The sequence below is a fragment of the Carcharhinus amblyrhynchos genome, chromosome 27 (genome assembly GCF_965287045.1).
Source record: "Carcharhinus amblyrhynchos chromosome 27, sCarAmb.v2.hapA, whole genome shotgun sequence".
NCBI lineage: Eukaryota > Metazoa > Chordata > Chondrichthyes > Carcharhiniformes > Carcharhinidae > Carcharhinus > Carcharhinus amblyrhynchos.
Window position 1 is genome coordinate 37991022 of NC_137350.1, and position 141093 is coordinate 38132114.

At 43.1% G+C, this 141093-nt stretch overlaps 1 protein-coding gene, 1 non-coding gene and 1 pseudogene across 3 annotated transcripts; 1 reads left to right on the forward strand and 2 right to left on the reverse strand.

Moving 5' to 3' along the window:
* Positions 1-5877: 5877 nt before the first annotated feature.
* LOC145359139 (uncharacterized) lies at positions 5878-70044 on the reverse strand. 2 transcript variants are annotated; one of them, XM_080213550.1, is made up of 16 exons: positions 69911-70044; positions 69747-69793; positions 61197-61386; positions 57021-57120; positions 52584-52753; positions 47946-48104; positions 43157-43306; positions 41688-41836; positions 40195-40264; positions 38935-39105; positions 37644-37859; positions 19832-19927; positions 17487-17640; positions 11100-11158; positions 7605-7648; positions 5878-7486 (listed from the first exon to the last, which is right to left on the reverse strand). In XM_080213550.1, the coding sequence occupies exons 3-16, from the start codon at positions 61374-61376 to the stop codon at positions 7312-7314; spliced, it is 1893 nt and encodes a 630-aa protein (XP_080069676.1). In that variant the 5' UTR covers positions 61377-61386; positions 69747-69793; positions 69911-70044; the 3' UTR covers positions 5878-7311. The 2 variants fall into 2 exon arrangements, with proteins under 2 accessions (XP_080069676.1, XP_080069677.1); XM_080213551.1 differs by having other exon boundaries at positions 69907-70042.
* A 21028-nt stretch (positions 70045-91072) lies between these two features.
* On the forward strand, positions 91073-91145 carry trnac-aca (transfer RNA cysteine (anticodon ACA)). Its single transcript has one exon. It is a non-coding gene; the product is annotated as a tRNA-Cys (tRNA).
* Positions 91146-121703: 30558 nt separating this feature from the next.
* Positions 121704-121850, reverse strand: LOC145359359 (U2 spliceosomal RNA; annotated as a pseudogene).
* Between the last annotated feature and the right edge of the window lie 19243 nt (positions 121851-141093).

A 141093-nucleotide genomic window follows, 5' to 3' on the forward strand; every position in this document is an offset into this window, starting at 1 on the left:
GGATGGGGTGTGCTCCGAAAGCTTGTGCCTTGTGCTACCAAATAAACCTGCTGTTGTGAGAATTCTTACTGTGCTTACCCCGTCCACCGCCGGCATCTCCACATCATGGCTATTTGAAGAGGGGTAGGGGAGTCCAGTCCCTCTTGGTGAGCTGACCAATACTCTGCGCTCAACCAACCTTACTAAAATAGATCGCTTGGTCATTTGTTTGTGGGATCTTGTTGTGTATTGTCCACTGCAACAGTGACTAACACTTCAAAAGCATTGCAATGACTGGGAAATGATGTAGGATGTATCGTGGATATAAAAGGTGCTATATAAACGCAAGTTTTGTTTTCTTGCAATAAACTAGAAGGTGGACGCACTTAGATCATCACAGTGATGTCATTAAACTACAAGAGGAGAGCTCATCTATATCTCAATAGGTAAAGGCTCTTATAGGATATAATGCAAACCCAAAGGTAACCTCCATATTTAGTACTTGGTCTGTGTAGATTTAACTGGGGTGAGGTGATAAAGATGGTGGGGTTTTTTATTCACTCATGTGACGTGGGTGTCACTGCCTGGTCAGCATTCATTGCCCATCGCTAGTTGCCCTTGGAGGGCAGTTGAGAGTCAACCACATTGCTGTGGCTCTGGTAGCCAGACCGGGTAAGGACAGCAGATTTCCTTCCCTGAAGGACATTACTAAGTCAGATGGATTTTCCATGGTTTCGACTATAGTTTCATCGTCATCATTAGATTCTTAATTCCAGATATTTTTTATTGAATTCAAATTCCACCATCTGGTGTGGTGGGATTCGAACTCGCGTCCCCAGAACATTCGCTGAATTTCAGGATGAATAGTCTGGCGATAATACTAGGCCATCACCTTGGGGATCTATAATAAACCTGGATCCTGAGCTAGGCAAGGGCAAAAGATGCCAGTGTTTATGGTGCTGATCATCATGAATAATCCATGACAGTCCGTGTCCCACCTGCTACGGTTCCTGTGGTGGATGAGTTAGGAAAATTTTGCCCAGAGCGTGGACGTTGTATGATGCCTCCTGTTGTCAAATAACCTGCTGACACACACAATCCTGAATCACAGGTAAGCAATAGTCATGTGCAGGAGCTACAATCCTTCTTTTACCTGAGCCACATGCTGGTTCTCTCATCTGTGAGCTTGAAAAAAGTGACAGCTGGCCATTCGACCAGGGGAAGCATCACAACAAAATCCAGTTGTATCCTCACTGATGGCCATTCTCTGGTACAAAGAACAAAGAAAATTACAGCACAGGAACAGGCCCTTCGGCCCTCCAAGCCTGCACTGACCATGCTGCCCGACTGAACCAAAATCGCCTACCCTTCCAGGGACCATATCCCTCTATTCCCATCCTATTCATGTATTTGTCAAGATGCCCCTTAAAAGTCACTATTGTATCAGCTTCCACTGCCTTCCCCAGCAGCGAGTTCCAGTTACCCACCACCCTCTGTGTAAAAAAACTTGCCTCGTACATCTCCTTCAAATATTGCCCCTCACACCTTAAACCTGTGTCCCTAGTAATTGACTCTTCAACTCTGGGAAAAAGCTTCTGACTATCCACTCAGCCCCTGCCCCTCATGATCTTGTAGACTTCTATCAGGTCTCCCCTCAACGTTCCCATCAGCAGGAGTGAGTAATCAGAGAACGTGGTGAAGCTGTATCCAGCGTTCTCCAGCACTCTTAAGAGGACATGATGAATAGAGAGGGAAACTCACTCCAAATCATTGGCAAATCATTCAGCAAATTCCAAGCTAGGCTCAGAAGAAGTGAGAAAATGATAGTAGCTTGTGTGAGAGTTGGCCATTCTCTTCTGTAAGTTCCCTTTCTTCCAAAGCACTTACCAAATCTATCGGTCCCAAGCTGGAAAGCAATATGATTGGCACAGATTCAAAATGGCCCAATTTTGTGTTTCCCATGCTCCCTGAGGGCATTCAGATTAAAATAGCAAACAAATTATATAATGCACCAACCCAAACATAATGAATGCATCAAGATGAAGTGTCTGGCTATATAGACAAAGCACCAGAGGACATTAAGCAGCTAACTTGTGAGAGAAGTCAGTTATCTCAGTATTACACTGGTATGTCACTCAACTGAAGGAGGAGTGACACTCCAAAAGTTTGTGCTACCAAATAAACTTGTTGGACTTCAACTGTGCTTACCCAGTCCAATGCTGGCATCTCCACATCATGTCAACCTGGGTCATGGACTAAAGTCCTGCGGTAGGGCTCAAAGCCACAACCCCCTCTCAGTGGTGGGATTGCTACCAATGTGTGCATTCTGGGCACATCAGGAAGGTAATATTGGTCTTCCAGAGGGTGCAGTACAATGCCACCAGAATTTTAAGGAGATTAAATGGGTTAAATTACCTGAACAGGTTGAATAATCAAACTTTGTCCTCCTTTGAGTATGGAAGATTAAAGGCTGTTCAAAGGGGTTAAGGTGTGTTTAGATAACTCCTGAATTTGGTAGGGTAGAGAGAGAAACCATTTCCTCTGGCGAGGGGAGCCCAGGACAAGGGTGCATTCAGCGGTGACTCCAGGAAGCATTTTTTCCACACAAAGGATTGTGGAAATCTGGTGCTCTCTCCCTGAAAAAGCTGCAGGGGGCCAAATAAACATTTCAAAACAGATATTGATATTGCTGTTAGGCAAAGGTGTTGAGGGAAATGGAACCAAAGTGGGTAAAATGAAGTTAAGATACTTCTTGAGCTAGCTGAATAATGGAAAAGGTGTGAGGGGTTGCCTAGCTGCCTCTTGTTCATATTTTCTTAAAAGGTTTGTCACAAAAAAACACTTTGTGCATTTCAAGAAAAGCCTATCTTTCCAAATTGTTAAACTTCCTGAAAGGAATTACCTCTCTATTACCAATGTCAATCACCTGAACCTGTTACTTTGAAGGGCTGGTCAGAGAAGGCCATTGTACGTAGGGTTTCTCTGATACATCTCGGCATGGGAATGCTGAGCTTGTGCTTGCAGTTCCATAGTGTAACAGCAGGGGGAGCTTTTCACCCAGCTTGGCTCAGAAGACCCTCTCGACACATCGAGGGATTATGGGCCTTTCACCAGGGCAGCTTACTCTGTCCATTGGGCCAAAAGCACACTTACTGTTCACCGCTCGCTAATAAAATGCCTGTTGAGTTGAGCATACAGTGAAGTAACATTCCCTCAATCAATTACAGGAAAGACTCACTGAAATTTCAATAAAAGGTTGTTTAGCTCATTTCTGTCACTGAATCATCAAGACTTCTGTTCAGGGATGTCAGCGATTAATACTAACATTCTATACTCCAGCCGCTTCTACAATTTAAAAGAAATTGCTTGAACTTTCAGGATCTGATAATGGAGGAGTTTGTAAACCGGAGTCTGGAGGAGTTAAATCATTGGTTTCAATAACACAGTCACAAATCCAAGGATTAGTCAGGCTCTCTGGATATTGTATATATTCATTCTCATATTGAGGTAGGGTTCATAACTCTACCAAGTTACCAGCGACCAGACTGAAATGAAGGTGACATAACAGGAAAGTTGAGAAGAACTCTTTGAAATCACTTAGTTTTGTGTAATTGCACTGGACAATTATTCACTTCTTAAAAATCAATTCTATATTAGATGTAAATGTCACTGTCACATTCAACAAACTGGAGTTTAGTTTTCCCTTGTGCTCAGTGAACATTTCTGAATGTGGATGGCAGTGATACTGTTACAGCCAGGCTCCCTGAACTGTGGAATGGGGGGGCAGATGGGATCAGAGTCCTTGCTGAGATGCACAAGCCTGTGGATTTGAGGGCTTGGGAACTTTGTGGAAAGAGAAAACATTGACACTCCTGAAGGATCGCAATGAAGAATCGCCGTGAGGACTGCCAGTATCATTGGAAAATGAGGGACTGAGTTAAGGACAAATCTGTGAGCAGATTGGGGCACAGTGGTCCGGGGAAGTACCGGAAGATTGGAAAGCGGCTAATGTTACGCCGTTGTTTAAGAAGGGTGCCAGGCAAAAGGCAGGGAATTATAGGCCGGTTAGTTTAATGTCTGTCATAGGTAAAATGTTATAATCCATCATCAAGCAGGAAATAGCGAGGCATCTTGAGAGGAATTGCTTGATAGAGCAGACGCAGCAAGGTTTCGTTAAAGGGAAGTCGTGTCTGACGGGTTTACTGGAGTTCTATGAGGATGTGTCTAGGGCGGTGGATGTGGTCTTTCTTGATTTTCAGAAGGTGTTTGACAAGGTACCTCACAAGAGGTTATTGCAGAAGGTCAGGGGACATGGAGTTGGGGGTAGGGTGTTAGCGTGGATAGAGGATTGGTTGTCAAATAGGAGGCAGAGAGTGGGGGTCAATGGGTGCTATTCGGATTGGCGGTTGGTGACTAGTGGAGTGCCCCAGGGGTCGGTGCTGGGGCCTCAGCTATTTACCATTTATATAGATGATCTGGAGGAGGGAACCGAGTGTAGGGTGTCGAAATTTGCTGATGACACCAAGATTGGTGGAACGGCAAATTGTGCAGAGGGTGTGGAGAGTCTGCAGAAGGATCTAGATAGGCTGGGCGAATGGGCCAGGAAATGGCAAATGGAATTTAATGTTGGCAAGTGCAAGGTGGTCCACTTTGGTAGGAATAATGGTAGGAAGGATTATTACTTACGTGGCGAAAAACTGCAGCAGGCGACGGTGCAGAGGGACCTTGGGGTCCTTGTGCATGAGTCGCAAAAACCCAGTCTGCAGGTGCAGCAGGTGGTCAGGAAGGCAAATGGGATGCTGGCCTTCATAGCGAGGGGGATTGAATATAAAAGTAGGGAGGTCTTGCTGCGGCTGTATAGGGCATTGGTGAGGCCGCAGCTGGAGTACTGTGTGCAGTTTTGGGCGCCGTACTTACGCAAGGATATTTTGGCCTTGGAGGGAGTGCAGAGGAGGTCTACTAGGCTGATGCCGGAGTTGAGGGGGTTGAGCTACGAGGAGAGGCTGAATAAACTCGGCTTGTACTCGTTAGAGTTTAGAAGAATGAGGGGAGATCTCATTGAGACGTATAAGATGATGAATGGGATGGATAGGATAGAGGTGGAGAGACTCTTCCCGCTCAGAAAGGATAGTAGGACTAGGGGGCACAGCCTCAAGATAAAGGGGGGGGGGCGGTTTAGAACGGAGTTGAGGAGGAACTTCTTCACTCAAAGGGTGGTGAATCTCTGGAATTCTCTGCCCGTTGAAGTGGTGGAGGCTACCTCGCTAAATATTTTCAGACGCGGGTTGATGGGTTTTTGATAAGAGAGGGGATTAAGGGCTATGGGGAAAGGGCGGGAACGTGGAACTGAGTCATGACAGATCAGCCATGATCTTATTGAATGGCGGGGCAGGCTCGAAGGGCTAGATGGCCTACTCCTGCTCCTATTTCTTATGTTCTTATGTTAGCACTGCTGCCTCACAGCGCCAGGGTCCCGGGTTCGATTCCCAGCCTGGGTCACTGTGTGGAGTCTGCATGTTCTCCCTATGTCTGTGTGGGTTTCCTCTGGGTGCTCCAGTTTCCTCCCAGAGTCCAAGGATGTGCAGGTTAGGTGATTTGGTTATGCTAAACTGCCCCTTAGTGTCAGAAGGACTAGCTGGGGAAAATGAATGGGGTTATGGGATAGGGACTGGGTGGGATCGTGGTCGGTGCAGACTCGATGGGCTGAATGGTCTCCATTTGCACTGTAGGGATTCTATGATTCAAAGTGAAAAGTGAAGTAAGGATCAATTCAAAACGCCACCCCTTTGCATGACCGCTTGGACTAAGATTTTCAATGAGACGATGATCCAAAGTAACCCCAAGAAGAACAAGATTCACGTGTTATGAAATTAAGCTCACTCCAAAAAAAAACCAACATCACAATGTAACCAACTTTAATTTTCAGTAATCTTCAATTCCATCTTCCAGTAACAGTGACATTACAACATACACATGCTGGACACTAAATTCAAGTCAGTATCATAAACAGACATCTCAATTCCAACACTCAAACCGAATATCTCCCATCCTCACAACAGTCAGGAAGAAACTTGTATAGTATCTGCCCTACACTGAATATTGCAAAAGTCTCGTAGAAACTTCATGAAGCCTTTAAATAAATGTCAGTAAAAATGGCATCTACACAGCAGTTGCATAACTCTTATGTTGATTAAATATGTTACTAATGATCTATATAATAATTCCTGATCATTCATTATTGCCAGTGCTATCACAAGACATTCAGAACAATTTTATTTGCTGCAAATGCAATCCGCACAAACAGACAGAAACAAAATAGTGCCAAATACAATCAAGTTATCAGATGTTGTGAAATGCAGTCCTATTCTATGATGTATATACCATGAAGGGATATGCTTTGCCTGTATGATGTATTGTTCTGCTAATGAGAGAGAGAGTTGTGTGTTATTTGAAGAATTTAGGTCAACATCAAAGTTAGATGTATGTATTTGTAATTTAAGTGAGACTTGAGATTTTTATATATACGCGTATGCAAAGCCAATCAGGTGATATGCTGGGTTAACACAGATGTGCTCCATAATATTCTAATCTCTGTCCCTTCAAGTTTAATGGTTGTGAGATCATAGTTGTATAGATTTGTAAACTGTTGCAAATATTGGGCTTCGGTTCAGAAGTCCCCAACACTAAAGTTACTTTGTCACTTCATTTAAAAACAAAACTCGCTTTTCATCGAGTCACACAAATGTGATGTTTGCGACTGGGCTTAAAGAATTATAGATTTGCATTTAGCTCAAATTAAAATGGCTCTTTAGCAGTTACTGTTTTGTAGCAGTCCATGGCTGGAATTCTCTGGCTGTTCACACCAGTGGGTTTCTCCAGTCCCACCAGCAGCAGCACACCCCCATCTGGAGTGACATCAATGTGAATTCCCACTGACAGCAGCAGGAGCAGAGAATCCTGCTGCTAGCAAACAGCACACCATCTCCCACCAGTGGGAAACGTGTAGCTGGGAGACTGGAGAATCTTGCCCTATCATTGGGATTGAGTCTAAATGCAATCACTAAGTGACAAATACCCACACACTCCCTGGCAAGGCAAGTCACATGTGCTATTCTCAAGTTCCTCTACATGGTTCAAGCAAGGGTAATATCTGCAGAAATGGAACAGCAAGTTCCCTGCTCATTCTCTTTGACTATGTAAATACTACTTGAGAGAACAGAGACAAGATTTTAATGAATAAAATAAAATGAGCCAAAAAATAAAATAAAATTCAAGCTGGAAAATGCAATTACTTTTATAAAGTAGGAATCAAATCAGTTGGATAGTTGCTCCTCAGTAAGACTCCAAGAAATGGGACTCCACGTGAACTGTATAAGCACGGTCGTTTTCTGCAAAGGTCATTTGGCACAAGGGACATTCCTGATTAAAGTGCTTCTGAACATGTTGCTCAAAGTCAAAATCCTCCAGGTTGAGTGGGAACAGGACCTCACATACTGGGCATTTTTGGCTGCAAATGTTGTTTAAATAGCAAGCGTGAGATTTGTGAATATACAAAGAACAAATATTGTGTAATGCAACAACTCCTTCTGGAAAAAGAGATAAATATCATATCACTGTGCCCTTACCACTCAGCAGGAACCTCAGCCTGTGCCACGTCCTGTGAATTCTCCTGTGTACGGAAAAGAACAATTAGTCCATTCCCAGTGTTGGTCTTGTACAATGTAAATGTGGGCTCTCCCCCAGTACAAACTACCGCCAATCACACCCATTCTCAGAACAGCTCCATGCTTGGAAAATTGATCTTGGGATGGTCCAGTTTCAAATGTCCAGATTTCCTACAGAATGGTGCTGAAATTTTGAATACAGCTGGCATCACTTTCTCCACTCTCCACATCCTCACGTACCCAAAGATACTGTGTTTCAAAAAAAATGCAGCCCGGCTCGTTAAAGCATCACTGAAGTTATTTCTGTGATTGTGCCGTTACTGCAGGGAAATTAAAGGGATTTGATATTCCCCTCAAAGAATGTAATGGTTGTTTGCGTTTCATACAAGTGCTGAATTATTATTCCAGGAAGGATCCCAGTGTGACCCTGTCCTTGTTGGCAAATTAGAAAAAGGAGGATGGGCATGAATAAAACAGAACCACTGTTCCCCACTCCTGACTGCCAGTGTATCGCCAGGCACAGGCTGGCCCAGGCTTGACAGCAAATGCTTATCATTGTACAGACCTGCACACGCAGCATGGGAAACAGAGGCACAGTGACTATGTTATGAGGCCAGTAATCCAGAGACCCGGGCTTATTCAAGTTCAAAATTTACCACAGCTACTGAGGAATTTAAATAGTTGATTAAATAATTCTGGAAATAAAAAGCTAGTATTAGTAATGAAACTATCAGATTGTCACAAAACCACAGCTGGTTCACCAATATCTTTTAGGGTGCAGAATCCAATGTAATATCCAATCTGCCCAATATAATCAGACTGACTCTTAAAATGCTCTCTGAAATAGTCCAATCAGCTATACAAAATACTGCACAAATTGCAACAGTTCAAGATGGCAGCTCACCAACATCTTTTCACTGAGGGATGAGCAATAAATGGTGGTTCTGTCAGTGCTGCCCACATTCTGTGAATGTGTGAATAGAAAGTTGCCATCCACACCAAGGTCTGCTGCCAGCTTATCTCACCTACTTCAGTATGGCGAGTGACATACTTCGAGATTTCTCAAAACTGTTTTCAACAATCCCAAAAACTGGGAATATACATCCTGCTTTTTAACTAAATCCAACTTGGTGAAACCCTTTGGAAGGGACATTAACACCATCTACTTGAAAAATCTTCAATCAATGTTTCACTGCCTTAATCCAGCTTTGATGTGGAGATACCAGTGTTGGACTGGCTTAAGCACAGTAGGAAGTCTTACAACACCAAGTTCATCAGGTGAGTGAACAGCTGTGTTCACAAACAGGGCATCTAAAGACACAAACTCAATTTACAAGATAATGGTTGGAATGTGCGTTTTTACAGGTAATCAAGTCTTAAAGGTACAGACAATGTGAGTGGAGAGAGGGTTAAGCACAGGTTAAAGAGATGTGTATTGTCTCTAGCCAGGATAGTTAGTGAGATTTTGCAAGCCCAGGCAAGTCATGGGGGTTACAGATAGTGTGACATGAATCCAAGATCCTGGTTGAGGCCAGCCTTCACAACACATGACAACGCAGAATTGCTGAGCAAAAACTGATAGCCAAGTTCCGCACACACGAGGACGGCCTCAACCGGGATCTTGGGTTCATGTCACACTATCTGTAACCCCCACGACTTGCCTGGGCTTGCAAAATCTCACTAACTATCCTGGCTGGAGACAATACACATCTCTTTAACCTGTGCTTAACCCTCTCTCCACTCACACTGTCTGTCCCTTGATTACCCATAAAGATCTGCATTCCAACCATTATCCTGTAAATTGAGTTTGTGAACACAGCTCTTCACTCACCTGATGAAGGATACTGAGACTCCGAAAGCTGGAAATAAACCCTTTGGACTTTAACCTGGTGTTGTGAGACCTCCTACTGTGCTTACCCCAGCTTCACCACTGGTAAAAGAGACAGTGAGAAACAGAGTGTGAGTGCAACAGGGACCGCAAATAGGGGACAGAAATCAAGATAAATGAAAATGAAACAGAGAAAGAGAAAAAGGACACAACATAATCGGCCCCAAAAATATAAAACCAAAAAGCCTAATGCCCAATGAAGCATCATTTTGGTTTATTCCACATTACCATCGCTCTCAGCTTCACACTGCTTTCCCTATCTCTATTCCAATAAACAAGAGGAATCACATTAGAAGTGTTTCCATTTACCCTTTAACTTTACCCCTTCTATCAAAGCTGGGCTGAACTGCATCCTCGAGCCTTCAACCCAATCTTCCAAATTTTGCATTTATACAGCAAAATGTGTCCGTGCGAGAGTGCGCATGCTTGTGCCTGTGGGACAGTATGCACGTGTCTGTGTGAGTGTACGCATCTGTGTGAGAGTGCACGTGTCTGTGTGTTGTGAGAATGTCTGTGTGAGAATATCTGCGTGTGCCTGTGTGAATGCTCGCACGTGTGTGTACGTGTGAATGCCTGTGTGCGTGCACATAACTGTGAGAGTCTTGAGTATGCACGCGTGAATGCTTGTGTGTGTGTGTGTGTCCGTGAGAATGCCTGTGTGTGGGTGTGTGTCTGTGTGAATGCCTTTGTGTGTGTGTGGCTGTGCGAGTGGGTGTAAGTTTGTGTCAGTGCGTGTGTCCGTATGAATGCCTGTGTGAGTGTGTGTCACAGTCTGAACCAAAGCTGCTATAAGCCTCACTTGCCCATCTGGTTCAGTATCATGCTGACAGTTTCAGGATTATACAAATGTGTATGCAGCCTCGATAAAAATGTCATTCGGTCAGCTTTGGCTCAAATTGTTCTTGCTCCAGAAGGACAAGAGATGGTGTGCTGTGCTGCTGCTAAATGCTAGATCTGCAAACCAATAGCACAGTGGTTAGCACTGCTGCCGCACAGCACCAGTGATCTGGGTTCAATTCCTGGCTTGCGTCACTGCCTGTGTAGAGTTTGCACATTCTCCCCGTGTCTGCATGGGTTTCCTCCGGGTGCTCCGGTTTTCTCCCACAGTCTGAAAGGCATGCTTGTTAAGTGCATTGGCCGTATTAAATTCTCCCTCAGTGTACCTGAACGGGTGCCAGAGTGTGGCAACTAGGGGATTTTCACAGCAACTCCATTTCAGTGTTAATGTAAGTCTACTTGTGACACTAATAAACAAACTTAAACTTAGTTGGCAGGTGCAAATTTCAGCATGGACATCAATCTGGAGTCACCTCCCCCTGCTCTCACTACTGATGGTACTGGGTCAAGTCTCTTGGAGAACATGTTTGATGTGTAGAGCACTTGGCATTATGTCCAATGAACTCTCAACATGCTGCGTTACAGTGAGAATTGGGGGGGGGCGGGGGGCACGGTTCAGTCGGATCAAACAGAAATTCTCAATTCACGCCAAGTAGCTGCCATGAAATTAAATGCTTCACCAGAAGAGGAAATAAATTTTAAAGGTTTAGTTTAAAAATGAGATGATTTACCACGTCGTCCAGGTTTTGTTCATTGTCAGTGCTTTCACCGCTCTGTGATTTGTTGGCATCTGGAGGATCAGAGAGAAAAAGACAAATCAAAAGCAATAAAAAGTATCACTAGACAAGTCGGATCTTTACAAGTGAGAAGCTGTTGCAGGACTAACAAGAACAGGAGAAACTGGAGTACAGGAATTCTCTGGTTGTGACTGGTACAGGTGTGGCTGCAGGTTTCTCTGTGTCAGTTGCGCATAGAAAAGCCCAAATTAAAATGTTGACAAAAAGCTGACCCGTCAACACCCAAAAATAACTAAATTAATTTTGAGAGATTGGAAATGCAAAAGCACCTCCCAAACTAGAGGGAGGAGCCAGAGAGATCCCTGCTTCATCAACAGTGATAGTCAGAACCTGCACAATGGAGAACTGAAAATATGCCATCAGTTGTGATGAAGGATTCTGCCTACAGACGTACAATATGTAGATTTATTGCATGGCTTTCTACACAGTTGGTTTCATTTATACGAGCAAAACTTCAACCTCTGCAGGAACTGATGAGAGTTGGTTTGTTGGGACTCACCCAGGGTGGCTGTTTGAAGGAGCTTCCAGTGGCTTGGAATGACCCTTCAAATTTCAGAGCGACTCAGTACCAGTCAGGACTTTTCTACATTGGGTTTTTAAAGAGAATGGGTGGGATTTTCCGGCCGCGTTTGCCCCAAGGCCGGAAAATCCCAATGAACCGTTGCGTGGTCCGTGTCCTGCCTGCTACAATTCCCGTGGCAGGTGGGACAGTAAAATTTAGGTCAGCGCGTGCTGTTTTTTAAGCCAGTGATTTATCTGGAAACCCTTCTGAACATATTATTAGAATGTGTTGTGCAGATGCTCTGAATGAAGATCGGAATTTTGGAAACTGGAGGGAACAGTTTCTCTCAAGCTGTTTGGAGACAGTTTGAGAGAATAGTCAAACTGGCTTAAGAATGCAGAGGTTGAAAGAGATATGTGTAAGGGGAAATGAGAGAGTAAGAGAGTTTGTCTTATTTATTTGTGGGATGCGGCATCACCACATTTATTGCCCAACCCTAATTATCATTGCGAACGTGGCAGCGAGCTGGTTTCCTAAATTGCAGCAGTCCATTTGAGTGGTAGGTACTTAGTGAGATAATGTGAGAGAAAGATAATGAGTGATTACGTGAGAACAAGACAGCCCACACTGGAAGGCCAGCTTTTTAGCTGAATTGGTGTAACTATTTTGAGGGAGAGTTGACATTCTGGGGGTGAAATGAAAATGCCCTGGTCACCAGAGCAGTCCCGTGTCTAGCCAATGACGAGACGATCAAGGGTTAATAAGTTAAAAACTCTGGAAACTGGATTCATTGAGTTCAAAAATTCCAGATTATAATCATTTTTTTTGGGTGGCAGTTGTTGGTGGTCCTTCCCTTTTCCCATTCACACCTCTTCCAGATACACCTTTTATTTACTTGTCCCATAGTGGACAGTGAATAAAGTTATCTCCAATTGCAATGGGATCTTGATCAATTGGGCCAGTGGACTGGCAAATGGCAGATGGAGTTTAATTTAGATAAATGCGAGGTGATGCATTTTGGTAGGATGAACCAGGGCAGGACTTACTCAGTTAATGGTAGGGCATCAGGGAGAGTTACAGAACAAAGCGATCTAGGGATACACGTTCATAGCTCCTTGAAAGTGGAGTCACAGGTGGACAGAGTGGTATTTGGCATGCTTGGTTTCATCAGTCAGAACATTGAATACAGAAGTTGGGACACCCTGTTGAAGTTGTACAAGACATTGGTGAGGCCACACTTGGAATACTGTGTGCAATTCTGGTCACTCTATTATAGAAAGGATATTATTAAACTAGAAAGAGTGCAGAAAAGATTTACTAGGATGCTACCTGGACTGGATGGATTGAGGTATAAGGAGAGGCTGAATAGACTGGGACTTTTTCCTCCGGAGCATAGGGGACTGAGGAATGATCTTATGGAGGTCTATAAAATAATGAGGGGCATAGACAAGGTAGATAGTCAATATATTTTCCCAAAGGTAGGGGAGTCTAAAACTAGACGGCATAGGTTTAAGGTGAGAGGGGAGAGATACAGAAGTGTCCAGAGGGGCAATTTTTTCATACAGAGGGTGGTGAGTGTCTGGAACAAGCTCCCAGAGGTAGTAATAGAGACATCTACAATTTTATCTTTTAAAAAGCATTTAGATATTTACATGGGTACAATGGGTATGGGCCAAGTGTGGGCAATTGGGATTAGCTTAGGGGTTTTAAAAAGAAAGGGCAGCATGGACAAGTTGGGCTGAAGGGCCTGTTTCCATGCTTTAAACCTCTATTACCACTCCCTTTGGCCCTCAACCATCACTCCTTTCATTCTTTGTCCCGCTCCCCATTTCTGCTGAGAAAAACACTATGTGGAGGCCGGAGAATCCCAAGCTTGAGTTTCTCTCTCCAAGGTGCTGCCTGATTAGATTTTTTTTTTAGCATTTTCAGTTTTGAATTCAGATTTCCAACATCTACATATTTCAATGTGGCTCTTTCTGTCATATCCCTTAGCAACAATATTCCAATTCCACAGATATAATATTTCTTCAATTGGGAAATGATGTGTTTGATAGGGAGAAGTAAAAATAGGAATAACACAAGAGTGCAGAGACAGATATGTCAAACTTTGGACTCTTTATTGAAATAATCGCACAACGGGCTGTCTCCCCTCTCCTCACTGGTTGTGTTAACAACAGGATCAGCAGTTTCTTGTCATGTTGCTGCCTCTGTATGCGACCTCGCCATTATTTCAGCCTCTCTTTCTCCCACCCTCTATCTTGCGGGAGAGCCCCATCTCCCTAACCCTGCGTGAGGAGGGAAAAGAAAAAACACAAACACACACACACATACACATACACCACACATTAATTTCAAATCATTTGACTTCAGACATCACGTACGTCAGGCACAAGGATTTCCAAGTGCAGTGCAACTTAAGAACAGGAGACGGCCATTCTGCCTGTTGGGCTTGCTCTGCTATTCATTGAGATCATGTCGGAGCGATACTTCAGATACTCGGGTTGCTCAAACCAATGGTATGAAGCTCAGGATACCACATGGTCAGGGAAGCCCAGGAAACTTTGCTCTGCTTGCCTGGTTTGTTTTGTTTGAATATCATGGAAGTTTGGAAGAGGTTGTTTTTAGCTCAATCACCTCATTGACAAATAGATCCTAAATCAGAACCCCAAAATTTGTTACTGCCACCAAATTGAGATATATGGAATTAATAGGAACAAAAAGGTGCAGATTAGGTAGATTAGCCGTGCCAAGTTGGTGTCAGGGGGATTGGCAAAGTAAACGTGGGGTTACAGGCATGGAGCCTGGGTGGGATTGTGGTCAATAGAGACTCGATGGGCCAAATGGCCTCCTTCTGCACTGTAAGGATTCTATGATTCTGTGAAAGGATTTGAATTTTGAATGATTGTCAAGTATTTGGGTACGTGTTTATGTCACCCATGAAGACAATAAGATTGGACTCATCTGTCCTGAATAGAAATTGTATTTAATATCTTTGTAAATGGGATCCCATTGAAGAAGTGCATTAGCTTACAGGGAATATCTATGACAAGATAAATGATGGCATTTCCAAAAAATATCAGTTACGATTTTAGAATTCTGAAGTTAGCATCTCAACAGCACAATTTTAAAGAAGATTACAGGAGCTTTCCCTGGTGCCCTGACCAATATTTACCCGTCATCCAACATCTGAATCGGATTTATTACTGGTCATTTATTTGTGGGATCTTGCTGTGTGGAAACTGGCCTCTGTATTTCCTATAATACAACAGTGACTAGGCTCTTAATTGGCTTTAAGATGCTTCAGGATGTCCTAGGATTGTGAAAGATGGTCTCCAAAAAATTCTTTATTTCCTTCCCCTAGATCAGGGATTCTAATCTAACCAGACCCATTATAGGAAGGACATTGCAACTTTTGAAAAGATGAGATGAGAGAAAACATCAAGTTGTGAATTCCCTTACTGAAACACTTCCACTGTTTAAGATCATTATCAGAACCCATTCATTTGATCAAGGCTTCAGTCATCATTTTAATCACACACCTCCCACTCCAGTTAGGCACTGACCCAGTTATCTAATTCTGCACTTGCAACACTGCCCTATTCTCAGTGAAATTGCTGCTAAAACCCTCATCCATACTTCTGTTAACTCTAGACCCTACCTTTGCACAAACTGCTGGCTGCTCTCCTTCATGCAAACCTCACAAACTTGATTTAAAACTCTGCTGCCCATATCCTAACCTACAGCAAGTCATGTTCAGTCATGACATCCGCGTTTGACAACCTGTGCTGGCTTTGAAGTTTTCATGCTCATGTTCCCGTAGTCTCACCCCGTCCCTATCCGTAATCTCTTCCAAGTTGACAACTCCCTGGAATATGGCACTCCTTAAACTAATGCTTTTGAGTATTTCCCTTTCCCTGCTTCCTTTATGTTGCCACTGGCAGTTGTACTTTCAGCAGCACTGGCTCTAAGCTCTGGAATTCCTTTCCCAAACCTCTCGGATTCTCCTAAAAATTTTCTTCTTTGATCAAGCGCTCGTTCTCTCCTTCCAATGTCTTTCTTTAGCTTGAAGTTACTTTTTGTTTGCTCTTGTGAAGTCTAATGAGTAAAAGGGCTCTGTTGTAAATGCATGACAATGTGAGTTTGAACCCACACCAGAATTGCACTGAGGTATAAACAGGAGTGAGAGTTGATGATCCATCTCGGTCTCTTCCAGTGATCCCCAGCGTCCCAGATGCCAGTCTCCAGCCAATTCAATTCACTCCACGTGATATCAAGAAATGGTTGGAGGCACTGGATACTGCAAAGGCAATGGGCCCTGATAACATTCCAGTGATGGTACTGAAGATTTGTGCTCCAGAACTTGCCTCTCCCCTAGCCAAGCTCTTCCAGTACAGTTACAAAACTGGCATCTACGCAACAATGTGGAAAATTGCCCAGGTATGTTCCGTACATGAAAAGCAGGACAAATTCAACCCAGTCAATTACCGCTCAGTCATCAGTAAAGTGATGGAAGGGGTCATCGACAGCGCTCTCAAGCAGCACCTGCTCAGAGACGATCAGTTTGGGTTTCGCCAGGGTCACTCAGCTCCTGACCTCATCACATCCTTGGATCAAACATGGACAAAAGAGTTGAATTCCAGAGGTGCGGTGAGTGCCAGCCCTTGACATCAAGACCACATTCGACTGAGTGTGGCATCAAGGAGCCCTAGCAAAACTTGAATGGGTATTAGGGGGCAAACTCTCCACTGGTTGGAGTCATGTCAGGCGCATAGGGAGATTGCTGTGGTTGTGGAGGGTCACACATTTCAGCTCCAGGACATCTCTGCAGGAGTCCCTCAGGGTACTGTCTTAGGCCCAACCATCTTCAGCTGCTATATCAATGACCTTCCCTCTGACGTAAGGTCAGAAGTGGGGATGTTCGCTGATGATTGCACAATGTTTAGCACCATTCACAATTCCTCGGATACCGAAGCAGTCTGTGTTCAAATGTAACAAGATCTGAACAATATCCAGGGTTGGGCTGACAAGTGGCAAATAACATTCACACAAATGCCAGGCAATGACCATCACCAATAAGAGAAACTCTAACCACTGCCCCATGACATTCAATGGTGTTATCATCAATGAATCCCCCACTGTCAACATCCTTGGGATTATCATTGACCAGAAACTAAACTGGACTCACTATGCAAACACAGTGGCTACAAGAGCAGGTCAGAGGCTAGGAATACTGCAGCAAGTAACTCACCTCCTGACTCCCCAAAGCCTGTCCACCATTTACAAGGCACAAGTCAGGAATGTGATGGAACATCCCCCACTTGTTTGGATGGATGCAGCTCCAAGAACACTCAAGAAGTTTGACACCATCCTGGACAAAGAAGCCCGCTTGATTGGCACCACATCTAAAACATCCACTCTTCCACACCACCAATGCCCAGCAGCGGCAGTGTGTATGATCTACAATTGCACTGCAGCAATTCACCAAAGATCATTAGACAGGACTTTCCAAACCCACAACCACTTCCATCTAGAAGAACAAGAGCAGCAGATACATGGGAACACCAACACCTGCAAGTTCCCCTTCAAGCCCTCCCATTCCTTCCTGGTCACTGGGTCAAAATCCTGTAATTTCCTCCCTAATGGCATTGTGGGTCAACCCACAGCACATGGACTGCAGCGATTCAAGAAGGCAGCTCACCACCACCTTCTCATGGGGAACTAGGGATGGGCAATAAATGCTGGCCAGCCAGCAATGCCCATGTCCCATGAATGAATATTAAAAAAAGAGGACATGGGGTATGAAATTCTGAATCACCTACCGCACTCAGAGTATGGGTTGCCAAACAGGAGCCCAGAGTGTCCAGAATGGACTTTTGGAACAGTCAGGCTGTAGGGATTAGCGTGTTCGAGCTGGAATGAGCCATTCCGGTGGTTTGAATCCACCCTCAAATTGTCAATCTTCCTATTCAGCTTCTGTGAACAAAAGACAAATTACTGTAACAGGAAAAGACCAGAGAAACATTTGCAGAGAGGTGAATCAGAACTGGCAATGTACCAGGATCATACTATCCAGGTTAGGACTCGTTCATAAAGTCAAACAATATAGGAGGCTATTCTGCCCATCAATCCTTTGCCAGCTCTTAGAAAAAGCTATCTAATTTGTTTTGTATTCCTGAAAAAAATTCCCCCTTCAAAGTACAGGGACTGTAAAGTACAGTCACAATTCATACCCCTTAATCTCAAAACAAAGTTACCTGGTCACTATCATATTGCTGCTTTTGATGGCTTGCTGTGTGCACATTGGATCTCGCACTTCCTACATTACAATAAAGTAGGGTGAAAGGTGCCATTTATATATCAGCATTTGTTAACAGATGTCAATGAAAACTTGGCTAATGATTCACTCCCTTGGCATGTGCCACACTGTTAATTATTATGCTAACAGGCCTCCAGCTGAGTGTAGGCAACACAGGCTGGAGGTGGGACCCTCAAGCAACATGGCTCATTATCACACTTGGCAGCCTCTGTGCTATCAGGTCCATAGAATGCTCCACTCAATTTTTTTTATACTGTTGTGATGATGGAGCAAAATCCCGAATTATGTGCAGACATATCGGACTTTTAAATAAGACACGTTTTAAAAATGGACATACAAACCAAAGATGGCTGAGGATGTAAATTTTGAGAATGTAGAATTCAGTGACTGTCTGAGAGGGTCCTATGTGTATGATACTTAGAGATAATAGAACGTCACAGCCTTTCTCAGACATAAATATAAACATGAACTGCCATCTCCTGCAGAACTAACAGAACTGATTAGCATCTCAGCCTTTACATTGTGCCTTAGATCTATTTTGTGGGTGTGTATCATCCACAAGTCTCACCCTCCTCGCACCCCCCGCCCCCTCAACTAATACACAAGAGCCTGGGATAAAAAGCCACTTACAAAATGTGGTCTGCGTGGACTAGTGCTGGGTGTGTCAGAGTATCTGACATAGAAGTAAGGAAAGGCAGCACTAGTCACTGCTGCTCTAGCACGTGAAATAAATGTCTCCCCCTCATTCTGATTGTTGAAGCAAGAGAAATCAACAAAGCTGCAGCTAAAGAGGAAACAGGACAACTATTTTCAGCTGAACTTCAGAACTCTGGAATCTCAAAACAGCTAGCGTTCTGCTGAGTCAGTGCCAGAAGAATCATCAATTCAAAACTGCCCACGCTTCACCATCTACGCTTCATGGGCAAGTCAGAGAATGATTTGTACATATTTTTATAAAGCTTATTTTTGGGCTCGCTTCACATTTCAGATGTGTGTGTATGTACGTGCTTGCAATTTAGTATTTACCTCCCATTTTAGCAGCTAATAAACTCACCCTTTCTTTAACTGAAGATAGCATGGTTAAATTTTCCCCCTTTAAAACTTAAATACATAGCGACTGGAAAAAGGAAGGGAAGGGATCCTTTCTGAAGTAATCTTGTTGTGCCCAACCTAGTGGTTGAATAAAGAAAAGGGAGCCAGTTCATCCCACCTCACCTGGGGACGTAACAATTTGGGGGTACCTCATCCAGAATTTAACTAACTGGAGCTTGTGCTGAAATAGTTCCCGATGTAGGGACGGCGAGTAATAAATTTCGGGATCTTGGCCGGGACCTTGCTCAGGGACCATCACTACAATACGTTCACATGTATGGAAGATCCAGGTTCAGAAAGCTGTGGTCTCTGTGATATCGCCAGCTCTCCTTTAGGATGCTCATCGTCAATTACGAGTCTCTTGGCCTTGCCCATCCTCCAGCCTGTTAACTCCATCATCCCTCTGGGATCTTGGCACTCCGCCAATCCTAGCCTTTTCCACATTCCCAACTTTTGTCACTGCATCAAAGGGAGCCATGACATCAGCTGCCTGGTCCCTAAGTTCTGGAATTTCCTCTGCAAACCTCTTTACCCTTTCTCTTTTTTCCTTTCCAGACACTCCTTAAAACTCAGCTCTCTGTCTGAGCTTTTGGTCACTCCATCTATTATCGTCTAACGTGGCTCAGTGTCATTTAAAAAAATAATATTCTCTGGAAGCTGTTTGAGACGCTTCGCTATGTTAAAGTGGTTATATAAATGCAAGTTTTTTGGTGTTGACATGAATACAAAACTGAATGCAAATCCCACAAAACCCACCTTGATCTCTTCTTGTAAATCAGCCACTTCCATTGTGCGAATGTCCACGATATGGGTCTTAGAGTCAAGTTCATGCTCAATTTCTTTAAACCTAACCTAAAAGAAGCAAAATATATTTCAATGATTTACAGAAATTTACTTCCTGTTCATTGTTTTTCAATTTCAGATTGCCCTTTGTTGGTGAATGCTTTGTTCACTGATCAGAGACGTGCATTCTACATTAGATTTTGCTCCCTTATCCTCTCTACCGCTCTCTCCTCCTTTAAGTCGCTCATTAAAATCTACCTTTTTCAACAAACATTTGGTCACTTGTCCCTCATATCACTTTGTGTTTTCATTCTAATCTGATTATGCAATGAAATATTGCTACATAAATGACAGTTGCTATGAAGGCAATCGCAACACAACACAATCTTAGAAAATGTTTGGAAATTCCTGAACAAACACAAAACAAAAGCAGTGAAATCCAACAACCGTCAGGTCTGAATTCAGCTTCAATTTATCTTCTAACAGCAGCCAAGAAACAGCACTACATTTCAAAGAATATTGGACTATGTAATGTCACGTAACATCACACAGTGGTTAGCACTACTGCCTCACAGCACCAGGGACCCAGTGTCAATTCCTGCTTTGGGTATCTGTCTATGCAGAGTCCGCATGTTCTCCTTGTGTCTGCTTGGGTTTGCTCCGGGTGCTCCAGTTTCCTTCTCAAAGATGCGCTGGTTAGGTGCATTGGGCATGTTAAATTCTCCCTCAGTGTACTCAAACAGGCAGCAGAATGTGGTGACTAAGGGATTTTCATAGTAACTCCATTGCAGTGTTAATGTAAGCTGACTTGTGACACTAATAAATAAACTTTAAAAACTTTACTCAGGTTTTTGAGCTCACATTTAACGTCACCTGGGCCAGTGCCAGAATGAACATTTCATATCCACTGAATAAATTAAACTCTTCAAATAATAGTGCGGCTCCAAATAGAATATAAATATTTTTTGAAAATGCCTTTATTCGTGGTTACTGGTATTGCCAGTTTTTAATTCCCCATCCCTATTGCCCTTAAGAAGGTGGTATTGTGCCACCTGCTTGAACTAGTGCAGTTTGTGCGCTAATGGTGCTTCAGTGGCATTCTTAGGATGAGGTGGTTAATCCATCAATGAAAGAATAGCCAATATATGTCTAAGTAAGAATGGAGTGTGATCTGGAGGTGATAATGTGCCCACATTCTTGCTGACATCTCAGTAGATATTCTGCCTCCCTGCCCACTCCCCCCCCACCCCCCTTCAGATCATACCCCAGGTTTGCTCAACGAATAACTGGCATAGCGCTCCACATGCTCAGTGTGTGACGTTCTCCATTGTCCAGAGCTCTCTGCATTCCTATCGGACTGTGGGAACTCATACTTCAAACATGGATCATCCTCAATGTTCAAAATCACAAAGGAGTTTTCACAAGAATAGATTGGAAGAAACTGTTTCCAGTGATTTTGGGGCAGGGGGGAGAGGCATCACTAACCAGAGTGCACTGATTTGGAGGCAGTAAAGAGGAGATTCACGAGAATGATCGTATGATCTGTAGCTATAAGGATAGATTGGGTCTCTCTTCCTTGGAGAAAAGGCTAAGAGGAGACGAGATTAAAGATTATTAATAAAGTGTCACAGATAGGTCTAAATTAACACTTCAATGAAGTTACTGTGAAAATCCACTAGTTGTCACACTCCAGTGCCTGTTCGGGTACTCTGAGGGAGAATTTAGCATGGCCAATGCACCTAACCTGCACAGCTTTGAAACTGTGGGAGGAACCTGGAGCACCCGGAGGAAACCCACACAGACACTGGGAGAATGTGCAGTTTCCACACAGACAGTGACGCAAGCTGGAAATCGAACCTGGGTCCCTGGCGCTGTGAGGCAACAGTGCTGACCACTGTGCCACCGTGCTGCTATAATGATATTCAAGATACTGAGGGATATGGACAGGATACATCAAGACCTTGAGGGCACAGATTCCAAACAATGCGCAGATGTGACGATAATTATTTTTGCCCAGAGGATGGCTGGAGTCTGGAACAAACTTCCTGAGAGAATGGTGGAGGCAGGTCTGATTGATCTATTCAAACAGGAATTGGATTGCTATCTGAAAATAAAGAAAGTACAATGTTATAGGGATAAGGCAGGGGATTTAGGTAGAATTCTCTTTCAGGGAGCCAGTGCAGACTTGATAGGTCTTTCTATATTGCAAGGGATTCTGTGATTTAAGATAATTGCCTCGAGGCCGAGAGAGAAAGAAAGGAAGAGAGTTTATTTTTGCACAGTGTTGCAATCCCACTCAGTGTTATAATTGGATGGAAAGATCCCAAAATAGAAACCTTGCTCAAAAGAGCACAACTTTTAATTTTTTGGAAACATGGCAGAACAGAGTCACAGGGTTACCGATTAACTTTTAATAACAAAATTAAACACTTGTTGAACATGAAAAGTTTGACTGTAACACAACACTCCTTCACTCCCACTTAACACATGCTGCAATATTAATGAATATGGACTTTAGTAAAATATAGGAATAGGAAAATCATGTTTTAGCTTGTCTAAGACTTTGGTTAGGCTGTATTCAGCGTACTGTGTACAATTCTGGTCGCCACACTACCGGAAGGATGTTGATGCACTGGAAAGGGTGCAGAAGAGATTTACCAGGACGTCGCCTGGTTTGGAGGATATGGACTATGGAGAAAGGTTGAGCAGACTTGGGATTGTTTCCGTTGGAATGTCAGGGGATAAGGGAGGACCTGATAGAAGTTTACAAGATTATGACAGGCTTTGATGGAGTGGATTGACAGAGTCTTTTTCCCAGGGCGGAGGGTCAATTACTTGGTGGTCTAGGCTGAAAGTGAGGGGGGAGTTAAAAGGAGATTTAAGGGGCAAGTTTTTCACACAGAGGGTGTTGAATGCCTGGATTGTGTTGCTGGAGGAGGTGGTGGAAGCAGATTCTATAACAATGTTCAAGAGGCATCTGGATAGGTTCATGAATAGGCAGAGAGTAGAAGGATATGGACCATGCAGAGGCAAGAAAATATTAGATTTGAGAGGTATTTGTGTCAGCACAGACTTGGTGGGCCAAAGGGCCTGTTCCTGTGCTGTACTGCTCTTTGATAACACAGAGTACAGAATATGTCTTATGCTATAACATTCTCAGTAAGACACAGTCCCTGTAACCCAACAGGCTGACTGTGGTCAGATAACACTCCACTCTGAAATGAATTGGCAGATACCACTCAATTTTCCATGGATTTCTCCTCAACATTCCCCCAGATGATTATGACGTGAGTGCTTCCGAATCCCACATTCAAAAATGCACATTTTCATCAAAACCAATACTTCCTCTCTGTTATTTTCATCAGTGATCCACCTCCTGGGTTTTCCAATTATCCTTTCAAACAAGGCTTTCTTTCAGCTGTTTTAGCAAGGATCTTTCTCCAGATTTTCCAACTGCCCTTTCATTATTACATTGTCTTGAATTGCAGTAGGCATCCAAATTTTTAAACAAAAAACTCGGATTCTCAATCCCCAACAGAATACTGTTTTCAATGGCTTGAAATAAGAACACCAAACTTGTGATATATGGCTTTTCTGCAGCCAATACCATCAGCTCTTCTCTTCCCAGGTCTGACTTTACCTTCAATAATCAGCATCCTGTTCCAATTGCAGTTCCTCTGTGTGCCTTTATACTTCAATAGTTCTGTAGCTTATTTTCCACTCCTTGGTTTCTAGAAGCAAATGTCCTTCGGAGCAATGGAGCTTGCTTTCAAGCACACTTCTCCATTGTTCTGCTTCCTGCTTCTAGCAGAGCTAAGAGTTGTTCCCTCTCTAGGTTCCTGTACCAACTGCCTGGATCTAGTAAAACAATAAACTCAAAAGGTTTTCTCCTAAAAGCAGCCCCTGGTTGCAAAGCAACACTGAATTCTTTCCCCAAGCTTGTGCTTATTTTTTCCACCATCACTCTCTCAATACAGTAGAAATACAGTTTGAACTGAAACCAAAACCCCCATACATGAGACTTCTCACTGAACATGCATCTAACTAGAATTGTACTCTTTCATATACGAAAGTACATACCTTATTTCTAATATTTAACAATACAAATAGAAGTCACTTAAACCTGTTTCCTGACAGTAGCAAGTTGTTACAACCTGCAAAGCACTGCCGGAGCAGATACAATTGCAACTTTCAAAAGGGATTTGGATAAATACTTGGTAAAAGAGAAATTTGCAAGACTATGGGAAAAGGATTTGGAGTAGTAGGGGAGAAATGAGATAATTAGATCGCTTTTTCACAGAGCTAGTACAGACATCATGGGCTCAATGGCCTCTTTCTTGCTATGAGATTATACTGGTCTAGTGAACAAAATGTGAGCAATTGGCACAAATCTGCAGCATCTATATAAACCCAGCAGTATGCAAGTCACTCACCATTGCCTTCTCTGTTCTGTCCCCAAGCTTTGATTTTATTTCTGCTAATTCAGTCCCAGGCAGCTGCACAGACACCCCCCCTGAACTGGCTGCTTTTTGTAGAGCAAAAAAAAACACAAGGTAAGGAAACAGGAAGACAAGGAAACTGACTATTCGAGTCTTATAAGTCTAGTGACAGCCTCTAGCGTGTTATCCAAACGTACAGCAAAACCCAAACTGATCAAATTTCATTCTATTGCAAACATTGAAAATGTACAGCAGGATACTCAGCATCAGAAAGGGAGAGATCCCTTACAGCACTCTAAGACAGTTTAATGTTTAGAGTTGGAATTTCCATTAGATTTGATCCAATTCTTACTGACCAGGCCGTGCATTCCCAATATTTTCAGTTTTGCTTGAAAAATTCAGCATCTCTGTGTGAAGAAAATAAATCTACTCGAAGTTCAGGAAATGCACCAGCCTAGACCGAAGAGGATGTGCCAACTCAGTTTAAGACACAAAAAGCATAGGAGGGAAGAGGGGATGATGTGGAGAGGAAGAGGCGAAGGTTAGGAGCTGAAATTCAATTTCAGAGAAACTGCAACGTGCACGTCCCAACAAATAAGAATTGTTTTCTTCTCCCAGTAATGCTGCATTTGTGAATTGGCTAAATGTTCTCAATGAAACCTCTCCACAATAAAGGAGATTTGAAAATCTGAAGTCTTGAGAAGAAAAAACTGTTGCTGTCCTTTTACTCAAACTAGCAAGCATTTTTGATTTAGCTAAAGTAAGTGTTTGGAAAATGAAGAACTAAATATTCAAGTAATTAAACTATTCTTTGCTACAATATTCCCTTGCCGCAGCACATTTTGCTCCTTTATCACAGCAGCTTTGTCCCAATTAAGAATCAAGCAGGTTTTGTACAATGGGACCAAGTCCTCAACTATGCAAACACAAACTAGCCGGGGCTCAGTGGGAGCACTTATATCTTGGTGTCAGAAGATAATATGTTCCTCTCAGAGTGCGTTAGCTAGGCTAACATTCTAGCATGGGAATGAGGGAGCATTGCATTGATAAAGGTGCCCTCTTTCAGATGAGAAGTTTGCCCCATTGAGCTGGAGGTAAAAGTTCCAATCGTAACTGAGTTCTCTTGATACCCTGGTCAATACTTTATCCTTCAGCCAACATCACTAAAATAGATCAACAATGCTGTTTGTGGGAGCCTGCAGTGCATAAGTTGACTACTGTATTTCCTACATTACAGAAAAACAAAGTGCTCTGGGATACCCTGAGAGTTGTGAAAATCACTGTATAAATACAAGTCTTTTCCTTCTGAAGAATCATGATGTAATGAAGACTGTCTTTGCTGCACTGTTTCTAAAGGATGAAAAAAAACCAAATTTAGAAATAATGTTGCAATTTACTTTTGTAGGCAGGCTGGTCCCAGTTATAACAGATCCAGGTGTAGCACAAAGCCTATTTTCTTTTGCAATGCAGTTTTTTGCCATCAGAGGTACTCAGTGAGCTAAGTATATACTGCGGTGAGGTCTAGAGTGAGAAGACACTAGAACATTTCAACTTAGCAGTACATCTGTGCATAGGCAGACATTAAAAAGATAGATCCAACATTATTAAAATTCTGGGAATGCTTTAGAATCCTAACCTGGGATATTTATGTCTGTGATTTCTAGTGAAAATGTCTTGAATTTTGTAGACACTTTTCATGCTTGTATGACAGTGTATTGGCAGCAATTAAAGATTATTGAGCAGAAGTCTATCTGGTGTGGGAATGTAAAGTGGGTGATACTGGGCTGCTCGCCTGTTTCATCCAGCATCTGATGTAATTCTACTGATTGCAATGAACCTGACGATCAGGCACTGTGTATAAAGAGCACTCGATCCAAAATCGTCTATTTTGCAGTACCGTACAAGACAATTTTCGAATGCTATTTGTCCTAATTTAAATTCCTCTAATCATTCTGCTCCTCTACCTGTCTCTGCATTTTCTGTGATCTCAACAATCTCCTTGATTGGAGAGTGGCATTTATTCTTGTCTTCCTATTGCACAGAAAACAATGATTGTTTATACACAACCACAAAGATGATCTCTTAACAAAAACTATTCATACATTCAAATATGCATCATCCCCGCAGTCAGGAGGAAGGGAAAGGTGGAACTGCCAGTCAATCATTCCATCTGGTGGGAAATGGTCTTATCACAGTCGGCTGATAAGATTGCCAGAGATTTGGGAGTAAGCCGCAGTATCGCCAAGTTTCTGGAACAACTGAAAATTTTGGGAATTTTATCCCTCTTTCTCTCTCCAAGGGGAGTGCAGGAAGTGAAGCAGAACTAAAAGGAGAGTGCAACAATTTGATTGTTGAACTTGGAGCAACAATGATGGATTCTGCAAAGACTTGAGAGTTGACCTTCCTGCCCACTTCAACGGTGTATGGCTTGTGTATAAGGAATTCTTAATACAATATTTTTTTTTTCAGGTTTCCCATCATTAAGAACAAGCTTCTGGCTTGGCACATTGTCAGAAAGACCACTACGTTACAATGGACTCCCTAATGGTTCAGTCAATTGGTGCATTTCATAGTGTGGAGTCAAGTTAAATGGAACTAGGCAGATCCAGCTAATACAGTGGCCAGAATCTCTGCATTATCTTCATGAAAGAGTTGGATCAGAGCACAATTTCACAAAATCTAACTCTTGAGTTCTTGTTCACCTTATTAAAAACAAACTGTTGGTATGATGCTTATTTGGTACAGAGAAATGGAACGGTTTGCTACTTCATTTCAATCCCATATTCTGACCTTGATCCACAAATGGTTCAGCGTTCAGGCGCAGGGCAAGGTCCTTGCGCATGGTCCCAATCTGCAGGCTCGAACAATAAATGCCTTTGTACAGAGTGTACATTCCTCTGTGCTGTACCCTATACTCAGGTCTATGAGTCAATGGTCCAATTACCTTCTAGACCATAAACCTGGAGGCTCAGGGAGGGTGGGAACAGTGTCATACCTAATTCAGCAATCCACAGCTCACCTTCATTTCTTCAGGCCTTTCTTGATAATTCTCTGGAAAACCTGAACTAACAGAAAATGTCTGCTGATAGAGTATCTCCTGTGAAAAGGCAACTGCCCACAAGCAAGGGCCCATCCCCGGAGGAGACAAAACAAGCCTTTGCTTCTTTCACAAACTGGTCCCAAATATTGAAATGAATGCTGACTCAGTCTCAGTCCAGGTCTTCCAACATCTGTGGCAAGAGTACAAAGCTAATGTTTCGTGTCTGGATGACACTTTTTCAAAGCCTCTTCATCAAATCATCCAAACTTGAAACATTGGCTCTCTATTCCCTGTCCACAGATGGTGTCAGACCTGCTGAGATTTTCTAGCATTTTCTTATTTTGTTTCAGATTCTAGCATCCACAGTAATTTGCTTTTAAATCAGTACTTTCTCAGTAGGTGTGGGTTTTTGCCATTAAGTGCCTCTTAATTCAGCACTGGATTGGCAATAAATTGCTCAGCGAGATCACAGGTTAACTGAAGAGGAATGGAAAAATGCCACATTGAACCACTACCGGAACTGACCTGTTCCTCCTGGGCCAAAGTGCGGGTGAAGTAGACAGGACATTACTGTGGCATTTCATTATACCCCAACGGGTCTCAACTTACTTGACTTTGATGTTGGGAGCCTGAAATGGAAAGTGTTCCATTTTCCTGTGATAAGGAACACTTGGACTTAAATCAGGAGAGTCTGAGACTTCAGGGACAATAATATATCAAACAGCCCAGAACAGGACACCATATTGAACAATTAATCTCATTTATAATCAGAGCTATGTTGTTGGAGTTTGGGAATACGTGGGATACGTGTAAAGGTTTTGTTTTGAAATAGAAATACGATAACTTCTTCCTACAATTCTCACGTAAACTGCTTATTTTTAGACAGAAGTCCTACAAACCTACCAATAATGCTTTCAACTTGTCGATCTGTTTGTGCAGTCTCTGGCACTCCTTATACTTTTGTACATAGCAAGACTTTCCTGTCAGTAGCTTAGCCTTTAAACTTGCAATCTCTTTCTGGAGTGGATGCTCTGTTGTGCTGCCCCCCTCAGTACAACCCTATAAAGGGACAATAGAACATATGGGTATATTTCTACTATTTTAACCAGCGTTTCTATGTTAGTTTCTATTCATCGTTTTGTCAGAACGACCTCAATTTACAACAGACGACTCCATAATGGCATAGCCAATAAGTCCATTTTATTGTGTGGAGTCAAGTTAAACTAGATATTTCCAGCTCTTGCAGTGGACCAGATTCTCTACATTGGCCAGAATTTTACCCCACCACAATAAATACTGGCCAGATAGCGACACCCATTTCCTACGAATTAATATTTAAAAAATTGTAATCTTATAATTAGAGAGCAGGACAGTGGGACCAATTGGGTATTACTTTCAAAGAACTAGAATAGGCATGATGGGCTTAATGGCTGCATGATTCTCTAAACAGCACAAATGCAACAAGGTATAGAAATGCATTGTTACAGGTACAAAGCCGAAATTACATACTAATTGAATCCTGTGTATATGGACATCCACATAATATTCTGCCTCCAACATCAGAAAGTCGTAACATAATGCTCCTAAAACAGAATTAAGAATTCAATACAACAATAATTCAGAAACCAAGAAAATGCATATTGATGACTGATTAAAAGAGACATGTTTTCAAAGCTTTGTACTCATGTTGCCAGTTATCCAACATGGCCGATTTTCACATGCATTGCAAATGTCTCATGGTCAACCAGATACACACATCTGTAAGACTGACAAAGGGATATGAATATACATTTATGATTACCGTATTGACAAAATGCACACCATCCTTACTGATGGGTCCAAAACTGTATCCAGTAGACCCATCACTAAGTATGACCACACAGTCCTGTTCAAAAGCAAGTTACAAAGTGTTTGTTGGACTTGTGCAAGAATGACAACCTGCCTGGTGGTGTAGACGATGGGACACGTTCTCAAGGTTCACTGTTCCCCACACGTATGGGCTGCTCAAGAAAGTGGTGCCCTTTGCACCCTATCTTACAGATTTGTTCTGCAGAACATGAATTGACCAAATGATTGAATGGGATGCTACAATCTGTTTTCAGCAAGTTTTTCACGTACACGATAGTGAAGGATTCCTGCACCTCTGCAAAGACTATACATGACTTACCTATCAATAGCAATACTTTGTCCATGTCTCTTTCAACTTTGCTAGCCTATTCACTAAGGCACCACTCAAAGGAGTCATGGGCATTAGTAGCATGTCACTATATCCTATTGATCTAGAAGTAGCACCATTGTCTGAAACCGTATTCGTTGAACTTGCTGAATTCAGTTTTAGTGACACACGTCGGCTTAAATCAACTTTATTGCCACAGAATCCCCTCTAGGCCCAGATCTCACTTTAATGTCTTCATTGGTTTCCATGAGAAACACCCCATCAATGGAATGACCCCATACCTTCTACAGCTTGTATATTTCTAATACACAGATTATACATTTTTTAGGTTCGAATCTGCAGCTGCATTCAATAATTTCCTCAAATACCACATGGGCTGCATCCTGGACTCAAATTCACCTTCGAAATGGAACAGACAAACCTTTTCCTCAAAGTGCCAGTTGAAAAATTTGCCAATGGCTCCTCTCCTACTTCTACCACAGCCCACCTTCACTAGTTAACATACCTACTGAGATTCCTACAGTCGTAAATGCAATAAATTTGGCCTAATCAGCAACCACATAAATAGGGCCAGATCCATTTGATCAGCATGCAAGTTTGATGCTGAAAGGAGCAAAGATATCCTGCGGGATAGTATCTACCCCCATCAGATCACTGCTTCTTGTACATCGTGCAAACCAAAGAATGAGTCCAAGGCCACAATCTTCAGTCCTGAACAGTGCCCAGACTCCCTCAGATTTCCCTGGAAGGGCAAGGTACCTCAAAAACCCGAGCAATACATGAAAGAAGCCATTTCATGCAGCTACCATGCAGTAACACCAGGAGTGGTATTTGCTACTTCCAGGATGCTGTTGTCAAGCCAAAAAGATGATCTGCCTCTCACACAAATGATTAATGTGGTAAATTAATTTCAGTGCCAGAGTGATGCCAGGTGAGCAGGCCCAATGACTGGTGAATCACATTAAACAGTGCTCAAATAGCCCATTCCTTGTAAAATCAAAACAGTATCCAACATTAGGTGTGATTCCATGATTGAGCAACACATATTAAACATTATTGATTGTGCTTAGAATGACACTAAGAACTAATTTAAGATCATCAGGTTGGCTTGCAGCATGGCTCACTTACAAGTGTTGGAAGCAAGGTATGTTCACGTACAAAACCATGCCCTTTGCAAACAAACAGATGTCCATTTATTGTGCCTTTTTCAACTAAACAGAAGCTTGGTGAACAGCCATTCCCTGGTTTATTTCCCATGGCAATGCTTTAATCACAGTCAACTTGCCTGATTTGAATTAAAAAAAAAATTGTTCCTATTGCAATATCTCTACCAATCAGAGTCCACTTGTCAATCAATCAGCACCTTCTTCTCATGCAGTATAAATTGCTCTTCCCTTTGAGATTTGGTATTCTTTCATCTGTCCTGATGAGCGTCAGATGAAAAGCTTTGACAGCATGTCTCATTTTTTCAGCAATATCTCAAGTTCTGTATTACCATGTATCTACGTACATCTGATTTTTATATGACTATACTACGTGAAGCTAGTCCTAACCAATCAAATTTTTTTAAAGTGGACTACCCTAAGATACAGAATCTCGTGCAGCATAATATAGTCTAAAATATTTAAAATAATTCATCATTGAAAAATTATCTAATGAGGTTCCATTGTCTAAAACAGTAGACACAATTAGGCCAACACAAAGCAAATTCAGATATGTGTAAATAATAGATTCAGTAATACCCGACAATTCAGGCTCAGGTTATTATGCACCAAGACAAAGATCTCTGCTGGAGACAATACTACCCTGTACATGATGGTTCACACAGAAATAAGAAATGAATGATTCCATCATGTGATTTAATCAGCTCATGGGTCACTCAGTAGACAGGCAATCATCCTATAAAATCAACCATCCTTGCTGTTCTACCAGTTATACAATCTATAGACACTTCAGAAATATATACTGCATGTGCAATCTGAATTGATGAAGCAGAAGTCTTTAAATTGTGCGGTTTTGATTAATAAAAAGGCAGTTAGTTCTAGTTCAGCAACTGCACTATTGATAATAGTGTTGCTGTTACTCCATCAATGCTTGCATTGTCAAAAGGTTAGGGCAAGACAATTGCCACACTGGGTCAGCTGATTATCAGTTGAAGTTTATATCTCGTGGGGACGCGCCATCAAGAGATGTATGATGAACACAGAAGTTCTTTCTCTTCTCATAGTTCTTGTGAGCTTTCCTCTATTTTTCTAAATTCCAGGCTGACATCCCAGAGGGAATGCTGCACTGTCAGAGGTACCAGCTTTCAGGTTAGAAGGTAAACCAAGGCACTGTGTGAAGAAGAGCTGGTGTCCTGGCCAAAATACATCCTTCAATCAACAGCTCAAAATGGGTTAACTGGTCAGTATTACATGGCTGTTTGTGGGAGCTTGCTGTGCATAAACTGTTTCCTACGTTACAAACACTGAATAGATTCCAAGAGTATTTAATTAGCTGTGAAGTGCTTTCAGAAGTCCTGAGGCCATGAAAAGTGCTTGATACACATTCAAGTCTTTTTAAAATTCCTCCTCAGCCCAGTGAACCTTGTACTCTCTCTTTGCCCTTCCTGCATTATTATAACACTGAATGGACGGCCGTCAGATACCAAATTTCCCTCAAGTGTCAATTCCTTTTCCAGTCTATATGGCAGCTAACTACTATCTTTCCATTTATCTGGTCGCCTCTTCAGCTCATTTGAACCTTAGTGTGCCTTGCACTTCGACTCTTGGCTCTTAATCCATAAGAACATAAGAACATAAGAAATAGGAGCAGGAGTAGGCCATCTAGCCCTTCAAGCCTGCCCCGCCATTCAATAAGATCATGGCTGATCTGTTGTGGCTCAGTTCCACTTTCCCGCCCTCTCCCCATAACCCTTAATCCCCTCTCTTATCAAGAACCCATCAACCCGCTTCTTAAAAATATTTAGCGAGGCAGCCTCCACCACTTCAACGGGCAGAGAATTCCAGAGATTCACCACCCTTTGAGTGAAGAAGTTCCTCCTCAACTCCGTTCTAAACCGCCTCCCCTTTATCTTGAGGCTGTGCCCCCTAGTCCTACTGTCTTTTTTGAGCGGGAAGAGTCTCTCCACCTCTATCCTATCCATCCCATTCATCATCTTATACGTCTCAATGAGATCTCCCCTCATTCTTCTAAACTCTAACGAGTACAAGCCTAGTTTATTCAGCCTCTCCTCATAGCTCAATCCCCTCAACTCCGGTATCAGCCTAGTAAACCTCCTCTGCACTCCCTCCAGGGCCAAAATATCCTTGCGCAGGTGCGGCGCCCAAAACTGCACACAGTACTCCAGCTGCGGCCTCACCAATGCCCTATACAGCTTTCACCCCAACTTGCTATTCGGATTGGCGGTTGGTGACTAGTGGGGTGCCCCAGGGGTCGGTGCTGGGGCCTCAGCTATTTACCATTTATATAGATGATCTGGAGGAGGGAACCGAGTGCAGGGTGTCGAAATTTGCTGATGACACCAAGATTGGGGGAAAGGCAAATTGTGCGGAGGGTGTGGAGAGTCTGCAGAAGGATCTAGATAGGCTGGGCGAATGGGCCAGGAAATGGCAAATGGAATTTAATGTTGGCAAGTGTGAGGTGGTCCACTTTGGTAGGAAGAATGGTAGGAAGGACTATTACTTACGTGGCGAAAAACTGCAGCAGGCGACGGTGCAGAGGGACCTCGGGGTCCTTGTGCATGAGTCGCAAAAACCCAGTCTGCAGGTGCAGCAGGTGGTCAGGAAGGCAAATGGGATGCTGGCCTTCATAGCGAGGGGGATTGAATATAAAAGTAGGGAGGTCTTGCTGCAGCTGTATAGGGCATTGGTGAGGCCGCAGCTGGAGTACTGTGTGCAGTTTTGGGCGCCGCACCTGCGCAAGGATATTTTGGCCCTGGAGGGAGTGCAGAGGAGGTTTACTAGGCTGATACCGGAGTTGAGGGGGTTGAGCTATGAGGAGAGGCTGAATAAACTAGGCTTGTATCCAACTTTCACAATTTAAAAAAATCCTTGCATGTACAGGCTCCTTGCAGTTTAAGTTTATTAAGTAGGCTCACATTAACACTGCTCTGCAGTTACTGTGAAAATCCCCTGGTCGCCACACTCCAGTGCCACTTCAAGTACATTGAGGGAGAATTTAGTACAGCTAACATACCTAACCAGCACGTCTTTTGGACTGTGGTAGGAAACTGAAGTACAGAGGGATCTAGGTGTATGTGTACATAGATCCCTGAAAGTTGGGAATCAAGTAGATAAGGTTGTTAAGAAGGCGTACGGTGTCTTGGCGTTTATTGGTAGGGGGATTGAATTTAGGAGTCGCAGCGTCATGTTGCAACTGTACACTACTCTGGTGCGGCCGCACTTGGAGTACTGTGTGCAGTTCTGGTCCCCACATTACAAGAAGGATGTGGAGGCTTTGGAGAGGGTGCAGAGGAGGTTTACTAGGATGCTGCCTGGTATGGTGGGGAGGTCCTATGAGGAGAGACTGAGGGATTTAGGGTTGTTTTCGTTGGAAAGAAGGCGGCTAAGAGGGGATCTTATTGAAACATATAAGATGATTAGAGGTTTAGATAGGGTGGATAGTGATAGCCTTTTTCCTCGGATGGAGAAAGCTAGCACGAGGGGGCATGGCTTTAAATTAAGGGGGGGTAGCTACAGGACGGATGTCAGGGGTAGGTTCTTTACCCAGCGGGTGGTGAGGGATTGGAATGCCCTGCCTGCTGCAGTTGTAAATGCGCCTAGTTTGGGGGCGTTTAAGAGATCTGTGGATAGGTTTATGGACGAAAAGGGATTGGTATAGGCTAGTGGGTCATTGTTTTTGTAACTGGTCAGCGCAACATCGTGGGCCGAAGGGCCTGTTCTGCGCTGTAATGTTCTATGTTCTATGTTCTACCTGGAGGAAACCCACACAGACACGGGGAGAATGTGCAGACTCTGCACAGACAATGACACAAGCCAGGAATCAAACCTGGGTCCCTGGCATTGTGAGGCAGCAGTGCTAACCAATGTGCCACCGTGTCGCCCATGTACAGTACACTCAATATACTCAGAAGAGTCACTGATATACGCACACTACTGTTGCAGGACTTGCAAAGTTACTTTTTTCAAAGCTAGGGCTCTAGGTTCAGGAGTCAAAATGTGGGCAAGTCTGAACCAAACAGCTGTTAAGCTGAATCAAACCCTCCCAAAAACTAATATTTTCAGCTTTCAAAGAGGCCATTTGGCCCAACTGGTTGTTTCTATGACGCACGTGAGCCTCCTCCCACCTCTTTCTAGCCCAGACAGCACACTGTTTCTCCCTCACATACTTATTTAGCTTCCCCTCAATGCATTGCCGCTACTTTCGCAACCACAAGTTAATGGAAGTTAGTCATTAATAAATACAATCAGGAACTCAGGGCAAACATTTTGGCCCAGAAAGTGGCAACAAAGTAGAACACGCTACCACAAGAAATATTTCAGGTGATTATCTTGTATGCATTCTAGGTAAATTCAAGGGAGAAAGGAATGGTTATAAGCTGGTGGGGTTAGATGAAGGAGTGGAGGGAGAGTCAAGTGGAACATAAACATCAGTTGAAGGACCAATGGCCTGTCTCTTTGTAGTGAATAATTTGCAAGCCTTAGTGATGCCCACTCAACCCCTGATACACAGTACTTCTAAATATGAAATCCCAGGATATGGAAACCTTCCTTTCTCCTAATTATTGAGCATAAAAATTTTAACCAAGCCACTAAATTACATCAACAAGCCAAGGCAGCAAGGCCACTTACAATCCGAAGTAGCAGAGAATTTGTTCTTCTTTCTTGAGAAGACAGCTGGTTACCCATTAACTTAGCAAATCGCGAAAGCTCATTTCACAACTTGGTACGGTAATGCAGAAAATTTGAAATAAAATCTAGACTAGTTGGCACTGAGCTCACAGGATCTCCTAGAGTAGTAGCAAAGGGAGAACTATACCAATGCAAATCACTTCTTTGCTACTATCACACAATAACGTTAATCTTCTCTGACAGAGAAAGTTTCCTATAAAAATTTAGACTTTCTGTAACACTGTATCTAGTTGCTATTTGATAAAACAGGATTTTGGTTAAAGAACTGGCTTACAAATCAAGTGTAAAGATCCCAGATTCTTATCTCTAGTTTGGAGAAATAGGATTTAGTATTATAGAATCCCCACAGTGCAGAATGAGGCCATTTGGCCCATTGAGTCTGCAGTGACAATAATCCCATCCAAGCCCTATCCCCGTAACTCCACATAGTCTTGCTAATCCCCCTGACACTAAGGGGCAATTTGTCACTATTTATTTAATTGTTTTCTTTTCTCCTGCTATGATTATCATACAGTATTAAAGGGTTACAATTACATTTATCATTCTCCTTAATTTATTGACATTTCAATTGCTTAATGAACATTTAAAAAAAACTGAATATATATATTTGATTGTGATCAGAGGTATAGTGACAAGTATAAATTTGACAAATTTGTGCCACAATCCATCACAATTTAGCTTGATTACCTGCGGGATTAATCAGTGAACATTTCTGCAGCCCTCAGGAGAGTTAATGGCTTTAATATGCAACATCTATAACATGCTGAACTGCATACAGAAGAAGTGGGCTTGACTGGCCGAATGCACTTTGTCACTTTATTACATCGTAATCCCATTCCATTAGTCTGTTTATTGGCACATTTCAGAGCAAACCCATTGCTGCTTCTCTCCTGATGTGAGGATCACTGGACGGCGGGGCACATAGGAAGTAGGCTTGATGTCACAATTTCCATAGACTTTACTGCGCGAGGCATCAGTTATGGCTCAATTGGTATCATTCTCCCTCAGTTAGAATTCCACTCCAGAGACAGGGACAGGGCAGCACTGTGGCACAGTGGTTAGCATTGCTGCCCCACAGTACCAAGGACCCAGGTTCAATTCTTGACTTGGGTCACTGTCTGTGCGGAATCTGCACATTCTCCCAGTCTCTGTGTGGGTTTTGTCCAGATGCTCTGATTTCTGCCCACAGTCCGGAAGATATGCTGGCTGGGTGCTAAATTCTCCCTCAGTGTAACCCGAACAGGCACCACTGGAGTGTGGCGACTAGGAGATTTTCACAGTGGCTTCATGCAAGCTTATTTGTGACACTGATAAATAAACTTCAGTAGATGAACTTTAAACTTTGAGCACATAGTTCACACTGATATTTCAAGGCAGTACTGAGGGTGTGCTGCACAGCCAGAGACTGCACTTTTTTGGTTGAGACATTAAACGAAGGCCTGTTCTTCCCTGTCAGGTCGAGGTGTTCAATCCTGTGGTACTACTCGGGCAACATTTATCCCTAAACTGCGATCAATAATAAAAAACTCTCCCCATTATCACATTGTTGACTGTGAGACGTTGCAAACTGGCTGCTGCATTTACAGCAGTATTTTGTTGGTTGGGAAGGTTTAGGTTATCCCACAGTCACAAAGAGTATTACAGGGATGCAGGTACTTCCTCTTTCTTTGGCCTCTGCCCTGGGATTGTAACCTCAATAATTTGCCTAAATTATCTCATAGCAAGGACTACAGCCTGGGAACGACTGTGTGTTAGTTTCATGGAATTAGTTAACATTAAACTAAAAATAGTTTAAATGTTAACTGAACTTTATAAAGATTCAAAATATTTTTCCTATCATCTGTAATCATCCCTGCCACCATTTCCCCTTTCCTTCCCTGGGGAATCTGCTGAAGGCTGAGAAACTTCCTCTGTTTCGCTCCTGGTGAAGGACCAGGGAAGACACTCAACAAAGAGCAGAATTCAAACTTGACTTGAAAATCCAACAACACAACAATATAATTGGCAACTAAATCCACTTATAACCAATGTGGAACCCTAAATTCCAAAGTGCTTCCCCAAACCTCTCTAACCCCTCACCCCTCACTTCCATATTATGCTCTTCTTGAGCCAAGCTGCTGGGCATCTGTCCAAACACCATGCTGAAGTAGCTTGGTGCCAAATTTTTGAAAAAAACTTCTATGTTTAAAAGGTGCTATATAAATGCAAGTTGTTGTTGCTGTGGCACATTTTACAATGGCTTTCTGGCTGTGGTTACCTCGCTCTTTGAAAAGAGTTGGTCCACCTTTTCGAACTTGCTTTTCCAATGCTGAATTTCTTGGTGAGCGTCATGGAGATTGCTGTCGCTCTTCTCCCGGTCAGCCTCCGCGGCTCTCAGTTCCGCCGTGGTTTGAACATTCCGCTGTTCGGCCAGCTGCAGCTGCTCCTTGGTGGCTTTCAGATGCTGGCGGAGAGTCTCTATCTGCTCCTGGAGCTGTCGGTATAAAACCAGAACCAGACGCACAAAGTGATTTTTTTAAGTACTGCAATGGCTCAATTGTTAAGTATACAATATAGTGAAACACAGAGCTAAACATATCAAGAAAGCCTCAAGTCAGGCTTATACAGCCACATGTGTCTTTGAAAGAGCTATCCAAATGGTCCCATTACCCAGCGCTTTCCCCATAGCACTAGCAGTTTTCCTTTTCAAGTATTCATTCCAATTTCACTTTGTGCGAATTATTACTGAACCTGCTTCCACTGCCCATCCTAGCACCAGATTACAGTTTACTGTATTAAAATACTTATTTTAAATCTGTGCACTCAGGTGACCGACCCATCTGCCAGCGGAAACAGGTTCGATCATTCCTCTGTGCCCGAGTTAAGCTCATTGCAGCCAGACTGCTGCAATTAGAGTCAAGAACTTTCAGCTTTTACAAGGCAAGGGAAGTAAAGTAGCATCGAGCTCCCACTCTTCAGTAACCGTACATCAGCCCTAGGCCGAGGTCAGGCAAAACTGCAAGGCCATCAACAGTGAAATAGCCGGCCTCATGTTTGCTGATTTGATTCCTAATTGAAGGATGACTGCACGCAGCTGGGGGTTGGGAATCCAGTCCACGTGGACATATATCCCTAACAAACATCGGCACTTTGACCAGAGACAACAAACATAACTAGAGGGGAAAATAAGCAAAGGCTGGATAAAATCATAGAACCTCTACAGTGCAGAAGAAAGCCATTCAGTTCATAGAGTCTGCACTGAACACAATCCCACCCAGGTCCAATTTCCATAACCCCTCATACTTACCCTGCTAATCCCCCGACACTCGGGTTAAGTTAGCATGGCCAATCAACTTAACTTGCACGCCTTTGGACTGTGGGAGGAAATCAGAGTACCCAGAGGAAACCCACACACAAATGGGGAAAACATGCAAACTCCGCGCAGACAGTGACCCGAGGCTGGAATTGAACCCGGGTCCCTGGTGTGGTGAGGCAGCAGTGCTAATCACTGTGCACCGTGTTGCTCAGATTGTAGCTTGGAAGCGAGGCTGGGTTGGAGTTCACTGTACCTGTCTGTCAGAATTTAAACGGGAAGCCTCCAGTTTATCACGGTCGGACAAGGCTTGTTTTAAACGTTGAACCTCGGCAGTTTGATTCTGCAGCTCAGTCTCAGTTTCTGCCCATTTCCTCAGATCCTCGGTTAACTTTTCGTTTTCGCTTTTCTGTTTGTCAAGGTCAGACTAGAAAGTAAAAATAGAAATATATCACAGTCATTTCATAAATGGAAAATACTGGCTGCAAAAGGATGCTTCTTAGTTTGTTTCTCCTCTTCCCATATTATTAACTCCACACTAGGCAAGATTATGCAGGTAATATAGGCTAGGAAGGTTCGAGATTCAATGCCTAGGCTATGTTGGATCATCTGATTGCAGCTGCACGTGTGCTTCGTGTTAAAGTTTGGTCTCGTACAGCAGAGAGAAAATTAATCAGGTTGCCCACGTCTGAACTGCACGTGGAAACACTTCCACAAGTGCATTAGGACCAACTCCAAACCTGGGAATCAGGGTTGTCTGCCATCCTGTCATAACAAAGCTTGCTCTACTTGCTGTGAAGGATCAGATGTGCTAAATGATCATTTGTTCTCCAAAGTAAGAGCCACAGCAATGTGGTTAACTGTAAAGTGCCTGTGAAACAGCCTAGCAAGTCAGCCAGTGTCCCTAATGGCATTGTGCGTCAACTCACAGCACACAGATTGCATTGTTACAAGAAGGCAACTCACCATCACCTTCCCAAGGGCAACTAGGGATAGGCAATAAATGTTGGCCAGCCAGTGACGCCCGTGTCCCACGAATGAATAAAAAAAAGTTCCCAAACACATGCATGTCTGTGGAATTCTACTCAAACTTTTCTGGTAGGGAGTGGGGATGGGTGAAAGTGGAAAACCTCGTACAAAAAAAGAGAGATGATAACTTAATGGTTAACTACCATTATACGTAGAGACAATCACAATCCAAAGGAACCATCAGGAATGTGGTTTTAATATTTTACTTATCTTTTCCTTTGCCAATCTTTCAGGCAAAGCAAAGGCAAAATTCCTATTTTTCCTGGGGCTGATGGAAGAAATCTTATTTAGAAAGAGCACATGAAATGGGAGACTTCACTCTTGTGAAGGAAATATGTTCCATGTGGCGATCTCAGCTGAAGGCACAACCCCATCCCAATCTCTGGTTTGTTCCAATGGAATAATTTATACTCAGAGCTACAATCTTCTAATTACCCTCACTCAAAAGATGTTAACCCAAGTTCCTACCTCAATTAAATCACCTTACCTGAATGTGCTTGATGTTGTCCAATGCAACTTTTAACTCTTTTGCTATCTGATTCTTCATTTCTGTCAGACTGCAAATTAAAATACCCAAGGAGTCGTCAGAAAGAAACATTCCTACATTTAATTTTCTTTCTAAAGGAAGTAAGACATTCAATAATCTTGAATATCCTTTTAGAAAAGGGCCAGTCAATGAGTTTTCATTGTAAAAACTGAAGATTACATTTTATTCCACTTTTGAATACTTATGTTGGTGTGAAGCCAACAGAGTAGGTACTTGGTCACATGGTCTACATCTTGTAGCATTTTCAGGAGTATTTTAAAGTTTAAAGCTTTTTATTCACTAGTCACAAGTAGGCTTATATTAACATTGCAATAATATTACTGTGAAAATCCTCTAGTCACCACACTCCAGCACCTGTTCAGATACACAGACAAAATTTAGCACGGTCAATGCATCCAACCGAGACGTTTTTCTGAATGTAGAAAGAAGTCAGAGCACCCGGAGGAAAACCCGGGAGAACGTGTAGACTCCACACAGACAGTGACCAAGCCGGGAATTGAGCCTGGGTCCTTGGAACTGTGAGGCAGCAGTGCTCATCATTGTGCCACCCACGTAGGACTATAGGAATTAAGGATTTGTAGGAGTTACAATATTTCTCCCCCGATTGGTGTCTTTACTCAGCTAGCACAGCTGGAATGGTAGGCACAGTGTGGCCAGTTACTTCCACAATCCCTTTGGCTAGCAACGAGGAGGAAGCAATGACTGCATTGGTCACTTCATCAATTTCCCTTCCTCTGATTAGCACAATAACCCTTGTTTGGTGCAACACAGATCAGAAACTGAGCAGAGTCAGACTGGAAGAGAAATCCAGTCTAGATGAAGTTCATTCTCCAATGAGCTATCAGCGGCACTGGGGTCCTTTTCCCAATAATTTATGCGCCTTACCCAATAGTGCTGGGATGCATGAACCTTACCACAGGTACCATCTGTGGTTTAGGGAACGGCAGTCACACATCAGAGTTTGAAGGTTTTGAATTCAAATCACACTCCAGAGACCCAGGGCAGAATTTTACGCTGGTGGGATTTTACAGTCCTGTTGAAGTCAGTGACTCGCTGCATTTTACACTTGCACTGTGACGGGGCTGTAAAATTCCACCCAGGAGCATAAAGTCTAGGCTGACACTCTGTGTTACATTATCTGGGTGATATGTTAATCATGAGGCCCCAGCTATCCTCTGTAGTAAATTTAAAGAGTAAGGGAGATTATCCCTGTCACTCTATGGTGCCCTGGACAATATTTAGCCCTTTTAAAGTTTTTTAAAAGCATGTTATATGGACATTTATCTCATTGCTATTTGCGGAATCTTCCTGTATGTAAGCTGGCTATCATGGATCTCCACATTACAAAAGTGCCTAAAAAGACTTTATTTGCTCCAAAGTGCTTTGGGGTGTCCAAAAGGTGCTATACAAACACAAGTTATTTATTTCTTTACCTTGTTAGCTCATTCTCCTTTGTGCTGATCTCCATTTTCAGTGTCTTAGTTTCTTGCTGGAGTTGTTTTCCTTTTTGTACAGCTTTATCATATTCCTGTTTTGATTGGTCAGCAGAGGCCTGTGCTGACGTCACCTTTGCCAGCAAGTCCTTAGAAATAGAAAGATGAAACTAATGTAATAAAGCAATGTTAAATCCAGCCTGATGCAGATGTCTCAGTTGTGTGATGCTGCAGTGAGCTTTATAAACAAAGAATAATGACAGCTTTCATTGGAAAAGGAAGAAATAGAGATGGTGAGTAGACAAAAGGCACAGAGGCAGAAATGGACTATGGACACAGATTTTGGCAGGAGTGGGGAAAGTGATGGGATGACTGGGTGAGAATTTCAGACAGCAACCCAGAGCAACAACAGAGAGATCAACCTCTGAATAAATGCTGTAGCCTAACATCAGAGGGTTAGAGCCTAGCAAAGGAGTCAAAGATCGGGAAGCGGGGCTGTTAACAGATTAGAGCCAGACCTTTCAAGAGTGAAGTTTGGAACTCTCTTTCCAAGCAACAATTGATGTTGATAGATTTTTGTTAGCCAAGGGATGTGAGGCAAAGACAGAAGTGTAGGATTTGATTGCAGATCAACTATGATCTCTCTGAACAGCAAACACACTCAAGGGGCTGAATAGCCTCCTGTTCCAGTGGCCTAGGCACCTACCGGAGTACATTTGAAGCAAAGCCGGCAGAGGTTTGAGAATGAGAACAAAGACTGCATGAAGTGACAGACTGGGCAGGAGCAGATTTCAGCATCAGCAATTCTGGTTTAGCTCGAGTTTGTAAATGGTACAGATGTGGAGGTTAGTTAGGAGATCAACGGATGAATAGATTTTGTTCTTAATGAAGGTATGTATGAGTGTTTCGGCTGTGGTAAGGAAGACAGTGCATGTTTATGTACCTATCTGGAGGTGGAAGACTAGGGTCTTCACGATTGATTACACAACTACCAACATGGGGCTTTGGGACACACTAACCCATGGAGACATTGCTCAAACTATAGTCACAGCATTTAGATCAAAACATTTCAAATACACTTTTGGACTGTTCACAGTCCTCCGAAGAACCTCGAACCTTGTGTAGAATACTGTTGTATGTTCAGAGTTTGGGAGCACAAAACCCAGGTTGAGGTACCGGGGGAGGGCTGCACTTTCAGAGGTACCATCTTCTGGATGATGGATTGAACAGAAGTCCCATCTTCCCTTTTAGATGAACATAAAAGAACCCACAACACTATCTGGAGCAGAGCTGGGAAATTCAAGTTTCCCAGGCACCATTGTGTCATCTTGGATCTTTTATTATTCAAACAGTACTTGGTAAATATTTTATACCAAGTTGAAGACCAATCCTGTAGCCAGTGAGGTTTTACAGAGTCAGAAATCTCACATTGCATTTACAAATAGGATCATACCACATTTTACATTTACCTGGTTTTCCTTTTGTACATTTACACACATTGCCTCTTTTTCACTCAATTCCTTTTGGAGTTGTTCTGCCTTTTCAAACTGCGCTTTCATTTCCACCTCATTATCCACCTTCTGTTCTAACATTTCTTTTTCTAACACCATCCTATCCTTCTGTTGTGTACAAGAAACAAAAGGTGGGTGGGGGGGGGGGAAGAAAAAGAGATAGATAGAGAAATTAATCCAACACAGCATTGCATCTATCAGATATTGGGTAGTAACAGGCGACAGCAAACCTTACTGGAAATATACAGCCAAGTCCATCTGCATGAGGGCAAGGTTGTTAGGGTTGTATAGATTTTATTTATCAAATTGCTCTAACAGGAAATTTAAACTGAAAACAGGCACCGGCCTCATCTCAGAAGCTGTTCCATTGATTAAAAAAAATTGTGAAGAGATGGTTAGTATAATATCTGCCATACACCAGATGGAGGGGTCCGTAAAACATTCTGGTTTGACACCAATTATGCACATTGCAATGAGAAGCTCATTATTTATTTATTTTGAAAGTTGAAACCATTTCACAAGCATTCAGATCTCAGGTTTCTGCTCTTTAGGGTAACATAGTCAGGCCTTACAAGATTTCACCAAGATAATCTATCCGTTTTTTGGGCTAGTTCAACTCTGCCACCTTATTCATTTAGAGTAAAATAAAAACAGCAAAAAGTTTTGCTTGGCAGGGGTGGCGGGGGAGGGGGGGTGCTTTAAGTCGTCCAAATGCTGGCTCAGAGCAGCAGAGAGCACCATTGTGCATGTGCAGGTTTCCAGCAGAACAGGCCTCTCACTCAGCATCTGCTGCTCTCAGCCTGCCTGAACTGGCCTGGGTCCACAGTTATTTGTCATTTATATTAATGACTTGGATGAGAATATAGGAGGCATCGTTAGTAAGTTTGCAGGTGACACCAGGTTTGGGGACATTTTAGACAGTAAAGAAGGTTATCTCAGATTTCAACGGGATTGTGATCAATTGGGCCAGTGGGCTGACGAATGGCACATGGAGCTTAATTTAGATAAATGCAAGGTGATGCATTTTAGTAGACAAAACCAGGGCAAGACTTACTCAGTTAACGGTAGGGCATTGGGGAGATTCACAGAACAAAGAGATCTAGGGGTACAGGTTCATAGCTCCTTGAAAATGGAGTCACAGGTAGACAAAACGGTGAAGAAGGCATTCTGTATGCTTGGTCTTATTGGTCAGAACAGAGTTGGAATGTCTTGTTGAACTTGTACAAGACTTTGCTATGGCCACACTTGGAATATTGTGTGCAGTTCTGGTCATCCTATTGTAGAAAGGATATTATTAAACTACAGAAAAATGCAGAAAAGATTTACTAGGATGCTACCAGGACTTGATGGTTTGAGTTACAAGGAGAGGATGGATAAACTGGGACTTTTTTTCTCTGCAGCATAAGAGGCTGAGGTGTGATCTTATAGAAGTCTATAAAATAATGAGGGGCATAGATCAGCTAGATAGAAAATATCTTTTCCCAAAGATAAGGGAGTTTAAAACTAGAGGGCATAGGTTTAAGGTGAGTGGGGAGAGATACAAATGGTCCAGAGGGGCAATTTTTTCACACAGAGGGTGATGAATGTCTGGAACAAGCTGCCAGAGGTAGTTTTGCGGCAGATACAATTTTGTCTTTTAAAAAACGTTTAGACAGTTACATGGCTAAGATGGGTATAGTGAGATATGGGCCGAATGCGGGCAACTGGGACTGGCTTAGTGGTTTAAAAAAAAAGGGCGGAATGGACAAGTTGAACCGAAGGGCCTGTTTCCATGCTGTAAACCCCTACGACTCTATAACAAAGCACCCCCCACTCTGTGGAGGCCCATGACCTATTGCGAACCCCCCACATCGCCCCACAGATCCATCCCTCCCTCCTTCCCTCCCCCCCGCTACAAAAGGATCACTGGCCTATGCATCACTACCCACCCCCCCCACCCCGCATGATCATCCTGCTTCCTCCTCCCACCGATCCCTGGTACAGAGTAGCAGTGGGTCTCCACCCCCTGTCTCCAGTCTGGGTCCATCCTCAGTAGGGCCCTGCCCCCTACGGCCCCACCCCCCAGTGCCTGGTGAGCACGGTGGGAAGTGGCAGGCCACCTCCCTTGCCCCCGACCTCCCAGGTGAGCCTCAATGGCCCCCAGCTCTATTGGTGAAAATGGTCCCCATTGCTGGGGATCAGCTATGATTCTCGCCGGGGAGAATCTCTCCTGACCGGACCACAGAGGCAAGTGAGCCTGGACGATCCAGTCCTGGGCTCATTAATTCAAGGCAAATTGGATTTAAATATATTATTCAGTCTCATGCCTGAAATGGGAACGAGGCTGATTATGCTGGATATCCCGTGTCGGTAAGATCACGAGTGGCGGAAAAACGGGCATGAACCTGACTTCTCGGCACTCACGCGATCCTGTTAGCGGGACACACGGGTGAGACTGCCCCAGAGGAATGGGAAAGAAGGAAAGAGAGAGAGTGAGAAATGATAAGAACATAAGAACTAGGAGCAGGAGTAGGCCATCTGGCCGCTCGAGCCTACACCACCATTCAATAAGATCATGGCCAATCTTTTCACGGACTCAGCTTCACTTACCTGCCCGCTCACCATAACCCTTAATTCCTTCACTGTTTAAAAAAAATCTACCCTTGCTTTAACAACATTCAGTGAGGTAGCCTCAACTGCTTCACTGAGCAGGGAATTCCACAGATTCACAACTGTGTGTGAAGAAGTTCCTCCTCAACTCAGTCCTAAATTTGCACTCCATTATTGGAGGCTATGCCCCCTAGTTCTAGTTTCACCCGGCAGTGGAAACAACTTCCCTGCTTCTATCTTATCTATTCCCTTCATAATCTTAAATGTTTTTATAAGATCTCCCCTCATTCTTCTGAATTCCAATGAGTATAGCCCCAGTCTACTCAGTCTCTCCTCATAAGCCAACTCTCTCAACTCCGGAATCAACCTAGTGAATCTCCTCCACGCCCTCTCCAGTGTCAGTATATCCTTTCTCAAGTAAGGAGACCAAAACTATACACAGTACTTTGGGTGTGGCACCAGCATCTTATACAGCTGCACCATAATCTTGCTGTTTTTACACTTCCACCCTCTAGCAATAAAGGACAAAATTCCATTTGCCTTCTTAATTACCTGCTGCACCTGCAAACCAACTCCTTGTGATTCCTGCACAAGGACACCCAGGTCCCTCTGCACTGCAGCATGCTGCAATTTGTTTACCATTTAAATAATTGTCCATTTTGCTGTTATTCCCAACAAAACGGATGAAATCACATTTACCAAAATTGTGTTCTATCTGCCAGACTCTTGTCCACTCACTTAGATTATTATCCCTTTGCAGAGTTTCAGCGTCCTCTGCACACTTTGCTCTGCCACTCATTTTAGTGTCATCTGCGAATTTTGATACATTACACTTTGTCCCCAGCTCCAAATCATCTATGTAAATTGTAAACAATTGCGGTTCCAACACTGATCCCTGAGGCACACCATTACTCACTGATCGTCAACCAGAAAAACACTCATTACCCCCACTGTTTGCTTTCTATTAGTTAACCAATCCTCTATCCATGCTAATATATTACCTGTAACACCGTGCACCTTGATCTTATACAGCAGCCTTTGGTGCGGCACCTTGTCAAATGCCTTCTGGAATTCCAGATACACCACATCCGCAGGTTCCCCACTGTCCACTGCACACAATGTTCCCAAAAAATTCCCCCAAATTCATCAAACATGACCTGCCCTTCACAAACCAGTGTTGTGTCTTCCCAATGGGACAATTTATATCCAGATGTCTCACTATTTCTTCCTTGATGATAGATTCAAGTATTTTTCCTACTACAGAAGTTACCTGCCTTTTGTCCACTGCTTTTTTAAAACTGGGGCATTACATTTGCAGTTTTCCAGTCTGTGGGAACTGCCCCAGGATCCAGCGAATTTTGGTAAATTACCACTAGTGCATTTGCTATTTCCTCCACCGTCTCTCTTAGGACCCTGGGGTGCATTCCATCAGGGCCAGGAGACTTGCCTGCCTTTAGCCTCATTAGCTTGCTCAACACTATCTCTTTAGTAATAATGATTTTTTTCTCTCTATCCTTATTTCTAGAAACTGAGAGAAAAAAGTGTGAAAGGAAAGCAAGGAAAAACTTGAGTGAGCTTCAGAAGCGTTGTGCATGAGGGACAAACTGTGCCACTCAGGGCTTGTTTGGGTGATTTTGTGTTATCTAATATCAATGTGTACAGTATGTGTTATATTTGGTGATTTATTTTAATTTGCAAGTCATTCTGGTTAGGAATGCACTGCTGGACAGTATAGCAACCTGTACATTAGTTTTCCAGCCCAAATATGTCCGCAGAAACCCAACTCCAGCTTTAACATTGACCCGTATGGAATCCACAATTCATTAAGTTTTCAGGAACACAACAATGGCTTTAAGTGAGGCATTTCTGTAATCTAAAAGCAGCTTTACCCGTCTGGCACTGCTGTGCATGGGATGGAATTTGAGTGATTAAGGGACAGCTCAGCACCCACAGGCTTTAGCAAAGAAGTTCTAATTTAATTTCTATTCGTGCAAACTCTGTACACTCTTTCAAGAAGCAAAGGTTTTAAATTCAAATACATATGTTATTTAAAATATAATTATTGAAGACTGAGCAACTCAATGTTTAGCAGAGAAATTTTGATCCAGTGTGCCCAATGATAATGTCTAAGGTTGCTCGCTATACCGTTTTAATGTACCTTAATTATCTCTAAAGCTCTAGAGTGTTCTTCCTTGTCTTGCACAGCCTTTGTTTCAAGCTCTTTGATCCTTTCCTTCAGGACTGTGTTTTCTTCCACTAATTTCTGATTGTTGATCTTCAAAGTCTCCTTCTCTCTTTCTGTTTCTTCAACTTTGTCCTATTGCGGAAACATTTTAGGAAAACAAGAGGTAAAACATGAAACATATTTGGAAAAGCTGGGATCACTGCAGAACTTTTGGAAATTCATCACATCTCATTGTGAAAATTCAAGTTACTAGAGATAACAAGCCAGTGATTCCAGGCTAGCACCGTACTAGAACTAAATGTTTGGGAGTGATCAGTTAGTGAAAAAGACAACCAGGAGCAATCTAGCGGAACAGTTTTAATATTGTTGTAAACCAAGGTTCAAGCGTGACCTGAGACTGCAGCTGGAAATATTCCTCTGATTTTCTCCCCATCGCTCCTGATAAAGGACTGTTTAAAGTTTGCCAGCAGCCATCAGGTGCCTCCCACAGGGAAACGTTTTCAGCTGACTGTTTAGTCAGTTATTCAGTTTCAAAGAGCAATAAAGGCCAACAGTGTCCACCACCCATTTTTTCCAATACTCCTCCCCCCCCGCTTCACATCTACACAGATTAGGGGGACATTGAATATATTGAAGTTGGTGATTTCAGAGAGTAAAGCTTGTGCTTTGCTGATAATTGGTGCCACAGGAGAGCACAAGATTAATATGCACAAGAAAGTTTAGTCAGCCCACCTTAGCTCCCCAAAACGACGAACTATTTACTCTCCACCTCCCATCACAGCATTTAACAACTTCAAGATTTTTATGGATGGTTCAGACAATTGTTTAAAACCCACACTCCAGCTCTAATGATATAATCATTGGAAGCTAATGGAATGATAATGCGCAGATAATAATCAAGGAATAAATAATGTGCTAGAGAAACTGAAATATAATAATCATTTATTCACTGTGCACAACGGCAACAGACAGTTCCACCATTCCACAGTGCTACGAACTTCCTGTTGTGTTCCGCGATCTATTCCAATGTCTCAAGAATCACTGTCGGGATGGAACATGTGTCTAATCCATAACTCCTTACCTGGTGATCTACCAAATTCCTTCATTCCACCATGGCCAGTTGCCAAGTGGATGCTCAGTTGTTTTAACAGTGGGATCCACAGAGTAACAGTTCAATTTTAATGGGATGTTTTTGCTCACTGTATGGAAATGGAAATCTAACAATCTTCCAGCATTCCCTGGCCTTGCTTTACTGGGGAGGAATAAAATGAGGGAACAGCACTGCTGATATTCCACAGCAAGCTCCATGAATGGAGGCCCAGAATCATATGGGAGCAGCAATCATTCTGAGGGTCACAGATAAAGGAAACGCAGGCTGCAAGACACTTTTATGAGCATCACTGATTTAAAACATTTGCATCTTCTCTCCCAACAGATTAAAGAGCAGCCCTGGCTAACAGTCATGCCGAGAAGCCCTGCAGTCTAATCTAACTTTCAGCAAACGTCGAAAAAAAATCTCCCAGCTCCTAAAACAACCAGTTTACAAAACGTCAGCTACGTGATTGGGAGGTTTGCGAGAGAACGCATTATACGGATTCTGACTTGAGGACCCAGATGACTTCAATTACTGCAATAAATTTAAGCTGCTCAAACACCGGTATTTCACAGTTCACCGGTAGTGGAATTATTCAGTCCAACCGCAGCCCACTCCTGATACCAATTAGTTTACACAGCCATATCCCACTAAAACCAGCAGCTCTCTGTAGTAAGAAAGAAAGCAAATCCTGCTTATTCTTATTTTTAAACATTTCACTCTTCCCTTTCCAGTCTTCACAGTGTAGCAAAAACTGTTCCTCAGAGCTTGTTTCTGCCATGCATCAACCACTCTCCACGAGAACATAAAAACAAAAGCCTGTTGCTGGAAATCTCACAAGAGAACATAAAGTATTGGATAGAAACAGCAGGTCTTGCAGCATTTATGGACACAGTTAATGTTTCAGTTTGATGGTAAAGGGTAGACATATAACAAGTTTTAAGGAAGTATGTAGAGTCAGAGAAAGGAGGGAGGGAGGAGGAGAACAATGGGAAGCTCTGTGATAGGGTGGAAGGCAGGAGAGATGAAATGACAGAAGCGATGATGCTGGAAGACAAGAGGAGACGGTAATGGTGTCAGGTGTCGTGCCCTTGCCTCTGTCGGAAGGCTATGGGATCAAGTGGCTACTTCCTATTTTAAAAGCCTCAAAGTGTTTCACAGAAGTGTCATCAAATGGGCTCAGGAGAGGCAGAGCCACTTGCAATATGATCTTTACCCTTCAGTAACAACCGCAAATGACTGATGAGACACTTTAGGTGTCTTTGTTAACCTGGTGAAGGCTTTTATCAGAGTAAATTGGGAGGCCTGTGCAAAGTCTTGGCTGAACCTGGATGTCCTGTTAAGAGCTGTAAATTTGAACGAATGGGTTCACGATGGAATGACGGTCACTGTGATGAATACATTGGCCCCTCTGAGGCGACAAGCTGTATAAAACAGGGATGTGCTACAGCTGCTGTGCTCTGCAGTATTTTCTTTGGTGCCATGCTTTCTGGACAACTTGATGGAAATGTTGATAAAATGTACATCCAAGACAGAACAGATGGCAATCACTTCAACCGGAGATATCCAAAATCCTCAACTCAGATATCAGAGATGATGATACAGGAATTGTTGTTTGTCGATGATGGTGTCTCAGTGTCACTTTGTGAACTTGCAAAGAAAAACGAGCACCGTTTTTCAAAAGTGGCTGACAATGACTAACCATCAGTTCAAGAAAGACAAATATACTCCACCAACCACCACCAAATTTTGACTATACCCCGCCTACTATAACTATCAGTGACAATCCTCAACGTTCAAAATAACTTCACCTGTCTCGGAAACACAAACTCCAGAAACATCTGCATTGAAGGCAAAGTGCCAAATAGAATTGCCAGATCAAGCTCAGCATTTGCCCCTTTACACGGAGGCTGGAGGAAACGTTGTAAGTTTGCAGTGTTGCTCTAATTCCAGCTGATGTTAATTCTGGACAGTCAGGTCCCACAACGGAACCCTCAATGTTTAGAGACAAGGATGAACAGAGTCACTGGACTGGCAATTAACTAATAGAACATTTATTAAACAGGGAAATATGAATTGTTAAACACTATTCCTTCATCCCATCTATATCTTCACAGGTGCTTTTTAAAAATTGATTGATGAGATGTGGGCATCACTGGCTGGACAGCATTTATTGGTCATCCCTGGTTGCCAGTCAGATGGTGGTTGAGAGTTGCCTTCTTGAACTGCTGCAGTCCCTGAATTTTTAAGAATACATAAGTCACAAAATAGATTGTGTACTCTAATGTTCTCAGTAAGGACACGGTCCCTGTAAACCAACAGGCCAACTGTGGTCACCCAATACAACCTCAGTGGATTTCTCATTAAATTCACCTAGATTCTGGTCACACTGTGAACCAACTGCTCTCACTGGAACTCTGACTTCCACGCAAATGTTTCCACACTCTGCTCTTGAAAAGCACACTTGGAATTTTCTCCTAAAGAATGCTTTCTCTCAGATGCCTTCACCAAGAATCCACTTCCAGAATTTCAATCTCTCCTTTCAGTATTCCTCTGCCTTGACTTGCCACATGCATTCAAGCCTTCCACACAATCTGTCTGGTACTCAGCCATGCTAACAGAACATCACTGCTTCACAGGCATCAAGATGTCACAAAACTTTTGATTTACCTCTGGCTTCTCACCTAACCAACCTTACTGGGTTTGGGATTGGAGCACTCATCATCAGAGCCCAGCTCAGAAGAAGCAGACATGTAGTACGTAAGGCTAACTATAAGAACGCAGCCATGCATTGATAGCTTAAACTAGGACACCATCTGCAAGGTAACTCAAGATAACAGTTCAAGGCTTTTTTGAAGGAGAGCCTCAGGGCTGATGGAAAAATGCTAAAACAAACTATCTGGGGAGGGACCTCACAGTGATATTGTTTTCCTCAAAGAGTAAAGAATATTGGCAAGAAAATGCAAGCTAGAAAACCTTTGCAGTCCCAACAAAAGCCAAAATATTCATCCATGCCCATGTCACGGAAATTCATGGAGGTCTGCAATCCACAGCTATGTTACTGAATGCACGACACAAAGTGGCCATCTTCAATAATAAAGATAATGCGCTGACAACCACAATACTGAGCAAGATGTTACACTCATTCACCTTAAGAGATATTTGGACAGATGAATGAAAGCTTGGTCTAGGTTTTAACAAGGAGAGAGAGGAAGAGAGGCAAGGAGGTTAAAGGAAAAAATTCCAGTGCTTCGGGTTTAGGCAGCTAAAGGCACAGCCACCAATGGTAGAGTGATAGAAATCAGGGATGCACAAGTGGCCAGAACTGGAATATCTCTGAGGTCTTGGAGGATTGTGAGGCTGACCAAATGTAGGTCTCAAAAATAATAACCCCCTCGATTTGACTTTTTAAGCAAGGATATCTCCGCTTGTCCCTCAGATTATCCCGGTTTAGGTGTGCTGAGCTTTGAAAACCAGATAACCGTGGAAAGGTGTGTGCAAGGAGAAAGATGACTCACTTGGGTCGTGATGATGAGCATTTCTTGGCTGTAATCATTGTCCAGGTGGTCAGACATGCCAGAATGAACCGATCTGAATCCAAAAGGTGTACTTGCCCCACGGATCTCACCCTTCTGAGTGACATAACAGAACTGGTAAAAGTCATTGTAGTCCTTTGGGAGATAATAAGCTAAAACAGAAGAAAATACAGTCATTAACACATGAATAAATGATTATGAAAAAAACATCTTATGTTTTTCATTAATAATGAATTAAAATCTTATTCAAAAGTCAAACAAGGGCCTTCACACCACCTCTTCACAATTCTCCATCCTTCTGTAACAGAAGTATCAAACCCCACTAATTTTACAAGCAAACTACCACAATGTTGTACTCCTGGTTAAACATACTGAATTTTTTGGTTAGTTTGGTTATTCACAACAGAAAATGTTTGCAAAACAATTAGTGTCCTTTTCCCCCTGGTTACTGACAATCCTGCCTGTGGAAGAAATGTCTCCCTAGTTATTCTTTCAAAACCTCACAAGGATGGTGTTGGGACAGCTGCATCCTGCAAGCTTGGTGTATTCGCCCTTGAGGAATGTCACCAGTTAGTGGGTGCCATTGGGCACATAGGATTGGGCTACATGTGAATCATAGGGACTTGAACAGCAAGCTTATACTGGGAACAACAAGAATAGAACTCTAGGGAAAGAACACTTCTGATATTTCCACAGATCTGGGAATTTCTCTGAAGATGCCAGTCCAACAGGAAGGGAGGCGTTGCTCACTTTGGTTCTTGGAGATAAAGATAAGCCAATTGGATCCAGTGTCAGTGGAAGAATATTTAGGGGACAACGATCCTTGTATCATAAGGTTTGGGCTGACTGTGCAAAAGAACATAGAACAATCCAGAGTAAGAATAACTAATGGGGGAAAAGCCAACTTCAGAGAGAGTAAGAAGAGATCGGAACCAAATAAATTGGAGTCAGAGGTTGGCAGTAAACATGGTAGGTGTACAAAGGGATACCTTCAAAGAAGAGATAGCTTGTGAAAAGTCAAAGTATAATCCCTCAAAAGGAAAAGGTAGAACAAATAAGTCCAGAGATCCCCCAGACAACAAAATAAATAGAAATTAAGATAAAGAGGAAAAAGGGTCAGCTCAGGAAAAATGTCAGCTAGAAAATACAACTGCGAACCAGGCTGAACATAGAAGGCTTGGAGGAAAAGTGAAAAAGCAGACAAAAGAAACAAAGAGGGAGTATGAAAAGAGACTGGCAGCCAACATAAATGGAAATCTCAAAATCTTCTATAGGCACATAAATAGTAAAATGCTGGACACGGGAGGTGATGGGGCAACTAGAGATCAAAAAACAGATTTACACAGAGGTGGAGATCACAGCCAATATACTAAATACTTTACTCTGTCTTTACAAAGGAAGAAGCTGGTATCCTTGCCATGGTGAAAAAAAGACCAGAAACCATGAGTGAACAGGGGTATCCACTGCTGCTGAAGTCTAGGCCTGATGTGTTCAAATTAGGTGACACTGACCTATTCAAGAAAGCAGATATCCTCCAAGGAGATCCATCAAAATGCCAAAAGACAGTACTGGACCAAGCAATGATCCCAGGCTAGCCATATGGACCCCCACTGACTATGGCAACGTCTGAAAGACATAACAGGCTACAGGATGAAGGCATGTAAAATCGCTGGCACCAATGCATCCCTCTGATGAACCCAATGCATTCTAAGCCCATATTGAGCAATAGGTCACGTCCTCCACCCCAGAAGCCTCAGATGAACCTGTATTTGAGGTCACCATGTCAGAGCAGCCTTCTTGAGGGTCAACCCATGGAAAGCAAATGGCCCGGATGGGGTACTCCAGATGTGCACAGATCCTGCGTGGATCAGCTGGCGGGGATATTCGCAGACATCTTCAACTTCTTTTTAAAACAATGTGACATCCCCATCTGCTTCAAGAAGGCGACCAAAACCCTGGTACCAAACAAAAGCCAAGCAGCGTGCCTTAATGACTATCATCCGGTGGCTTTGACATTTATCATTATGAAGTGTTTCGAAAGGTTAATCATGGCATGAATCAATTCTGGCCTCCCAGATTGCCTGGACCCACAATAGTTCGCCTACTGCCACGACAAGTCCACAGCAGACGCCATTTCCCTGGCCCTGCATTCAACTCTGGAACACCTAGGTAACAAAGACATCTATGTCAGACTCCTATTTATTGACTACAGCTCAGCCTTTAACACCATTATTCCTATGAAACCCATCCCCAAACTCCGCGGCCTGGGGCTCAGCTTCTCCCTCTGCGACTAGATCCTGAGCTTCTTAACCCACAGACTGCAATCGGTAACAATAGGCACCAACACAATCATCCTCAACTGGTGCCCCACAAAGCTGCGTCCTCAGTCCCTTCCTAAACTCCTTCTACACCTATGACTGTGTGGCCAAATTCCCCTCCAACACGATTTTCAAGTTTACTTATGACACCACAGTAGTGGGTCAGATCTCAAACAGTGATGAGACAGACTAAAGGAAAGAGAGAGAGAATCTGGTGAACTGGTGCAACGACAGTAATCTCTCCCTTAAAGTCATCAAAATGAAGGAGATAGTCATTGACTTTAGGAAGCATAGTGGAGAACATACCCCTGTTTACATCAATGGGAACAAAGTAGAAATGGTCAAGAGCTTCAAGTTTTTAGGTGTCCAGATCACCAACAACCTGTCCTTGTCCCGACATGCCAACACTATAGTTAAGGAAGCCCACCAATGCTTCTAATTTCTCAGAAGACTAAGGAAATTTGGCATGTCCGCTACAATGCTCACCAACATTTACAGAGGCACCATAGAAAGCATTCTTTCCGATGTTTAACAGCTTGGTATGGCTCCTGTTCTGTCCAAGACCGCAAGAAGCTACAAAGGATTGTGAACAAAGCCCAGTCCATCATACAAACCAGCCTCCCATCCATTGACTCTGTCTACACTTCCCACTGCCTCAGAAAAGTAGTCAGCATAATTAAGGACCCAATGCACCCCAAATATACTCTCTTCCACTTTCTTCCATCGGAAAAAGATACAAAAATCTGAGGTCATGTATCAGCTGACTCAAGAAAAGCTTCTTCCTTGCTGCTATCAGACTTTTGAATGGACCTACCTCGCATTAAGTTGATCTTTCTCTACACCCTAGCTATGACTGTAACACTACATTCTGTACCCCACTCCATGAGGGTATGCTTTGGATAGAGTGCAAGAAACAATACTTTTCACTGTATGTTAATACATGTCACAATATAAAATCAAATCAAAAGAAGAGGTAATTCAGATACTAGAAGGGGTTAACATTGTTACAGTGGTGGTATTGGATAGGCTGCATGTGCTAAAAGTTGATAAGGCTCTATGACAGGATGAGATGTATCCAAGGATATGGAGGGAAGAGAGAGTGGAAACTGCAGAGACGTTGGTCATAATATATTATTCTTCCTTAGTCTCAGAGGTGATGCCAAAGGACTGGAGAATTAAGCCAGTGTGCAGAAACCTCTGGAAGCAATAATTCAGGACAAAGATTATCGTCACATGGACAAATGAGTGTTAAGGGAATATAGCACGGATTTCTTATGGGAAAATTCTGCTTAACTAATTTGCTGGAGCTAGAAGAGGATTGATGAGGGCAATGCTGTGAATGTAGTGTACATGGATTTCCAAAGGCATTCAATATAGTGTAGCACAACAGACTTGTGAGCAAATTCATAGCTCATGGAATAAAAGGGAAGTAGCAGCACGGATACAGGTTTGGCTAAGTGGCAGGAAACAGAGTGTAGTAGTTAATGGATGTTTTTTGAGCTGACGGGAGGTTTATAAAGGAGTTCCCCAGGGGTCAGTGTTGGGACCCTTGCTTTCCACAATGTATACTGATGAGTTCTTGGTGTACAGGGCACTTGCAGATAATAGGAGACCTGGAAGCATTGTGATCTATGAGGAAGATGGTATGGATACATGCGTAGCAGATGAATTAAATGCAGTGAAACGTGAAGTAATTCATGTTGGTCAGAAGTACGTGGAAAGACAACATAAAATAAAGAGTACAACTCTAAAGCAGGATGTAGGAGTAGATGGGTTTAGGTGTATATTTGCATAAGTCATTGAAGGAAAGAGAGTCAGTAATAAAACACAGGCTGGAAAGTAGCACTATGTAATCTGTTCATTTGGAGAGCCAGTGTGGATACAATGGGCTCAATGGCTTCCTACAGCACTGTAATGATTCAGTAATTGCGACTTAAACTTATGATCCAGTAACACAAGTTCAAATCTCACCATGGACAGTTTGAAAACCCAAATTCAGTTTTAAAAATCTGGAAAGCAAAAGTTGGTGACCATAAAAGGAAGTTGCACAATTGCTGTAAACACCCAACTAGCTCAAAGTTCTCTGCTGCAAGAAAGTTACCTTCAAAAGTCACTTGCTGCTGTCGCTCCACCTGGTTGTCCTCCTTGGGAAGCGGGGCCCAAACAAAAGTGTGATAATCACGAGCTGTGTTCCAACCAACCTTGAATAAATGAAACATGGTGTTAAAATAATCTCACAGCAAACAGTTGTAAAAATGCATTTGGGAAAAGGAAAGAAGAATGCAAAGGTTTATTGGCAAAGACAATTATTTGCAGAAAACATCCATTTGTTACCACATCAGAACGCTGGAAATAGAAGAGACAGAGGAGGGGTGGGCAGCAGTTCAGAGAGGATTGTCCTACCTCACAAACAGATTATCTGGTGATGATTGCATTCATGTTTGTGGACTTTGCTCTGTGCTCATTCACTGCTATGTTTTATATGTTGCAATAGTGACTACACTTCCAAAGTACATCACTGACTGTAAGATATTCAGAGCCTTGGTTTAATATTTCATCTGAAAAGTAGCACCTCTGACAATACTGCACTCCGTTATTACAGCCTAGCTTACACACTCAAGGTAAATATGAAAAGGTAGATGATATACAGACAGATGTTGGTGATATGACAGACAGATGCTGAGCAAGATACTGGCAATGGATATATGATAGAGAGGGAGGGGGAGAGAGAGTCAAACTAGGTTTACAAAGTGGAGATTGATAAAAGATACACAGAATGGATAATGTGCATGGATAGATTATATTTCAAGTAAGCAGTTACAGAGCTCTGGAATTTTATTGCCAAGCCTGCCCTGGGATCAGGGTGGGCGTGGCTCACAGAATGGGATTCTCTGTTGGCCTCTTGGTGGGAGCCTTCTAATTACATCCAAACATCACAAAACAAATATACTGCAGGCTGAAAAACAAATATATAGATCCTGTAATTCCAGAGGTAACCATTTTTGACTGTGTTATATCTTACACATATTCTTACGACAGATATTAGAGATGAGGAAGTAAGTTACAGACTACATCTAAGTGCTGAAGATACTTTCACTGGAAAGGAACGCCACAATGAGTCACAGACTAGAACCTAACCAAGGTTAGGTTGCTTTATATTTAGAACAGATTGCTGCGAGCTTTGCAAGACTCCTTCCCTAATATTAAAAAATGTTTGGAAATGTTCGTTCCCATAACTGGAAAAAATTCCAAGTCTAGGAAATGTAACAGACTGAGAAAAAATATTGCTTGATGTGAAGTACACTCCTATTTTTTGCTATATTAGCTTACTTGGACAAAACAATATTTTGTAACAAATTCAACTGGGGGTTCGATGTTCCTTCTGAGCAGTGGGGACTTGAAGAGGGTTATCTTTCATTCCTGATAGTATCTGGTGAGAGTTTTATGAATTTTGGCTCAAGCGTTTCAAATCATTGGGCCATTCTTGCTCTGGTTATTGTGTTGGGACCACTGTGCGTTTATCAGAACTATTTGGTTAACTGAATCATTCATCCTTCGGTGGCAACACAGAAAGTCAATTTGATGGGACTCAGCAATAGAATATCAGGTGTAGCAATGGTGAGCTGATATCAACACGAGCTAAGGAGGAATTGTACAATTGATGTGGAGGCAAGAGAGCAGCTGAGATTATCGATCTTTGATTATTAGCCAGTTCCTCCTCCTGGGAAGTGTAGAATTGAAAGATGGGACAGAGATTGGCCATGAAGTCTGCCGGAGATAACAAAGCCTCTTTACACTGACTGACCTCAATCAGACATAAACACTGGCTGCTTGGGTGAAGTGCTGGAGATCAGCCACTGGATGCTGAACTGTACGCCAATATGAATCAATAACCAAGATGCTCTAATTGTTCTAAAGCTGGCATTAACTCAATTACAATTAACTCAATTGGGGGAAAGGCAAATTGTGCGGAGGGTGTGGAGAGTCTGCAGAAGGATCTAGATAGGCTGGGCGAATGGGCCAGGAAATGGCAAATGGAATTTAATGTTGGCAAGTGTGAGGTGGTCCACTTTGGTAGGAATAATGGTAGGAAGGACTATTACTTACGTGGCGAAAAACTGCAGCAGGCGACGGTGCAGAGGGACCTCGGGGTCCTTGTGCATGAGTCGCAAAAACCCAGCCTGCAAGTGCAGCAGGTGGTCAGGAAGGCGAATGGGATGCTGGCCTTCATAGCGAGGGGGATTGAATATAAAAGTAGGGAGGTCTTGCTGCAGCTGTATAGGGCATTGGTGAGGCCGCAGCTGGAGTACTGTGTGCAGTTTTGGGCGCCGCACCTGCGCAAGGATATTTTGGCCCTGGAGGGAGTGCAGAGGAGGTTTACTAGGCTGATACCGGAGTTGAGGGGGTTGAGCTATGAGGAGAGGCTGAATAAACTAGGCTTGTACTCGTTAGAGTTTAGAAGAATGAGGGGAGATCTCATTGAGACGTATAAGATGATGAATGGGATGGATAGGATAGAGGTGGAAAGACTCTTCCCGCTCAAAAAAGACAGTAGGACTAGGGGGCACAGCCTCAAGATAAAGGGGGGGCGGTTCAGAACGGAGTTGAGGAGGAACTTCTTCACTCAAAGGGTGGTGAATCTCTGGAATTCTCTGCCCGTTGAAGTGGTGGAGGCTGCCTCGCTAAATATTTTTAAGAAGCGGGTTGATGGGTTTTTGATAAGAGAGGGGATTAAGGGTTATGGGGAGAGGGCGGGAAAGTGGAACTGAGCCACGACAGATCAGCCATGATCTTATTGAATGGCGGGGCAGGCTCGAAGGGCCAGATGGCCTACTCCTGCTCCTATTTCTTATGTTCTTACAATAACGTGTCAGCATTCTTTTAGAAAATCTAGGAAGTGTGTTGAGGGAAGAAAATGAGGTTGATGGGGAAAATGCCTTGAGTAAGCTAATTCTGTAGTATGTAACCACTTGCCACTCAGGTGGTAGTACTCTCACCTCACAAGGCAGAAGACAAATCGTTCAAATGGACTCAAATACATAATCCTGGCTGACAGTTCAGTATGGCACGAAGTTCTGCACAGTCAGAGTCACCATCTTTCAGATGAGGTATTAGACCAAAGACTGTCTAGTGAATGTAGAAGATCCCATGGCATTATTTAAAAAAAGCACAGGGAGAACACTAGCCTCAATGAGATGAACGAGACCCTTGGGGTTTTGCAAGGAGATCCATGGGTTCTATCAGATCATCAGATTTCAGTCCAGTCGTTAAAATAATGAGTAAGCAGAAATTAATAAAAACCTTTTTTTCTGTAACATTAGTTTCATGGGTGTTGCTGATATGACTTCTTGGAAGTTAAAACTGCAAGTGCTCTCCTAATGCTGCATACCATTCTGACTTGGAATTGTTTCGCCATTCCTTTACTTAACATCCTGGAACTCTTTTCCTAACAGCAGTGAGTGTTCCTGCATTACCTTCTTTAGGGCAATTATGCATGGGCAACAAATGCTGGACTTGTTATCCCATGAAAGAACGAAAACAAAATGACATTTCCACACGTGTTTCAGGATTTTGAGGCACTATGTCTTTGGGAAGAAAGTTTAAAAGCAACTACTTAGTAAACAGAGATACTGTTTTGAAATTTTTATGTGGGATTCAAAAAAATTTTACTGGTGCTTTGGGATTTGCATTTCATCAATCTGCCTATTCATAAAAAAGGACCATTGCTCTCTGGTGAATAAATCAAATAGAAAGCAGCCTGTCACTTTCTCAAGGCAATGGAGGGTGGACAATAAATTCTAGTTGTGGATATCCACATCATAGAATCAACTGTGCAAAAGGAGGCTATTTGGCCCATCGAGCCTGCACCGACAACAACCCCACTCAGGTCCTATCCTCATAACCTAACTCCATATATTTACGCTCCTAATTCCTTGACACTAAGGGGCAATTTAGCATGGCCAATCAGCCTAACCTGCACATCTTTGGATTGTGGGAGGAAACCGGAGCAACCGGAGGAAACCCGTGCACACAATGGGCAAACTCCACACAGACGGTGACCCAAGGCCAGAACTGAACCTGGTTCTCTGGTGCTGTGAGGCAGCAGTGCTAACCACTGTGCCACTGTACTGTCCCTGCAATTAAATTTAAAATTTGTTTTATTGTACACAATTACTGGATTTTTCTTGGTGTTTCAAAGGGAGTATCCCAATATCTTGCGTATTTTTTATTGAAAAGCACAAAGTCATGAGCTTGATCGTCTAAGAACAAAACCTACCTTAAAAATTCCAATCCAGTCCTTTGAATGGGCAACGATCCTGGGTGTAAGTGTGTAGTTGCATTTCACAGGAACGTCTGTCATGTACACCTTTTCCACATTGACAAAGATAACCTGGGCGAAGGTGCTGGAATACAGTGATGAGGTTTCGGTCTGTGATTCTTCTTGATTTTCATTCATGGTGCTCAGCCTGAAGGAATACAGGAAAAGTAGTGTTTATTGACAGGACGTTACTACTTCCTTGGACAGGTGGCAGGATTCTGTGGTAGGAAGCAGGGCACAAAAATAACACAAGAAAAAGGGCAGCATGTGGCAGTGGTTAGCACTGCTGCCTCATAGCTCCAGGGATCCGGGATACTCCCTCTGAAATACCAAGAAAAATCCAGTGATTGCGTACAATAAAACAAATTTTAAATTTAATTGCAGGGACAGTACAGTGGCACAGTGGTTAGCACTGCTGCTTCACAGCGCCAGAGAACCGGGTTCAATTCTGGCCTTGGGTCACTGTCTGTGTGGAATTTGCACATTCTCCCCATGTCTGCATGGGTTTCCTCCAGGTTCTCTGGTCTCCTCCCACAGAGCAATGATGTGTAGTTTACGTGGATTGGCCATGCTAGATTGCCCCTTAGTGCCAGGGGGACTAGCAGATTAAATATGTGGTGCCAGGGGATTGGGCCCTGGTGGGATTGTTGTTGGTGCAGGCTCAATGGGCCAAATGGCCTCCTTCTGCACTGTAGGAATTCTAACATTCTAACTTGTGGAAAGTTCTTAAGTTGATTCTATATAATGTTCTGACACAACGCTTTGAAAATCAGCACCTGTATTAGACAGTACACAGGCCTTGGTATTTATACTCTGTAGCTTGCAATTTGCATCTACAAACTAACCCAGAAATATTGTGAGCTATTAATGAAATTAAAGTGTGAAATGGAATGTTTCTGTAGTTAGTCAGATGATAACAACATGATTGAAGATTCAGAGGGGAAGTGAGGTCAGATAAAAGAAGGAAGTAGTAAATGCAATAATATTTCAACAGGATTAGTTTCAATTCAAATAATAAAAGTGGGGAACTACATGTAACATGAATGACTAATTGTTCTGGGGCAAAGTTCACACAAGCATCCTAATGACTATTAATTATGATCACAATCACGTCAGCAATTCCAAATTTTACTGAGTAAGTTTTCATTTAACAAAAACTTGCATTGCTATAGCACCACTGACACAGTAAAATGCCCCACAATGCATCACTGGAAGGTGTCAAAAAAAAAACAAACTGACATCAAGTCACAGAAGAACACATTAGGACAAATTACCAAAGAGATTTTAAGGAACATCTGAAAGGAGGAAAGAGAAGTGGAGACATTTAAGGGAGAGATTTCCTGAATTTAAGGAATAAGTGGCTGAAGGGACAACTGCCGATAGCAGAGCGATAGATACTGGGAAAAGCAAGGCCTAGAATTTGAGGATTGCAGAGATCTTGGAGGGTTGAAGGGCTGGAGACGTTCATAGAGATAGGGAGGGGCAAAGGTCAAAGGATCAAAGAAAATAGGAGCAGAAGTGGGCCATTCAGCCCTTTGAGCATGTTCTATCAGTTACTATTCAACAAATGATCCTGCCTTCCCCTCCAAATCCTTTGATTCTCTTCACCCCAAAGCTATATCTAAGTCCTTCTTGAAAACACACAACATATTTTGGCCTCAAGTACTTCCGGAGGTAGCAAACTGCACAACTTTACCACTCTCTGGGTGAAGAAATTTCTCCTTATCTCAGTCCTAAAAGTTTACCTCATATCCTTAGACTATGACCATTGGTCCTGGATACCCCCAACATTGGTCACACCCTTCCTGCATCTACCATGTCTAGTCCTATTAGATACTTATGGGTTTCTATGAGATCTCCCCTCCTCATTCTTCTAAACTCCAGCGAACACAATCTAAATCAACTCAATTTCTACTCCTACATCAGTCCTGCCATCCCAGGAATCAATCCGGTAAAACCTTTGCTGCACTCCCTTGAGTGTAAGAACATCCTGTCTCAGAAAAGGAGAGCAAAAACTGCACACAATATCCCAGGTGTGGCCTCACTAAGGCCCTGTATAATTGCAGCAAGACATCCCTGCTCCTGTACTTGATCCTCTCGTTATGAAGGCCAACATACCATTTGCCTTCTTTATCACCTGCTGTATCTGCATGCTTACCTTCAGTGAATGTGTACAAGGACGCCCAGGTCTCGTTGAAAATTTCCCTCTCATAATTTGTAGCTAAATAATAATCTGTCTTCTCTTTTTCTAACAAAGTGGATAACCTCACATTTATCCACATTATGTTGAATCTGCCACGTATATGGCCACTCACTGAGCTTGCCCCACTGAAGCATCTCCGCATACTCCCAGCAGTCCACCCTCTCACCCATCTTATTTCAAGATATTATATTTAGTTGCCTCATCTAAATCATTAATATACAGTGTGAATAACCGGGATCACAGCACAGATCCCTGCAGTATCCCACTAGTTACTGCCTGCCATTTGGAAAATTATCCATTTATTCCTACTCTTTGTTTCTTGTCTGCCAGCCAGTTTTCTATCCATCTCAATACACTACCCCAATCCCGTGCGTTTAATTTTACACACTAATCTCTTACTTGGGGCTTTGTTGAATTCCTTCCGAAACGCTAAATAAACCAGATCCACTGACTCCCCATCATCAAGTTTACTACTTGCATCCTTGAAGAATTCCAGTGGATTTGTCAAGCATGATTTCCCTTTTATATATCCATGCTGACTCTGATTCTACCACTGGTTACCACATGCTCTGCTAACGGACTCTAAAACTTTCCCCACTACCGACTTCAGGCTTACTGGTCTATAATTCCCTATTTCCTCTCTACCACACTTTTTAAATAGTGGGCCCAACCCTCCAATCATCAGGGACTGTTCCAGAGTCTATAGAATCTTGGAAGATGACCACCAATGCATCCACTATTTCTTGGGTCACTTTCTTAAGACATAAATTAGCAGGCCCTGGGGACTTAGCCGCCTTCAATCTCATCAATTTGAAGATGAAGAATCTAATATGGATTTGCTTCAGTTCATCCTACTCACTAAACCTGGTATTCCCCAACATTTATGGAATGTTATTTGCGCCCTCCTTTGCGAAGACAGAACTGAAGTATGTCATCCAATTCTTTGTTTCCCTATTATAAATTTCCCTGTTTCTGGGATCTACCTTTGTCATCACCATCTTCTTTCTCTTCACAAACCTATAGAAACTTTTACAGTACTCATATTCTATTTTCTCCTTCTTAATCAATCCCTGGGTCCACCTTGGCTGAAATGGTGAACTGTAATAAATGGCTGAACATTGACACAACACACAAAACAAGAACAGGCCATGTGGCCCTTTGAGCCTGTCCTGCATTTCAAGGTCATAGCTGGTCTTCTACCTCAACTCCACCTGCCCCAAATCCGTTCATTCTCTGGTATTCAAGAATCTATTGATCTTCATCTTGAAAATACTGAGCACGCATGCCTCTCTGACCTTGATAATTCAAAAGATTTGCAACCCTTTGAATGAAGAAGTTTCTCATCCAGTCTGGCTCCTGCTCTGACCAAGACTGTAAGAGGGTTGTGAATGACGCAAACCAAGCTCCCAACCATTGACACTGTCTACACTTCCCACTGCCTCAGCAAAGCAACCAGCATAATTAAGGACCCCATGCATCCCAGACATTCTCTCTTCCACCTTCTTCCATGGGGAAAAAGATACAAAAATCTGAGGACACGTACAAACCGTCTCAAGAACAACTTCTTCCCTGCTGCTGTCAGACTTTTAAGAACATAAGAACATAAGAAATAGGAGCAGGAGTAGGCCATCCAGCCCTTCGAGCCTGCCCCGCCATTCAATAAGATCATGACTCATCTGTCGTGTCTCAGTTCCACATTCCCGCCCTCTCCCCATAACCCTTAATCCCCTCTCTTATCAAGAACCCATCAACCCGCTTCTTAAAAATATTTAGCGAGGCAGCCTCCACCACTTCAACGGGCAGAGAATTCCAGAGATTCACCACCCTTTGAGTGAAGAAGTTCCTCCTCAACTCCGTTCTAAACCTCCTCTTTATCTTTTGAATGGACTTACCTTAAGTTGATCTTTCACAACACCCTAGCTATGACTGTAACACTACATTCTGCACTCTCTTGTTTCCTTCTCTATGAATGTTATGCTCTGTCTGTATAGTGCGAACAAACAATACATTTCACTGTATACTAATACATGTGACAATGATAAATCAAATCAAAATCACACCATTCTGTTCTCTATGGATGCTGCAGGTTGCTTCTTCATGCCAAGCTTAAAAGTCTGCACCTGTTGTTCATCCAACCCATTCGACGACAGGTGATTGAATGCTGTCCTAATATCCTTGATTCCTTTGGAAAGCATCAAGGTCTGAAACTCAGTGCCAGTAAAGGCAGTGCCATTGTCATAAACCTGGACTTCAGGTATGCCATGCGTGCAGAAACTTTGTCATGAAGCGAAGCTCACACCATGTAGCTTCAATCATTTGGAGTGCACATCGACATAATTAAGATAATTGAACCCAGAAAAAGATCGAGTGAACCCACATGCACTTGCACACTGGGCCTTCCAAACAATTTCCACGGATGTAGGGAAGAGTTTTTGGTTTAACTCACATTATCCGACCAAGTCAGTAATGTTGCATCAAGACTGGCACCATACACAGCTCCTGGCTAGAATTGTCATCTTCAAAATCCCAGGGTGGCCGGAGCATAAATCCTTCACACTCAGACATCGCCCTGAGCGAGGGGCAACTACATGGGAATCCCAGAGGATGACATCATCCTCAACACTGAACTCGTCTTTCTTCTTCAGGCAAGATTTCATTTAATCTGAGGACTGTCCCCTGAAACCCCCACATAATATCTTAATTTAGATGGGACTTGGTTTTTTTTTTGTCCAGGTCATGATTTGCCTTGCAGATACCTGCAAGGTGTCCAAAAAGCTGAGGATCATTAAGGGTTTGTGGGTAAGGGCAGACGACTCAGTATCCTGACATTAGCTATCTGGATCTCAGGGAGCTGCTCTAGGAGATATTCATAAGCAGCCAGTAACAAGGGCCAACACTGTGTCCGGCTGGAGGCCATGGAGGGTACTGCCTTGTCTTTAAAAAATCCCAGCAATGGTTTATGACTAGTGAATACGATAAAGCATCTACTACAGACTTACTACCAACCCCTCTTTCCTGATCTGGGAATACCTCTGTTCAGCATCCAAGAGAGAGTCCTAGGTGCATACGCAGTAGACTTCTCAGTTCCACCTTTCTAGTGGTGTGCCAGTACCACCCCAACCACAAAGGAAGGCGTCGCATGTCAGGATGAGGTCCTTTTAAAATCAAAATGGGCCAATAAATTAGAGGACAACAGTTTCTGTTTAATACTGCTGAAAGCCTCCAGCTGCAGCGCCTCCAAAAGACCATGTTTGATGTTTCCGAGGTAGGGTATGCAAGAGGACCAGTAAGGAAAGCAAATCTGGAATACATTTCCCATAATAATTTACTAACCTCAGGAAGGATTTTGTTTCCGTGGGGTTCCTTGGAGTTGGAAGGCAAAATTTCCCTGTTCAGGCATTGCCTGACCCCTGAGAATCGCCCCAAAACATTGTCCAGGTCTCCTTAATAGCCCTTACCTCGTCCTCCATCAGATGGAAGGCCCTTGCCATCAACCCAATAGCCCAAATAGGTCACTGCATTTGCTTGGAAGACACACTTTCCCTTTTCAGGTGTAGCCTGACCTGTAAGGCCTCATCCAGGTTTGCTAGATTCATAGATTCCTACAGTGCAGAAGTAGGCCATTTGGCCCATCGAGTCTGCACCGACCACAATCCCACCAAGGTTCTTATCCCCATAACCTCATGCATATACCCTAGCTAGTTCCTCTAACACTGAGGGGCAATTTAGCATTGTCAATCCACCTAACACGCACATCTTTGGAGTGTGGGGGAAACTGGAGCACTCAGAGGAAACCTATGCAAACATGGGAGAATGTGCAAACTCCACACAGACAGTGACCCAAGCCGGGAATCGAACCCAGGTCTCTGGCACTATGAGGCAGCAGTGCTAACCACTGTGCCACCGTGCTGCCCAGTGTTCCTTAGTTCCTGTGACCAAGACACTGTCCAGTTTTACCACTACCTGAGGTAATCCTTGGATTATGTTCCCCATGACCCATTGAAAAATGGGGCCTGCAGACAAGATTCTGAAGGTGAGTATATTCGTATTAACCTTTGTGCCTATTATCACATACTTCCAGGAATACTCGTCTAATTTAAGTTGAAGATACGCATGAATCATATTCAACTTAGAAAACGCCTGACCACCTGGTGTACAGGTCTTCAATCTATGGCACGGGGTATCTGTAAAGTTTAGAAATCCAGTTGACAGTAAGCTTATAGACTCCGATTTATCTGACTTGAGGACAGGAATAACAGTTATGGCCCACTCTGTGAATTGTATGGCCTTATTATGCCCAGCTTTTCCAGACATTCCAGTTCTGACTCTACTTTTTCCAAGTGAATATGGAACTGGTCTCACTCTAAAGTACTAAGATGTAATATTGGGGCTGACATAAATCTTAGTGTCCCTTATTTTTCCAAGTCTTTCCTGGAAAACTTCAGGCTATTTATTGATGATTTTGTACAGTCCTCTGTGCCCAATCTGAAGATTTCTAGCCAGTTCAGTCTGATATATCAGAACCAATCTCTCCTCATAAGGCTTCTAAGCTCAGGAGCTGTATATCAGCTTGGAGGCAATCATAAATAGATCTGCTTCCTAATAACAAAGGCCACAGTCTCCATGTCCACTTCCATTTTTAATGTGACCATTTTACTAACAACTCCACCATACAGGGGCAACCTTTGTCATGGAGATACAATTTAATTGCAAGAAGATACGAAGGCCAGGCTGGCCACCTACATGGGGCAAATCATTACTGATAAGGGCACCACAGTGACCTTATCGACTTACAGGCAGCAATCAACTCAACTTCCACTCATCGTTGTATGGGGATAGAGGTGGCTTGAATTCACAGTGCTCTGCCAATTTTCATAGCCTAGTCAGAATTTCAGTGACAGGTTCCCCAGTGATTTGCCGTGCTATGTTAAAGTGGTATCACTAGAGTATTGTGGAAGGTTTGTGTTCATAATAGCCTTTTTTAACAAGCTCATACTTGACCCTTGCTGCTGCCAGCCCTCCAGCGCCTGTATGGTGTTGGTCTTTGTCGTCCTCCTCCTCTTCCTCCTCCCCCAAGCCCACCGATTCATTACTGGTTTTGGGAGTAAGAGGCAGCCAGGTAGGTCAGGCTGAAGGTCAGGATCCACATGCTGTGCTACTCTCTGCTCCTTGTTCCCCTCAATATTGTTAGCCAAAAACAAAACACATCCACTTCACGTATTGGGCCCAGTCTTCTATACTTGCAACTCTAGTCAAGTTTACCAAATAGAAGCATTCTTCTTATCAGAGGACTACTTGTCTCAACAGTAAAGGTTGTCCAACAAGATGAAAAAACTCATTTTACTTCTCGTCGCCAATGTGATAATCTCATTAAGACAAGTCTTATGTCACCAACACTCATTATTTACAATGTATATAAAGTATCATTCCTGTGGTTACAGTGTACAGGTCAAGACCCAGAGTCCTGCGACTGCCCACCTGAGTGTAGCCAGCTGTTTTAAACCCTCCCACTGTCCCTTCCTTATTGGGCAAGTCTCCACTTGCTTATTAGGGGAGCTTGTGCTCTATGAAGCCTACAGGGAGATCTATTGGCGATCCTGTGGCCATTTTAACACAGTCCTTCTTTTTGTTAATTTGTGATACAGAAGGTGGTGGTGAGCTGCCTTCTTGAATCACTGCAGTCCATGTGCTGTGGGTTAAGCCAAAATGACAAACTCCTTATTCTGACATTATGAACTGTGTTGTAGATTCCATAGTCTGGAAAAACATCCTTCCGGCATCGGACGAGTCAAGTTCCATCAAATTTTACATGTTTCAATAACATCACCTCTCACTCTTTCAAACTCGTGGGAACAAATTCAGTCCCTCATCTGAGGGGGCCAGTCTAATCAACATGCATTGCAGTCTCTCGAAGACAAGTACACCCTTCATAAGGCACGCAGAGCAAAATGGCAATGAGTTCTCCAAATGTGGCCCTGTAATCTTGTACTCCAAACCCCTTTATAGTAAAACCATCAGGAGAGACCAAATTAACTGGGAACCAGGAATCTCTAAGCAACAAAATTGTAGCCCCACTAACCAGCCAACACCTTACAATGGGAATGAAGCAAAAAATAGAACATTTAACAACAAGTTGGAACTTATCATAAACTGGTCTTTTTTTTAATAAAAGAAACCCACATCACAGCTGTACCTGGGCTAGGACAGATTCAAAGCTCATATTTTACCTGCTTCTCAACATCATACATAAAGTTATCATCAGTAACAATATCACCCAGAGAATAAAATCTTTGTAACAAACTTACCGGAGTAAAGACTTCTAAACAGAGCTGAGTGACACCAGGATTAAAAACTGAAAGTAAAAAGGGAGAATCTTTAAGATGCAGCTACGCACTTACACATCATCAAGCTTAAAGTTCAACTAAATCTTAGAAAAAGGGAGGGGAAAACTTTAAAAAAAACCACAAACTTTTCTGCCGCTGGCCCAGGTTTTATTTTAATTTATTTCAAAAGCTGCAAAGGTTTTACTTGATGAGACACCGACTCCGTCACAAAACAGCAACCAGCGCAAAGTCACAACCACTGCCTGGCCCGCTGCACGCTGGGAGTTGTAGTTATTTCCGCCTCCGCTTTCCTCCGGCGACTGCGCAAACTCGGAGCCGGAGAACTACAATTCCCAAGAGTCTCCGCGCTGTTGTTGCTTTCTCTCCTAAGTTAAAGTGAAACTTGAGCCTTTTGCTGGGAAATGAAAGCGAAGGCGCTTTTATAATCCCTCCTGCCTCACCCAACTTGTCTGATTTTAACTATGCAAAAACGAACGAAAGGAAATTGAGTTTTTCTAAACAAGTTTTTGAAAGTATTTTAGAACATATGGAATAGCAGGAATAGTCTAAACGCCCCCTCGCATTTTTGTGCCTGACTTCCTCCTCTGAAATACCAGAAATTTGTCCATCACAGTCTTTATATATATTTGGCATGTCCACAACCTTATGGAATAGAAAATTCCAAAAATTCACAACCCTGTCAGTGAAGAAATTTATCCTCATCTAAGTCCTTTTCCTGAAACTGTGCTCCCACGTTCTGGATTTCCCCAGTCTGACAACACCTGGTTTAAGTTGTCATCATTTACCCCAGTCCAACGCCACATCGGGTTTCCCCAGTCAGAGGAAAGTCCATCAAACTCCCTCAGAATTTTTTTATGTTTCAATGAGCTCGCCTCTCATTCTTTTAAACGCCAGCGAATTTAGGCCCAATTCTCTCAGCCTCTCACCACAGAACAACTTCCCATGGACCAATCTGGTGAACATAGTCTGCACCACCTCCTATGCAAGTATATCCTTCCTTACATATTGAAATGCAAACTGCACACAATTTTCCAGATGCTGTCTTAATAAAGCCCTGTACAATTGTAGCAAGACTTTGCGCTCCAGTTCTCTTGCAATAAAGGCCTCATTCCAGTAGTCTTTCTAACTGTTTGCTGTACCTGCATGCTAATGTTTTGTGTTATTTGTATGAGTACAATCAAAAGTATGTTACAGTATGTTGTGTGAAGAAATTTCTTTCCATCTGAGTCCTCACTGTCCAACCCCTTGTCTAAGGCTATGCCCCCCTAGCTTGAGATTCCCTACCAGTGGGTAAAACCTCTCAGCATGTACCCTGTCAAGCCTTCTCAGAATATTATATATTTCAATTAGATCACTTCTCATTCCTTTAAACTGAGGAGAATATAGGCCCAATTTACTTGTTCAACAACAGCACAGGTATCAACCTGAAATGTACCTGCTGTTCTTCGAATTTGTGCCTGTGATCTTTTACATTCACCTGAGAGGGGATCTAAGGTTAATAGTATAAGAAGTATCTCAGCTGAATGATAGCAGCTCCAACAGCGCAGCATTCCCCTGGTATTATAGTGGGACTGTCAGCTTAGATTTTGTGCTGAAGGCTCTGTGGCAATGCCTGAACGTCCAACCTTCTGACTTGGGGCACAGCTGCCAGGGGGGAAAGTGAGCACAAAGAGGCAAAATTTAACATCAAGATGTCTCCAGTTTGGGGGCCAGTGTAGGTTTGTGAATACAGGGATGATGAACAACTAGCACTCGGCATGAATTTGGATCAGGGCAGCTGAGTATTAAGCGCGTTTCTGTTTATGGTGCTGGGTGGGTGGTCAGTCAGGAGAGTATTCAAAACTGGTTGGAAAATATTTGTATGAGTGGCGCATTGAAAATATTTATGAGTTTTCATGGCTGCAGAATCTTATTATTAAAAACCCAGATACTAATGTATGGACTGTATCCAGGGCTTTCTACCTGTCTCTCTGTGACCCTATCAAGGGGGAGATAGCAGCTTGTCTTTGAGTTAGCCAGATTTACATAACAAATGTAATTAGATAGATGGGACAAGTCAGCAGCGTGAGAGAGAAATGCTCACGGGTTGAGTCCGAAACAGCTGGATAGTATGTTTTGTGACTGTGGCCTACTCTCGGGAGTGTGTCAGCTGTTTCCAATAACCCTGCCAGCCAGCAGCTCCGACAGCCAGAGACCGTCTCAGAACGCACAGCCAGAAAAACAGGAGACTGCCAGAGGTCAAGGAACTGTCAAGCGGGTGATTTACAAAGAAAAATTTGAGAAGAAGATTTACATATCAGTGTTTTAACCACCAGAGATTCCTCCATCTGTACTCCATGGTGCTATCACACCCCCCAGCCCCCACTCTGCTCAGCCCCACGAGTATTGCCCAACAGATGTTGGAAGGGGCTTATTTGAAAGCATAGGGGAATATCTGAAGTGTGCGACCACCATCAGATAGCAAGAATATTTCCACATATTGTACAGAATGGCAGAACACACAGCACAGAAACAGGCTTCTCAGCCCAAATAATCTATGCTGGTGCTTGAGCTCCATGCAGGTATCCTCCCACCCCTCTTTATCTCATGTTTTCACATATCTTTCCATTCCTTTCCCCCATGTGTTCATACTCTTTCCCCTTAAAGATATTATGCAATTCACCTCAATTGCTCATTGAACTAGAATGGTCACAGCACAAAAAGAGTCCATTTGGCCCCTTGATTCTGTGCCTTTTGATGATTCTTCTGCAAATCCATCATCCATGAATATTTCAAATTTTAACCACTCTCTGAGTAATGAATCTTCTCCTGAATTCTTTATTGGGTTTATTTGTGACTGCTTTACATTTAAGGCAACAATGAAGATTTCTTGTGTATTCCATGCAAAAGAAACAACTCATCTGAAGGATTAAAAAATGAACCCGTCAGTTCTGGGGCAGCCCAGACTCAATTTTAATGTTGACTTTTTTCCCCCCATCTTTCTTGTCATTGTACTGTCATATACGGAACCTGTTCGAGCTGTCCTGTATCTGCTAGGTACTACGGTTCCAGTGCTATGCGATTGTCCCTGTTAACACTGTGTGTCATCAGGTGTATCCATCACAAATGCAGTTTTTAATTAGTCATAAGCCTGATTCTCACTCGGTCACCAGCCCTCTACAATTACTGGGAAAGCAACAGAAGGTGGCCATTCAGCCCATTCTGGCATTCACTGAGGTCATGGATGATAGTACACCAAATCCATCTGGCTTAGCTTCTATTCCTTAGTACCCACGGTAAACACAAACCCACCAATCCTGGATTTAAAATTATTAATTAAGCTGACCTCTAATGCTTTTTGTGGGAGAGGATTCCATGTTCTATCCATCACTTATATGAAGATGTGCTCCCTAACTTCACTTCTGAATGGCCTAACTCTGATTTTAAGGTTACGTCCCCTTATTCTGAACTCCCTCAGCAACATGAACATATTTCTATCTTATCAATTTCTATCAAAATGCTAAAAAGGCACAGTTAACTCACTCTTTAATCTTTATATTCCACAGACTACAAGCTTAGTTTACATAAGAACATAGGACTCAGGAGCAGGAGTAGGCTATTGAATCCTACAGAGCTGCCCCACCATTCAAAAGATCATAGCTGATCGTGTTGTGGCCTTCCTTACGTTTACATTCCTTGCAATAAACACCAACATTCAGTTTGCTTTCTTAATCACTTGCTGTATCTACTAACTATTCTTTAGCAATTCATGCACCATGACACCCAGATCCCTCTGCACCACTGAGTTCTGAAATTGCTCTGCATTTAAATAGTATACTGCTTTCTAATCTGCCTCTTGAAATTGACAAATTCACATTTCCCATAGCATACTCTGGGTGGGAATCTCCGATTTCATCCATGCCCACCCTGCCAAAGTGAGAATGGAGAATTTGGCATTCTAGCCAAACCTCCATTCACTTCAGCAACATGAGAGAATCCCAACCACAGATGACATTGGAGGTTTTCAGCATCCAACTGTCAAATTTTCCCCACTCAATTAACCTGATTATATTCCCTTCCTGATTTGCTGCATCCTCTTGACATCTTACTCTCCTTCCTATCTTGTAACCTGCAAATTTAGCTACTGTACATTCACTCCCTTCATCCAAATCATTGATGTGGGTTGTAAATAGTTGAGGACCCAGCACTGATCCTTGTGGCATTCTACTAGTTACAGCTTGCCAACCTGAAAGACACCCACTTATCCCTATTGTTGGCTAATCAATCCTTTACCCATGATAATTTGTTACCCCATGTACCACGCAATCTTATCTTGTGTAGTAACCTTTAATGTGACACTTTATGTCTTTTGAAAATCCAAAGACACACACCACAGATTCCCTTTCACCGCCTTGCTTGTTATTTACTCAAAAAACTCTTGTTAATTAATCAATCGCGATTTCCCTTTCACAAAGCCATGTTGACTCTGCCTGATCAAATTATGATTTTTTAAGTGTCCTGCTTTAACTTCCTTGATAATGGATTCTAGCGATTTCCCTATAACGGATGTTAGGCTAACTGGTTTGTAGTTTCCTGTTTTCTGATTCCCTCCTTTCTTGAATAAAGATAATTCATTTGCTATTTTCCAATCCACTGGGACCCTTCCAGAATCTAAGGAATTTTGGAAAATTAGAACCAGTGCATCTATTATCTTTGGAGTCACTTCTTTTAAGACCGTTGATTGCAGGCTATCTGGTCCTGAGGACTGTCAGCCTTTAGATCTAATAGTTTCACAATCCAACCATTAGAGACTGTGTCAGAGACTTAAGTCGAGAATTGTGAAAAGGCTACAATGGGGTTCTTGCCAGCCTTCTGTGACGGTCTGGCTTTCTAGGTATTGAAGACAGGACACTGATGTGAACAAAAACCTAAGAGAAAAAAACTCAGAGCAGTAATAGACAAAGTGCGTTTTATTCATTTCCTTAGAACCTTTAGTAGTTACGAAAATATAGGGGATGAGGAAATTAAAGGCTGTTTCATAGTCAAGAATCATTCAATTAATGATTAATGGTTAATGAAGACTTTTATTGGTGTGGGAAGATGGTGCATCACAACGATGGATGGGCTGGGTGACCAATGGCAAGAGCGTAGGGCGAGGTGGTTGAAAGCAAGAGGCCATGTAATGAAATCTCCAGGACTATATGCAATCAGAGTTGGCAACTCTTGATCAAATGGCCAAATATGCCCCAGTGTAGGATATCTCCCAATGTGTCAACAAGCCACATATCCCATTCTTTTAGGTTTCTGTGTTCCTTAACTGCTTCATTCAAAACTGACCCCTTATTTTGGGATTCTGACCCTTGGGTCAAGACTGTCCAGCCAGGGAAGCAGCCTCTTAACATTCACTCTGTTACTGTTGCAAAGTAGGAGATCCAGCAATCATTTTGTACACAGCAGGAGCCCACAAATAGAAACAGATGAATATGTTTTAGCTGTTGTTGGCCAGCAAATATTCTGAACATGAGTGGAGTGGTATAAAATAGCAGTTGCATGGTGTAAGCTAAACACATTGCTACTCATGGCAAGCAAAGCCCAATACAAGATTCATAATTAAAATAACTGATACCAAGCACTTGTTTACAAGTCAGTCAGCAAGAGCTTTTAGATAATGTTATTATAAAGTGCTTTATAGGCAGCAATTGAATTTTGAAATTAGATTACAGTCCTTTGCTGTATGAATGTTTTTTTTTTCCCTGAATGTGTCTGAGAGTGCTGCTTCCTTTTTGGTGAAGTCAGGTATTTTTGTTTGTTTATCAAAGTTAAAGATTTCACTGCTGGAAAATGGAAATCTTCCATAACATTACACATAGCTTCATGTTGTGTCATGTGTGTGTGTGCTCTGTCCAAAAGCAAGTATCTGACTCAGTGTCTGCTGATGCTTCACCCTGAGCTGTTTGCTTGGTAGTTTATTTCATGTGGCAGTTTGCCATTGCTTCCCAGTCTAAGAGGCAGGGTGAAGAGGCAAGTGCTGAGCCTATCTCAGCTGCAATGGCAATCAAACTCAGGCTGTTAGCATTATTCTGAACCATAGATTAATGCAGTATTATACATCCTCCATAATATAATACAGCCAGTGTAGATCATGTATGATACATTACTGATAGTATACACCCCTCTGTGATATAAAACTGACAATATACACTCCACTCTCACATAATACTGACAATATTGAATCTCTAGGAAGTGTTATACTTTTTAAATTTTTAGTTTTGTCCTCTGGATTGTCACTTCCCGACTTTTTCTGGACACAATGAGTACATTTTACTGAAGTCTATCGTGTGCTATCAGAGATCCACTGGCAGCATCTCTGGTACCCCCCCCCGCCACACCATTCCTTGTGTGTGAGCAGAGGCAGTGAGAGCTGGGTTCCTATGTGACTGAAAGAAACACGTCTGACTCAACAGTGACAAATGGCTAATATTAGGGGGTGGGGGGGGGGGGGGGAGGGGTGCTCAGGTCATTTATTCCTTGGCCTGGGGGAGTTGATACTGATGCAGAACTAATTCACCCCCCCAGTCCGACTGAAATCAGCTAATTCAGCAATCGGTTGTTCATTTGTGTTTTAATTGATGTCAAATCTTTCTGGTTTAACAAATCAAACAAGAATCCATTAATCTCTGATAGCACATGACAGGCTTCAGTGAAAAATACTCACTTGACCTCACACCTCCTTACCTGCGGAAGTCTTCTCTTCCTCCTTCCTACCAGCTCAGACTTTTAAAACCCAGGCTTAGTTCATTACTCACTGATTTACTTTACCCTCCCCTCTTGGATCTGGTTTCGGCATCCCATCCTTGACCTTTCACCCAGAACTCTGAACATGAAGAAAAAAGGGCAACAACTTTGCTTTAATCAGGATTTCTGTAAATGGGAATTGGTTTTCCCAACATCTTCACTCTGGGAATATCATCTTGCTAGGATTAGAGTCAGATTTGCCCAGCACTTCCTCTTTCCAATGACACTCCAGTGTTGCCAACTCTGCTCGAGTATATTCCTGGAGGTTTCTCAATACGCCTATCCTGCAACATCCCCCTTTCACAGGGTCAAGCAGAATGCAAACAAGTTCTTAATTACCCCACTCGATTATGTTTGGGTCATTTTATCCCAACTCCAAAATGTTTTAAGATATGAAAAAAGAACATGTATTAAAAATGACCCCAATCTTTTTTTAAAATGCTTCAGATTTTTTTCCTGGAAGTTGCTCGTATCAATGTTGCTGGAGGTTCACCTATAATTCTTGGAGACCCCAGGGCAAACCGGAGAGTTGGCAACCCTACTTCAGCCTGATGTTGGGATTGGATTTTTAGCACTGGTATGACTGAGTGAATTGTGATGTTTCCACGTTTGACCATTAAGATATGGAATTTCCTTTCCAGCTCTTGAACTCTGTGTATGGTTCCCATCATCCAACATCTGCAAAATAGATGTAGTTAGAACTGAACTTTCCATTTTCTGAAATATATTATTTTGCCTTCTTCCATACATCTCCCTCAGTGATTTGAATTTCCCATGTGCTTTGATGGTGCTGTGCTGTAAATGTACGGGAGAATCTGCACATCTTTAATTCCAAGCTTCTGTTTTTTTCTGTTTGGCTTTTCCGTTCCTTGGGGAAATATCTAATCTTTGTTTGGCACCTCCAGCTATCCTCAGGGTCCTGGTTCTGTTTGGACACCTGATCACAGGGTAAACTGTAGGTATCAATTGAAGAAGGAAAATTGGCTTCTATAGTGGGCAAGTATGCGGTCTTGTCAAGGTGACCCTTTGGGGTTACCCAGGCAAACTAGAAAGTTTTTCTTATGCTAATATTGGGAAGATGGGGGCGTTTTGCAAATAGACCAAGATGATTATAGTTAATGGTAACATTCCCTTATTTTGTCCATCCAGCTTGGTTAACCTTTAAAATCTTGTTATTTAGAGAGGGAATTAGACATATTTATATGTGAGCATGTATGATGGTGCTTGAGTGTTCCATCAGAGAGTGAGTCTGAGTTCACATACGTAACTCTGTTACTGTACAGTGAGTGTATGGACATGTGTGTCTTTTTCTGTGGTGTATGTTTCTGTCATGTCTGTGTGTCTTTGTTTCTGGAATGTTTGTGATTCTGTCATGCGCGAGTCCACAAGAATACTTGTATGTGTTCTTCAGTGTGAGCTTGTGCAAGTCCACGTGTGAGTACGTTTCTATTTCTGTAAAATGTGGGTGTGTTTGTTCTGAAATATGGGTGAGTTGGAAGTGTGCAGATAGTGTGTTTAGTTTCGCTACCTTGGAAAAGCTGCAGAGTTCAATCAATTAATGGATCTCAATTAACACACTCAGTTATTCAATCCCTGCGATTGTGGCACATTTTGTTAATGATAATTTCACTCTCCCACAGTCGGCTTAATGAATATTTAAACCTGAATTGCCAATTATAGCATTCACACATACTGATTAAACTAAAATATATTTAAATGATCTGAAGGATGTTAATCAGAACTTGCTGTGATTGATTTAGTTGAAAACACTGGTGGGATTTTGTCCATATTGTCAGCACACTCAGTTAGTTTCCTTTCCATCGTCACAACTGGTAAGCACCAATTGCAAATTCAAGCAATTCTACGTGGTAGAAATTCTGCTCCTTTAAGAGGGCCCTGACAGTGACTCGTTTGTGATTTAGTCACTTTTTTTTCTCAGTTTCAATTCTCCAGGCAGGGTGTAACTTTACAAACATTTTCTCAGCCATTAACTGGAGCGAATTTCAAAACTATGAGTTAATGAGTTCTCCAGGGTCTTTCCTAATAAAGCAAGGTTACATTAGCAGGCTGGATATTAGTGGGCCTCTTGTTCCCAATTGTGAGGAAAACTTTCTCCTGCTCCCCCTACGTTTTGCTTACTTCTGACTGCTCTGAAACGGAAGGAGACATCAGGCCACAAAGGGACCACTCAGCGCCTGAAGGATATTTGCAGTCGCTGGGTTAACTTGTTTTGTCAGTACCTGTACTGTCACCTTCCAGAGTTTCACACATGTTTTAAAAGTTTATTTTGATTCTGCTGCTTTCCACTGAGTGTGGGACAGGGCTCAATGCTGCAGCTATGATTGGTAGGATGTTGCATCATTCTAGCAACCAGTGTCAATGGTTTGCCTCTTCCCTCCACAGACTAAAGGCTTTGAGGTCAAGATCCCAGGTTTGGGATTTGCTGGACCACACCCTCCATTTGTTAGATTTTTTTATATCAAAAGAACATCAAAGTTGGTGCCACTCAGCCCACTTTTGAGCCTGTTCCGCTATTCAATGAGATCATGGCTGATCTTCTACAAACACCATTTCCTACACTATCTCCATATCTCTTGATGTTTTTAATATGTAGAAATCTATCGATGTCAGTCCTGAATATCCTCAATGACGGACCTCCACAGCCCTCTGGGGCAGTGAATTCCAAAGATTCACCAGTGAAGAAATTCCTCCTCATCTCAGCCCTAAATAGCCTGACCCTTAACCTGAGACTGTGTCCCCTGATTCTGGACACCCTGTACCCACAGCGAAGGGAAACATCCTCCTTTGGGCCCTGGAAGAATTTTGTATGTTTGAGCGAGATCACCTTTCATTCTTCTAACCTCCAGAGAGTAAAGACCCAGTCTACTTACTCTTTCCTCATAGGACTGCAAAGAAATTTGCTGGAAGAATGTGCTGGTGAGTGATAGGACCTCTTTAACCAATGAGATTTGAGGTAAGAAAAACAGAGGGAAGACAGAGAAGGATAAAAGGTGAATTTCAGTCAAATTAGGAACAAACATTAAGTATCAGCCCCAATTTTCTGCTCTGAGCTCGGGGACACAGCAACCTTCCAGTCACTCACCATCCTGACCTGGAAATGCATCGACATTCCTTCACTGTCGCTGGGCCAAAATCCTGGAACTCCTTCCCTAACAGCGCTGTGGGTGGACCTACACCACAAGGGCTGCAGTGGTCACCATCTCAAGGGGCAAGTAGGGACAGGCTATAAATGATTGAAGTCCACAGTGTGTGAATTCATTATAAATACATTATTTTAACAGTGCAGATGTAGCAATTGGTTGAAAATCAGGGGGAGATGATGGTGAGCTGTTATTTTCATGAGACTCAGGGTGAAGCAATGAAAATCATCTCGCAATTTGTGGTGATTCACAACACTCACCATTTCACTTACTCAGCATAAATTGCTGGATATTTTATACACTAATAACAGCAAGTGCCAATGGACTCACAGTTATTCTGCCAGTGAGTTCTCGCCCAGTTTTGGCTGCTCTGAACAGTCATGGGGGTTGGGGTTGGGGGTGGGGTGGGGTGGGGGTGGGGGTTGGGGGTGGGGGGTGGGGGTTGGGGGTCGGGGGGCACATCTCAGCCTCGGTTAGTGTCGGTACAGCAGAGGCAGAATGGGAAATACAGAAATGTACATCCTCACTCCTGACCACTCCACCATGTCCCTTGCCTGTAGTGGGCTCATGCAACATTGAATAAGGCAGGATTTAGTTCAACCCTCATGTCTCTCTGGCCAAATAGTCTGCAAACAGAGACTGCCAGGTGAATAAAAGTCACTTCTAGCAATCATTGGAGATTGACCAATGCCCAACGTAAAAGTCAACATATTGGACAAACACAAGAATAAAAAAAAAGCTGAGGTCTAATAAAGCTGATCCTAAATCAATTAAAGCTGGGGCTGATGTTGAGGATCCAGGATGACCATACGCTATTAATACAACTCTGGAAGGTTTATCAATAATAATACGTTTCACTTGGCTATATTCTGTGATCAATACCTGAAGCAACATTTACAGATAAAAAATCCTGAGCCCTTTTTAAATCCTATTTCTTTACCTATTTTTTACATTCACTGCTGATTAGCAGACTCTCCTGTGTCCTCATAGAAAGGAAATATGGTGTAATAAAGACTGACACTAACCATGATATATTGCCACATAATTTCCTTTTTTAACCAATACTGCCTATAAATCACCTTAATTAGATGCATGTGCTCCATGTGTATGGAGTTTGGAATCGAGGAATTTAGGAAACCGTGGGAGTTTTGATTTCAAACGTTTCTGAAAATTTATTTCATTGTATAGCTGAAGAGTCAGATTAAAGAGAATTCCAAGCCCCAAATTCTATGAAACACACTGAGCTCTAATATCTAGTTACCAATAACTATTGTTTACCTCTCCTCTCCCTGTTGCACTCCACTCTTCCCACCTCCTCTCTCGTCTGTAATGGTTGGTGTTGATCTCCAGTTTGCTAATTCCTGTCTGCTATAGCAACAAGCAGCCATTCTTTGCACTGGAACCTTGTGTTGGGGATCAACAAGTTGATTGACCATATTGGTGCATGGTCAAAGCCCATTCTTTCCTTTATCAATTCACTCATAACTAGCAGAGTTTTAGTCACTGGTTTCCCTTTTTTATGGCTTTAATCATCTTTAATTGTTGTAGAAACATAGAAAATAGGAGCAGGAGGAGGCCATTCAGCCCTTTGAGCCTTCTTCACCATTTATTTTGGTCATGGCTGATCATCCAACTCAACAGCCTAATCCCGCCTTCCCCCCATATCCTTTGATCCCCTTTGCCCAAAGTGCGAAATCTAACTGCTTCTTGTACACCGTTATGGAGCACAGCCTTTTGTCTAGATGTTCGATACAATGAGGATTCCTGTCTCTACCACCCCCCAGGCAGTCCATTTCAGGAATCCTCATTGGATCTAAAAAGCTATGTTCCCAAGTTCATAATGCCCCTGCAAAAGGGGAGATCTACCTGTCAAGCCCCCTCAGAATCCTGTAGGCTTCAATAAGATCACCTCTTATTCAACTAACTCCAGTGAGTGTAAGCCCAACCTATTCAACCTTAACTCATAAGAGAACCCCTTCATCCCAGGAATCAACCTAATGAACCATCTCTGAACTGCCTCGAATGTAAGCATATCCCTCCCTAAATTAGGAGACCATAATTGTGGTCTCACCAATGCCCTGTACAGTTGTAGCAAGACTTCCCTACTATTATACTCAATTGCCCATGCAATAAAGTTCACATTCCATTTGCCTTCCTAATTATTTGTTGTTACTGCATTCCACTTTTTTGTGTTTCATGTATAGACTCCCAAATCCCTCAGTACTCTCTCACTTTTACTATTTAACATAAAGGAATATTTAAAGTTTACCATTACTATTCTATCCACCTTCTACAAAATCATCTTTTGGGCATCTAATTTCCAGGCAGACAAACCTGTAACTGGCTTCTTGCACATCCCTGATTTCAATCGCATCATCATCGATGGACATCCCTTCAGTAGCTCTGCTGTTAAGCTCTGAATTCCTTCTCCAAGCCTCTCCACTATCTTACTCTCTCTCCTCTTTCAAGGTGCTCCTTCAATTTTAGCTCATCCTCCAAAGATTGTGGTTACTTATTCTGATATCTCCTTATTCAGCCTGATCATGGAATAGAATAGATCATAGAATCCCTACAGTGCAGAAGGAGGCATTTGGCCCATTGAGTCTGCACTGGCACAATCCCACCCAGGGTCCTATTGGTAAATAGCACCAAGCATGTACCCTTGGTTCCCCTGACACTAAGGGGCAATTTAGCATGGCCAAGCCATCTAACCTACACATTTTTGGCCTTTGTTGTCAAATGCTAATGTTCCTGTAATGTGTCTTAGTATATTTTATTATGTTAAAAGAGTTATATCAACGCAAGTTATTTTTTCAGCTTTAGTGCCCTGAAGTGAAAATGTTACAACCTCCTCACTTTGGTTGAATATTTTCAATGAATGGTTAATAATGACTCCATTGTGTTAACCATGGTTCAGAGGGAGAACATTCATTTTAGAATGAAGGACAAGGCTGGTAGCATTAGGGAACCCTGAATGACTTGAGATTTTGAGGCCCTGATCAAAAAGAAGAAGGAGGCATCTGACATGCATAGGCACTGGGATCAAGTGAATCCTTTAAAGAGCATAGAGGGTGTCGGAGTCGAGTGAAGAGAGAAATTCAGAGGGCAGAAAAGGGACACGAGATTGTTTTGCAGATAAGGCAAAGGAGAATCCAAAGAGCTTCTACAAATACATAAGGGGCAGAGAAGTAACTAGAACAGTACAGCACAGGAAGAGGCCCTTCGGCCCTCTAACCCTGTGCCGATCATATTTATCTATCTAGACCACTTATATCCCTCTATTCCTTGTTTGTTCATATGTCTATCAAGATAAGTCTTAAATTTGGCTAACATAACTGCCTCAGCCGCCTCACTTGGCAGTGCATTCCAGGCCCCCACCACTCTCTGTGTAAAATACTTCCCCCTCACATCTCCACTGAACCTTTTATCGTGGACTTGGGCCCCCTTGTAATTATTATTCCTGTCCTGGGAAAAAACTTCCAATTGTTCACCCTATCCATACCTCTCATAATTTTATAAACTTCTATTAGGTTGCCCTCAGCCTCCATCTTTCCAGGGAGAACAATTCCAGTTTATTCAATCTCTCCTCATAGCTAATAACCCTCCATACCAGGCAACATTCTGGTAAACCTTTTCTGCGCTGTCTCCAAGGCCTCCACGTCCTTCTGGTAATGTGGTCACCAGAATTGGGCACAATATTCCAAATGTGGCCTAATCAACATTTTATACAACTGTAACATAACTTGCCAACTTTTATTCTCGATGCCCCGTCCGATGAAGGCAAATATGCCATATGCTTTCTTCACCACCTTTTCCATATGTGCTGCCACTTTTAAGGATCTGTGAACCCATACTCCCAGATCTCTCTGTGTGTCTTTGCTCCTGCCATTTATTTTATAGCTCTCACCTGAATTGGATCTACCAAAATGCATCACCTCAACTAGGGAGAGAATAGGGCCTCTTAAGGATCAACAAGGTCATCTATGTGCAGATCCACAAGAGATGGTGTGATCCTAAGTGAATGTTTCTCATGCGTAGGCAGGGAAAGGCAGGGAGGGATGTTAGGGAACTTAGGGAAATAAATAGTGACATCTTGAGGAGTGTACATATTACAGAAAAGGAGCTGCTAGAAGTCTTAAAGCGCATCAAGGTAGATAAATGTCCTGAAGTGTATCCCAGGACATCGGGGAAGGGTAAGGAGGAAATTACGGGTCCCCTAGCTGAGATATTTGAACCATCGAGAGCCACAGGTGAGGTGCTTGAAGGTTGGAGAGTGGCGAATGTTGTGTCTTTGTTTAAAAAGGGCTGCAGGGAAAAGTTTGGGAACTACAGGCCAGTGAGCCTCACATCTGTAGTGGGTCAGTTGTAGAACATATTTTGAGAGACAGGATTTACAGGCATTTAGAGAAGCAGGCACTGTAGGGACAGTCAGCATGACTTTGTGAGTGGGCAGTCATGTGTCATGAATTTAACTGAGTTTTTTGAAGGGGTAACCAAGAAGGTGGAAGCGGGCAGTGCAACTGACTTTGTCTGTATAGATTTTAGCAAGGCCTTTGACAAGGTACCGCATGATAGGTTTTTGCATAAGGTGAAATCTCACAGGATCCAGGGTGAGATAGTCAATTGGAGACAAAATTAGCTTGATGACAGAAGCCAGAGAATGGTTGTAGAGGGTTGTTTTTCAAACTGGAGGCCGTGACCAATGATGTACCTCAGGGATTGGTGCTGAGTCCACTGTTATTTGTCATTCATATTAATGGTTTAGATGAGAACTCTGGAGACGTGGTTAAGTAAGTTTGCAGATGACACCAAGATTGATGGCATAGTGGACAGTGGAGGAGGTTATCTAGGATTGCAATAGGATCTTGATAAATTGGGCCAGTGGGCTGATGAATGGCAGATGGAATTTAATTTATATATATGCAAGGTGATGCATTTTGGTAGATCAAACTAGGGCAGGACTTACTCAGTTAATGATAGTGCATTGTGGGGAGTTATAGAACAAAGAGATCTTGAGGTACAGGCTCATAGCTCCTTGAAAGTGAAAAGTGGACAGGGTGAAGAAGGCATTCAGCATGCTTGGTTTCATTGGTCAGAACACTGAATACAGGAGTTGGGATATTGTATTGAAGTTGTAAAAGACATTCAAGATCACCAACAACCTGTCCTGGTTCTCCCATGCTGACACTATAGTTAAGAAAGCTCACCAATGCCTCTACTTTCTCAGAAGATTAAGAAAATTTGGCATGTCAGCTACAACTCTCAACAATTTTTACAGATGCACCATAGAAAGCATTCTTTCTGGCTGTATCACAGCTTGATATGACTCTTGTTTTGCCCAAGACCACAAGGAACTACAAAAGATCATGAATGTAGCCCACTCCAACACACAAACCAGCCACCCATCCATTGACTCTATCTACACTTCCCGCTGCCTTGGCAAAGCAGCCAGCATAATTAAGGACCCCATGTACCCTGGACATTCTCTCTTCCACCTTCTTCCGTCAGGAAAAATATACAAACATCTGAGGTCACGTACCAACTAGCTCAAGAATGGCTTCTTCCCTGTTGCTGTCAGACTTTTGAATGGACTTACCTTGCATTAAGTTGATCTTTCTCTACACCCTAGCTATGACTGTAACACTACATTCTATATTCTCTTGTTTCTTTCTCTTTGAACGGTATATTCTGTCTGTATAGCGCGCAAAAAACAATACTTTTCACTGTACATGTGACAATAATAAATCAAATCAAATTTACTCCTGACATTGGTAAGGCCACACTTGGAATATTGTGCACAGTCTGATCACCCTATTATTAAAAAAATTATTAAATTAGAAACAGCACAGAAAAGGTTTACTAGGATGCTACCGGAACTTGATGGTTTGAGTTATAAGGAGAGGCTGGATAGACTGGGACTTTTTTCCTTGGAGCGTAGGAGGATTAGGAGGGATGTTATAGAGGTCTATAAATTAATGAGAGGCATAGATGAAGTAAATGGTTAATATCTTTTCCCAAAGGTAGGGGAATCTAAAACTCCAGGGCATAGGTTTAAGGTGAGAGGGGAGAGATACAAAAAGGTCCAGAGGAGCAATTTTTTTCACACAGAGGGTGGTGAGTGTCTGATAAGCTGTCAGACCCAATATAGAGTAGAGGTCTCTTAAAAAGCATTTAGACATGCATAAGATTTACATAGAGGGCTATGGGCCAAACATGAGCAATTGAGACCAGCTTAATGGTAAAAACTGGGAGGCATGGACAAAGTTGGGTCGAAGTGTCTGTTTCCATGCTGTAAACCTCTGTGACTCTATGACTCTGTTGTTTGTCTGTCTCTACCGATGGACTAACGTGTATTACAGGTTAATTTGGTGTTTCCTGTTCTGATGTTCATAAGCCCTCATGTATCAACACTAAAACTCATCTGATGTTCTCCAGCTCATTTATCTTATTATCTGTGAGAAACTTAGGCCCCGCACATATCAGCCTTTTTATTTGATCAACCCCATTTACCGTTACAATATAATCATACAATCTCCCAAATACATATTTAAAAATTGTCTCTCAAATAAGTCATAATTTCATAAAATTAAGGAGCAGAATTGGGCCATTCGGCCCATCGAGTCCGTTCCACCATTCAATCCTGGCTGATATGTCCCTCATTCCCATTTTCCTGCCTTCTCTCCATAACCCTTTAACCCATTACCAATTAAAAATCTGACTAACTCCTTAAATTTACTCACTATCCCAGCATCTACCGCACTTTGGGGTAGTGAAAGATTCACAACCTCTTTGGGAGAAGTAGTTTCTCCTGAACTCTCTTTTAAATTTGCTACCCTTTATCCTAAGACTTTATGACCTCTCGTTCTAGAATGCCCCACTAGAGGAAGCATCCGTTCCATGTCCACTTTATTCATACCTTTTGTCATCTTGTATGCTTCAATTTGATCTCCCCTCATTCTTTTCAATTCCAGAGAGTTTAGGACTAAACTGTTCAATCTCTCTTCATATGACAAACCCCTCATCTCTGGAATCAATCTAGTGAACCTTCTGACTCCAATGCCACTACATCCTTCCTCAAATAAGGAGAAATCCATTTATATTGTTCACTTTTGAAGTATTTCCTCATAACCCATTCTACAACCCTGTTTTTCTATCTATATTAAGTTGTCAACTCTGCTTGGAGATTTGGGCTGGAATACTTTGGTTTTGCACCCTCCTCTACCACCAAATCTCCATTCACAGCAGCGGGACTGGAGAATCCCAGCCATGGACAAGGATGGAGAATTCTGACCATTATCACATGGCCTCTTCTTTCCAACCACCCAACTCTCACCCTCGTGTCATTGGCTACTTGGCCCTTCCATCTTGCTTCCCGCAGCCAATTGAGAACATAAGAACTAGGGGCAGGAGTAGGCCGTCTGGTCCCTCGAGACTACTCCACCTTTCAATAAGATCATGGCTGATCTTTTTGTGGACTCAGCTCCACTTACCCGCCTGCTCACCATAACCCTTAATTCCGTTACTGTTCAAAAATTTATCTATCCTTGCCTTAAAAACATTCAATGAGGGAGCCTCAACTGCTTCACTGGGCAGGGAATTCCACAGATTCACAACCCTTTGGGTGAAGAAGTTCCTCCTCAACTCAGCCCTAAATCTGCTTTCCCTTAATTTGAGGCTATGTCCCCTCGTTCTAGTTTCACCCGCCAGTGGAAACAACTTCCCTGCTTCTATCTTATCTATTCCCTTCGTAATCTTATGTTTCTATAAGATCTTCCCTCGTTCTTCTGAATTCCAATGAGTATATCCCCAGTCTACTCAGTCTCTCCTCATAAGCCAAACCTCTCAACTCCGGAATCAACCTAGTGAATCTCCTCTGCACCCCCTCCAGTGCCAGTATATCCTTTCTCAAGTAAGGAGACCAAAACTGTACACAGTACTCCAGGTGTGGCCTCACCAGCATCTATTACAGCTGCAACATAACCTCGCTGTCTTTAAATTCCATCCCTCTAGCAATGAAGGACAAAATTCCATTTGCCTTCTTAATTACCTGCTGCACCTGCAAATCAATTCCTTGAGATTCCTGCACTAGGACACCCAGGTCGCTCTGCACAGCAGCATGCTGTAATTTCTTACTATTTAAATAATAGTCCATTTTGCTGTTATTCCCACCAAAATGGATGACCTCACATTTACCAACATTGTTCTCCATCTGTCAGACCCTCGCCCACTCACTTAGATTATCTATGTCCCTTTGTAGACTTTCAGCGTCCTCTGCACACTTCGGTCTTCCACCCATCTTAGTGTCATCTGCGAATTTTGACACACTACACTTGGTTCCCAACTCCAAATCATCAATGTAAATTGTAAACAATTGCAGTCCCAACACTGATCCCTGAGGCACACCATTACTTATTGATCGTCAACCAGAAAAACATCCATTTACCCCCACTCTTTGCTTTCATTTCGTTAGCTAATCCTCTATCAATGCTAATACATTACCTGTAACACTGTGCATATTTATCTTATGCAGCAGTCTTTGGCGTGGCACATGTCAAATGCCTTCTAGAAATCCAGATACACCACATCCACAGGTTCCTCATTGTCCACTTCATATGTAATGTTTTGAAAGCATTCCACCAAATTAGTCAAACATGACCTGCTGTTCATGAACTCATGCTGTGTCTTACCACTGGGACAATTTATATCCAGTCAATGGGACAATTTATCTCCAATTTATATATTGGAAAGCAAACAGGCACCAGGTTGATTCTTAACTGGCAATTTTTTTGTATTCTTTTGTATTCTATTTCTGTAATTCCTTGTTGATAATGTTACGATATCGTATGGGAGGTAAATTGCCGACATATCCACAAACTGCGTGAACAACATGGATCAGGAGCTGCTCTCTGTGGGATTCTACTGTTGTCTGTCCCAGGGTTTGGTCTTGTTATGTTGCTATTTTGTTCCAAGGTCAGCTTTACAATTCTAAATAATTTGCCATTGGCTCAGCTGATAAATACACTGTCCAAACATCATATGAACAAGCAAGGTCTCAAATTAGACACCTAGTCTGCGCTGAGAAGAGATACTGGGCAGAGTGTGAGTTGGGAACATTCTACATTTTTTTACTCATTCATGGAGTGTGGACATAGTTGTCATAATGGTCTATGTGGTGTAGCTACATCCACAGTTAGGATGAAAGTTCTAGGATTCTGACAATGAAGGAATGGGGCCATTATTTTCCTAAGTCAGGTTAGTGTGTGCGTTGGAGGGGAATGTTTTGTGGTGTTGTTCCCACATGCCATTGTTCTTCTGGGTGGTAGAGGTTATGGATTTGGGAGGTGCTGCTGAAGGAGCCTTGGCTACAGTTCATCTTTGCAGATGGTACACGCTACTGCAATTGTGCACCAATGGTGGAGGCAATGAACTCTTAAGGTGGTAGATGGGATCGCATTCAAGCACATTGTTACAGTTAGCCTCAGTGCCCCTGAGTTACAAAGGGAAACATCAGCCAATATTCCTGCTCTGGATATATTGTTCAGTAAATCTAAGGCTGGGATAGATTTTTGAACTCTCAGGCAATCAAGAGAAATGGGGAACAGATGCGAAGGTAGACTAGAAGCTGAGGATGATTACATAGAATTACAGTATTGAAACTAGTCATTCAGCCCAACTGGTCCATGCCAGCATGCCTCCAACCACACTCATTCATCTCATCCTAGATTTCCAGCCTCCCCTTAAAGGCACCTACGCTATTCACCTCAGCCACTCCTTGTGATAGCAAGTTCCATAAACTTTGGCTCCATTCTCTCTCCACAGATGCTGTCAAACCTGCTGAGATTTTCCAGAATTTTTCTGTTTTCTAATCCTTCTCTGGACAAAAGAAAACTTCTCTTGAATTCTTCACAGGGCTGTTTTCCCAGAAAGAGTTGATGAATGAACATTGACGGAGGACAGAATCAGGCTTGGCTGTGCTGCTGGCCAGGGTGGAATAACAAAAGGAGAAAACCGACAGTAAAATAAAAGGGTATTAATTCCACTCACTTTCTTTTAAAGTAAAAAGAAATCTCACTTACAAAACGTCATCAAATACTTTCCAAAAATTCAAAGACATTGTATTTTTCAGACATCTCCCATCTAAGGCTTTAGTTTACCTCCTCAAAGAATTCCAGTAGATTCATGAGGCATGACCTGCTGCTTTTAAATCCAGGAGACTATCCCCTCTGCTTTTTAGATGAATATTGATGGCCTCCTCATAAAATTCTCTCGAGCATTTCCTTTACAATTGGTGTTAGACTAACTGCTCTGTAATTCTCTGATTCATGTCTCGCTGCTCCTTGAATATGCATTGTCCTCTGGTTGGCAGTCAGATAGAGTTTAGCAATTAGCAAAGCCCTGGGAGAAATGTCCAGAATCTTGTCCTTTCCTCAAGGGTTTGGAGTCTCCTTAGTTTTCTTCCCCTTCTTCCCAAGGGTGTTAACTCTTGGTGGGACATTGGGCGTCACTCATGCTCCATGTCACCAACTGCTCTGAGGTCCCGAACCCAATTTGATCTTTCTTCATCTGGAGCTGATGAAGAATGAGATTGGACAGGCTATTTGCTGGGAAGGGCACTATACTGAGGCCTATGTGCACACACATGCGTCAGTGCATTCAGGAACAGGCATGCATCCAGGTCATTTATTTTTCACCTCTTTAGCGTTGCCATCTGTAACCTGTTTACTGCCTTCCCGGGGTGTGATAAGTTAATTCAACACAAACTGGTCTGAGGACTCACAGAATTCCTACAGTGCAGGAGGAGGCCATTCGGCCCATTGAGTCTGCACCAACCACAATCCCACCCAGGCCCTATTCCCGTAACCCCACAGATTTACCCTGCTAATCCCATGACACTAGGGTCAATTTAGCATGGCCAATCAACCTAACCCGCACACCTTTGGAGTGTAGGAGGAAACTGGAGCACTCAGAGGAAACCCATGCAGATACAGGGAGAATGTGCAAACTCCACACAAACAGTGACCCGATGCCAGAATTGAACCCGGGTCCCTGGCGCTGTGAGGCAGCAGTGCTAACCACTGCCATTGTGACACCTGATTTCACACGGGGGTAAAAATCACCCCGCTCAGAGCATTAGTTAACTGTACCCAATAAAAATGTGTTGAACCTTGTTAGTTTTTGTTACGTTAATCTGTCACAATCACTAAAATCCTAACCAGGAATCTGTCACTCTGACCTGGGCAGTGAGTTCAAAGATGCAATCGGGGAATTGATAATCTGCCCAAACTGGGGATTAGTTTCAATGGAACTGCGGGTTTATGAGGGACGACAGATTTCTCCATTGGCTCATCAGGAGGGGGTATAGCTCAGTGGTAGAGCATTTGACTACAGATCAAGAGGTTCCCCAATTCAAATCTGGGTGCCCCCTTCCTTGCATTTATCTTAGGAAAAAGAGATCAAATTCAGGTGACCCAACCTTGCATTGTACACTGTGTGTAACTGCAGCAATAAGTAATAATAATCCTGAAATGAGCTGTTTGGTTCCACTACAGAAAAGAGTGCAAAGTTTTGGGGTGGCACAGTGGTTAGCATTGCTGCTTCACAGCTCCAGGGACCTGGGTTCAATTCCTGGCTTGGGTCACTGTCTGTATGGAGTTTGCACATTCTCCTCGTGTCTGCATGGGTTTCTTCTGGGTGCTCCAGTTTCCTCCCACAGTCCAAAGATGTGTGGATAGGTTGATTGGTCATGCTAAAATTGCCCCTTAGTGTCCTAAGATGTGTAGGTTAGAGGGATGAGTGGGTAAAATATATAGGGATAAGGGGTTAGGGCCTGGGTGGGATTGTGGTTGGTACAGACTCGATGGGCCAAATGGCCTCTTTCTGTACTGTAGGATTTCTATGAGACAAAGATGTCTTTAGTTCCTTTGTTTCCAGTGGGTGAATTTTCTCAGGATAATTTTACCCAGAGAATTAAAGACTGAGCACTAATGGAGTTAAAATTAGTGAGAAACTGACACTGATCCACACAACCTCTATTCTGAGACAATTTTAAGCATCCCACCATTCCACCCGGCCTCCCCCACTCCCCCATCCTTGTCTTTACCCTGTTCTCCTCTCCCAGGAGATTCCAGGGCTGCTGCTGAATCATTCGGCATCACAAGTGTCTGGGACAGGCCCCCCTGGACCCACTGCTCTCTTCCTGTCTGTCATTTCCCTCTGGCTCTCACTTTCTCTCTTGTGGCAACAAGAAATATTATATTTATAAAATATTTAGACTTTAAAATGAGGGGAAAAGGCAGCAAAACAGAGGAGAGAACTTTATCAATTCAAAATATTTCCTTTGCAATTTCCTCCCCGTTCTGCTGCCAGGTTCTCACACTCTTTCCCCATCAGCGACCACTCAAAATGTAAACAATGACAGGATGTCTGATTGAAGATGGGACAGAGGCAGAGACTCCTCACAACCAATGCACAGATACATATACACACATACATGAATACAGACGTACATGAATATTAACATAAATACAGATGCACAGACATGAATCAAGATGCATATAAACCTACACACTTACACAGACTATTACAGACACTCACATATATGCATACACTCCAACACATATATACTGATAAACACACATAGACCAACATATACATGTTGCACATACAATCACAATATAATTCCACACACACACATATAATCCCACATATGTACACACATACATAATCCCACATATACACGCACATATTTAATCCCACGTATACACATACATATAATCCTACATATACACACACATATAATCCCACACATGTACACACATATTTTAATCCCACATATACATACACATATAATCTCACATATATATACACACACATATAATCTCACAAATACACACACACATGTAATCCCTCGTATACACAGATAAACAAAGGCAAACAAGTTCAGCAGACACAGTAACACAGTCTTTAGCACTGCTGCTTCACAGCTCCAGGGATCTGGTTTTGAATTCCGGGTCAGGTCAGTGTCTGTGAGGAGTTTGCACATTCTCCCCGTGTCTGCGTGGGTTTCCTCCCACAATCCAAAGATATGCGGGCTAGGTTATTGGCCATTCTAAATTGCCTCTTAGTGTCTCGGGATGCATAGGTTATAGAGTAAATATGTAGGGATATGGGGATGGGGCCTGGGTGGGATTGTGGTTGGTGCAGACTCGATGGGCCGAATGGCCTCTTTCTGCACTGGCGGATTCTATGAGTCACAATTCGGAGCAGGAAGCCGGGCGGTTTTGCTGGAGGACAGAGACCATTGGAACTTGCCTCTTGCTGGAAGCTGTGATCTCCCAGGGTTTTGTTTTGCACAGATTGTGATGAAGGTGCAGATTCTGAATATCCTCGACAGACCAAGAGGAGGTAAAGGAACCTTTTTTTTTAAACATCAATGATCAAGTTGCTTGTTATATTTAGGAATCTACTCGATTTGCTGCAGTGCTCAATAATTGATCTCCACCAGGGGGCAGGGGAGTTACATTTGCCACGTCTGAAGGAATTCTGCAGCCTGGACTCTCCAACAAAGCATCAGATCCACCCAGAGTGACGGATGTTCACAGCTCTGCATGGTCTCAAAAATTACTCTAATTTCCTATGGCGTAGTTCGTATCCAACACTGGAACGGAGGGCTTGAGAGGAAGGCTGAGGGAGAGAGAAGATGGGAAGGGTTAGTAAGTAGGGGAGAGAATAGGGGAGGAGGTAGGGGGTAGGGACGGGAAGGAACTAGGGGATAGGGGAGGAGAGAGGCTGGGGGGGAAGATGCAGAGAGGCAGAGCAAGGATGGTGAGAAGATGGGGTGTAGGGATGCGGGGAGTGCAGGGGAGAGGGCGAGGTTAGCACAGACTGTATGGGATGTAGTAGGGAAGAGAGGTGAGTAAGGGGGAGGGAGAGGGACGGGGATAAGGGTGGAGGGAGTAGGGGGTAGGAGACAAGGGTAGGGGGAGATAGAGAAGGGAATATGGAAGAGGATAGGGGAGAAGAGGCAGGGGAGAAGAGATGGTAGGAGAGAAGATTGAGAGGGTAGGGTGTAGGGGAGGGGGAGAGGGTAGGTGAGCGAGCAGAAGATAGGGGAGAGGATGGGGGTAGGGCAGGGTGTAGGGATGAGGGGCAGGGTTGGAGCTGGCTGTAGGGGGGGAGGGGAAAGGTACGGAGAGGCTGGGGCAGTGCGGTGGGGAGGCGTTAGAGGTTGAGGAAGTGGACACTAGGTAGAGGATGGAGATGGGAAAAGAGAGGGATGGGCAGGGATAGAAAGAAGGGAATGGGGGAGGGGAGATGGGGAGGGGGAAGTGGGGGGAAGGAGGTGGAGGAGGGAATATGAGAGAAGGTAGGCGGTAGTGGAGAGGGTAAGGATTAGGAGGAGAGAGGAAATTCATTTGGGTGGCATGGTGGCACAGTGGTTAGCACTGCTGCCTCACAGCACCAGAGACCTGGGTTCAATCCCAGCTTGGGTCGCTGTTTGCTTGGAGTTTGCACATTCTCCCCATGTCTGTGTGGGTTTCCTTCACTTGCTCCAGTTTCCTCTCACATTCCAAAGATGTGCAGGTTAGGTGGATTGGCCATGCTAAATTGCCCCTTGCTGTCAAGGGGATTAGCAGGATAAATACATGGGGTTACGGGGATAGGGCCTGGGTGGGATTGTTGTCGGTCCAAGTTCAATGGGCCGAATGGCCTCCTTTTGCACTGCAGGGATTTTATGAAAAGGGATAGGGTAGAAAGAAGGGGTGGGGGATGAGGGTAGGTGAAGAAAGTGGTAGGGGGAGAAGGACAGGGTTAGTATGGGATGAGGTTAGGTGAAGGATGGGGATAGGTAGTGGGAGAGGGAATGGGATAGGATTCGGGAAGGGTGGGGCAGAGAGAAGTGGTAGGGGATGAAGATGGAGGTGGGATATGGGAGGGTGATGTAGATGGAGGAAAGGAAAGGAGGAGTGGGGAGGGACAGAGGAGAGGAAAAGAGATGGTGGGGGGAGGGGGTCAACATCCAGCTTTGGGCTTCCTAGAATTCTACAGAAAGCTAAAAACAGCAAAAAATAGTTATTTTAAAAACTATTTTTAATTAAAATTCCAGCATTTTAGAGCACGGAACAATTAAAATCTATAGTCTTCACGAGGCAAAGAAAGAGAGTAAAATGTTGCCAGAAGTGAGGGACTGCTTTTACAACAACAACTTGTACCTTTGTTGTATGAAAGATTTCAGGGCAATTTGCTGGAGTATTTTACAATCATCAGAGCCACATAGGGAGAGATGATGTCAGATACCCTAAAGCTTTGACTGGTTGAGGGTGACATAGAGGAGGAAAGAAATCAAATGGGCAAAGTGGGCAAGGGGAGGAATTCCTCAACTTGAGGCTTGGACAACTGGAAGCATGAATGCAGAGAGTGGAGAAGAGAAGAGTTGACAAAAGTGTGCAGAATCAGGAAGAGTTTGGATAGAGTAAATGAGGAAAAACTGTTTTCAGCGGCAGAAGGATCAGTAAGAAGCAGACAAATTTAAAATGATACGGAAAGATTCAGAGGAGAAGAATTTTTTGAATGAGTTGTTATGATCTGGAATGTGCTGCTTGAAATAATGGTTCAGGGAGTCATAGAGTCATAGAGGTTTACAGCACGGAATTAGGCCCTTTAGCCCAACTTGTCCATGCTGCCCCTTTTTTTAAAACCCCTAAGCTAACCCCAAATTGCCTGCATCTGTCCCATATCCCTCTATACCCATCTTACCCATGTAACTGAAGATCTTTAAAAAGGGAATGGGATAAATCTTCGAAGGATTAAAATTTGCGTGGACACTGTGAAAGATCTGGGGACGTGGGGAGCAAATAACTGATGTACAGCTTCAAGGAGCCAGCATTGACGTGAGTGAATGGCCTCCTTCTGTAGTTCTGTGTATTCTTTCTTGATTCTGCAACTTGTATAATAAACCCCAGTGCCTGCTCCATCCCATCTCTTGACTAAGAAGGGGCGGCACAGTGGTTAGCACTGCTGCCTCACAGCTGTAGGGATCTGGGTTTGATTCCCGGCTTGGGTCACTGTTGGTGGGGAGTCTACACATTCTACTCACGTCTGCGTGGGTTTTCTCCAGGTGCTCCGCTTTCCTCCTACAGTTGGAAAGATGTGCTGGTTAGGGTGCATTAACCTGAACAGGTGCTGGAATGTGGCAACTAGGGGTATTTCACAGTAACTTCATTGCAGTGTTAATGTCAGCCTTACTTGTGACTAATAAATAAACTTTAAAATTTTTACTTTAAGAAGTGGTTTGTGAGAAGAGTTCTATTTCTCATGGAATAATGATTTAACTCTCAGACTGAGGTGCAAAGCTGTCCTTGTGGTTCGTACACACGTTTATTGGGGATGACTTTGGGTTTCTTTGGGCAGAATTTAATGCTGCTCAGACGGGCACGCACCACCTGAAGTGGGCAAAATTGTGATTGAAGACATTGGGCACGCATCCCGGCTGGTGTTTTGTTTGGCAAACACAAGTGTGGATCAGTCACATCCCCTGCCGACAATTCTGGAGCTCACTGAGAGGATTAGAACTCCAACTGACTGGAATATTACATTGCCTTCGCAATTTTTATGTTGGCACACGGACAACAGGGCAAGGGGCCAATCCATTTTTACAGTCCTCTCATCACTTGTGATATGAGGCACAGGTACATGGTGCTCAGGGCTAGCACAGAGGGTAACTTTTATGCCTCTGGATCTTTCCAGGACTCAGTGGGTAATCTTTTTGAAGTCTCCTAGTCAGCTGCACACAGGGTGGCACGAGGGTGGCACAGTGGTTAGCACTGCTGCCTCGTAGCGCCAAGGACCTGGATTTCGATTCCCAGCTTGGGTTAATGTCTGTGTGGAGTCTGCACATTCTCCTCATGTCTGTACGAGTTTCCTCCGGATGCTCTGGTTTCCTTCCACAGTCCAAAAGATGTGCGCTGGCCGTGCTAAATTCTCCCTCAGTGTACCCCAACAAGTGCCGGAGTGTGGCGACTAGGGGATTTTCACAGTAACTTCATTGAAGTGTTAATGTAAGCCTACATGTGACACGAATAAATAAACTTCTAATAGTTGCGTCACACTGGTTGGTGGCTCTGTTCAGGTGGGTGAGAACATTGCCACAGGTCTATGCAAGATCCCTTGGCAGCTCCCACCATTACCACATACTGCACCACTCAAGGGCCAAGACTGTTTGTGACTTCAGCTCACCTTGATGGTGGTTGCTTGGTGAGATGTTGGCTGATGATGCCTCTCAGGCACCCAAGGACAGAGGCAGAGGAGAGATACAATTGCTGCCACGTCTCCACAAGGGTGGCGGTGGAGAGGACCATTGGCTTACTGAAGATGAGGTTCCGATGCCTGGACTGCTCGGGGGTGGGGGGGGGGGGGGGGGTGCCCTGCAGTATCAGCCAGAGTGTTGTTCACTGTCGTTGTCTGCTGTACTCTTGTATGGTTGAAAAGGTGGCTGAGTGGTTTTAGTGACTGTCTGTTAATTGATTGAGTGATGCACAGATGGATGAAAATCCCACTCTCTTCATTAATCAATAAATTTTCTCTCTCTCGGGGGGAACCAATGGACCAGGAAGACACTGAGCAAACCTCACCCGCCTCAGAGGAGGGACCCAATGAAGATTCAGGTGCCAAGTCCGGGCAGGCAAATGGTGAGGATGAAGAGCCTGAAATGAGGATATTTCAGGGAGACAGGGATACCCAGGATACCTTCAATCAGTCCTCTTTCAGTTAGGCTGCCAAGGCCTGCCTTCTGTCTGAGCCCATCGGCACCACCTCCATCCCAAACATCTCACTCATCACCATGTCACGAGCACAGTGTGGCATCGTTGCCTTTGTAAGGACCTTCCATTCCCCAAACATCTCTCACCAGGCAGTGATGAGGCAAACACCAATCAGATCCATAGGACACTCACGGTTTGTGAGCTGGTAGTCATTTATTCTAAAACAAAGCAAAAACATTCAATTAAAGGAGTTTAAAACACTTGTGATATGAGAAAAAGCCTCCAGTGCAAATCTATTGCTCACTGTGTCATAGCTTATGTTTGTGAGTGCTGTGTCTCAGTGTCCCCCACCCCCCTCAATGATAACAGCTTTCGAGACAAGTTGCTGACTGTGACATCTTGTTGGCACAGATGACATTGGCAGTTGTTGTCCTCCAGTACATGGCCTGAGGGGCTCTCCCATGGCTGGGCATTCCTCAGTCACCGTGGACCCAAAGGATGGCAGGATGATTGGTAGAGAGGTGGAGGAACTGCTGACCACACCTGGTGTGCCATGAGGAGCCCACAGAGACCACCAGGCAGCTCAGCTGCCACTGCCCACGATGGATGGATTGACACCCATCTGAGGGACAAGGAGCTGCATCTTTCTCCCACCCTGGTCGGGACCTCCTGAAGTCAGTCCCTGTGTGAGGGCTGACTGGTCCACGCGTAACTCCAGGAACCGTCATTGCACTCCTGAAGCTACCTGTCCATGAGAGGCACACACTCTGAATGGAGAAGGCCGTACACTCGGAGCTCAGGTTACTGCAGTGCCCATGTCCCCAAGCTCTCCTACAGGAGAGAGACCTTGACGTGCAGACCCTCAGAGATCTCCAACAGACCTTTCTGCGCATCCCACTGGGCATCTACCATTTACTGCCTGCTTGACAACTCCAGAGTCTCATCATCTGCCTCAGAGTCAGCATGGTCCTGCTCTCCAGCACTCCCAGCTACTACCATCTGCTTCAGTCAGCCTGATGTGCCCACACCACTCTGCACTACCAACTGAGCCAGCACTGTATTGCCCATGATGTGCCAGTATCTGTGTTGGTGCTGAGAGAGGGTGTGCCATGGATGACCTCCCGTGGACGCCTGCTCCACTGTCGATGGAGAGTTATCGGCCTCCTGGCTGCCTCTAGTGAATGGTTTATCTGAAAGAGGAAAACGATTGGTCAGAATATTAGTCGTATCACCCGGTGTCAATGTCCATGATATTCAGCACAGTGTGAATGGAGCCAATGGCATCACAGTGGTTTAGTGTTTGGTGCACCAGTGAAATTTCTGCGAGGGATTTCATTCTTTTCACTTTCTACCTGTCTCGGCTCAGCCCACTGAGCTCTCACCTTCCACAGAGACGCCAGCCTCTCTGCGACCTGATGACCTCCTTCCCCTACAAGCATTCTGGCTCCAGGGTGCCCAGCTCATTTGCACACCTAACTCTCTGCGGCTTTAGTACACACAGGCAGAGCTGTGTCCTGAGACTCCTTGGTTCCCACACACTGGATTGCAACTGGGAGCTGACACCTTTCCTTAGTCCCCCACACTGGACAATGCCCATTCAGAATTCCTCCTTAGTGAATGTCAAAGATTATTGAACCTTTTCCGGCACTGGATCGAGTCATGCCCACTGACCTCAGCTGCCAACTCTGCCAAGGCCTTCTTGAGGAGGTGGGATGGCCTCCTCCTTCTGTCCCTCAGTGTGGCTATCACTACCTCCACAAAGGTGCATAGACACTGAGTGTCTGGGAAACGGGGGTTTATTGCCCGCTGAAGTTCCCTCGTGTCTGCTGTGTCTTCCCCATGTTGCCCTCTACCTCCTCCTCCTCCCCCATGCAGCACTTGCCAGCCACCCTTAAACTACGCTGGGTAGCAACTGGTGCTTGTCACGCTCCCACGGACCACACTGGCCCTTTCTGGACAATTAAGTAGCCAGCTGGCGTAATATTGCTGCCCACTCCCCGTCCCGCTCAATGGGCACTCACATCACGTGTCAAATTCAGGCTTTTCAGGCAGTTTATCAATAAAACTTTTCAACAAAGTTTAGTTGGAATGATTTTTGTCGATGATGCATCACTCACAAATAGCAAAGATGACCTTGTGTGTGACTGTAACTTTATCAATGACTGGGATTCATCCTGGTTCCCAGTTCCTGTATTTATCTGAAGAATTATTAACCAGGAGCTACAGATTTAAAACGATTGGCAGAAGAACGAGACACAAAGAAATCTTTCTTTATGCAATGAGTGGTGAGGATTTATCCAAACACACAGATTAGGAGGAGGCCACTTGAGCTGCTCACCTTTAAATAAAGTCATAGCTGATCGTATTGTAACCTCAATCCCACATTCCCCCTGTTTCCAACAACCTTTCTCCCCCCAATGCTTTATCAAGAATCAATCTTGCTCTGCCTTGAAAATATTCAAAGACTACTTCCACCACCTTTTTGAGGAAGAGAGTTCCAGAGACTCTGAGGGGGTAAAGATTTCTTCTCATCTCTTTCTTAAATGGTGAATGCAAATTCAATGGTAGTTCTCTAAAGGAATTAGATAAATACTTGAAGGAGAAAAAAAATGAAGGCATACAGGGAAAGAGCAAGAGTATGGAACTAACTGGATTACTCTTTGAAAAAGCTGACCCAGACTTGAACAAAAGATCTTCTCTACCCCTCCATGAATGGAATCCTGGTGTTGGTGTTTGAGGACCAGATGGCAGGAGGTAGGGGCACGTGGGAGGGGATGGGTCATGGGGCAGGGGACAACTGGTGAACATGGGGATGTTGATGGGACATGGTGCACAGAGACAACTGGGCCGACATGGGAATGTTGGAGAAGGTGCATGGGGTGATGGGATAGAAAACAGGCTGACAAGACAAGTAGGAGGAAATGGGGGATGGAGGAAATGGGAGGATGGGGAGTGGCAACAAAAACCTGATTCATTGAAGCATATAAAAATCTTAAAGGGACAGATGCTGAGAAACTGTAACCCCTGACTGAAGAGTCGAGAATGAGGAGTCAGTATTAGGATAGGTGGTTGACCTATTAAGATTAATGAGGAAACATTTCTTCACTCAGGGGATTGTAAGTTTTTGAAATTCTCTACCTATAGGACTGTGAACTTTCCGTCAATGAATATATTTAAGTCTCAGGGAACCTAGTGGCATTGAGGCACAATGGGAAAATGGAGTTGGGTTTGTAGATCATCCATAAATTAACTGAATAGGAAAAGCAGTCTTGAGTGGTCAAATGGCCTACAGCTGGTATTTCTCACTAAAACCAATCAACCACAGCTACAGTTTTGCTGTCTCTGATGACTTGGTATCTTCCTGGATTGGCAGAGGCCCAGTAAGAAGTCTCACAACACCAGGTTTATTTGGCAGTGCAAGCTTTCGGAGCACTGCTCCTTCTTCAGGTGAGTGAAGAGTTCTGTTCACAAACAGGGCAACTAAAGACACAAACTTAATTTACAAGATAATGGTTGGAATGTGAATCTTTACAGGTAATCAAGTCTTAAAGTTACAGACAATGTGAGTGGAGAGAGGGCCAAGCACAGGTTAAAGGGATGTGTATTGTCTCCAGCCAGGATAGTTAGTGAGATTTTGCAAGCTCAGGCAAATTGTGGGGGTTACAGATAGTGTGACATGAACCCAAGATCCCGGTTGAGGCCGTCCTCATGTGTGCGGAACTTGGCTATCAGTTTCTGCTCAGCGACTCTGCATTGTAATGTGTTGTGAAGGCTGCCTTGGAGAACGCTTAATCAAAGATCAGAGGCAGAATGCCCGTGACTAAAGTGTTCCCCGACTGGAAGGGAACACTACTGCCTGGTGATTGCCGAGCGGTGTTCACTCATCCATTGTCATTGTGTCCGCATAGTCTCCCCAATGTACCAGGCCTCAGGACATCCTTTCCTGCAGCGTATCAGGTAGACAACGTTGGCCGAGTTGCAAGAGTATGTGCTGTGTACCTGGTGGATGGTGTTCTCACGTGAGATGGTAGCTCGAACCTTTGGAGCGTTGGAGTGATGAAGGGGTAGCGCTCCAAAAGCTCATGCTACCAAATAAATCTGTTGGACTTTAACCTGGTGTGTGAGACTACTAATGTAAATTTTATCTGCTCTTGGCTCTTCCTCCATGTTGCAGGAAGACAGAATGTGTCGCTGCTGAGTGAGAAATCCCCAGGTAGAAGTAAACGTCGGCAATAACATAGAAACTGGAGGCAGGAGGAGGCCATTTGGCCCTTCCAGCCTCCTCCGCCATTCACCTTGATCATGGCTGATCACTGAATTCAATATCCTGATTTCCCCCCTTCCCACCCCACATCCTGTGATCCCTTTCACCCCGAGAGCTGTATCTAATTCCTTCTTGAAATCAGACAACGTTTTAGCATCAACTACATTCTGTGATAGTGAATTCCACACATTCACCATCGCTTGCTACAAATGTTTACATTTACTGATCTTCAAAGCCTGGTGCAAATCCATCTTGTGAGAAAAATGGCCATTGTTTATCAGCCATGACTCATAATTTCATTTCACAATTTGGGAGAGAAAATATTGTAGAGATGCTGGCTGTTCTGCCTGGCTGCCCATGAACATCACACTGCAACCCCCATCTTCACTGAGTGAAGAGGATTATAATCAGCTCATTTTATTCTGGGTGTCACTGGCAAGACCAGCATTTGTAACCCATCCCTGATAGCTCTTGGCTTACAAAAGCCCTCATCAGGAAGTTAAGAATCAACCACATTGCTGTGGATCTGGAGTTGGATGTAGGTCAGACCAGGCAAGGACAGCAGATTTCCTTTCCCAAAGGGCATTAGTGAACCAGATGGGTTTTTACAGCAATCGATGATAGTTTCAGTAATGATGACCATGAAACTAACTTCCAATTCCATATTTTTTAATTGAACTTTAATTCCACCATCTGCTCTGGTGGGATTTGAGCAAGTGTCCCCAGAGTATTCCCCAGGCCTCTGGATTAATTGTTCAGCAGTAATGCCTCAACACCACCATCTCCACTGATACTTTCCTCATAACTGCAGTATTTCTCATTGCTCTCACTTGAAGTATTTAGCTCAGTTGGCTGGATGGCTGATTCGTGATGCAGAGCGACACCAACAGCACAAGTTCAATTCCGGTACCGGTTGAGGTTATTCATGAAGGTGATCCTCAGGTTAAATCACAACCAGTCACTCCTTTGAGTGGACCCTTTGGCATCTGAGATTATGGTAACTTTACCTTTATTTCAATGCAAATTAGATGATAGGAGTGTGTTTTGTATATGACATGCACCACAACAATTTTACTTATGTGTTTACACGTAAGTATATTTACACATACACATATGCATCCCATATACATGTTTCTACACACACACTCACAGGGAGGAGTATCATTGCCCTGACTCAAACTCACTTGAATCAAAAGTTCAAAGGGAGCAAGAGGCTAAATGAATTCTACACTGGCCGTTGAATGTGAATGGTTCAGCTGCTTCTGGTGTGTTTGTCTGTTCTGCATCTTGAATAAACCTGTCCTGTGTTGACAGTTCCTGCAGCCTGGAATTTACAACACAGACACTGCTCCCTGGCTACCAAAGCTGCGGCTCCTCCAACTTCAAAGGGAATTGTAGCTTCTTTGGAACACACTGCGCTTGTGACACAGATAACACGTTTCACCTCCCCCCCCCCACCCCCCAACAAATCAGCAGCGCGGGAAAATGTAGGTGAAATTAAACAGTGAGCAAAAATTCCTGATGGCTTTCTGATTGCTGCAAGCAGCAATGTGGCATCCCTCACTTACAGATCCCACAGCTATGCAGACCAATACACAGGAACAACCCTCTGAACTTTGCTCATTCTGTACTTTCTAAGCTTATAATCACCCTCTTACACCTTTCACTTCCTCCGCGGCTCTGAACCCTGCCTGTGATTTCTGTTTTTCAAGTCTGGACTTTTGCACATCCCGTTTTTAATCCCTCTGCCAGCGGTGTCCGTGTTTCACTGCCTCAGCCCACCGTTCTGGAATTCCCTCTCCGCCTTTCTGCATCTTTCTGTTCTCTAAATGTGGTTGGTTATTAACTACCCTGCTTAAAGCCTTTCTCTTTTGACCAGATTTTTGGGTCGCTGGTCCTGATGTAACTTGCTCCTTATGTAACTTGGTGTCGAATTGTGTTCACTATTACTCCTGTCAAGTGCTTTGGGGAGCATGTTAATACATTAAAGGTGCTATATAAATACGAATTGTTATTTCATTCTTAATGTCTTTAGACTGAGGGAACAGTTGTATTGTAAAACCAACCGTCAGCCTGCTGACTGACACATAACAGGAAACAGTTTTAAGTATTGATGCTTGAGGAAGGTAAAAGAAGTCACTTATTTCAGAGAGGCAGAGCTGAGTAAATCTGCATATGTTACACATCAATTGATTTCTTTGTTTGATGCCTTGGAGAGAACATTAGGATTAATGGCATTGAAAAGAGCCTGCTGTGGATTTCATGATTTATACACCAGTTTCTGGCAGGACAGGGAATGACATGTTTGCTATTTCAGATCGGGCGAATGCAATTCATTAATGTGGAGGGTATTTTGCAGCATGCACCGTTCGAATGCAAAGTGCACCATACAACCTTTCCCAATTGTCTTCCACTCTGACACGACTAGGTTTGATCTGCATCTTGCTGGCAAGGCAGCAGATGATTACAGCTGTGGCGGGCAACAAAATGGAGCCTTGCAGGAAAGTCTATTTTAGTAGTCTGAAACCAGCAATTTTTGAATTGATTTATTATTGTTATGTGTATTCGCATAGTGAAAAGTAGTGTTTCTTGCGTGCTATACAGATGGAGCATACTGTTTATAGAGAAGGAAAGAAGAGAGTGCATACTATAGTGTTCCAGTCATAGCTAGGGTGTAGAGAAAGATCAACTTAATGCAAGGTAGGTCCATTCAAAAGCCTAATAGCAACAGGGAAGAAGTTATTCTTGAGTCGGTTGGTACGTGACCTCAGACTTTTGTATCTTTTTTCCAACAGAAGAAGGTACAAGACAATACGTTTGAAGTACTTGGGGTCCTTAATTATGCTGGCTGCTTTGCCGAGGCAGCAGGAAGTGTAGACAGAGTCAGTGGATGGGAGGCTGATTTGCCTGATGGATTGGGCTACATTCACGACCATTTGTAGTTTCTTTCAGTCTTGGGCAGAGCAGGAGCCATACCAAGCTGTGATACAACCAGAAAGAATACTTTCTTTTGTGTACCTGTAAAAGTTGGTGACAGTTGTAGCCGACGTGCAAAATTTCCTTAGTCTTCTAGGAAAGTAGAGGCATTGGTGGGGCTTTCTTAACTATGGTGTTGGCATGGGGGGACCAGGACAGGTTGTTGGTGATCTGGACACCTAAAAGCTTGAAGCTTGAAAATTTGATGGGTGTGCGGGTATGTCAGTTCAGATAAAGCCTCAAAATGGAGTCAGGAGATATATCACCTTTTTTTAAAAAAAATTATATTTCATCCAACAAACTAAATGCAAATTGAATCCAATTCCTGGTCCTCAAAAGGGGGACAAACAGGATCCAAGCTGACAAGATAAGGCTTTGCGTCCCATCTTGAGTCAAGTCTGATGCTTCACCTTATAGAATCATAGAATCCTACAGTGCAGAAGGAGGCCCATCAGGCCATTGAGTCTGCACCAACCACAATCCCACCACAGGTCTATCCCCATAACCCCATGCACTTACACTAGCTCGTCCCTCTAATGCTAAGGGGCAATTTTGCATGACCAATTCACATAACCCGCACATCTTTAGACTGTGGGAGGAAACCAGAGCAACTGGAGGAAGCCCACGCACACATGGGGAGAACTTGCAGACTCCACATAGACAGTGACCCAAGCCGGGAATCGAACCTGAGTCCCTGACGCTGTGAGGCAGCAGTGCTAACCACTGTGCCACCCAAAGGGTCAGATGGCTTTGAAAAAATTACCTTAAGCGACACCTGAATTAAACCTCATTGGCTACCCTGATCCTTGACTCTATCCTAGCCTGGAGACGAACTTGCCAAGTCAGGAGACTTACCACCTTGTGGACCCTGGCATTCTGTCTACTGCAGGAAATCGCTGTTCAGTGGATAAACTTCTTTTAATGTGCAGATCAGGGTTAGGATGCCAACCCTCAAGGATTACCCTGGAATGTCCAAGAATTAAAGGCTAAGCCATTGCTTGGAGTAAATCCAGGCAGGGGAAATCACAGGGCAAATAAAAAAAATATTGTTTTTTGAACACATTTTTCTCATTAGTTGTAAAAATATCAAAAATGTGGATAAACAACTGACTGGCAGACAGTCAAGAGTCTTCCAATTGTGAATCGAAGAAATGCTTCATTTTCCCATTTGTGTCCAGTGAAGATGGCTGTGTTAGGAGACCAATGGCAGGAGCTTGTGGACGGGATGTTTGGAAGTGAGGGGTACCATTTGATGACACCTCCAGAAGTCCAAGCTGAGCTGGTACGGAACCCTAATCAGGATCGTGTGAGATATTGAAGAAGCTGATCACCATTTCAAGGAGAAAGATCTGACTGATGGAGTATGGGTGAGATGCCCCACTCCCACAAATTCTAGGCTACTTTTTAATTAAACCCAATTCTGGAAGATGACCTAATTCCGTTCCTGTAACAACAGTCGCAATACTCTGGAGGCAAGTGAGTTTGAGGAGCTCTGATATATTTTGCCATTTCACCAAATAAATATTTATTTTGTGCAATCATGTCTGTGGAAAACAGACATATTGAAGACTCAATGTAAATAATTTGCTCAGGACTCACTACAGCACTCGGTTATAGAACTGCATTCACAACCTTGAGTTATGCAGTGAAGTGACTTATGGAAAAAAAATCAAATCACTGTAGTACCCATGGGCTATCTACTGTGTTCAATACCTTGTACATATTTTCATTGCACTGTAGAACATTATCATTACCACCTGAAGCACAGTAAATTCACATTACACATTCCCTTCACTGAAATGGTTTGCAAGAAGCCATTTGAAATGAGCCAAGTGTAAATGTAACATTACTCACCCAAATGCAAGGGACCATGTCCAGATGGCAACCTTCCAGCTGCCGTTCCCTTCAGATGGAACAGGCAAGCGAGGCTTTGTTGAGCAAATGGATTGTTTCGATATATTTTAGTGTTCATGTTTTTCTTTTCTTTGCCAGTTTTCTTTTGGTCTCCCAAGAATTATTTTCATTGCTTGGTTAAAAAAAAGTAATAATCATAATTTCTTATATTCTTATAGCCCTTTCACAGCATCAGAACCTCGCAAAGTGATTTTCATTCAATGAGATATTTTAGAATTGTAGCCATTGTTGTGATGCAGGAACCACAATGGCCAATTTGTACACAGCAAACTCACACAAACACTAATGTAATAGGAACAAGATAATCTGCTTTTGCTTTTGGGATGTTGGCCGAGAGATGAATATTTTCCAGGATATCAGGGAAAACCTCTCTAGTGTACTAGACATAGTGTCATGTGGTCTTTTAAGGTCAGCTGAAAGGGTAGACAGAAGACCAAGTTTAACACTCAACTCCCCCTCAGTGTAACATTGAGAGTGGAGCCTGTCAGGGGATAAGCAGAATGGCAGGTTATAGGTTTACCATTAACCAGCAAGACTGTTTATTATGTTGAATGTTCAAAAATTTATAAAGTGTAATCTGGCATTTATAATTTATAAAACATAACCTCAGACAGGCACAATGGGATTGGCAGCCTACTCCTGCACTGTAAACGTAACAGGGTAAATACTTTAACTTTGGTGCTTTGTTGCTTTGATAGAATTGGATGGGAATGCTTAGGCATTTAAGAACATAAGAACATAAGAAATAGGAGCAGGAGTAGGCCATCTAGCCCTTCGAGCCTGCCCCGCCATTCAATAAGATCATGGCTGATCTGTCGTGGCTCAGTTCCACTTTCCCGCCCTCTCCCCATAACCCTTAATCCCCTTGCCTATCAAAAACCTATCAACCTGTGTCTTAAATATGTTTAGCGAGGCAGCCTCCACCACTTCAATGGGCAGAGAATTCCAGAGATTCACCACCCTTTGAGTGAAGAAGTTCCTCCTCAACTCCATTCTAAACTGCCACCCCCCCCCCCTCTTATCTTGAGGCTGTGCCCTCTAGTCCTACTGTCCTTTCTGAGCGGGAAGAGCCTCTCCACCTCTATCCTATCCATCCCATTCATCATCTTATGTGTCAATGAGATCTCCCCTCATTCTTCTAAACTCTAACGAGTACAAGCCTAGTTTATTCAGCCTCTCCTCATAGTTCAACCCCCTCAACTCCGATATCAGCCTAGTAAACCTCCTCTGCACTCCCTCCAAGGCCAAAATATCCTTGCGTAAGTGTGGCGACCAAAACTGCACACAGTACTCCAGCTGCGGCCTCACCAGTGCCCTATACAGCTGCAGCAAGACCTCCCTACTTTTATATTCAATCCCCCTCGCTATGAAGGCCAGCATCCCATTCGCCTTCCTGACCACCTGCTGCACCTGCAGGCTGGGTTTTTGCGACTCATGCACAAGGACCCCGAGGTCCCTCTGCACCGTCGCCTGCTGCAGTTTTTCACCATGTAAGTAATAGTCCTTCCTACCATTATTCCTACCAAAGTGGACAACTTCACACTTGCCAACATTAAATTCCATTTGCCAGTTCCTGGCCCATTTACCCAGCCTATCTAGATCCTTCTGCAGACTTTCCACACCCTCCGCACAATTTGCCGTTCCCCCAATCTTGGTGCCATCAGCAAATTTCGCCACCATACACTCGGTTCCCTCCTCCAGATCATCTGTATAAATAGTAAATATCGGTTCAGAAGCTAATCAAATGGAAACAGGATTGAGGTGGTGTAGTCGATGAATGACAAAGGGGCCATTCCCAGTTTCTAACCTTTATTTTCTTAATTAATGCATGGAATGTGGGGAACATGAGCTAGACTGACATTTATACACAGGAAATTGCCCACTGAGGTTTTAATTAAATGCTGGGTCACTTCACAGAGCAGGTAAAAGTCAGCCTCACTCTTCAGGGCTGGAGTCAAGACTCAAAATCCAGGAGCAAGGAAAGACCAGCTTCGTTCCCCAAGGGATATCGGTGAACGAGTTGTGCATTTAACAATCATGGTGACTTCAAATACAAAACTTTCCATGTGGTGGGAACTTGTGAAATAAAAACAGAAAATTCTGAATCCTTCTCCACAAACATCACCAGTGGGGGGGGAGGGGGGGGCGAAGCGGGGGGAGGGTGGCAGGGTTGTGGAGGGTAAGGGGGTCAGTAATGTTGTGGATGTAAAGCAATGTCTGTGGCAGCCGGGGGGAGGCATTATCCGGCCCAGGAGGGATGTGACAGAGGAGCAAAATTCTATCTTTTTTGCGCATGCGCAGTTGGAAACACCGATTGGAGCTGCAGGGTTTCTGGCACATTAAGCCCCGCCCACAGGCTTCAGCAGCGTGATTCAGAATCGCTGATGTTTTTGCAGATAGAGAGGTATGGGGGTGCAGAATATCTCTAAAAGTTGGATCTGAAACACTCCCAGTTTCAAGTCTGCCCATCATTTAGAATCAAAATGGTAAAATAGGGCTCATTAGCCATGTGTCATTGGTGTTGGGGGATTAGCAGGGTAATTATGCAGGGTTATGGGGACAGGGCCTGGGTGGGATTGTTGTCAGTGCAGGCTCGATGGGCTGAATGGCCTCTTTCTGCACTGTTGAGATTCTATGATTCTATCTGGGCGAATGCCTTTCTGGGACACTTTGTATTCCACTGTGTATCTGATACATAAACAACCCACACATTGTAGTTCCAATGAAACATTCATCAATTAGCTCAATGATCAATGGTGAAGTCAGAAGGCAGTTTTAGAATCATAGAATCCCTACAGTGCAGAAGGAGGCCATTTGGCCCATTGAGCCTACACTGACAACAATCAGGCCCTATCCCTATAGCCCCATGTATTTACCTTGCTAATTCCCCTGACACCACAGAGCGATTTGGCCAATCAACTTAACCCGCACATTCTTGGAGTGTGGGAGGAAACCCGAGCACTCAGAGGAAATCCAGGCAGACACGAGGGAGATGTGCAAACGCCACACAAACAGTGATCTGAGGCCAGAATTGAACCCAGGTACCGGGTGCTGTGAGGCAGCAGTGCTAATCACTGTGCCACCATGTTGTAAATCATCTTATTGTTACGGAAGTTATGTATTCAGAAGCTTAGTCAGGAAGAATGTGGCAATGGCCAGATAGTTTGTTTCAGTGAGGGATAAATATTGAAAAGATCGCCAGGGTGAACAAATCCATGTATCTGCACAGCTAGCAGTGATAGTCACTGAGCTGTTGTGGTGCCTGTCTGCTGGTCCAGGATCAAGCACACACACCGACACAAAGTACTAGGCCACTCCCGGAACTTCCAAGAGCAGCCCACGCACGACCCACCGTGTGCATGCCCCTCGTTTGACAACAAGGTGGACCGACACCTGTGGAATAAAAAGACAAAACGTTAACTTCCTCGCTTTCCTTTCAATAGCGGCCTGTGATTGTTAACTGAGGATCCAGATGGCACTTTAGTTTAATATCGCACCTAAAAGATGGGACATCAGACAGTGCAGCACTCTGTCAGTGTTGTGTATTCAAGTCACGACCACAACATCCTGACTCGGGCCAAGAGTTAGTCTTGTTAGTGTTTGGCCACTACAATGACCAGAGATTCATGAAGTGAGGCGGTTAATGTTGGCTACCAGCGTGCCGCTATGTTGAAGCTGCTTTTGATACAACTGTTTAAACGTTTTGTCAGCAAAGCTTTCTTTTCCAATTTGTTTGTACTGACATCATATCCTATTATTCATAATAGAACAATGTAGCATTTTACATTTAGATTTATGAGCAGAATTACTCAACTGCAGCCATAAGTGATGGATTGAAGGTTTCAAATGTGGATCCATTCATAGCACTGACATTTCACATTTGCAAATTAATGCAGCATAAACTATTTAAATGCTGACAGGCTGATGCTGAATTGGCTGATCCATGTACTGTTCGGCAGGATATTTCTGTTTGTTCGTGACTTCACTTTGTATAGAATGTAACATTATTGTTCAAATATTCCCTGTCTCCAGAAAATTGTCCAGTTTTCACTTGCACAGAAACCAGTCACTGAATGGAGTTAGAGAAAAATTCTTGACTTCATCCCCCTGGTTTCTTTCTATCCTTCTTGCCTCTGCCCCATTTACATGTATTTTGTTGTACTGTCTCTCAGCTTGAATAAGTGAAGAAGTCTTATTCAGTCACTCTTGGTGAAGAGGGTAGATCTCCAGAGACTTAAGCACAAATTCTCAGCTGAGCCTCCCAGTGCCACACTGAGGGAGCATTGTAGAATTCAGTGAGGCTGTTTTTCAGAAGAGACATGAACCAAAAGCCTGTCTCCCTTTCAGAGGGGCTTAAACCACACCATGGTACTTTTTAAAAGAAGATTCAGGAGTTCTTCCTTGTTTGCTGCCTCACAGCACCAGGGACCCAGGTTCGATTCCTGGCTTGGGTGACTGTTTGTGTGGAGTCCACACATTCTCCCCATGTCTGCATGGCTTTCCTCTGGGTGCTCCTGTTTCTTCCCACAGTCTGAAAGATGCGCTGGTTAGGTGCATTGACCCTTCATTGCAGTGTTAATGTAAGCCTATTTGTGACTTACAAATAAACGTTAACTTTATTTATCCTTCAAAAAGCAGATTATCTATTTTATTGCTGTTTGCGGGATATTGGCTATGTCCAAATTGGCTGCTGGATTGCTTAAGAACTCTTCAAGTGTACTTCATTATCTGGGGACATACAGAGTTCATGGAAGGTGCTATATTAACACAGTTTCTCTTTTTTTTCCCTTTCACACCAGTAAATTATCCAAAAAATCATTTGTTTATCCTGTGATCTTATCTGACCTGTAGTAGATAGCCAATCTGAGCTCAATTGGACTCACTTACGCTTAACAATGAATGACCAGCTGGGCAGTGGACAATGTAGGTTAAAAATTGTTCTCCAGCCTAGCCCAACATGAGTACCCTGCACAGAATAGTGAGAACTATCACAGCCTGCAGTGTTCAGTTTAATTTGATAAGCTTTAAAAGCATTTGAGATAGTTGAATGAATTCAAACCCTTCCGGCTGTTGTACCATAAAATAGTTTTGCTCCAGACCTTTGTCCAATCTCACTATTTTCTCCTCTCCATTTTTATTGCTATCCTGCATTAGCATTTTTATAGAGTACAGTCAATGATACCACTGTGATTCTCAGCATTGCATTGTACATTATGATATATTATTATTTTGTTGACATCCTATTTTATTCACAGGGATTGGTCCAACAGGAGGAAATTATGCAGAGATGGGGTGGGGGAGGGGTGGTGTGCGGGGGAAACCTTGTTGGTGAAATGTTATTGTCAGCTGGACACATTCTGCTCCTGGCTTTTAAGGCAATTTGTTTCCTGAAAGGAGTATAGCTCAGAGTTAAAGGCAGGTTACAAATCAGGTAGCAGCTCAATCTTTCGACAGTGATGAAGCATTATGGCTGTTTTTCTCAAAATTGATTGCAAAAGGGAGATGTACGCTTTGTGAAAAAGATGGCTATTAGGCTGATCTACAGCTTCCAGCAATTAAAGGACTGAAAGACAGAAGCGGACACAGCCATTGCCTGACACTGCAGTACAGGCATTCCCCCTGTTAACTATTGCAGGGACTTCCGCCCCCTGTACTCAAGGCAAAAGTTGTATCAAGATAGCAGCACCGAGGCATCCACTTGAAGTGAGCTGAGTGTTACGATCCTGATTTTATCACTTCATCCTGAAATGCTGCACAAAGCATTTCTCCTGGGTTAGCATCAGTGAAATATTCCACAGATTTTACAATGTTGCACTTTTCTCATTATAAAACATGTAACATATATTTTCAACATTTATTTTAATGAGGATAGTTGCAATGAACTTTGAACACAAGAGCAGTATGTAGCACAGTGGTTAGCACTGCTGCCTCATAGCGCCAGGGACCAGGGTTTGATTCCTGGCTTGGGTCACTTTTTGTATGGAGACTGCACATTCTCCCTATGTCTGCATGGGTATCCTCCAGTCACTCTGGTTTCCTCCCACAGTCCAAATCTATGCGGGTTAGGAGGATTAATGGGTTAAATGTGTGGGTCTACGGGGATAGGTATTAGGTAAGAAGGTCTGTTAATGATTCGATGCAGACTTGATGGGCTGAATGGCCTCCTTCTGCACTGTAGGGATTCTATGGGAACAATCTGCTTAGATTAAAAATTAGCTGAGAATTGATGGATGTATTTGAAAATAAAAATTTATGTAGCACGTAGGAAACCCATGCAGGGTTTCACATAGGAAACCTTACTCAGCTCTTCATAGGATCATAAAGAGCCACAGGAAAAAGTACTAGAACATGTGACCATGTGTTAGTCAAAGAGATAAGCTTTGAGTAGAAAAACGAAAGTTAGAGAAGTTGAGGGAGGGATTCTGGATCTCAGGGCATTGGGATTTGAAAGTGATTGGCCATCCAAAAGACGGCAATGAGACGTAGGAGCAGAAGTAGGCCATTCTGCCCATCGAGCCTGTTCTGCCAATCAATAAGATCATGACAGATCTGATCTGATAATCCACAACTCCACTTTCCCACCTTATCTGTATAACCCTTGATTCTCTTTTGATTAAAACCCATCTATCTCAGCCTTGAACGTATTTGATGACCCAGTCTCTACTGCCTTCTGCGGCAAAGAATTCCACAGATTCATTGTCCTTTGCCCCATCAATGGGGAATCGAAACTTGGATGCACAAGTGGTCAGAGTGCTTCTGCTTGTTTCTATATGGATTGTTCCATAGTTGCGCTCTCATCGCTACAACATCGGGTCATGGGGTCAGGCCCTGACCCAGGACTTGAGCAAACGTCTAGCAGACACTTCAGTTCTGTACAGAGAGAGTGCTGTGTTATTAGAGGAGAGATGTTAAACCAAGGCATGTCTTTTCATTGCTGTTTGTGGGACTATGTTATGCACAAATTAGGAGTTGTGTTTCCTTTATTCCTTCAAATGTTAAAGTGTGGGTTTCCTTCGGGTGCTCCAGTTTCCTTCCACACTCCAGAGGTGTGCGGGTTAGATGGATTGGCCATGCTAGATTGTCCCTTAGTGTCAGGGGGATTAGTAGGGGAAATACTTGGGGTTACGGGGTTAAGGCCTGGGTGGGATTGTTGTCAGTGCAGACTCGATGGGCCAAAAGGCCTCCTTTTGTACTGTAGGCATTCTATGACAAAACATTAAGGGAAAAAAAACCCTTTCTTCCTCCTGAATATGGCTAGTAGCTGCATACTGGGGATTATTTTTTAATTATTGGAGACTTCAGGGAAATCCCAGCTATATCCTTCCTATGAAATCTCATTCTCCATTGTCTCCTTTAATGATATTATTGGAAGTGGGAGGGCTTCATATGGGTTGTCTGCTGGTACATTTCTGGTAATCATCTGTGAACAAGAGGTGACTAAGAGATACCGGTGAGTACAGTTAAAATTCCTTTGCCAGCACCTTCCAAACCTGTGACTTACCACCTGGAAGGACAAGGGCAGCTGGCACATGGAGACACCTCCATTCGCAAATTCCCCTTCAAACTACACATCAAACTGACTTGGAAGTATATCGTTGTTCCTTCATTGTCACTGCATCAAAATCTAGCAACTCCCTCCCTACCAGCACTGTGGGTGTACCTACATGGACTGCAGCAGTTCAAGAAGGCTGCTCACCTTCTCAAGGGCAATTAGGGATGGGCAATAAATCAGTGATGCCCACATTCTTTGAAAGAATTAGAAAAACAGATCAGTAGATTACACCTTCCCTTTAGAAATCTCCAACATAGCAGCAAACTTTCAAAATTCTGATGAGCAATTGTCCCCTTTAAAGAATTATTTTATTATATATTCATTCTCTCCACATCTTAGTATTCATGGACTGCTTCACAGATGATGTCAGCCTGGCTTTTAATATTAAGACCAAAAGACATAGGAGCAGGATTAGACCACTCGGTCCATCGAGTCTGCTCCCCCATTCAATCATGGCTGATATTTTTCTCATCCCCATTCTCCTGCCTTTTCCCCATAACCCCTGATCCCCTTATTAATCAAGAACCTATCTATCTCTATCTTAAAGACACTTAATGACCTCAATTCTCTGTTCAGTCTTTGACATTGTTAACTGGAATAGCTCATTTGAGAGGGGAACAGTATAATTTTAGTAATAATTGGGTGAATTTTCCAATTGCATATTACTGGTGCAGAATCTCACCTGCTTGGAACACACATTAGGAAATCACATACACACATTCTGTTATCTTTCATTTATTAGCTACGGCAAACCAAAAGTTGTGTGTTAATGATTTGTTGGCAGTTGCTCTTGGCCATTGAGATTCTGAGCAGAGAGTGGGCGATCAGTAAAGTCACTTAATGTTGTACCTTAATCCTGCTAGTATATCCTGTGAAATTCCAAGAACCAATCACTTTGATCATGTTCTGTTATTCTGACACAGAGTATAATGTTATAGTAACTGAGTCAGCTGTGGCTTGGAGATTCTTGGTTCAAGTCTCACTTCATAACTTGGGCACAAACTCTAGAGCAATGCTCCAAACGCTGTATGACATGAGTGCTGCATTTCTGGAGTCCAGCCTTTTGTGTGAGACATTAAACTAAGACCCTGTTTGCCCTTTCCAGTGCGTGTACAACATAATTTTGAAGATGAGCAGGAGTATTGTCGTCAAATCCTTCCTCAATCCTTCAATCAACATCACAAAAAAAATCCAGGTTGTTATAATTGTTGTTTATGGGACCATGCTCTGTATAAATTGGCTGCTACTTTTCCTACTTTATGTCAGTGACTGTAGTTTGAATGGTACTTCAGTGGCTGCAGGATCCATTTGTTTTTAAGTATTTACTTTCTGTTTGAAAGTTACCAGTGAATCTGCTTCCACCAGCTTGTCAGACATTCCAAAGCCTATTTATTTAATTTCCCCTCTCGCTTCTTTGCCAAGCACCTTAAATCTGTATCTCCTACTCACTGCCTCCCCTAACACTACAAACAGTTTCTTCTTATTTATCCTATCAAAGTGCTTTATAATTTTAACACCTCTATTAAGTCTCCCCTTAACCTTCCTTGCTCTAAGGAGCTTAATCCTGTTTTTCTCAATCTCTGAATCCCCTGTGTTAATCAAAGATCAGGGGCATATTATTAATTTTCAACTACTACTATAAATACTCCATCACTCTTTTCCCTTCATTCATTCTGTTTTATCCTACTCATACTCTGTCTCCTATCTGTGTTGTTTTTTCATTTACTTTTCTTCTCCTGGTTCCAGATTTTATTCCTGACTTTTCTTCCCTCTGCTGCTAAATGGCCAGTGAGAGCAACTTTCCAAACAATTGGTTTTAATTTTGCTAGAAACAGACTGAGGTCTTTTTTTCTGCAGCAGAATGCCGGAACTGTGGAAATTGAACCTAAACACACAATAAAATGACACCAGTCAGGCAATGTCCAGAATCAATTGCTCCCAAGGTCTACTTGGAAGAGAGAATAAGGTGCAGCTGTGCAAGGATTAACACTGTAACAATAGGATTTCGAAAATAAGTTGTGATAATGAAATAAGAAATTTACAAATGGATATGGATAGGTTAAGTGAGCAGGGCAAAATGAGGCAGATGGAGTTTAATGTGGATAAATGTGAGGTTATCCATTTTGGTAGGAAAAATACAAAGGCAAATTATTATCAAAATGGAGAGAAACTTCAGAGTGCCTCTGTGTAGAGGGACCTGGGTGTCCTTATGCATGAATCGCAGAAAACTAGTGTGCAGGTACAGCAAATAATACAACAGGGAAATGAAATCTTGGTATTTATCACTAAAGGAATAGAATAGAAAAGTATTGAAGTTTTGCTATTACTGTACAAAGCATTAGTGAGACCGCACTCAGAATATTGTGTTCAGTTTTGGTCCATTTACTTGAGAAAGGATATTGTTACAACAGAGGCGGTTCAGAGAATGTTAACCAGATTGATTCCAGAGTTGAGGGGTTTGTCTTACAAACAGAAATTGGGCAGTTTAGGCCTATACGCCCTGGGGTTTAGAAGAATGAGAGGAAATCTAATTGAGGTGTACAAGATGACAAGGGGGATTAACAAAGTAGACATGGAGACCTTTATTTCCTTGTGAGGCAATCAAGAACAAGAGTTTTAGGATAAGGGGATGGCAGTTTAAACCAGAGATGAGGAGAAATCACTTCCCTCAAAGGGCAGTGAGTCTGTGGAATTTACTGCCTCAGAATGCAGGGGATGCCGGGATGTGGAGTAAATTTAAGGAAGAGGTAGACAGATTTTTAATCAGTAATGGGTTTGGAGGACTGTGGTGAACAGGCAGGAACGTGGAGTTGAGACTGAGATGAGATTAGCCACGATCATATTAAGCGGTGGAGCAGCTCGAGGGGCTGAATGGCCTACACCTGCTTCTAGCTCTTATAGTTCTTCAAAATAATTATTTTTATACATTTTCTTCCTCCATTATCTCCTCTCGGCTCCACCAAATGTCATCCTGCTCTTAGTCCATTCTTCATGCATGAGTTCAGACAGGATAGGCAGGATATTTGACTGCAGAGAGCATCACAGCTGTGGCAGCTTCATGTCTGTGTCCCAACATCCATACATGCATATCATAGCAGACTGATGGATAGTGCATTTCCTGATTCTTTCTCTTGTCTAGTTGAAAATTTCAGAGGCCAATTGTAACAACATTAATTCCTCTCGGGGGACCCAGTAAATCAAAACAGGCAAAGGATCAAGAAAAGATATGGGAAGAAATTGCAAAAACTTGCCGTTTAAAGCGTTTTTTATGACCTCAGCACATCCCAATGTGTTTTACAGCTAATTAAATATTTTTTGAAGCGTGTTCTCTGTTCTAATGTGGAAAACAAAGCAGTCAATGTCACACAGCTAACTCCCACAAACAGCAAGGAAACAAAAACTGAAAATTTTCCAGAAAATGCTGGAAAATCTCGGCAAGTCTAACAGCATCTGTGGAGAGTGAATACAACAAACATTTTGAGTCTGGGTGGCCCCTTGTCAGAGCTGAGAGCAAAGAAAATCAGACGAGATTTATACTGTGAGGATGTCGGGGTGGTGGGGGGAGGTTGGTGGCTGTAATAGGATAACGGAAATGCAAATGGTGATAATGGAGGCCGAGAGAGGTGCTAAAAGTGTCCATTAAGTGACCGGAATGTGTGACTGGCAGAACAGAGGTACAGCTTGTTCAGGACTACCACTGGAATGTGATAGTTGCCCTGGATGGGGTGAGGGGGTTGGAGACGAAATAGAGAGAGAGATTGGAGAAGCGGAAAAATAGAGGTAAGAATGCAAGGTGATAAAAATGGATGAATAAGATGAAAAGAAGAAATAAAATAAAATAATTGGAACTGGGGGCAAAGGTGGAGGGGAGAGTTCACGTTCCGAAGTTGTTGAACTCAATGTTCGGTCAGGAAGGCTGTAAAGTGCCCAATTGGAAGATGAGGTGCTGTTCCTCCAGTTTGCGTTGGGATTCACTGGAACATTGCAAAAGGCCAAGGACAGACATGTGGACAGGACAGCAGGGTGGTGTGTTGAAGTGACAAGCGACAGGAAGGTCTGGGTCCTACTTGCAGACGGACTGAGGATGTTCAGCAAAGCAGTCACCCAGTCTGCGTTTGGTCTCTGCGATGTAAAGTAAACCGCATTGGGAACAGCAAATGCAATAGACCAGATTGAAGGAGATGTATATGAAGTACTGCTTCACCTGAAAAGAGTGTTTGGGCCCTGGGATGGAGAGCAGGGAGGAGGTAAAGGGGCAGGTGTTGCACCTTCTATAATTGCATGGAAAGATGCCATGGTGAGGTGAGGTGTTGGGTGTGATGGAGGAGTGGACCAGGGTGTCCCAGAGAGAGCGGTCCCTGTGGAATGTTGAAAAGGGGAGTGAGGGGAAGATGAGTTGCGGCAGCATGCTGGAAATGGCGCAGGGTGATCCTTTGTATGTGGAAACTGGTGGGGTGAAACGTGAGGATAAGTGGGTCTCTATCCTGGTTCGGGGAGGGAGGAGAGGAGATGAGAGCTGTGGTGCAGGGTATGTGTTGGACGCGGTTGAGAATCCTGTCACCCACAGTGGGTGGAAAACCACGACTGAGGAAGAAGAAAGACATACCGGCTGCACTTTTTTTGGAAAGTGACATCATGAGAACAGGTGTGACAGGTGAAGGAACTGAGAGAATGGAATGGAGTCCTTACAGAATGTGGGGTGCAAAGGTGGGGTCAGAGTAGTTGTGAGAGTTGGTGGACTTGTAATGGATACTGATGGACACCAGAAATGGAGACAGAGTTCAAGAGGAGAAGTGTGAATGATGGACCATGTGAAGGTGATAGAGCGATGGAAAGTAAAAGCAAATTTGATAAATTTTTCCAGGTCCAGACAGGAAAATTTCTCTCTGATAATGGCCAGTTAATCGGCTTTAATGATGTTGGTCAGGGGATAGATTTAGTCAGGACATTGGGAAGAACTCTGGTGCTGTTCTTTGAAATAAGCTGTAGGACATTTTACATCCAGTTGAGAGGCTATACAAGGCCTTAGTTGGAAATGTCTTCCAAAGGACAGTGTGGCACTCCCTCAGCACTGCACTGGAGTGTCAGTCAGCATTATGTTCCAAGTTCTTTATGACTTGAGCTCACAAATTTCTGTATCAAGGTGAGAATCTTACCACTGGGTCACAGTTGACAGCTTGCAGTAAAACACCAGTTTTACCAACTAAATCATTGGGATGAATCAACAACACTCTTAAATAAGAGGAAATTTCAAGCAGCTGTTGATTCAAAGATTAAACCTATTCCAAGTATGGATTTTGTCTTTGATAAATTTCCTTGACTTTAAATGTTAAAAGCAAACACTTTTCTTGTCAGCTGCAGTGTTTTCTTCACTGATTGAATGTGACTTTGTACCTTTTGTCCTGTATACAGTCTTTAAATTTCAGCCATCCAATAAAATCTGCTTTGTGTTAGGTAAAATTCACTGCTTGGCAATGTACTGTGTTTCACAGCTTTTACAAGTCTCTGCTCTTAAAGGGATAATGTTGTTGCAATGAGGAAACTTGGGGCCATTTTGTGAAAGAACTTACAATACCCTACAATGAAAAGCTTCTCAGAGTACGTTCACATCAGAAAGGCAGTGGAAGTATTTTGTTCTTAAATTGAAAGATAAGATTTGGATTTATAGATCATATTTCAAGACAACCCAAAGTACTTATAGAATCATAGAATCCTACAGTGCAGAAGGAGGCCATTTGGCCCATTGAGTCTGCACCGACCACAATCCCTATCCCCATAACACCATGCATTACCCTAGCTAGTCCCCCTGACACTAATTGTCAATTTAGCATGTCTAATCCACCTAACCCGCACTTCTTTGGACTTCTAACATAAAAAATAGAAGCGAGAGTAGGCCATTCGGCCCTTTGAGCCTACTCCGCCATTCAATATGGTTGTGACTGATCATCATCCAACCTGATCCCTCCTTCCACCCATATCCTTTGATTCCTTTCACCCCAAGAACTATATCTAACTCCTTCTTGAAAGTATAATCAAGAGAGAAATGCACTGATGTCCAGGTAGCCTTGGTGCTTCTCCTGTTTCTGGACTCCTTATTCTCCCCCTCTCCCTGTGACTTTCCCCTTCAATCATGCATACTATTAATAGTGTTACACTCACATTAACAGCACTTGTATCTCACATTGCTGCCCTGTCCCATTGCCAACTGCTCTCCACCCACTTTCCTCTACCGATCTTGTTTTGTTAATATGGTCTACTTGTGCTCTGTTGCCCGTCACAGGACCCAGGACACTCTGGCTCTGCTCAACTACGACTGTCACCCCCACACTGCCCCCCCACCCACCCGCTCCCCTGCCATCACTACTCACCTCCCCCCGCCCCCCCTCACCTGAATGATGGCTTATCTGACAGTGCATCTCCCTCAGTATCATACTGAGAAAACCAGCCTGGACTTTGTGCATGTGTCTCTGGAGTGAACCTTGAACCTGGAATCTTCTGAAGTATAGCTGGTACCCACTGACCCCTGGCTGACCTAATGTTGATGGTAAAAGCTGTTACTGTGACCTGGTGCTCCTTGCAATTGTTCAATGCCCTGTGCTAGTAACCTCACCACCTTCAGAAAGTGCCAATGGCTTTCTGCAGATAAGAAAGGCAACAAGTGGGAACTTTGATGGAAGAATTGGCATCAAGAGGTATTTGAACTATTATCTAAATTAGCCAACCTGCATAGAGTGACAAGATAAGACAGCTGAATAAATGGAGCCTGCTGAACTCAAACTTTGGTTCCTCTATGTTTTGGCAGAGGAATTATGGAGATTATCCTGACAAAAGCATTGTGACCGTACTAAGGCTGGGGCATCAGAATGATCATGGCTGCAAAACATTCCCATGTATAACCAGTTCAGAAAACTCAATAAAAACTCCATTCGTTCCAGTCAGAACTTCGAAAAGTATCTTCCCAGGATCAGCCTGCAAATGTTAAGCTTGTTCAATATCAGCACAGTTGTTCTCACCTCCCAAGGCAGATTGAGTCGTCATATTCGGAGCCTGTGACAACGTAATTCATGATGACAGTTAGAGGGGATCCCACAAAGGGTCCTGACCTTAACGGGAGGAAAGTTCAGACAAGGATCCCATCCTTCATCATTATCCAATGACTCCCATCGGATAATACGTGTGTGGCCTTATTTCTTCAGTAGTTTGTAATTACAGCTGGTGTAACTGGGACTTGATCAGTTTCAAAAGAAATTCTGCTCTGGTTTCAAGGCAGACGGGCTGATGTGTTGGTTACAGAGCGTGGGATGTATCTATTATAGTTAAGATGCCAGACTAGGAAGCTTTTGGGTTCAGTTTTTTTTGTTTATATTCAATTCAATCCAATCAAAGTCCAATTCAAAGTCTCAGCAAGTTGAGACATTCCTAATCCAAGCTGACAAGACAAGACTCACCACCTCTTGTTTTGGGCTTGATCTACATGATCCAAACTGATCGGAATAGGCATTGCTCCTCCTCCAAGGCTTAATTTCATTTGCATCTTCGCCAAAAGGCTGCGAAGCCGCTTTTAAAAATTGCTTCAAATGAAGCTAAAAATGTAACCTAATGTCTTCAACCAAGCGCAGCATATCGATACTACACTTGATCTTAGCCAAAAGGCTGAGAAGCAAAAAGGATGCCAAAACTACACTTGATCTTTATTGCAGAGACCCAAGCACAAATTCTAGGCTGATATTCTCAGTGTAATACTGAGAGATGCTGCACTGAGAATGTGACACCTTTTGGTTGTGGTGTTAAGTTGTGGCACTGTCTGCCCTTTCAAGCAGACATAAAAGATCCCAGAGCTGCTAATCTTTAATGAAGAGCAGCAGCGGTGTTCCTGATGTCCTGGCCAACATTTATCCCTCTACCAATATTACTTAATTCAGTTTATCTAGTCATTAGCTCATTACTGTTTGTACGAGCTTGCTGTGTGCGGATTGGTTGCTGTGTTCCCCTCATCACAACAGTGACTACACGGCAAATCTACTACACTGGGTGTGAAGTGTTTTCAGCCTCAGATCATGAAAAGTGCTAAATAGATATCTTGCTGCACTATTTAAATTTGGAACCAGGGTGATTGTGATCTCTGAGCAGAGGTTCTAAAGGCCCTCAGGTTTTAACTTCAACCCAGAATAGAAAGTGGATTCTTTACCTATCAAAGTTGGATTTCACACCCATGCTCCAATAGCAACTTTGAGTCCTTCCTCTGCCTCAGCCCCACCTTTAGACCCAAATGCCACTCCTGCAAATAGATGCTCAAGGTGCTCAAATACGTTGGGAAATGGGATACTCTTCTAATGACCCTACAAACTCCAGCAGGTTTTGTCAAGTGCTCTTGTTCGATCCACATCAGTTGAATATTTTTTTCTGCTGAAGGTGCTCACGTATGGAACATAATTCTGTGGCTACTACTCAAGTGGTCACTCCAGTTAAATTCAGAGGGTGGGAAGGCAATGCAACCATGGTAAGCATCACCTTCACACTTAATTCTCTCTGCTCTCGATACCCGTGTATCTTTCCACAGGCTTCATCAATGAGTAATTAGAAGGGGAAATCTTGGCTAAATAAAATTCTCTGCTTTGCCCAGAACCTCCCATTCCCCATCATGCACCATTCGCCCTGTGAATATTGGTTGTGTGCAGGTCAAATTTGGCACATTGCTGATCTCGATGGAATTTTTAAAAAATATAAATTTTGGGTGCCTTTAAAGAATTCCATTTCAAATACTGTCAGCAATACATTGACAAAACATGTGGAACATTTATTAGCTTATTTTAGAGAATGTAATAAAACAGGTCCATAAATTAAAGACTGAAACGGTAATGAAAAGTATGGCATGCACTATAAAAAGTGTCATTTTTCACTGTTAATTACATTTTCTGTTCATTTCTATTATGGCTGATCTCTAAAAGATGCTGTAGATATATGTGCTCAGCAATAAGAAACACATTCAGCCTCTCAGAGGACAGTGTACGTTTGAGACCCGAGTTCAAAGTTCCAAGTCTCCTCCTTTCAAAATGTATTGTTCAACCAGGAACACTAAAGTAGATTATCAACTGAATATACATAGAAACATACATATGTAGAAGATAGAAGCAGGGGTAAGCTATTTGGCCCTTCGAGCCAGCTCTGCCATTCATTAGCATTGGCTAACAATGCTGCCTCAAAGCACCAGGACTTAGGTTCAATTCCCAGCTTGGGTCACTGTCTGTGCGGAGTCTGCACGTTCTCCCCATGTCTGTGGGGGTCTCCTTTTGGGTGCTTCAGTTTCTTCCCACAGTCCGAAAGATATGCTGGTGAGGTTCATTGGCCATTGCTAAATTCTCCCTCAGTGTACCCGAATTGACAAGTGTGGCGACTAAGGGATTTTCACAGTAACTTCATTGCAGTATTAAAGTAAGCCTACTGTGACACTAGTAAATAAACTTAGGATCATGGCTGATCATCAAATTCAATATCCTGATTCCACCTTCCTCCATATCCTTTGATCCCTTTAGCCCCAAGGGCTAAATCAAATTAATTCTTGAAATCAAGCATTTTGGCTTCAACTACTTTCTGTGGTGGTGAATTCCACTGATTCACTATTCTCTGGGTGAAGAAATTTCTCTTCACTCTAGGTTTAAAAAGTTTACCCTTTACCCTCAAACTACAACCCTGAGCCTGGACTCCCCCACTATTGGGAACATTCTTTCTGAATCTACCCTATTTATTTCCCTCAGAATTTTATCAGTTTCTATAAAATCCCTTCTCACCCTTTTAAATTCCAATGAATATAATCCTAACCAACTCTCCTCATATGACAGTCCTGCCAACTCAGAAATCAGCCTAGTAAGCCTTCACTGCACTCCCTCTATTGCAAGGACATCCTTCCTCAGATAAAGACATCCAAACTACATACAATACTCCAGGTATGGCTTCAAAAATGCCCTGTACAATTGCACTAAAATATCCCTACACTCAAATCCTTTTGCTAAGAAGGTCAACATACCATTTTCCTGCATTATTGCCTATACCTGCACACCTACTTTCAGTGGCTGATGCACGAGGACACCAAGGTGTCGCTGAGAATCCACCTCTCTCAATTTGCACCCATTCAAATAAATATTCTGGCTTCATTTTTTTTGCTAACTTCTCATTTATCCACATTATACTGTGTCTGCCATGCTTATGCCTACCCACTCAGCCTGTGTAAATCATGCTGAAACATCTCTGTATCCTCCTCACAATTCACACTCCCAAGCAACTTTGTATCATCTGAAAATCTGGAGATAATACATTTAGTTTCCTCATCCAAATCATTGATATATAATGTGAACAGTTGGAGTCCTAGCACGGGTCTCTGTGGTACCCACTAGTCACCAATCAGAAAAAGACCCATTTATGTCAACTCTTTGCTTCCTGTCTGCTGTTAGCCATCTCAGGACACTACCTGCAGTCCCATAAGCTTTAACTTTACATAATTATCCGTCATGTGATGCAGTGCCAGAGATTTAAAGGGATATTTCAGAATACACAGAATAGAGATATTGCAATGAGAAGATAACATTCCAAAGGGTGGAGCTAAAATCTGTAGTTAACTAAAAAAAGTTAAAGACTGTATCAAAAGAAAAAGAATACAATTGCACAAAGATCAAGGGCAGGTCAGAAGATGAAGCAGAATATAAAGAACATCAAAGAATGATAAAAAGATTAATAAGGAGGGAAAAATTGAAGTATGAGAGAAAGCTAGCTAGAAATATAAAGATGGATAATAAGAGTTTCTACAGATATTTAATGCAGAAAGGACTTAACAAAGTGAGCATTTGTCCTACAGAAAGCACGTCTAGGAAATTGATAACTGAAAGTTGGGAGATAGTGGATGAATTGGACAGGTATTTTGCATCAGTCTTCACTATTGAGGGTTTAAGTAACATACTAGAAATACCGGCAAATCAGCAAATGGAAGGGAAGGAGGAACTCAGGGAAATGGTACTTAGCAAATTGTCAGGGCTACAGGTTGACAAATTCTGAGGTCTGGATGAATTTCATCCTCGAGTCTTGAAAGAACTGGCCAATGAGAAAGCATTGGTTTTAATTTTCCAAAACTCCCTAGATTCCGGGAAGGTTCTATTAGATTGGGAAAGAGTGAATGTAACTCCTTTATTCAAAAGGGGAGGGACAAAGAAGGTAGGAAATAGAGCGCAGCTAGCCTAATATCTGTCATAGGGAAAATGTGAGAAGCTATGAATAAAAATGTTATAATAGGGCACTTAGTAAAATTCAAGGCAATCAGGCAGAGTCAACATGGTTTGGTGAAAGGAAAATCATGTTTAATCAAATGATTAGAATTCTTTGAAGGTGTCACAAGCCATGGATAAATGGTACCTGGCAAGTGTAACATACTTAGATTTCCAGAAGGCATTTGATAAGGTGTCACATCAAAGGTTATTGCAGAAAATAAAAGCTCGTGATGTAGATAGAAGATTAGCTAAGCAAAACAGAGAAGTGTGTTGACAAAAATTAGTCTTTTTCTGATTGGCAGGATGTGATAAGTGATATGCCACAAGAATGTGTGCTATGGCCTCAACCTTTTATAATTTCTATAAATGACTTGGGTGAAAGGACCCAAGGTATTGTTGCAAAATTTGCTGATGACACAAAAATAGGTAGGAACGTCACACTTCATTGAATTTAGGAAGCATAGTAAAGGACATGCCCCGGTATACATCAATGGGGACAAAGTGGAAATGGTTGAGAGCTTCAAGTTTTTAAGTATCCAGATCATTAACAACCTGTCCTGGTCCCCTCATGCCAACACTATAGTTAAGAAAGCCCATCATTCTCAAAAGACTAAGGAAATTTGATATGTTGAACTTTTATAGATGCACCATAGAAAGCGTTCCTTCTGGTTGTAGCACAACTTGAAATGGCTCCTGCTCTGCCCAAGACTGCAAGAAACTACAAAAGATTGTGAATGAAGGCCAGTCCATCTCTCAAACCAGTCTCCCATCCATTGACACTGTCTACACTTACAACTGCCTTGGAAAAGCAGCCACCATAATTAAGGACCCCTTCTGCCCCAGACATACTCTCTTCCACCTTCTCCACCAGGAAAAAGAAACAAAAGTCTGAGGATATATACCAACTGACTCAAGAATAGCATTTGTCCTGCTGCCTTCAGACTTTTGAATGGACCTACCTCGCATTAAATTGACCTTGTCTACACCCTAGCTATGACTGTAATACTACATTCTGCACTCTCTTCTTTCCTTCTCTATGAATGGTATGCTCTGTCTGTATAGCGCACAAGAAACAATACTTTTCACTATATACTAATACATGTGACAATAATAAATGAAATCAAATCAAATCAAAAAGGAAAGTAAGTTGTAAGGAAGACATGAGGAGGTTTTAAAGGGATATAAATAGGTTAAGTGAGTGAAAAAAGATCTGGCAAATAGAGTACAATATGGGAAAATGCAAAATTGTCCATGTTGGCAGGAAGAATAAAAAATAAATTTTTGTCTAAATGGTGTAAGATTTCAGAACTCTGAAATTCAGAGCGATGTGGGTGCCCTAGTGCATGAATCTCAAAGGCTCATTGTGGGTACAGCAAGTAATTAAGAAAATTAATAGCATGTTATAATTTATTAGGAGGGGAACTGATCACAAAAGTTAGTGAGGTTATGCTTCAGTTGTGTAGGGCATTGGTGAGACCACATTTGGAGTACTCTATACAGTATTGGTCTCCTTATTTAAGGAAAGATGTAAATGCATTAGAAGCAACTCAGAGAAGGTTTACTAGACTAATACCTGGAATGAGTCAGTTGTCCAATGAGGAAAGGTCGGACAGGTTAGGATTGTATTCACTAGAGTTTAGAAGAGTAAGAGATGACTTGATTGAAACATCTAAGATCCTGAGGGATATTGACAGAGTGGCTGGGAGAGAATGTTTTGTCTTGTGGGATAATCTAAAACTAGGGGTCACTGTTTAAAAATAAGGTGTTGTTCATTTAAGGCAGAGGTTAGGAGTTTTTTTTTCTCTGAGGGTGGTGAGTCCTTGGGTCTCTCTTCCTCAAAAGGTGGTGGAATTAGCATCCTTGAATATTTTTAAACAGAGCTGCATAGATTCTTAATTAGCAAGGGGATGAAAGGTTATCAGGGATGGGCACAAATGTGTGGCTGAGGTTACAATCAAATCAGCCATAATCTTATTGAATGGTGAAGGAGGATTAAGAGGCTGAGTGTCTTACTCTTAATTCGCAGGTTCGTATCTGTGACCTAAATCCATATACCTATCTTTACATCATATTCCTTAAGACCTTAGCCCAACAAAAATCTACACTACAGTTCTCAATTTTTAAATTGCCAATTGATCTAGCATCAGTTGCTGTTTGCAGAAGTGAGTTCCAAACTCCCACCGCTCTACAAGAAGAATTGCTTCTTTATTCCACTCCAAAAAAATCTGATTCTTTTTTACTGATACTTCCAAGTCCAACTTTCCAACTAGCTGAAACAGATTCTCTCATCTATAGTATCAACTTCCCTTAAGATCAATACTCACTGTCTGGGCTCAGACAGGAGAAGTAGGGCAGTGGAGAATGATCAGAGAAGGTGTTCCTCAAATTGAGTCAATGTCTTCAAATATAGAGCATTGCAAATTGGGGAGGTGGGAAAGGGCAGTGCAATTTTTTTCAAAAAGGCAGAGACTTTAGAAGGACTGCTTTAGAAATTCTACTTCACTATCATTTAGAATGTGACGTTCTTGTTCCTAAATAGTTACGTGCATACCTGGGAAGCACTGAATTTATCTGCATCATATGTCTATCACATTTCCTATGCTAATATCCCTCATATCAATTAGACAGGTTACACAGTGAATATGTGGACCTTTGAAAATCTTCAATTTCATGCTTGCAGAACCAACTTCTTTAAATTATTAACAAAGCCATATGAAAAGCCAGTATCACAGAGAAAACAACATTGCCAAAAGAACTGGAGAGAAGACTGTGTAAGTTAATGCATAATAATACTAGGCTTGGTTTTTTTGTAAAGTCTGCAATTGTAGGGAAAATAAGATAGGACTGAGGAAGACTATTACTTCCAAGTGTGATCCCACAGTGGAGGAATTGCTCTTGTAAAGGACTGTGTGTTGCTGTGTATATCCACTGCTATGTTGTCTCTGCTTTGTTTGATATCAACTTACTGTGACATCATAAAGTTCTGCTGCAGTGACATCAGAGATAGAGGTACGAGCCACTACATTCACTTGATGTATTACAGGCCTTCTCCTTTCATCGTAATATTGAACTACCTAGAGAGTTCTTCATGAGTTTTTATGTGTACAAGTAAGACTGACAGTGCTCGCATCAGGAGGCAGGTATTCATTCTTTATGCTGGACTGTTCTTGGATTTTGAGGTTTTGGTGGCATGATTGCAGTTTAGTAATGTTCACTGTAACGTGCTTATTTGCATCTTGTGTCAGGTATAATTCACAATTGTCTGTGCTGTGGCCAACAGGGAGCAAAGTAGTTACTTTTTGAATAGTGGTTAGAAAACTGAATACTGGTCAGGAGTAACACAAGAAACCCACAAAATTCTAAGTTAATGATATCTGTAACTATCTTTCAATGACAATTTCTCCTCTCTTGAAATTCTTGGTCAATTCTTAATCTGTATCTCAAGAGATTGGGTTTTCCTCTGGTGCTAACCTGATTCAGTCAGTTGCCAAAAAACAAGTTAGCATGGCCTGACCATAATTGTCCATTTATACCATGCTTTAAGGAGATACCTGACCATCACTCATTGCCTCCTTGGAGGATTATACTTGAGACAGAGAGCTCTACTAAGTAGGGGCTCAATTGGTCTGGCACCACATTGCCCTGCATGGAGTATAAATCAGTATATATGTCCTTGCATTCCAACCATTATCTTGTAAATTGTGTTTGTGTCTTTATATGTCCTGTTTGTGAACACAAGTCCTCACTCACATGACGAAGGAGCTTGAGAAGCTAGTGCTGCCAAATAAACTTGTTGGACTTTAACTTGGTGTTGTGAGACTTCTTACTGTACTTACCCCAGTCCAACACCAGCATCTCCACATTACTGAAACAATGGGACATAGAAACAGAAGGAGCCATTCAAATTCTCCAGCCAGTTCCACCATCTAAGTAGATTATCTTCATTCCATGGTTCTTTAATCCAAATCTTAATACTTTTACCTAACAAAAATCTATCAATCAGTTTTGAAATGTTCAATTAACAGAATCAACTTTTTGAGAGAGAATGTCAGAGTTTAATAACTCTTTGAGTGAAGTGCATTCTGACATAACTTGTAAATGGCTTTGATCTAATTTTAAGCTTATGTCTCTGTGTTCTACAATACTTCACTGGAATGTAGTTTTACTTGACTTACCCTGCAACATTCCTTATTAATCTTGAACACCTCAATTAGCTCATAGGACATTGAGTCATAGAATCCTACAGTACAGAATGAGGCCATTCGGCCCATCGAGTCTGCACTAACCACAAGCCCATCAAGGCCCTATCCCCATAACTCTGTGCATTTACCCTAGTTAGACCCGCTGACATTAGGGGGCGATTTAGCATGGCCAATCCATCTACCCTGCACATCTTTGGACTGTGGGAGGAAACTGGAGTACCTGGAGGAAACCCATGCAGACATGGGAAGAACGTGCAAACACCACAAAGACAGTGACTCAAGCCAGGAATCGAACCCACGTCCCTGGTGTTGTGAGGCAGCAATGCTAACCACTGTGCTGCCGTGTCGGCCAGGTCACTCTTAATCTTCTGTACTCAAGGGAATACAAAACATATTCTATGCAATTTGAATGTATATTCATAATTTATCCCTTCTTAGCCCAGGTGGAGTCAGAGATAGGACATAAGGGGTGTTGAAAGGGGGGTTTCTTTCTTTAAAGGGCATTTGTGAACCAGTTGGGGTTTTATGACAATTCAACAGCTGATCGACATCTCAACTAAACAGCCATGCTGGGATTTAATTTATTACTCCATCCTTAAGCCAATGTTCAGAATGGACCAGGCAAATCCATATCCATTCCTTGCTTTCTCTAAAAATCAGATTTAAAATCCAATTGAATCCAATTCAAGGTCCCCGCGAGAGAGAGAAACAAGATACAAGAAGAGGCATTGCATCCCATCTTGGGCTTGATCTGATGCTTGATCTTAACCGAAAGGTGGGGGATTTGCAGCTATGAAACTTTCAATTGGCCCTGCGTGTAGTTAAGAAAGGAGAGTGTTAAGATGAGTTGATGACTTTGGAGAGTTCCAGTAATAGGTGTGTTTATTTAGTGTTAGTCCACAAGGGAAATATACACGAGAAGCTACCAAAATAAACATACCAACTACATATTTACTTTGGATAAAGGTCGCAAGAGTTGCCAGACTGTGAGGCTTAGTTACTTCATGACTGCTTGTAGCCTCTTTCTTTGCAACAATGAGGATATTCCTTGGTGTGAGTTTTTTAATTGACTTCATTTGAGCTTTGGACTTGGAAACACAATGGGAGAGTGGGGTTTGAGTGGATGTTGGGCAGTGCTTCAATTAAAAGATAGCTCCTTGATTTCCTTTTTAGGATTTGGGGAGCATATAGTCCTGTGATTTGTAATGAGGATCATTGGCTGCTTGGTATGCACGCCCAGTGCCAAAAAATGCCCAATAAATTTCAAAGCTGTTTACAGTTTGTTATCGATGCTATTTGGAGTGGTTACTGTGCAGTAAATTGGGAAGAGCCAACACCATGGATGTGTTCCTGTGACATTTCCTTGTTAGCGATTTTAATGGAGGCTTTAACTGTTTGTATGGAAAAGTGTCAGCTGCGGCTCAATGGTAGCAATTTCACCTCTAAAGGTCATTGGTTCGAATCCGCTGTGAGTGTTTCAGTACAGCACGTTTGGAGGTGCCATCTTTGGAGTTAGAGCTGATTTTACTTTGGTTGAAATCAGCTATGTGTAAAGTTAGTTGTTCCCTAACTGGGTGGTTAGAATTACCCTATGTGCCATATGGGATTGTATTAGAATTCAGATCTAAAATGATATTTTGTTAATGATGGTTTCCCTTCAAACTCTACCAGAATTTTGCACTATGTGCTTTGAACATTCTTGAATTAAGCAAGACCTCAAACTGAATAATTGCCTGCCTGAACATAAGAACATAAGAAATAGGAGCAGAAGTAGGCCATCTAGCCCTTCGAGCCTGCCCCACCATTCAATAAGATCATGGCTGATCTGTCGTGGCTCAGTTCCACATTCCCGCCCTCTCCCCATAACCCTTAATCCCCTCTCTTATCAAAAACCTATCAACCTGCGTCTTAAAAATATTTAGTGAGGTAGCCTCCACCACTTCAATGGGCAGAGAATTCCAGAGATTCACCACCCTTTGAGTGAAGAAGTTCTTCCTCAACTCCGTTCTAAACCGCCCCCCCCCCGCCTTTATCTTGAGGCTGTGCCCCCTAGTCCTACTGTCCTTTCTGAGTGGGAATAGTCTCTCCACCTCTATCCTATCCATCCCATTCATCATCTTATATGTCTCAATGAGATCTCTCCTCGTTCTTCTAAACTCTAACGAGTACAAGCCTAGTTTATTCAGCCTCTCCTCATAGCTCAACCCCCTCAACTCCGGTATCAGCCTAGTAAACCTCCTCTGCACTCCCTCCAAGGCCAAAATATGCTTGCGTAAGTACGGCGCCCAAAACTGCACACAGTACTCCAGCTGCGGCCTCACCAATGCCCTATATAGCTGCAGCAAGACCTCCCTACTTTTATATTCAATCCCCCTCGCTATGAAGGCCAGCATCCCATTCGCCTTCCTGACCACCTGCTGCACCTGCAAGCTGGGTTTTTGCGACTCGTGCACAAGGACCCCGAGGTCCCTCTGCACCGTTGCCTGCTGCGGTTTTTTGCCAAGTAAGTAATAATCCTTCCTACCATTATTCCTACCAAAGTGGACCACCTCGCACTTGCCAACATTAAATTCCATTTGCCAGTTCCTGGCCCATTCGCCCAGCCTATCTAGATCCTTCTGCAGACTCTCCACACCCTCCGCGCAATTTGCCGTTCCACCAATCTTGGTGTCATCAGCAAATTTCGACACCCTACACTCGGTTCCCTCCTCCAGATCATCTATATAAATGGTAAATAGCTGAGGCCCCAGCACCGACCCCTGGGGCACTCCACTAGTCACCAACCGCCAATCCGAATGGCACCCATTGACCCCCACTCTCTGCCTCCTATTTGACAACCAATCCTCTATCCACGCTAACACCCTACCCCCAACTCCATGTCCCCTAACCTTCTGCAATAACCTCTTGTGAGGTACCTTGTCAAACGCCTTCTGAAAATCAAGAAAGACCACATCCACCAGCTCTCCTCTATCCACCGCCCTAGACACATCCTCATAGAACTCCAATAAATTTGTCAGACACGACTTCCCCTTAACGAAACCATGCTGCGTCTGCTCTATCAAGCAATTCCCCTCAAGATGCCTCGCTATTTCCTCCTTGATGACGGATTCTAACATTTTACCTACAACAGACGTTAAACTAACCGGCCTATAATTCCCTGCCTTTTGCCTGGCACTCTTCTTAAACAACGGTGTAACATTAGCCGCTTTCCAATGTTCTGGCACTTCCCCGGAATCCAGCGACATCTGGAAAATAACCACCAAGGCATCCACTATCACCTCCGCCATTTCTTTCAGAACCCTCGGATGCATTCCATCCGGTCCTGGGGACTTGTCCACAATCAGCCCCTCCAGTCTGTCGAGCACCGCCTCTCTAGTAACAATAATGTCATTGAGACCCTCCAGTCCTACCACCTTTCCATCTCTAACATCTGGCAAATTATTCATGTCCTCCTCCGTGAAGACCGAAACAAAAAAGTTATTCAAGACCTCAGCCATTTCCCCATCCCCTACCGCTAAGTCCCCCTTCTCATCCTCTAAGGGTCCAACGTTCACCCTAGCCAGCCTCTTCCTTTTTATATATTTATAAAAACTCTTGCTATCCTTTTTTATATTAAGCGCTAGCCCAGCTTCTTAGTTTCTCCTACCCTTCTTTATCAACTTCTTTGTCAATCTTTGTTGACATTTAAACCTCTCCCAATCCTCTTCTCGCCCACTACTCTTAGCTACTCTAAACGCCTCCGCTTTTAATTTAACACTTTCCTTCACCTCCTTCGTTAGCCACGGCTTATTACCTCTCCTCCTACGGTCCTTTTTGACCATCGGAATAAATTTCTGCTGAGCACCAAGAAAGATCTCCTTAAAGATCCTCCACTGCTCCTCAGCAGACCTACCTGAATCTGGATTATTTTGGCATTTGGGGCTAGCATTGATTCCGAAAGGGAACCACTCTTTGGTTAAATGTAGGACGGCACAGCAGGTGGGGAATATTGTAGCTGTGGTTTGCAAAGGTTTCAGTTCACAAGCAAACATGATATATGAGTTAGTTTCCCAATAAAAGGAACTGGACGCTATAAAGCTGTGCTGAAGTCCCTGCATCGACTTTTATTTTCATATTAAAAATATCTGCAACCCTTCAGTGAGGTTATTTTTGGATCTCAAGGTAGGATTACAGCAGGCTCCAAGAGATATTAAATAAAGTGTCAAAAGTCACTATTTCTCGGGTGGGAGGAGGGAGAGGGTGGTAACGGTGCAGAGTGTGGCCTCAGACCTTATTGCAAATAAACCTTTCACCTTCAGAATGAAAATTCTTCCATTATTCATTTCTAAATCCCTCACTCCTGTGTAACTGTGAGCCCCTACTTGGTCAGGCCAAAGATATTCTTTTCACACTTTATCATTTAATGTTTCTCTAACGAAAGTTAGCAAGCTCCTTTTGGAAAAGAGGGTGTGATGGGGGAGAATGTAACTAAGCACCATGGAACCAGATTCTATTCTTCACTATCCATTGATTACCCTCTTGTGGGGCGCCTTGTGCTTCAGTGGACAGCAGAATTTTCCTTTGGGTTCGATCATCATTCCACAGATTTAAACTCGCCAGTCTGGCTGAATTCTCCCAGCACAATACCTACGGAACGATAGATGCACTGGTGGGGGTGCTTTTTCTATCAGGTGGTCTCTGCCCCTCGAGTGAGTGTGAAGCCTGTACCAACACCATTAAAAAATGAAGATCTGACCATTGTCGTGTTGGCGTTTGTGGGACCTTGCTGTGCTGGTTGCCACCTGTCCTATGTTATGGCAGTGACGATGCTTCTGAGGAACATCACACTGTAAGCTGAGGAGTTGTAGAAGTGTAAATCTTTCTTTCTTGGGATGGCCCTTTGTATTAAAGGCACCATATAAATGCACATTGTTGTTTTCCCTGATGGTTAAAGTGATAGGAAGTTTGAGAATTCTTGCTCTTTCCTTTCTATGTCCAGAGCTTGAATTATCACAGAGTGCAGTGAATCCACTGTGTCCATACGATCAATCTGCTGGTGTCTGCTGCTTGCAGTTTCATCAATTCATACAGTAAGAACATAGCTGGAGCTGAGATCTGTAGCTTTCTAAGAGGCAGTGGCCATCCTGATTATAGAGTCGTAGAAGTTTACAGCATGGAAACTGGCCCTTCGGCCTAACTTGTCCATGCTGTCCCTTTTTTTTGAAACCCCAAAGCTAGTTCCAGTTGCCCACATTTGGCCCATATCCCTCCATACCCATCTTACCCATGTAACTGTCTAAATGCTTCTTAAAATACAAAATTATACCTGCCTCTATTATTACTTCTGGCAGCTTGTTCCAGACACTCACCACCCTCTGTGTGAAAAAATTGCCCCTCTGGACCCTTTTGTACTTCTCCCCTTAAACCTATGCCCTCCAGTTTTAGACTCCCCTACCTCTGGGAAAAGATATTGACCATCTAGCTGATCTATGCCCTTCATTATTTTACAGATCTCTATAAGATCACACCTCAGCCCTCTATGCTCCAGAGAAAAAAGTCCCAGTCTACCCAGCCTCTCCTTATATCTCAAACTATCAAGTCCCAGTGGCACCCTAGTAAATCTTTTTTACACTCCTAGTTTAATAATACCCTTTCTATAACAGGGTGACCAGAACTGTACACAGTATTCCAAGTGTGGCCTCACCAATGTGGTTGGGACCTGCTGCTGACGGGTTACTCAGTCAATAGCCAATGACATTCATCATTTTGACTCAGGATCCTGCTTGCTGCATTGTGATTGGTGATATTTTCAGGATGTTCCAATTCTTTGCGGATGGAATTCTGAGCTCCAGATCACTCGGTGACTCTAAGTGCCGGAAGCACTTGTATTTTTTTACAAATCTAACATTCCAGTTCATTCAACTGTCAATTTTCTACTCACCTGCTTGTGTTGGAATCTTGTCGAGGTTTCGCAGTCCATGAACTGCTGAATTTAAAGGAGTTTCTGTACCTCTTGGTCTGCATCCCTTTCCTTAGATATTCTTTAACCCATCTACTTTTGATTTAATCCCTATCGGCCTCACTCTTGCCCCCGTGTTCTGCTGAAGGCAGTGGAGCGAACTTCCAGGGGTATCTAGGACCTGCCCTCAATCTGTGACACTGACCCTACTCCAAATGCGAGCGCAGGGTTAGTGTGTTGTTGGCAGCCTGGGTGTCGCGAAGAATGATCCTTGACTGTAATATCCATTGGGATTGTGGCTCTTGGCAGAGTAACTCAACTCTAAGATCCATCCTCTTCTCACCTGAATCCCCAGGACACAGCAGCAAGCGGATAGTTCAGAAGCAATGAGCGTGATCGGAGTCTCTCTTTATATTTTAGCAGAATGAAAGATCCTCTGAAGGGGTTGCCCCAGGGATCAACAAAAGAGGGTGTGCATAAAGGGAGTCCCGGATCAGTCAGCCTCAACGATATCGAGAATGGCCGGGAGAAGGACTATGAGACACAGCAGGAGGCTACAACTGGCAATCGGCGGAACTCAACCTCTGACGATCTCCATAAAGCACGAGTTAAGATAATGAAGAAAAAGAGGTAACAATCAAACTTGATCTGATTATTTTTATTTGTTACAGACCTCCATTGAACCAACATCATTTCTGTGCATTGTCCTCTGGTTCAGCAGTGGGAGGTCCCAGCTTGGCTGGTTTTGGTTAGGTAGTTCTTTCCACGACCCAACAAGTAAAACAAACTCAAATTAACTTAGGGACAAATTAAGAGGGGCAGCCCCCCCCAAAAAAAGGACGGAGGGGCAGCCCGAACAGAAACCAAAGTCCAAAGGAAACTTAAAATATTAAATCAAAATGTGATTGTAAGGATCTATAAGAACATAAGAAATAGGAGCAGGAGTAGGCCATCTAGCCCTTCGAGCCTGCCCCGCCATTCAATAAGATCATGGCTGATCTGTTGTGGCTCAGTTCCACTTTCCCGCCCTCTCCCCATAACCCTTAATCCCCTCTCTTATCAAGAACTCATCAACCCGCTTCTTAAAAATATTTAGCGAGGCAGCCTCCACCACTTCAACGGGCAGAGAATTCCAGAGATTCACCACCCTTTGAGTGAAGAAGTTCCTCCTCAACTCCGTTCTAAACCGCCTCCCCTTTATCTTGAGGCTGTGCCCCCTAGTCCTACTGTCTTTTTTGAGCGGGAAGAGTCTCTCCACCTCTATCCTATCCATCCCATTCATCATCTTATACGTCTCAATGAGATCTCCCCTCATTCTTCTAAACTCTAACGAGTACAAGCCTAGTTTATTCAGCCTCTCCTCATAGCTCAATCCCCTCAACTCCGGTATCAGCCTAGTAAACCTCCTCTGCACTCCCTCCAGGGCCAAAATATCCTTGCGCAGGTGCGGCGCCCAAAACTGCACACAGTACTCCAGCTGCGGCCTCACCAATGCCCTATACAGCTGCAGCAAGACCTCCCTACTTTTATATTCAATCCCCCTCGCTATGAAGGCCAGCATCCCATTCGCCTTCCTGACCACCTGCTGCACCTGCAAGCTGGGTTTTTGCGACTCATGCACAAGGACCCCGAGGTCCCTCTGCACCGTCGCCTGCTGCAGTTTTTCGCCACGTAAGTAATAGTCCTTCCTACCATTCTTCCTACCAAAGTGGACCACCTCACACTTGCCAACATTAAATTCCATTTGCCATTTCCTGGTCCATTCGCCCAGCCTATCTAGATCCTTCTGCAGACTCTCCACACCCTCCGCACAATTTGCCTATAATTTGTCTATAACACACACCAGCCCCTGTGGTGCCCAGCGGGCACAGAAGGCATCAACTGCACCCATGGACACCGCATGCTCCCTCTCCAGGGACACCTGCCCGCGAACATGGCAGCGGTAGAGGGGCAGGCAGTTGGGATAGATGGCCCCGTCGATCGCCCTGGTTTTGGTTAGGTGTCTCGTTTGGCCCCTGCACTAAACCATATGCCGGGGGGTGGGGGGAGGGTGCAGAGTGGGGGGTTGGGAGGATAGGGACTAATTCAGATTTCTGCTTTTGAATTGCTGATCATTGCGTCCTTGCAAGGGCAACATTTGACTGTGAATTTTAACTGAGGAACCAGGCTTGACTCAGCTGTGAAGCTTCTTGTGTTGAGAGCAATTCGATGATTATTCATTTAAAGAAAGGCCAGAAACTGGGCTGTGATTTGCTTCCTTCAACAGATAGGGGAACGAATCAGTTCAGTCTTTATTAATGTGCAATGCAGACTGGAAAATTCTCTGAGAATACATTTCTCATTATTCCCAAATGAGAGTTTCTCCCCCATGTAGCTTTGAGCACCTCAGTTAAATTTCCCCTTTACCTTTTTTTTTCTACGGTTTCTCCTGACTTGCTACATAGTGGAACTCCATCATCCCTGGTAGCAACCTGCTAAATCAGTTCTCTTCAGGGCACTGATATCCTGCCTGGAAGTGTGGGGTGCTGCCCAGGATTGGTGTGGGAGGACAGTGCATCATGAGGATGGATAGGCCAGTGGCCAATAGAAGGGGTGTGGGTACTGCAGATCATGTGAATTTTCAGTCCACGTGCCACCCACAGGAAACACCTTCCCATCAACAGCACAATCTCCTAGAATTAGACATCCCAGTGAAACATACGGAGAACATGTTCTGACGTGAAGCATATCCTTTACCAGCAGGTATGTGAACTAGGCTGATATGAGCACTTTTGAATGGGTAATAGTGATGGTTTGAGAATTGGGTTACCATTTGGCATTCAACAGAGAGAGAGGAGCTTGTTTTGGAGGGAGGAACAATATTATTTGTAAATATGCAGTAAACTTTGTAGCTGTTGTGAACATTTTGATTATTCAGCAAACTAAGACTAAGGAAATAAAAGAAATTGAGCACATTCCACACTTGCCTCATCCCACCTGCAAAAGTTCCAAATTCCCCCCCCCAAAATTGTCCGACAGGAACAATGCAAAATAAAACAGCTTCAAGGAAATTTCAGGAATGTTGCTCTCAATCCAAGACAGCAGGGTAGGATTAAAATTCACCTACACAATCAGACATCTGGAATCAATCAGGGAGGATAAGAATGATCAGCCAGAGGTATATGAGGACTGATGAAGGAGTGCCTGTGTTCTTGTGTGAGTCAGTGCCTTCAGGGGAAGAGGGGAGAGTGTCAAGGCGCAAAGGCAGCAGACACTTTGGAGTGATTAAATCATCAGAATAATTAAAAACCAACCTCAAGGCCAAAGAAAAATAAGGAACTTTCCACTAAAGGACATTTTTGTTGTTCTCTAGGGAAATATGTCAGCCAATATCGATATGTTGGATGTCATATTTATTGGCATAACCACAATCAATGTACTTCAAAAGTGCATCATTTGTTGTGAGGTACCTTGGGACTTGGGGTCATGAAAGCTGCCACTTATGTGAAAGTTCCTCATTTCAATTCTGTTTTTGTTCCCTGTCTCAGTTTTACATTACTGTTCAAGCTTCTGAATTTGATTACTGCTTTGTAATTGTTCCCATGCATCTTCTAAACAAACCTAATGATCCGCAGCCAATACTGCAGGACATTAGTCAAGCGGTGGTGGTTGAGGGATGCTAATCACAGGCTTTAAACATCTGTAGATTGTGTGAGGATAGAGAGGGCAGGATGGAATAAGAAAGTAAACTGCCATGAGTTGGAGTGAGTGATTGGACAACAAAGTCTTGGTCTAACTGGGAAAAGGTACTGGGGGTAGACAGACATATGAATTACAGTCAGGAAGTGAAATGATGGGTGGATCCGGGGAAGAACTGGTAAACATGAGACAAAGAGCAGGAGGGGAAAGGGAATGAAAACAAAGCAAAGGGAAGGAAAGAGAAGAATAGAGAAATCATGGGAGTGAGAAAAAAAAGGCACAACACAAAAAAAGTGAGTGAGTAGAGACGTACACCAGAATTCAACCTTCTCAGTAGCAATTTATGTAACATTTCAGTGATGTATCAACGTTCAGTGTCATGGACTATTAGATTACAATTTCAGTGTATTTATAAGACCATACATCTAGGAACAGGAATAGGCCATTTGCCCCTCAAGCCTGTTCCACCATTCAATAGGATCATGGCTGATCCAACTGACATTCCTCATGTCCATTTTCCTGCCCTTTCCCCGCAACCCTTACTGATCAAAAAATTATCTGAGTCTTAAATATACACAAGGATTCTGCCTCCACAGCTTTCTGTGGCACGGAGTTCCTAAGACACGCAAATCTCTGAGAGAAGAAATTCCTCTTCGTCTCAGTTTTAAATTGGCCCCTTTATTCTAAGATTCTGCCCTCTGGTCCTTGACTCTCCCATGAGGGGAAACATCCTCTCACCATTTATCCTGTCAAGCCCCTTAAGAATCCTATGTATTTTAATGAGATCACCTCTCATTCTTATAAATTCCAATGAGTAGTGTCCCAACCTATTTAACCTTTATCATAAGACAACCCCTCCATGTCAGCATCATCCTAGTGAACCTTCTCTGAACTGCCTCCAATTAAATAATACCTTTCCTTAAAGAAGGAAACTAAAACTGCTCACAGTGCTCCAGATGTGGTCTCATCTTGTCCAGTTGCAGCAACTACTTTTATACTCCAACACCTTGAAATACCTGCTTCTTGTGTTTCATGCACAAGGGCAGCACGGTGACACAGTGGTTAGCTCTGCTGCCTCATAGCACCAGGAATCCGGGTTTAATTCTGGCCTCGGGTGATTGTGCATGTTCTCACCATCTTTGCATGGGTTTCCTCCCACAGTCCAAAGATGTGCAAGTTAGGTTGATTGGCCAAGCTGAATTGCCCCTGAGTGTCAGGGGTACTATCTAGGGTAAATACATGGGGTTATGGGGATAGGTGGGACTGTTTGTCAATGCAGACTCAATGGGCCAAATGGCCTCCTTCTGCTCTGTAGAATTCTATGATACTATGAACTACCCCCAAATCTTTGTTTTGCAGCTTTCTGCAGATTTTCCCTTCCAAATCTATTCTTTTGTTCTCCCTTCCAAAACAAAAAGCTTCACATTTTCCCACATTATATTCCATTTACCAACTTTTTGCCCATTTATTTAACCTATCAATATCTCTTTGTAAACTATCTATATCCCTTATCAAACTTCCATCTATTTTTGTGTCATCTGCAAATTTGGCTACATTACGTTCATCTCCTTCCTCAAAGTCATTAATAGATATTGTAAATAGTTGCGGTCCTAGCACTGATCCCTGTGGAATCTCACTGGCTACAGGTCACCAACCTGAAAAAGGACGCCTTTTCCCCACTTGCTGTTTTCTGCCCATTGACCAGTTCTCTATGCGTGCCAGTATACTACTTCCAGCACCATGGGTTCTTATTTTAGGACTTAACTTGTTGGGAGATACCTTGTCGAATGTCTTCTGGAAGTCCAAATACAACACATGTACTGGTTCCCCTCGAT

Coding starts and splice junctions, on each gene's coding strand:
- LOC145359139 (XM_080213550.1), bottom strand. CDS start 61,376: ATGAATGAAAATCAAGAAGAATCACAGACCGAAACCTCATCACTGTAT. Junction 40,265..41,687: donor AAGGAGAATGAGCTAACAAG/GTAAAGAAATAA, acceptor TTTAATTTGCAG/TCTGACAGAAATGAAGAATC. Junction 7,487..7,604: donor GCTGAGGTTCCTGCTGAGTG/GTAAGGGCACAG, acceptor CAACATTTGCAG/CCAAAAATGCCCAGTATGTG.